At 41.6% G+C, this 121,896-nt stretch overlaps 1 protein-coding gene across 5 annotated transcripts; it reads right to left on the reverse strand.

The window, feature by feature from the left end:
• Positions 1-56,066: 56,066 nt before the first annotated feature.
• LOC124135689 (advillin-like) lies at positions 56,067-118,018 on the reverse strand. 5 transcript variants are annotated; one of them, XM_046501148.2, is made up of 28 exons: positions 117,434-118,018; positions 90,909-91,066; positions 86,860-86,934; positions 77,913-77,969; positions 77,722-77,799; positions 77,540-77,592; positions 77,093-77,192; positions 76,669-76,779; positions 76,498-76,564; positions 75,623-75,755; positions 75,408-75,486; positions 74,940-75,041; positions 74,614-74,761; positions 73,985-74,088; positions 73,453-73,599; positions 72,290-72,376; positions 71,473-71,538; positions 70,908-70,994; positions 70,659-70,742; positions 70,084-70,145; positions 69,589-69,688; positions 69,191-69,280; positions 68,893-68,937; positions 67,898-67,963; positions 65,865-65,990; positions 58,149-58,220; positions 57,874-57,969; positions 56,067-57,532 (listed from the first exon to the last, which is right to left on the reverse strand). In XM_046501148.2, the coding sequence occupies exons 1-28, from the start codon at positions 117,513-117,515 to the stop codon at positions 57,344-57,346; spliced, it is 2,664 nt and encodes an 887-aa protein (XP_046357104.2). In that variant the 5' UTR covers positions 117,516-118,018; the 3' UTR covers positions 56,067-57,343. The 5 variants fall into 5 exon arrangements, with proteins under 5 accessions (XP_046357104.2, XP_046357103.2, XP_046357106.2 ...); XM_046501147.2 differs by having other exon boundaries at positions 56,067-57,535; positions 117,434-118,012; XM_046501150.2 differs by lacking the exon at positions 117,434-118,018 and adding an exon at positions 109,558-109,709 and having other exon boundaries at positions 56,067-57,535.
• Positions 118,019-121,896: the final 3,878 nt, after the last annotated feature.

The following is a 121,896-nucleotide window of genomic DNA, read 5'->3' on the forward strand; positions in this document are numbered from 1 at the left end:
CTTTATCAAGAGTGAAAACAAAATGAAACAAGGCCTGAAAATTAAGTATTGACCCTATTTCAAAATCTGATGCCTGTAATACTTTTGCAAGAGTGGTCAGTTGTCCTACATTGGTTGTCGTGTTGCTAAATGGTTCACTTCATTGGAAATACAAGTAATCACAAACATTGCCAGAAAGGGCAATTTGTCGTCATGTCACAGGTCTTGGCCCCCGTACTAATACTTTGTGTACATGGACGAAAATCTGAAAGGCCACAGAAACCGTTCCAGATATCCATACTCTCTGTTAATGCGCGCCGCGATTCGCTGTGCAGAGTTGCTTCCCTCGTCACGCCAGAAACCTATGATTGCGGGTTCGAATCCCGGTTCGCCCCTATTATGTTTCTTGGTTTGTCAGCACCATACCCGTGCTCGTGGGTTTCACCAAAGTGGTAAACGTCTGATACCTGCATCACTTTGGGCTTTCCTCCCACATTAAGCTGACACGCGTGATATAACTGGAATACTGTTCAAAGCGGCGTTAAGCCCGACTCACTCACGCATTCTGAAATGCGTTCTGCATGTACATCCATGAACAGAATCTCCAACGTGGAATACTGACATGGTCACATCTTGCAGACAATAATTCCATGTTTACGTCAATGTACTGAATCTAAGGCAAACTCGTGTTTGTTTAACTATCTACAACAATGATTGTTTTCGAAATGAGTATTGAGCGATAACAACATCTGGTGTGATTAACTACGAAATATAGGTTTGCTGTGTCCGGGTTTGTTTGATATAAATATTTAATGAAATTGATTGGCCTATACATTTGAGCAGGAGGTTTATACGGTATGGAAATAATGATCGTGTTCTCTTTCACTGTACAAATAATTACTCTGAAAACGGCCTGGGTCCGGGGAGGCATGAGATCCACCTTCTGTGCATGGACTGCAAGCACCAAATACACGAGGAATAAACATACAATTTACTATTATGCTTTGACAAGAAGGTATGGCATAAACACACATATTGACGACTGATAATGCACTTTGTTAGAAGGCCCAGAATGTCTGAGAACATTTAATCATAATTGTACAAAAGTGTCACTAGGTATGTAATTATATTTTCCTGTTATCATAATATATTGAGATTACTAAAGCGATTTGGATGAAACTGTTTTGGATATATTATAGATTCAGTTATTATCATTGTCAGACGCCATGTTGTTTCTAACAGACGAAGTTAAGATTGATCATGATCATGATGACGTGGCAGGTCAATTGTGATGACGTGGCAGGTCAATTGTGATGACGTGGCAGGTCAATTGTGATGACGTGGCAGGTCAATTGTGATGACGTGGCAGGTCAATTGTATTCACGTGGCAGGTCAGTTGTGATCATGTGACGAGGAAATATTCGAGGTCACTGTCAGTCACGCTATTGTTCCGTCAGAATTGAAGGGTTTACCCGAAGTGGTAAACGTCTGAGACCTGCATCACTTCGGGCTTTCCTCCCACATTAAGCTGACACGGCGCGATATAACTGGAAAACTGTTAAATGCGGCGTTAAACCAAACTCACTCACTTACTCAGAATTGAATTTTATATTGTTTCGTCACGTGATACTTATTAAACAATAAAATTCAAAGAATCTTGATAGAGATGTAACGGTAAAGAGAGTAAGAAAGGTTTATAAGAAGGATTTAAGTGTCAACAAATAAATTACATTATGATTTGATACCGACACATTAAAATATATATACTGAACCAAATTAAAAACTTCATAATCCTGAAATTTTATCATTTTGACCAGTTATCATTGTGGGCCCTTATTGTGTATTTAAACAGTAATGGCCGCGTATTGTCTTCCGTTTTTGTGCAGGTGAATCGATCAAAATCATGTGCACAGCACTATAGTGGCAAAAGTGTTTTTTCACGTGCAACTGGTCACGTGGCCATAATACCGCACGTGTTTTCAGCCATACTTGTTAGCAGTCATTAAAAAAACCCAAAAAAAACAAGAAATCAAAAGTCTTTACGGCCATTTGTCATGCCACGCCTTTCAAATCTGCAACGTGAACGTGCCATCGGCATGTTGCCGACGGGAACGTCCGTAGCTGAAGTCGCAAGGACGATGGGTTGTAGTCGACGGACTGTTTATGATTTACAGACGCGTCTACAGCAAACGGGTACCACCGCTGATCGCCCTCGGCCAGGTCGACCACGTGTGACGTCACATGCAGAGGATCGTCAGATTGTCTTACGTCACCTCCGTAACCGATTTTTGACGGCTACATCAACCAGAAATGAACTGTTTAGGGGTAGACTGAGTGCGCAAACTGTTCGAAACCGTCTGAGAACTGCTCACCTTCAAGCACGACGGCCATACTGCGGGCCGATTCTGACTCAATTACACAGACGTCAACGTCAATTGTGGGCACAGCGACACTTACGATGGACTCAGAGGAATTGGAATCAAGTCGTCTTAGTGATGAATCCCGATTTAACTTCGATTTGCTGATGGTAGGGCGAGGGTGTGGAGGCGCCGTCATCAACGTTACGCCCAGTGTTGTGTACAGGAAGTTGACAGATTTCGAGGCGGAAGTGTCATGGTGTGGGGTGCTTTCTGTGGCAATGCACGTTCCAGGCTTCTTGTCATCCGTGGCAACCTCAACGCTGCTGCTTACCGCGACCAGGTACTGGCACCAGAACTTCTGCCTTTTATGGCAGCACATGGACCCGGTTTGATCTTCCAACACGACAATGCCAGACCCCACACAGCAATTTTGACAAAGAATTTCCTTCAGAATGCGGGAGTCAACGTCATGGTCTGGCCGTCAAGGTCTCCCGACCTCAATCCCATCGAACACGTCTGGGATGCTCTTGGCAGAAGTCTGCGCACTCTCCAGAACCAACCACAGAATTTGCAAGATCTTGGCACCATTTTGCAGCAACAATGGCTTCGTCTTTCCAACCATGTGTTCACAAGCATCACAAGGTCCATGCGGAGGCGTTGTGTGGCAGTTGTCAACGCACATGGTGGCCATACTCGCTACTGAACTTGTGTGCCATCAGATTCTTGTTTGGGACTTATGATTTAAACTGTTGATGTTATTACCGAATACCTTAGGTGCTTGGAACAAATTATGGTTATCACCGTTAATTAAAATCCTTCTTTGGACATTAATGATTAAAAATTACCTTCTCTGATACATTTGTCCGTTGTATATCATATATGGGATTACTTTTAAAAATGTGAAGTTTTTAATTTGACTCAGTATATAACAAACTTACTTTTTCTGTGTACTTTAAGAATTATGTAAAGTCAGTAAACAATTAAGATACATTAGAACAACCACTTGTGGTGACGCTCATGGAGGATTGGATTGTCATCGGATCGTACCATCGTGTCATCGGTCCGTACCTACGTGTCATCGCATCTTGCCATCGTGTCATCGGTCCGTACCTACGCGTCATCGCATCGTACCATCGTGTCATCGCATCGTAATTACATTACATTGTGATTCAATACTGACAGATTAAAATATTAAAAAACTGACTTTTTCTGTGTACTTTAACAATTGTGTAAAGTCAGTAAACAGTTAAGACTGTCGTGATATTTGTGCAAAGATGCATTAGATCAATGACTTGAGGTGACGCTCATGGAGGATTGCTATTGATGCATTGTGCCTTCGCGTCATCGCATAGTGCCTTCGCGTCATCGCATCGTATTATCATGTCATCGCATCGTATCATCATGTGATCGCATCGTATAATCATGTCATTGCATCGTATCATCAAGTCATCGCATCGTACCATCGTATCGTATCATCATGTCATCGCATCGTATCATCATGTCATCGCATCGTTTAATAATGTCATTGCTTCGTATAATCATGTCATCGCATCGTACCATCGTGTCATCGCATCGTACCATCGTGTCATCGTATCGTATCAACGTGTCATCGCATCGTATCATCGTGTCATCGCATCGTATCATCGTGTCATCGCATCGTACGGTCGTGTCCTCGCATCGTATCATCGTGTCATCGCATTGTGCCTTCGCGTCTTCGTACTTTCACCCTGATTAAAATCACGCGATTATACAAAGATACGAAAGCACGTAGGATGACGAAAAATCATTTTGGCAGGTAGTTTTCAGTGTGTAGGCCACCTTACGAAACGTACCTTATAATTCTAACAGGGGTTGACGGGCAACGGTACAGTCCACGACTATCTGATATTAAATTTACAGCCTTGTTAATAACGCTTTGATGTCGGCGACGTATTCATCAACACAAATTATTAAAGCACAGTTAATATGACTCGCTGAGACCAATCAATGTCACTGCCCACTTGGAGACTGCACGCATCCCAGTTTCTGAACAGGAGCCTCCGATTTATCACGGAAAAAACCGACGCCTTACAATTGTATTTGATCGTACCATGAACACTGTAGCTTTGGTTTACGAACTAAGCACCGAGGGTGAAAAGGTATGCTTGGGACGAGTCAAAACGACACTGTCACTGTCACTGAATGAAGTGCTTACCAATTCTGCTGCCATCTCGGTAAGATGGTAAAAAACAGCAGGATGTTTTGCAAAGATGGATGAACATGTTTATTTCAATAATACGAAGATATTTCAGGCGCGTAAGTGGATGAGTGAATGAATGGGGAATGAATGAAGGAGGGGAGAGAGTTTTAAGGCCGAAGTTATCAATATTCAAGCAACATCAGTGCGGCGGACACCAGAAATGGGCTTCACTGATTGTACCATTGTAGCCATCGAACCTAGCCCTTCGGCGTAACGAGAGAACAGTTTAAACACTAAGCTATACCACCGCCCTTCTTTTGGGTTTCATGTCATTTGGATCCATATGTGGTTTCCATAAGGGTCCTCTACTGTTTTGGTCCTTCTTATAAGTGAGCAAAATGTGGCCTTGCTCCTGTCCAACGGTGAATACACATACCTGCCCTTAAGGTATACCTACCTATTGATGCAAGTACCTACAGCGGTAGCACTGTAATAATTTACAGTAAGGAATGTTTTAAAAATATTTTTATAATTATTGATGTATAATGTGAGACAAAGATGAAGTTTCTTCAAAAAGTTTGATTACACCTTTCCAACGATTACTCATCCTCACACCTCTATGTAACTACCTCAAACCCACAACACAAACCCACAACACAAACCCACAGTGCAATAAACACTTCTAAATATAGAATGTTTGTACGGACTGCATGTTGCCGTTAGGCTAAGCACTTTTCAAAGAACTTTCAGTCAAACCACTGGTGCTTCTAACTGATGATTTCGTCCATTAGTTGAATCAGGCACATGCGCTTTCGCATGGCGATTTGATCAAGTACGTGTGGCACCGTGTTGTCGATAAAATGAAAAGGTTCCACCATATTAGGATACATCTAAATCAAAAGATACAAGAATTATCCCCTGGTTGAAGCAGAGTCGATAACAAAATATAATTCGAAGGGAGCAAATGTTCATATGTGAAAATAAATTTTGGTAGGAGTGAGTGAGTTGACAAGTATTTCAGTTATACGTGTATGTTAAGAAGAATACATGCATCCATATTTTTGGTTACAAACGGACAAATGCTAGCAGAATGCAGACTGCTGTGCATGAGGATGAATCTACATAGACAGCTGTCCATATATTTACTAAATGTATGATTCAAGTTTGACTATGTCTATTTAACCATCACTCATTCCTGCAACAGTTTGAAAAAGGTAATCACTGGTTGAGTAACTTTATGTAAAAATAAATTAATTTAAAAATCCTAGGGAAAAATATATTTGTCAATGCAAGAGAATAACCAGTCTAGATTATCCGTCGAAACAGATTAAATTTTGGCGTAAAGGGCAAAAACACCTGTGAAAATTTTATGAATGGACCACTGAAAATCAGTGATGACGCCAGGTGTTCGCAAAAAGGGTAAGCATGTCCTGCCCAAATGGTAACACCCGCCATGAAAACAATTACAAAAGTAAGTATTTATACTCCTGCCATGCGACGGCGGAAAGAAACGAATTTGCAACCACATGACCACTTACGTCTTTGAAATGTTGACATTTGTGCCCAAAAAGGCAAATTTATTGTTTTTCAAAAGATAAGATGTCTAAGATACCCATCAGCAGTTGTATATTATGCCATTTTTTTCTCTTAATCAAAAACCTATAAATCAAATAATATCTTGATAAATAAAACCACGTAAAAGTATTCTTTGAGTGCTGGCTAAGCGCCAGTGGAGTTATATTTTCAATTAAAATAAAAGATATTTCTCCTCAGTGTATTTCCCCATTCCTGGATATGAAAAATGTCACCGTCGAGTGTTGTCATTGCGTAAGCGAAAAGAAGCTCTCACGTCAAGCTTTTAGTAAAATGAGTATTTACTTCTTGTAATTTTATATTTGTAATGAGATTAATGTCAAAACACTGTCAGTCTCTTACAGCCAAAGAATAGTTCGATATCACATCCGCGTGCCTGTTCAGGCCTAGAGGCAGCCATCTGCACATTGACACTAATGGATTACGACCAGCCACATCCCGAGAGGTAATTATTAAAAAATAATGATAAGAAAAAGTTATCGGATTGATAAATTACCAAAATCGGATGCTTCTTGAATGTAATATGAACTCGCTTACATTTACACCAACCAATAAATAGGTTCAAAATAATAAGGTTCATGTAACCTGGATTCAGAACAATTTGAAGGTCATTTAAAGTCTCAGGGTCATTGCAAATTAATTATTTGTTTTTCATACACATGATTTTCCTTGATGAAGAGGAGGAACATCTAATGCTAACCCGGGAACTATAGATACATCATTTCCTTGGTGCTGAAGAACATCTAATGCTAACCTGGGAACTATAGATACATCATTTCCTTGATGCTGAAGAACATCTAATGCTAACCTGGGAACTATAGATACATCATTTCCTTGGTGCTGAAGAACATCTAATGCTAACCTGGGAACTATAGATACATCATTTCCTTGGTGCTGAAGAACATCTAATGCTAACCTGGGAACTATAGATACATCATTTCCTTGGTGCTGAAGAACATCTAATGCTAACCTGGGAACTATAGATACATCATTTCCTTGGTGCTGGAGAACATCTAATGCTAACCTGGGAACTATAGATACATCATTTCCTTGGTGCTGAAGAACATCTAATGCTAACCTGGGAACTATAGATACATCATTTCCTTGGTGCTGAAGAACATCTAATGCTAACCTGGGAACTATAGATACATCATTTCCTTGGTGCTGAAGAACATCTAATGCTAACCTGGGAACTATAGATACATCATTTCCTTGGTGCTGGAGAACATCTAATGCTAACCTGGGAACTATAGATACATCATTTCCTTGGTGCTGAAGAACATCTAATGCTAACCTGGGAACTATAGATACATCATTTCCTTGGTGCTGAAGAACATCTAATGCTAACCTGGGAACTATAGATACATCATTTCCTTGGTGCTGAAGAACATCTAATGCTAACCTGGGAACTATAGATACATCATTTCCTTGGTGCTGAAGAACATCTAATGCTAACCTGGGAACTATAGATACATCATTTCCTTGGTGCTGGAGAACATCTAATGCTAACCTGGGAACTATAGATACATCATTTCCTTGGTGCTGAAGAACATCTAATGCTAACCTGGGAACTATAGATACATCATTTCCTTGGTGCTGAAGAACATCTAATGCTAACCTGGGAACTATAGATACATCATTTCCTTGGTGCTGAAGAACATCTAATGCTAACCTGGGAACTATAGATACATCATTTCCTTGGTGCTGAAGAACATCTAATGCTAACCTGGGAACTATAGATACATCATTTCCTTGGTGCTGAAGAACATCTAATGCTAACCTGGGAACTATAGATACATCATTTCCTTGGTGCTGAAGAACATCTAATGCTAACCTGGGAACTATAGATACATCATTTCCTTGGTGCTGGAGAACATCTAATGCTAACCTGGGAACTATAGATACATCATTTCCTTGGTGCTGAAGAACATCTAATGCTAACCTGGGAACTATAGATACATCATTTCCTTGGTGCTGAAGAACATCTAATGCTAACCTGGGAACTATAGATACATCATTTCCTTGGTGCTGAAGAACATCTAATGCTAACCTGGGAACTATAGATACATCATTTCCTTGGTGCTGGAGAACATCTAATGCTAACCTGGGAACTATAGATACATCATTTCCTTGGTGCTGAAGAACATCTAATGCTAACCTGGGAACTATAGATACATCATTTCCTTGGTGCTGGAGAACATCTAATGCTAACCTGGGAACTATAGATACATCATTTCCTTGGTGCTGGAGAACATCTAATGCTAACCTGGGAACTATAGATACATCATTTCCTTGGTGCTGGAGAACATCTAATGCTAACCTGGGAACTATAGATACATCATTTCCTTGGTGCTGAAGAACATCTAATGCTAACCTGGGAACTATAGATACATCATTTCCTTGGTGCTGAAGAACATCTAATGCTAACCTGGGAACTATAGATACATCATTTCCTTGGTGCTGAAGAACATCTAATGCTAACCTGGGAACTATAGATACATCATTTCCTTGGTGCTGAAGAACATCTAATGCTAACCTGGGAACTATAGATACATCATTTCCTTGGTGCTGAAGAACATCTAATGCTAACCTGGGAACTATAGATACATCATTTCCTTGGTGCTGAAGAACATCTAATGCTAACCTGGGAACTATAGATACATCATTTCCTTGGTGCTGAAGAACATCTAATGCTAACCTGGGAACTATAGATACATCATTTCCTTGGTGCTGAAGAACATCTAATGCTAACCTGGGACCTATAGATACATCATTTCCTTGGTGCTGAAGAACATCTAATGCTAACCTGGGAACTATAGATACATCATTTCCTTGGTGCTGGAGAACATCTAATGCTAACCTGGGAACTTTAGATACATCATTTCCTTGGTGCTGGAGAACATCTAATGCTAACCTGGGAACTATAGATACATCATTTCCTTGGTGCTGAAGAACATCTAATGCTAACCTGGGAACTATAGATACATCATTTCCTTGGTGCTGAAGAACATCTAATGCTAACCTGGGAACTATAGATACATCATTTCCTTGGTGCTGAAGAACATCTAATGCTAACCTGGGAACTATAGATACATCATTTCCTTGGTGCTGAAGAACATCTAATGCTAACCTGGGAACTATAGATACATCATTTCCTTGGTGCTGAAGAACATCTAATGCTAACCTGGGAACTATAGATACATCATTTCCTTGGTGCTGAAGAACATCTAATGCTAACCTGGGAACTATAGATACATCATTTCCTTGGTGCTGAAGAACATCTAATGCTAACCTGGGAACTATAGATACATCATTTCCTTGGTGCTGAAGAACATCTAATGCTAACCTGGGAACTATAGATACATCATTTCCTTGGTGCTGAAGAACATCTAATGCTAACCTGGGAACTATAGATACATCATTTCCTTGGTGCTGAAGAACATCTAATGCTAACCTGGGAACTATAGATACATCATTTCCTTGGTGCTGAAGAACATCTAATGCTAACCTGGGAACTATAGATACATCATTTCCTTGGTGCTGAAGAACATCTAATGCTAACCTGGGAACTATAGATACATCATTTCCTTGGTGCTGAAGAACATCTAATGCTAACCTGGGAACTATAGATACATCATTTCCTTGGTGCTGAAGAACATCTAATGCTAACCTGGGAACTATAGATACATCATTTCCTTGGTGCTGAAGAACATCTAATGCTAACCTGGGAACTATAGATACATCATTTCCTTGGTGCTGGAGAACATCTAATGCTAACCTGGGAACTATAGATACATCATTTCCTTGGTGCTGGAGAACATCTAATGCTAACCTGGGAACTATAGATACATCATTTCCTTGGTGCTGAAGAACATCTAATGCTAACCTGGGAACTATAGATACATCATTTCCTTGGTGCTGAAGAACATCTAATGCTAACCTGGGAACTATAGATACATCATTTCCTTGGTGCTGAAGAACATCTAATGCTAACCTGGGAACTATAGATACATCATTTCCTTGGTGCTGAAGAACATCTAATGCTAACCTGGGAACTATAGATACATCATTTCCTTGGTGCTGAAGAACATCTAATGCTAACCTGGGAACTATAGATACATCATTTCCTTGGTGCTGAAGAACATCTAATGCTAACCTGGGAACTATAGATACATCATTTCCTTGGTGCTGAAGAACATCTAATGCTAACCTGGGAACTATAGATACATCATTTCCTTGGTGCTGAAGAACATCTAATGCTAACCTGGGAACTATAGATACATCATTTCCTTGGTGCTGAAGAACATCTAATGCTAACCTGGGAACTATAGATACATCATTTCCTTGGTGCTGAAGAACATCTAATGCTAACCTGGGAACTATAGATACATCATTTCCTTGGTGCTGAAGAACATCTAATGCTAACCTGGGAACTATAGATACATCATTTCCTTGGTGCTGAAGAACATCTAATGCTAACCTGGGAACTATAGATACATCATTTCCTTGGTGCTGAAGAACATCTAATGCTAACCTGGGAACTATAGATACATCATTTCCTTGGTGCTGAAGAACATCTAATGCTAACCTGGGAACTATAGATACATCATTTCCTTGGTGCTGAAGAACATCTAATGCTAACCTGGGAACTATAGATACATCATTTCCTTGGTGCTGAAGAACATCTAATGCTAACCTGGGAACTATAGATACATCATTTCCTTGGTGCTGAAGAACATCTAATGCTAACCTGGGAACTATAGATACATCATTTCCTTGGTGCTGAAGAACATCTAATGCTAACCTGGGAACTATAGATACATCATTTCCTTGGTGCTGGAGAACATCTAATGCTAACCTGGGAACTATAGATACATCATTTCCTTGGTGCTGAAGAACATCTAATGCTAACCTGGGAACTATAGATACATCATTTCCTTGGTGCTGAAGAACATCTAATGCTAACCTGGGAACTATAGATACATCATTTCCTTGGTGCTGAAGAACATCTAATGCTAACCTGGGAACTATAGATACATCATTTCCTTGGTGCTGGAGAACATCTAATGCTAACCTGGGAACTATAGATACATCATTTCCTTGGTGCTGAAGAACATCTAATGCTAACCTGGGAACTATAGATACATCATTTCCTTGGTGCTGGAGAACATCTAATGCTAACCTGGGAACTATAGATACATCATTTCCTTGGTGCTGAAGAACATCTAATGCTAACCTGGGAACTATAGATACATCATTTCCTTGGTGCTGAAGAACATCTAATGCTAACCTGGGAACTATAGATACATCATTTCCTTGGTGCTGAAGAACATCTAATGCTAACCTGGGAACTATAGATACATCATTTCCTTGGTGCTGAAGAACATCTAATGCTAACCTGGGAACTATAGATACATCATTTCCTTGGTGCTGAAGAACATCTAATGCTAACCTGGGAACTATAGATACATCATTTCCTTGGTGCTGAAGAACATCTAATGCTAACCTGGGAACTATAGATACATCATTTCCTTGGTGCTGAAGAACATCTAATGCTAACCTGGGAACTATAGATACATCATTTCCTTGGTGCTGAAGAACATCTAATGCTAACCTGGGAACTATAGATACATCATTTCCTTGGTGCTGAAGAACATCTAATGCTAACCTGGGAACTATAGATACATCATTTCCTTGGTGCTGGAGAACATCTAATGCTAACCTGGGAACTATAGATACATCATTTCCTTGGTGCTGAAGAACATCTAATGCTAACCTGGGAACTATAGATACATCATTTCCTTGGTGCTGAAGAACATCTAATGCTAACCTGGGAACTATAGATACATCATTTCCTTGGTGCTGAAGAACATCTAATGCTAACCTGGGAACTATAGATACATCATTTCCTTGGTGCTGAAGAACATCTAATGCTAACCTGGGAACTATAGATACATCATTTCCTTGGTGCTGAAGAACATCTAATGCTAACCTGGGAACTATAGATACATCATTTCCTTGGTGCTGAAGAACATCTAATGCTAACCTGGGAACTATAGATACATCATTTCCTTGGTGCTGAAGAACATCTAATGCTAACCTGGGAACTATAGATACATCATTTCCTTGGTGCTGGAGAACATCTAATGCTAACCTGGGAACTATAGATACATCATTTCCTTGGTGCTGAAGAACATCTCATGCTAACCTGGGAACTATAGATACATCATTTCCTTGGTGCTGAAGAACATCTAATGCTAACCTGGGAACTATAGATACATCATTTCCTTGGTGCTGGAGAACATCTAATGCTAACCTGGGAACTATAGATACATCATTTCCTTGGTGCTGAAGAACATCTAATGCTAACCTGGGAACTATAGATACATCATTTCCTTGGTGCTGAAGAACATCTAATGCTAACCTGGGAACTATAGATACATCATTTCCTTGGTGCTGGAGAACATCTAATGCTAACCTGGGAACTATAGATACATCATTTCCTTGGTGCTGGAGAACATCTAATGCTACATAGACATCAGTATACTTTGTTTTCATATCATCTTTTACTTGTTGGTTTTCGTTCAGATCATCAAAGTATAATGATTCCGTTGCAAAACACCATCACATTTGATTTCAAATCAACCTTCAGCTTCGATTCGAAGTCCCTCTTAATGTTTTATTTGTCTCATATTACAGATCCTGCTTTGCCGGTTTTTCAAATCACCTGTCAGTTGTGGTTTCATATCACCCGTCGCTTCCTATTTAGAGTCACACGTCACTGTTTTTCAAAATTGATCTGCAGCGCAGCTCAAAATAAACAAATTGCAGGTCACAATCTATTGAGTTTCCTGACATAATGTCCTGACATTGAAGCTTTACCCCCATTACCAACACGGCAAAGGCTCACCCCTTCGTGTCAGATGTAGCCGGTTGTCTGACAGGTGTACTGGTTGGCAAACTTTATAGATACCGCTGCTTAGAATAAAAGTTCCAAGGCCAAAGCTAGACAACGCCACTTTTCAAGAAGAAGGATCATGTTTGATGCTAATACTTCCTTACAATGACTTTTCTTTCGTACCTGTGAAATGATGGTAGTCAACATCTGTCATTTCTTCTGTACCCATTCTCAATGTTCATTACTGCACAGTTCAATAATTAAACTATTGACAATGCATCTTCTCACTCAACAATTCTGAGGGTAGATCCTTTTGTTCATCACGCACTTTTTCGGCGCAAGAATCTTATGGTTTCGCGAAGTCACTTGGTAAAATAATTGTGTACACCCACTTTGTAACATTGTCTCCACATATGTATTGTATGCAGCACATCGCTATAGCTGTGTTGTACTCACGGATATTCTCGCTTTGTACTCTTGTTTTGTATATGGGCCGGAGGCCTTAAGTACAACAAAACCTCTTGAACTTGAACACTCGATGGTCTTGGAAATTAGTCAAGCCACGTATAGTCTGATGCCTCGTTAGGATGAGAATGGTACTCATTAGTCTTCATTTTCAAAGGTTTAGATGTATTTACCTTACTATCCAAAGAGACGGGAACAGACGCAATTCGATTGACCTCAAAGATTAGTAGCTGTAAAGAACAATGGGAAAAGACCTGGTTTGACCTTTTACGTGAAGTCGAGGAAAATGTCAATCTTTTAAGTCCAACATAATCAGGCTGGGGAAAGGCCGAACAGTTTGTCCATATGTGGTTAGTAGAATACATTTGTAGATGGGAGCAGGGGAACCTAATATATCATGCATGTCAAAAGCAATATCTGTCATCACACCACAACGTTTCAGTACTTCCACGGTTGATATGGCCATTAGTGTTCTTAGGCCACGACTTCGGGAGTTCTGGCGTCCAAGTCGTCTAATTCACTGCAAAAGATGGTGGGTTCGAATCCCAGATTATATTCATTGGCTTTCCAGCACCAAAAGCAGAAACTTCAAAGAAGTATGAGTTCGTTTGAAGACAAACTACAGACTGAAAGGGACTTCTTACTGTAAGGGATATATATCGCACTCTGGCTTTCTCGACTTTTGATAAAACGTACTATGTACTAAAACACGAGAACACAAGATCACAAGAACACATGAATTTGACAAAATTGCACTTTTTACATATTAAACATATTCACAAAGGCTGGGATCGCGAAAATGCTACGGTATACCATAGAAAACTTATGTTTAGGATACAAAAACAGTTTGCATCGTCTGCAAAGAGAAACACGGGTGTCCTAGTGATCTGAGGCACAGTACTCATCTGTACAGAGTTACGGTCAGTATTCATCAAGGATCTGTTTGTTGTGGGTTCGAATCCCAGATTCGCCTAAATACTCCTGATTCAGATACCCATGTATCACATATAGTTGTTTATAGCATTATTGTATCAATTGTCTTAGCTTAGTACAAGTTATGTAAATAAATAAAGAACGTCAACGCTGGAGAGTAACCAGTCTCGATTATCCGATGAAACAGATTCCAATGGTTACAAAGGCAAAACAGCGGTAAACATTCTATGAATGGATCACAGTGAGGACACCAGGTGTTCACGAAAAGGGTACACATGTCCTGCCCTACCGGTAGCACCCGCCACTCACACAATTTGCATGTATGTGTTTGGTACCTGATGATGCAGAACGGTTGCCATGCGACGACGGTATGTAAACAAATCAGACAATCAAGGATGGATCAGAAATCCGATATATTTATTAATTTTCGAATTACAACAGAAACCATTTTTGATGGGCTCTGGTCATAGTTTATAGTCATATTATCTTAATATATAGTTTGAACTACCTTTAACTTGAGTACATTATCCCTCGGTTGTATCCATATTATTGTAGAAAGATATGTAGTTTGTATTCCTGTGTTATGGGTTCTCGGACGCTTAATAAACATTCGTAGTTTTCGCGCTAATCACAAGAACCATTGTAAAACACCTAACTCATTTATAAAAGACAACTTTATCTTAAAAACAATCCATCATCTGAGTATTTACAATGTCTGTGTGAAGCCACACCTCTCGTCGTTATAGCGCGAGTAATTGCGATAAACATCGCCGTTCGTAAACATAAGATCCGACGATATTTGAGAGACCTATGTGTTCAGACACAAATACACGGTACTGATGGTCCATGGTTGCCATTGAGTTATTAAACAACAAAATAGTTATCATTAATTCATTATAACATTCATAAACACTCAAAAAATGGTTATATTAATAGTAATTGACTCATTCGTGATATGAGCCATAAGCTTGAGAAAGCATATATATATTATGTGTGATGGTTAGCATGAATGAAGGAGACCCGTGTTTGTGTTTTAGAACATTACTTATGTTTAGCTGTACTTGGATATATGGTATTTGAGTGTTGTGTTACTTTGTTCTGTCCGGTATGACTGCATGACTGTACTTATTTTCTCGGCAGACGAACCAGTCCTCTGGATGTAAACACAGCGCCGCCATCGTCTCCAGGTGTGAGGTGTGGATAAACCCAGGCCAGCCCTGGTATTTTTTAGTCTATTTAGTGTATGTAATTAATTATTTATATGCAAAGCAATACGTTTGTTCATGATGGTTAGGTTGCAGCTGTAGTACTTTGGGTTTATTTTGATACGATACACCACAGCCTCCTTCTGTGGAGATTCAAACACCAACATCGCCCTCCACTGGGTGACGTCTTATCGTGACAGACAATAGTCTGTAGGTCTTGCGACATCTGAGAGTGTCACATAACGCTGTGCTGGGTCCGATACTCTTCGTATTACATAGGGGCAGTGTTGCAAACACCACTCGAGCCACAGGATCTCTCAGCACCAACTCCCCAAGACATTCCACCTGTTAGATATCAGTGATTCTTTGTCACAGATCAGCGCTGATAACATTAGGTCCTGGTTGTCAGTCAACATGCCGAAACTCAAAGACAACCTTGCTTGGAACAAAACGTCAGCTTGGGAATGTCACAGCATAACAGTGACAGATGCCAGTATCAATATATCTGACCCTGTCGAAGATCTTGGAGTCAATACTGATGCCAGGTTATCCATGGAAACTCCAGTATACCATCTGTGTCAAACCTGCTACAACCACCTCCTTGCTACCGGTAAACTCCTGCAGGATATTACTACCAAAGCCACACATGCACTTGTTCGAGCCCTCGTTACATCTTGACTCGATGATACTAACAGCATCCTATTTGACCTCAGTCTCGAACTCATTGACAGGATACAGAAAATACAGAATACACCTGCTCTCACCATTAGTCGATCATCATGATGGGCATATCACCTCTGTGTTCTGAGCCTGTCAGGGCCCGGATTGACTTCAAGATTCTTTGTTTGACATATAAATCTCTTCACGAGACTTCTCCATCCTGATTTGCCAACACGTGACTTACGTTCCAATCACCAACATCTCTTGTCTGTATCACCCAGGAAAGTGAAGTCGTTTGGCTTACCATCATTCTCCCAACCAGCTCCGATCTTATGGAATGATCTCCCATAGAGCAAAAACATTAACAATATGGACACATTCAAATTTAAACTTTTCACATATGTTCACAATATAGCGCTATCACCTTACCTTATGATGTGGAAAGCGCATACATAAATTAATATCATCATCATCATCATCATCATCATTATTATTATTATTGGTGTTTATCGAATATGTACAACTTGTTTATGATATATATAATTTATATTAGTGTAAAAGTAAATAAACACTTAAGACCCTCGCAGATGCAGGTCTCAGACGTTTTCCACTTTGTGCTGACAAACCAAGAAACATAATCGGGGCGAACCAGGATTTGAACCCACATCCACTCTGCACAGCGGATCCTTAGACGACTGGGCCACCCGCCTAATATATAAACAGGGACATGATCATATTCCTATGTAACGTAATGGCATGCCGTTTTCGATAGCGACTGTTGTCATCGTCGATTTTCGGTGGTCCATTCGTAATTGTTCCTTTTGCGCCTTGGGGAATCTGTAACTGATGGCTTCACCTGAGGATTATCAATGGCAGAGCGGTTTCTGATTCAGCGAATACCACAGTAGACCTGCCTGTGTTATAGCCCCTGATGGCTAGGCGGCGACTCTTGCGGAAGTCTTCAGGTCTGGGGAGATTGATCATGAATGATAAAACCAGAAAGTAAAACTCTCTAATGATTTGATTGATGTATGTATCGGGCTGTACGTGCTCAGAAATGTAAACAATCCAACAAGTGAGGTGAAATAGGACGCAAGAATAGTGCACGTATATAGAGACGTGCGCGCATGTGTGTGTTAAAGTAATCGTTTCAACAATAGTCCTGTATATACATACGTTTTGGCATCATATAATTTGAATAACAAATAATTCTTCTCTTTTTTTTATTAAAGGGGAACATGGTTTGGACCAGCTGGCAGTATGCGCAACTTGATTGAAGGAATTCCGCTCCACTTTCTGAAACTGTCTGCTACATCAAGTGTTATAATATACATACCAGTCTATCACTTAATGGCACTACTTACACCGTCTAGACGTGACATGGCTGCCAGACAAAGGAGTGCTTTGTCCCTCTATAACTGTGACTGTGAATGGCTATCCGAGAAGACGCTAAACTCAAGACTTCGAGAACCGACAACGTGTTACCCATAATATCCTAAGAGCGTACATCTGTGAATCTGAGGTATATCAGTCGGTCTCTGTCTGAGGTGTGTGCTTGTGTCAGATCTAGCGCATCAGCGCCGCAGGAACAACTACATTCTGGCGTGGTAAATGGTTCGCACTGTATAACATATAACTGTCACAGAGACCGATTGATATACCCTTGACGAATAGATGGGTAGATGCATGGTATTCACACTTAGAGGAATAGAAAGAGAATACAGACAGACAGAGATAAGGACGACAGATTGTTTTAGGTGCATGAAAGTTGGTTTGTTGTTTAACGCCGCACTCAGCAATATTCCAACTATATGGCTGCGGTCTGTAAATAATCGAGTCTGGACTTCACAATCAAGTGATCATAAACATCGATCGACGCAATTAGGATACGATGACAGGCATCAACCAAATCGACGAGCCTGACTACCCGATCCCGTTAGTCGCTTCTTACGACAAGCATGGGTCTTCACGGGTCTCATAGTTTCGAATCTGAAATTCACCTGATGAGAACATCATCAACTGTCAGTCGTCATTAGTTTTGTTTGATATTTTACAATCTTCAGTTCATGGCGTCAACGGGTTTTTACAGAGCTGACACTAGTAAAAAAGCTACCATATTTCTCCAAACAGATTAATTGCATTTGCTATGGGGACTAAAATAAGGTACTTCAGGTCAAGTGATTATTATGGACAAAAAGAGGAAGTCAAGACGAATCCCCATAAAGGAAATCAGTGGAGAGGACAGGACAGAGGTGCCTTCTACATGCCAGAATGTGAGATGTGATTATTGCGATTGATCTGCTATTCCATAGCATGCCAGAGATGTGTGTTAACCCGACAGCCTCTTCCTGAGCTGGGTCCACAGACAGCCCCCTGTAGCTGCCGCTTCTCAGCACTCTCCGCATTGGATTACGAGGAGACGTATGGAATTTCAAGATCCATGGTATCTAAAATATATGTCAATAAATCTAGATGATGAATGCTCCATATTGATACCCCTTGATTGTAAAAGAAGCATTTGCCGCTATGTTGCACAAATTGCAACCCGTGTTTCCCGTAAAGGCTCTCCGGTTGAATTTTGTAAACGTTGTTTAACAATAATAAGTTATAACACTGTCCCACCCTTGACCCTGGCTTTCAGCAACACTGTCCAACCCTTGACCCTGGCTTCTAGCAACACTGTCCCACCTTGACCCTGGCTTCTAGCAACACTGTCCCACCTTGACCCTGGCTTCTAGCAACACTGTCCCACCTTGACCCTGGCTTCTAGCAACACTGTCCCACCTTGACCCTGGCTTCTAGCAACACTGTCCCACCTTGACCCTGACTTCTAGCAACACTGTCCCACCTTGACCCTGGCTTCTAGCAACACTGTCCCACCTTGACCCTGGCTTCTAGCAACACTGTCCCACCTTGACCCTGACTTCTAGCAACACTGTCCCACCCTTGACCCTGGCTTCTAGCAACACTGTCCCACCTTGACCCTGGCTTCTAGCAACACTGTTACACAATTGACCCTGATTTTTGGGAACACTGTTCCAACCTTGACCTTCCTTCTAGGTACACTGTTCCGCACTTGACCATGGCTTCTAGGAACATTGCCCAACTCCTTATATAAATCCTCCACCAACACGCTGAAAATTCGTGTAATTAGGTCGCAAAAAAAGATGGAGCCCATCATTATTTTTGTGGATTTAGGCAATAATTGATGTCCGCCTTAATAAAGATTAACTGGACAGTTAACCACTGATAGCCTCTTTGTCATGATCGATGTAAATGCTGTACCATGCATGAACTGGGCTATTTGTAGGCTGGGGCCACTGTCCTCCCCTGACACTGAAGAGATCCTCTTTAATCAGTCTGTGTAAAATGACGACCATCCTACGCGTCACAATGTCAATGTTGCGCTGTTGGTTGCGCCATTTCACCAGAATCGATACACTTGATGAGGTCTGTACCAACCATACTGACACTGATACAGTGTCCTATTCTCTTCTTGAATGTTAAGATTATTGATAGAGGTGTTTTTTTCAAGAAATGTCCGCATTTATATATCAACGGAGAAGAGATAACTCTTTGGTGATCATATACACATAGACGACAAGTTCATGGAATTATGGAAGGAGATAGTAATGTTTGTCATCCAAAGGTGGCTCCAACAGGAGATATCGCTAAGGTGAGATCAAGCGATATCTACATTGTAGATTTCGCTTGAATGAAATCGCATTACAATGCTTTGCAGACCATTGTGACGTCATTGTTACCATGACGTCACAATCAAATGACATCACTAATGGCTCTGCTACTGAAGCTGTTTGCAGTACTTTTTGCACTTAAGACACTGCTTATTACTGTCTACAAACTGAAAAAGTTTGAAGAATGATGGTGGATGATAAATAGAATCTCACTCTTGTGTCTTTTGATATCAAAATATATCAAATATATCAACACTCGTCCCGATTATGTTTCTAGGTTTTTCAGCAACATACCCGTGGTCGTGGGTTTCACAAAACTGGTTAACGTCTGAGACCTGCATCACTTCGGGCTTCCCTCCGTAATTAAGCTGACACGCCGTGATATAAATGGAATAATGTTCAAAGCGGCGTAAAACCAACTCACTTACTCACTCAGTCTTTCCCAAGAGTTAACTTAACTCATTTGTTATCATTTAAATGCAAACCTGAGAACTATATGCTCCGCCTGTCAATGGCAGTGCGTAATATATAAGGAGAAAAAAGGCGAAAGTATGGTTCTCCAATTTCAATTTCTGTAAACGAATTAAATATTGATTTTAATCCGAATCTGATATAAGATAATAGGTTTTTATCCGTCCCAACACTCTGTCACAATTCAGCTACTCTGCTTTCAATCTGAATAAACATCAATCTCGCTTCGTCCCTCTGTTATACGTAGGCTTCTTTACATGGACATGAACATCACTCTCAGTCTTAAGATTTAATTCCATATTTTAGAGGGGAGGGGGGTTTGGGGTGATTGGGGGTGGGGGTGGGGGGTGGGGGTGATTTTAATTTCTGTTGCCAATTTTTAAATGGGGGTTCCGCTGATTTAAATTCCAATAAAAGCGACAAACCCCTTTCCATAAACGTAAGAAATCTCTACTAAAAGAAGAGCCCCCAGTACGTTTCCGACTACATAATAAGCATGGTGTTCGTAAAAGTGAGCCTATCACACACACACACACACCCCACCCCACACCCCATCCCCAGGATTTATGAGTTCACAATACTGATTTTATCATGGTATATCTATATTTGACGTAAATTGTCACTTTCTTTATTAAGCATTAAATGTGTTCTATAGTGCAAGGAGACACGTTTCTATAAAATTTTAAGCTAGGGACTCCCAACAAGAGTATTTTGTGGAAAAAGGCACATCATACAAATGATGTACACATATGTCAAACAGCGATGATATAGCTTGTTATGTTTCAGTACCTGTCGTAGTATCGCGTCAGACGTTTTGGAGAAGAATGGAGCCTGCTCCTATAGTGTATTACACCTCAGCTACAATGGGGAGGCTCCTCGTTAGCCAAAAGAGAAGAATATTCTCAAATTGGCATAAAATTGTTTGTGGGTGAGTCTTGAAAGCGAAAAAAGAAATTCCACCGAAACTTGAAAGAAGGCAACTATTGAACATGGATAAATTACCCTTCTGCTCACATAAAAGCGCGTCTCAGAGACAGAATGAAGATATATTGAAGTTGATAGAGATTGTGGCTTTCTGCCAAACATTGATTGACACAAATCACTGGGTTCATTTGGGGAGTAGAAATGTGCCCGATTTACCGGTTTGACACGTGAAGGTCACAGGAAGGTCACTGCATTAATATTGATTTGAATTATATCGATGCTAATTAAGATATTGGCTACATGTGTCTCAAATGAATTCAAGAATTGGATATACTATTTTTTATCATGAATTGCGAGTTACTTGTTGTTAATCACCGTGACAAATATATCACCCACATGTGTGTATATCTGTGTTTATTATATACGTAAGTGTGAAAGACTGAGATTTCTAGAAAAGTTTAGAAAAGTCATATTTCACAGCAGTGACACTTTGCCGGATCTACTTTCCAAACAAGAGTTACTTCCCTGAACCCTGTACTTGGGTTATCTCCCCTGAAACGGATATGGGGGAGATGGTATGGTGCTGACAAACTTAGAAACATAATCGGTGCGTACCAGGATTCGAACCCACGATCATAGGTTTCTGGCGTTTCCATGGGACGCAACTCTGCACATCGATTCGCGCCTAGTCAAAGAACAACACAGTGAAGATGGATGATATTGACCATTTATTCGCTTCAATTCATTTTAGTATGTTTGAACAACACCAAGAAGCTCCTCCAAACGTTTCTACAAAGTTTTTCGTGAAGATGTTGACAGTTTTCTTGTTGAGCAAGAAATGGTAAACGTAAAAAAGAAGACCTGAAGGTTCTTGCTGCTTTACTGGCTGAGGAGGATGAGTAAGGACCAGTTGAAGAAATAGAGCCCATTGTTCTACGTGATCTCAGTGCAAGTTCGTCACCTGAAATATTGTCTTTTTTGAAATATGTACGTATCTAAAAGATTTGTTCAATCAAATGATTGTGAAGCTATAAAAAATATTGAGCAGATGTATATATCTTGCATATGAAAAAAGAAAAGTCATGTTATATCTTTCATAATTTCTGATTGCTGCGTATATACATTATAATGTTAACTATTCGTTTGTCGTTGATTGATTGGAGATAGGTTAATTATATTTGGTGCATAACTTGAAAATCAATCTAAGACAATATTAACACAACACTTCAGCAGTCTTTGTACCAGGTGAACTTTAACTTCAACGTGTTGTTTCCTGCTTAGAGTTCGTCACCAGCTACATAACAAACAAACAAACAAACAAACCAGCTATGTATGCTACTAAATGGATCGGGTGGTCAGGTTCGGTGACTTGGTCATCGCATCCCGATACTCCCGCTCCGGATCACTCACCCTCAGTATTTTACATGTTAAACACGCGTATTCTTGTTTCAGCAGCCTGTTACTGGTCTGCGTTCTCTCTGTGCTAGTCGCAGTGGTAACTGTGTTATTTCCGCTGTGGACGTGGCTGATTGTTTGTCATTGTAACCCGACGGTGTGTCCCGTGACGCGTGTTATCAGGGTCTGCCTGCTGCCTGACCCAAGCCTGGTGTTGAAATCCGGCGTACACTTGGTTCCCTGCACATGCCTAGCGTGAGAGAGGCCTAATTGCACCGGGTTGTCAGACTCGGTGACTGCGAGTCATAGTTCCGCGGCAGTGCTGGATGTGGCTCATAATATCAATCCCTGGTATGGCTGGACCAGACTTGATTATATACGGTCCGACATCATAAATCTGGCATATTGTTGACAGCTGTTTTAAGATAGCGCTCTCCTGGATTGTTCATCGCCAAGACACCAGAGGATAGTGATCCATTCCATTCTTGAAGTGAGTCTATTCGAGAGGTTAGAGCTCCAGGATATACCGGTAGACAGTGTCAACAATTCAAATTGGATCTGAATTCATTCCATTCTGCTGAAGTGTTGATACTATTGCAATCTGATTGATTTACGAATGTATCATCTTTCTTTTGTCTCAGTGATAATGTTCCAAAATCAAAAACGAAAATAATTAACTTCAACAAAGAACACATCTGTATACGTGGGATCCCTTCAATGTCGAGGGAAATGATGAAGTGGCCTGTATTTCACTGAGAGACCAAACCCTTTCGTTATACAGTTCTTTTACCTTCAGGAGGGACATGTCTATTTGGTATTTACAAAATAAGTAAACGTATTTATGATCCCGTTTTCATCGACAATTAATTCTATTATCAAAATATGGAGCAACCCCTATTCTTCTATTTCGTCCCTGGCGTAGTTAGTTTGTCTGGATCACAAAGAGCTCCATACATATTTCACATTACGTGCAATACATTTCCAGTTCTCGCGGAGATTCGTTACAACTCGCCCCTTTCCGTATTCTGAAACTTCTTGTCCACAGGGGGCACGTGCTGGCTTGTTCCGGAATGACACGAGTGGTCACGAATGCACCTGAGGATTGTGGTAAATGCGACTAATAATGATAATGATAACTGGAAAGCGCATAACTCCATACACGATGTGTGTTCAAAGCGTTGATTTTTTTCTTACCCCCGTCAATGGATCAGTTTGCGCTCGATTTTTCATTCTCAGTTCTCGCGCTAGAAAGTTAACGGATACATTACCATCTCATCTAACAGGTACCCATTCACTGCTGGGTGATCAGAGGCACCTGGGGGTACATGTGCTTCAGTTAGGGGCAGGACCGAAGCTGTCAGGAGTCAAGCTGCCGAACACAGTCACCTATCCAAGGACTCTCCGCGAACAAACGTTGTTTAACTTCGCCTGATTTGTGAAGCGCAGTTCACAGGACCACGAGCCACCAGGATATAATGGACAGTCCGGCTGGCCCAGCTGATTGTCATCGCACACCGACAACATGGATCCTTGCTCATGCTATAAACTACTGCTTTGTCTGGCCCAGACTCGTTTATTTACAGACCGCCATGATGTATCTGTATTATTGCTGACTGTTGCGGAAAACAACTCGCTTCACTGAAGGACAAATCACTACATGCTGACAATAATGGAAATAACGCTGCTATTTTTGACCGAGGTGCACATTCAATTTATATTTTATAGTTTGGCATTTGTAAACATTGCGTTATAAACCCCGAAACAATTTCCAAAGAGCAGCACTTTAACCTCAGAACGTAATCTCTAATCATAAAGAATACTAGATTTCCGCGTTTCACAATTCCATATAAGTTCCAATAAGTTGGTGTTAATGCCAGTTCCACCAGTGTGTTTGCGTTGTTATTAGGTTCTGGTAATTCCAAACTATGTTACATCCGAATAACATCAAGTATTGGGTATACGTCGGCGCATCAAGGCCACAGAACCACACAACTCCCCGTGAAGTGTGTACATGTATCTGGAAGAACGTGTGGCTCCATAGTCGGTGCAACTGCAGTCAGTGATGTATTTATAGATGTATCACCTCACTCAGCATTAGGGGCGGTAGGGTAGCCCAGCGGTTAAAGCGTTAGGTCGTCACACTGTAGCCCCGGGTTCGTTCCCCAGTTGGGTACTACGTGTGAAGCCAATTTCTAGTGTCCAACGCCGTCAAATTGCTGCAATATTGCTAAAATATCACTGACTCACTCAAAAACGAAACAAATATTTTTATCACCACAGACATGTTTATGCCGTTTGGTAGGACCAGTAAATGAAAGATTGAAATTGTTAAATGCGACTGTAAAGATCAGACGGACGAGTTACAATGTAAATGTATCCAGTTTGCTGTTTTAGATTTCAATCAGTGAAGGTGTGTCTTTTGTGCGTGTGAAATATATGAGGGTGTGAGTCGTGTTGGCAATATTCAGTCTTTTTGTCAGCAGCCTGCAAATATTTATTTTCCTAACCAGACAAACCATTGGTTGACATTATGAGCCAGGTTCCATACCGTCGAGATACAATGACACGCAATCAACCAGGTCACCGAGCCTGACCACCCATTCCACGACAACAAAGTTCCTGGGGACCACCCGCCCCAACACATGAAGGTATAGATATACATATAACAAGAAGGAAGTGATGGGGAACGGATATTTATTCAATAGAACGAGGGAATGAAGCGGACGAGTTTAGAGTGATGAACGACCACTTGATAGATGTTGGGCGAGGGTCGGGTCTATTTCATATATAAAACGTAAATTAAACGTAATTAAAATCAGGTTTACTTGTCCAAATGAACACGGTTGTAAACAGATTTAGTTTTAACGTATCGAATAGATCAACTTTTCTAATCAGGTTAGTTTCTTTTAGCATATTGATGTTAGACCAATAAAGGTAAAACCAATTCAATGTTTTTAACCATGCATGTCTATATTACAGTGATAGGATGTTCATCTTACGACATGAAATGTACCGTGATCTGGATCAATAGCACTCAATTCCATCAGCAGTATGATCAAACGAACCAGCACAGGCAGCTTAAGCATCTAATGCAGATCTCCGAGACAGGACATTAGAAATAGACGCATAACCGAATAAATCCTTTCCAACATCAAACGTTGGCCGAGAGACACTCATCTGTTGTAACAAAAGAAAACAAGCATGTGTCAGTTGTGTCACATCCCGTCTATTGATCTCCGACTTCATCATCCCACTGAACTACATCTTAGAAACAACATGGATAACATCACACCATCTGCCGTGTCAATTACTTCGAACATGATTTCAGTTGTTGAAACCCGCAATCAACATCTCTTGGAGTGAATGAATTAATGTTGTTTTTCGCCTGAGATCTAATCAACTATATGTCAGGACTGTTCAATTTGAAATCTGGGCCAGTGAAACCAGTGATTAATAACATGAGCGATGATCAACGCCGACGGAGTACGATGACATCAGGTACCAGCAAATGCTCAGTTAATTTAATTTAAGTTAAGTCAAAAGACGTATGAGGTACCGGGGTCCTCTTAGGTCCTAGAATCTTCTAAAGGTCAATATTGACGGATTGTGTCATTACGCTATTTTTATCTCTCTGTATAAGTAAACTGACACGGAACTGCTTATACATTATGCGATTATATATTTCCTGAGATGCTTCAGGAAGTTTCTTTAGACGTTCCCGTATCAAAATCACAAAGCATGATTAAAATGTACATGATATTTGCATGAAGGAAACAAACACGCATTCGACTCGCCTGAAGTTTTCCGCAAGGCCAGGCTTTGTGAGTCTTGTGTCTGGTGAAAGTGATTTTGACCTTTACAAAGAAAGTGAAATCGTTGATAATTCATTTTGTCATTTTAAAGAACGAGGATATGTAGGTGCGTGCGCAGCCCTTGACATATAGCCCAGAACGAAGAACAATATGCGCTGAGCCATTAATTCGATAACGTAGCGATGAATAAGAGAGCGTTGGTTATAAAAATATATAATTAATATAACTACAAATCGGGGTTAGGCCAACACCTCAATTCCCCCTGTTATTGGTTATTAGGTAAATGGAAAAGAATTCTTTGATAGCCTTCGGTAGATGCAACTTCATTTCCTCCGTTACTTTCAGTATTAACTCTTAATATAATATTAACACACAGCTGTAGAGATCAATAAACATCAATAAAATCACTCTACAATAATTGTCTTTCTCAAACGACAAGTTTTAGAACTAATCATGAATTTTATTTCTCCACATACTCACATATTGGTATTTTTGACACCTATTGTATTATTAATCAAATTCAACAGCAAGTATGATGATCCGATTTCAATATTTTCTGACACGCGTGGCGTAGTGGAGCCTTCGAAATCTCTAAGGATATATAAACAACCAAATGTTGAGTCATTCATTTTCATCTGCTTGAATGAAAATCAACAGTATCCCCATTTGGCTTGACTCAGTAACAGAGCAATTCTGGTCAGAAATTGAAATGACACAGACATAGTTCCAAACGCGATTATTATCAATTATCAATTCGTATTCGTAAAAGAATTTGAACAACATACGATCAAAATGAGCGTTAAATTTAGTTACACTCTTTGAATAATTGAATCATTTTTCTCGTGAACGTAAATTCATCCAAGCCTGATTTTGTGTACGTTGCAGGTCCTAAGTTCTAGAAACAATTTCATGCAGGGCATCTTCAATTATCAAGAGGCGTATGCCAATTTTCATATTTCATTATTTGTGTCTGGGCGGTTCTGTGGCCAGTTCCATGATCAAGCAGTATTCGTAACAGAATTTGAAGAACACCCTATCAAAATGTACGTTAAATTAAGTTACATTCGTTGAATAATTTAATCATAATACTCGTGAACGTAAGCCTGATTTTGTATAGGTGGTAGATCCTTAGCACCAGAAATAGCATCTTCAATGATCAATTTTCTGATATGATTACTTGTATCTAAGGCGGTTCTATGGCTAGATGTTGTAACACATGTTGAGAAACTCATGTACATATTGATTATTGTTTATGGTATGTAATAAGGATATAGGTAGAAAGTAGAAAGTTAATTGTATTCTAGGGCTGCGAAGAAGCCTGGTGGTAAAAACGTTGGCTCGTCACGCCTCAGATCAGGGCTCGTTTCCCCACAATAGCAAGGCCGATGTATCTTGACCATTCCGTTGTTTTATTCGTATATTGCTAAAGCTTCATATATAAAAACGTCAACTCCAGAGCATGATCAGTCTCGATTATCTGCTGAAAAGTATTCCATTAGGCGTAAAGGGCAAAATGTGGTGAAAACCGCCGTCATATAGCTTTGACTACTGCTGAACACACAAGAAACAAACAAGCAAAACCCCCAGTAGACAGAACTAGGAATGAACTATATAATTGGGCAGCTTTTGGTATCGCATTTCCTAAACTCGCTAAATAGTAAGTCAGTCAGTCAGGTCATTAATACGTCTACCTCTTTCTGTATACCTCTTGGTATGCAAACTGGCTTCACGCCTTTTCGTTCCAAACAATGAGTTGTCCAGTATGAACGGCAGGTAACCTTGAGTTTAAGGAGGACATTAGTTAGTACACTGTCTGAACAATGGTGCTCTGAGAATGCACGTTGTTGCGATCGGGTACTTCGTGGAGTTATTAGCATTATTCGGCGTTTGTCCATCAAGAAACTGTCTATGTATCCTCTGTAACAAGAACGATTGTGTCGAAATTAAAACCACTTAATGCTATCTGACTTCAATTGAAAATTCGGGAGGTTTGACTCAACACTTTTAACATGCTAGCGATATGGTGATTCCTTATGAAAATGGTAAAAAGGGGTTTGCCGTTCTTATCAACCTCAGTTCATAATTGAGAATTATTCTTCCGCGATTTAAATAAGGTCACATTTGATAGACGACTATTTACAGACCGTTAATGGTGTAGCTGAATATGCCTGAAAGTGTCGTAAAACAGCATTCACTCACATCACTATTTGCCCCGAAATCTGCATGTGTGCGACGTCTGCAGTGATCTGAGAACTAGGACATAAATATCTATGTTTATGAAAAAAACATTTTCGTAAAGAAATACTTTACAGAACATTACGAGATCTTCATTTCCATCGTGTGATGAAACGTTCAAATTATCCATAAATGTCAACCCTGGCCTTTCTTAAGTACATGTAGAAGAATCTTGATGGATTTGTTCATCAATAAATACATATTCAATGTTAAAATCTGTACTTCTTGTTAACATAGAAAAAAGTAGTCAAACCCGTAAAGATCCGGGTTAGAATTAGCTGACTGTGCTTGTCGTATAGACTAAATGGATTGGGTGGTCAGACTCGGTGACTTGGTCATCGCAGCCCGATCCCCACGGCCCGGTTCGCTCAATAATCAGTACGTTACATTTAGAACACGCAGGTTCTCGTTTCAGTCGCCTGCAACTTGTCAACGGCACTAACGTTCTCTCTGTGCTAGTCGCAGTGGTAACTGTGTTATTTCCGCTGTGGACGTGGCTTATTGCTTGTCATTGTAACCCGACGGCGTGGCCGTGACTCGTGTTATCAGGATCTGTATTCTGCCTGGTCCAAGCTTGGTGTGGAAATCCGGCGTACACTTGGCCCAAGTACACATGCTAGGCATGAGAGAGGACTAATCGTATCGGGACTCGGTGACAGCGTGTCAAAGTACCCCGGCGTTGCTGGACGATGCACGTAACACCAACCACTGGTTTGTCTGGTCAAGACTTCATTATATACGGTCCGACAACATAAAGCTGGAATACTGTTGGCTGCTGTTTAAGATAGCTCTCTCCAGGATCGTACATCGCTGAGACACCAAAGGTTGCTCATCCATACCATTCTTAAAATGAGTCTATTCGATAGGCTAGAACTCAATAATATATCGGGAGACAGTATCAACAATTCAAATGGGATCTTCTAAAGTCATTTCATTCTGCAGGAAGTGTTTTTTTCTATTCCAGTCTTTGTTGATTTACGATTGCATCACATTTCTTTTGTCTTAGTTGCCAATACCCAATACCCAATACGTCCAATATCAAAAACGAATTAAATATTTAATTTCAACAAAGAACACACTTGTGTACATGGGATGAGAGACATGATGAAGTATTTCACGGAGACCTACACACGGGTATGGGGGATCCTCACTCGAGACCTACACACGGGTATGGGGGATCCTCACTCGAGGCCTACACACGGGTATGGGGGATCCTCACTCGAGACCTACACACGGGTATGGGGGATCCTCACTCGAGGCCTACACACGGGTATGGGGGATCCTCACTCGAGGCCTACACACGGGTATTGGGGATCCTCACTCGAGACCTACACACAGGTATGGGGGATCCTCAGTCGAGACCTACACACGGGTATGGGGGATCCTCACTCGAGGCCTACACACGGGTATTGGGGATCCTCAGTCGAGACCTACACACGGGTATGGGGGATCCTCACTCGAGACCTACACACGGGTATGGGGGATCCTCACTCGAGACCTACACACGGGTATGGCGGATCCTCACTCGAGACCTACACACGGGTATTGGGGATCCTCAGTCGAGACCTACACAGGGGTATGGGGGATCCTCACTCGAGACCTACACACGGGTATTGGGGATCCTCAGTCGAGACCTACACACGGGTATGGGGGATCCTCACTCGAGACCTACACACGGGTATTGGGGATCCTCAGTCGAGACCTACACACGGGTATGGGGGATCCTCACACGAGACCTACACACGGGTATGGGGGATCCTCACTCGAGACCTACACACGGGTATGGGGGATCCTCACTCGAGGCCTACACACGGGTATTGGGGATCCTCAGTCGAGACCTACACACGGGTATGGGGGATCCTCACTCGAGGCCTACACACGGGTATTGGGGATCCTCAGTCGAGACCTACACACGGGTATGGGGGATCCTCACTCGAGACCTACACACGGGTATCGGGGATCCTCACTCGAGACCTACACACGGGTATGGCGGATCCTCACTCGAGACCTACACACGGGTATTGGGGATCCTCAGTCGAGACCTACACAGGGGTATGGGGGATCCTCACTCGAGACCTACACACGGGTATTGGGGATCCTCAGTCGAGACCTACACAGGGGTATGGGGGATCCTCACTCGAGACCTACACACGGGTATTGGGGATCCTCAGTCGAGACCTACACACGGGTATGGGGGATCCTCACACGAGACCTACACACGGGTATGGGGGATCCTCACTCGAGACCTACACACGGGTATGGGGGATCCTCACTCGAGGCCTACACACGGGTATTGGGGATCCTCAGTCGAGACCTACACACGGGTATGGGGGATCCTCACTCGAGGCCTACACACGGGTATTGGGGATCCTCAGTCGAGACCTACACACGGGTATGGGGGATCCTCACTCGAGACCTACACACGGGTATCGGGGATCCTCACTCGAGACCTACACACGGGTATGGCGGATCCTCACTCGAGACCTACACACGGGTATTGGGGATCCTCAGTCGAGACCTACACAGGGGTATGGGGGATCCTCACTCGAGACCTACACACGGGTATTGGGGATCCTCAGTCGAGACCTACACAGGGGTATGGGGGATCCTCACTCGAGACCTACACACGGGTATTGGGGATCCTCAGTCGAGACCTACACACGGGTATGGGGGATCCTCACACGAGACCTACACACGGGTATGGGGGATCCTCACTCGAGACCTACACACGGGTATGGGGGATCCTCACTCGAGACCTTCACACGGGTATGGGGGATCCCCACTCGAGACCTACACACGGGTATGGGGGATCCTCACACGAGACCTACACACGGGTATGGGGGATCCTCACTCGAGACCTACACACGGGTATGGGGGATCCTCACTCGAGACATACACACGGGTATGGGGGATCCTCACTCGAGACATACACACGGGTATTGGGGATCCTCACTCGAGACCTACACACGGGTATGGGGGATCCTCACTCGAGGCCTACACACGGGTATTGGGGATCCTCAGTCGAGACCTACACACGGGTATGGGGGATCCTCACTCGATACCTACACACGGGTATGGGGGATCCTCAGTCGAGACCTACACACGGGTATGGGGGATCCTCACTCGAGACCTACACACGGGTATGGGGGATCCTCAGTCGAGACCTACACACGGGTATGGGGGATCCTCACTCGAGGCCAAACACATTCGTCATTTGTTTCAAAACGTGCATGCACTTCTTTAAGCTTCAACAGTGACATTCGTGTATTTGGTATGTAAAGAATAATTATACTTATTGACGATTCCATGTTCCCGTCAACAATTAATTTTATTAGAAAAATATCGAGAAAATCCTGTTCTATTTTGTCACTTGATTAGGTTGTCTGGATCACAAAGAGTCCAGGACATATTTCACATTTACGTGCAATACAATGTGACAACTAAATATAGATTCCAGGGCAAAATACATCCCAAGTACTCGAGGACGTTCGTCACAACTCTCAGCTGCAGTCAGTGATGTATTTATAGATGTATCACCTCACTCAGCATTAGGGGCGGTGGGGTAGCCCATTGGTTAAAGCGTTCGGTCGTCACACTGTAGCCCCGGGTTCGTTCCCCAGTTGGGTACTATGTGTGAAGCCAATTTCTGGTGTCCCACGCCGACAAATTTCTGCAAAATTGATAGAATATCACTGCCTCACTCAAAAACGAAACAAATATCAAACAAGTTTTTACACCACAGACATGTTCATGACGTTTGGTAGGACTGATTCAAATTGTTTAATGCGACTGTAAAGATAAGACGGGCGAATTACAATGTACATGAAGATGTATCAATACAGTCGGTGCAGCTGCACCACCTATCACTATCACCACTTGCAATATGTGGACTTATTTATGCTATTTGGTACGACCAGTAAATAAATAATTCAAAACATAATGCTATGCATGTGAAATGCATGCGAGAAACGTGTTAGTACTATTTAATCTTTATTCCACTAACTTCTGAACCACTAAACTGGTGATTGACATTGTGAGCAACGCTCCACACCGTCGAGATACGATGACATGCCATCAACCAGGTCACCGAGCCTGACCACCCAATCAACATTGTTGCCTCTTACGACAACAAAGGTCCTTCGGGACTACTCTACCGCCCCAACACATGAAAGAATATACATGCATGACTAGAAGGCAGTGATAAGGAACGGATATTTATTCCACAGAAAGAGAGGGGCGGTCGGGTAGCCTAGTGGTTAAAGCGTTCGCTCGTCACGCCGAAGACCGGGGTTCGATTCCCGACATGGGTACAATGTGTGAAGCCCATTTCTGGTGTCCCCCGCCGTGATATTGTTGGAATATTGCTAAAAGCGGCGTAAAACCAAACTCACTCACTCACTCACTCCACAGAAAGAGGGAATGAAGCGGACGAGTTGAGGGTGTGGAACGACCACTCGATAGATATTGGGCGAGGGTTGGGGTCTATTAGATAAAACGGTCCCTAATTAAAATCAGGATTATTTGTCCAAATGAACAGGATGGTGAACAGATTTAGTTTAAACATATCGAATAGATCAATTTTTCTTATCAGGTTAATTTACTTTAGCATATTGACGTTAGAAAACTATTAAGTTAAAAACTAATCAATGTCTTTTTCCATGCATGTCGGGTGACTGGGGAGTTCATGTCTCCACGGGAAATGTACCGTGATCTTGATCAATAGCTCTCAATTTCATCATCAGTATGATCAAACGAACCAGCACAGGCAGCTAAAGCATCTAATGCAGATCTCCGAGACGGGGCATTAGAAATAGACGCGTAACCGAATAAACCCTTTCCAACATCAAACGTTGGCCGAGAGACACTCATCTGTTGTAACAAAAGAAAACAAGCATGTGTCAGTTGTGTCACATCCCGTCTATTGATCTCCGACTTCATCATCCCACTGAACTACATCTTAGAAACAACATGGATAACATCACACCATCTGCCGTGTCAATTACTTGGAACATGATTTCAGTTGTTGAAACCCTAATATGGAGCAGCCAATATTTGGAGGAGTGAATGAATCAATGTTGCTTTTCGCATGAGATCTAATCAACTATATGTCAGGACAGTTCAATGTGAAATATGGGCCAGTCAAACCAGTGATTAATAACATGAGCTATGATCAACGCCGACGGAGTACGATGACACACAGTGAACCAGGTACCAGCAAATGCAGCAGTTAGGTCTCTCTCTCTCTCTCTCTCTCTCTCTCTCTCTCTCTCTCTCTCTCTCTCTGAATTAGTAAACTGACACGGCGGATCTCATGTATATTTTGCGATGAGATCTTATATAGTACCTGAGGTGTTTCAGGAAGTTTCCGCATGATTAAAATGTACATGACATTTGCATGCAGGAAACAAACACGCATTCGACTCGCCTGAAGCTACTTGTACCATTCTCGTCTTTCCGCATATTGTGAGAGTCAGGTGTGTTGAGAGGAAACACATGCACAGATAGAGTATCAGGAACATCACAGATCCGCTTCCGTCTTATTCAGGAACAGTGGTTAATAATGGAATCATTGAAAACGAAGCTAATTTTTTTTTGGTATTTCCTTTTAACCTTTTTTGTAGATGAACAGAAAGCAATTTGAATCCACTTTAAATATTCACTTAAAAAAACAAGATTATTGCTTGCAGCTGGTTCCCTTTCCGCAAGGCCAGGCGATGTGAGTCTTGTGTCTGGTGAAAGTGATTTTGAATTTTGCAAAGAAAGTGCATAGTTGATAATTCAGATTGTGATTTTAAGAACAAAAAACTGTGGGTGCGTGCGCAGTCTATGAAATCTAGCCTAGCACGAGGAACAATATGCGCTGAGCCTTTAACTTAATAATCTAGCAATTGATAAGGGAGTGTTGATTATAGAAATAACGAGTTATACTTGCTTAAGTATATAATGAATATTACACTTATTGGCACAAATCGAGATAGGGCCAAAACCTCAATTCCCCCTGTGATTGGTTGTTAGGTAGATTAAAACATATTTGCCACGGGTTGAGCAGGAGACGTCCACCTTTCGCAAACACTTGGTATCGTAATCTATATAATAGTGAACCTTAAACGCATGCTTATGATTGGTCGGTAAGTTACAATGGATTCTCCTTTAAGAGAAGATTCTGTATGGTTATGACACAAGGTTATGTCGCTTTTATTGTCAGCTTTAGTTTTCTTGCTGATTAATATATATATATATAGCTTATCTGCCTGTTTTTACCTCAGTCTTCACTTCAGTTTAGGCCACAAACACACACTGGTCAACACTCGTTATGAAAAACATATCATCAGAACACCTGATCCAGATTTGTTTGTTTGTTTGTTGTTTAACGCCGCACTCAGCAATATCCCAGCTATATGACGGCGGTCTGTAAATAATCGAGTCTGGGCCAGACAATTCAGTGATTAATATCATGAGCATCGATCCACGCAATTGGGATAGATGACATGCATCAACCAAGTCAGCGAAGATGACCACCCGATCCCGTTAGTCGCCTTTTACGACAAGCATAGTCGCCTGTTACGGCATGATCCAGATTTGAGTTACCTTGCATGACATACTAGTATTTGGCACACACCAATGTTATGTTGATGGTCTTCGGCGGAAGTAAATTTATTTCAACTATTACTTTATTATTACTCTTTACAGTATTAACTCCACATGTAATATAAACACACATCTTCGGAGATAGAAATCAATTAAATCACATAACAATTATTGTCTTTCTCAACTTTTAGAACCAAATCATGAATCTGTTTCTCAACATACTCACATGTCGGTAATTGTGACAAGTTGAATACAGTATAGTAATCTTGTATGACGCGTGGCGTAGTGGAACCTTCCAAATCTCCAAGGATATAGGTGTACGCGTAAGTGTCAAGTTAAATAACCATAATTTTCTGCCACTCACATTCATCTGCTTGAATATAATCAAACATTGAAGGCAATATTCCCTTGGGGTTTTATTCAGTAACAGAGAAACTCTGGTCAGAAATTGAAATTTCATGCAGGGCATCGTCAATTATCAAGAGGCGTATGCCAATTTTCTTATTTCATTTTTTGTGTCTAGACGGTTCTGTGGCCAGATGCTGTAACACATGTTGAGAAATGCATGGTCATATTGATTATTGTGTATGGTATATCATAAAAAATAAAGATAGTAAGTATAAAGTTAATTCCATAGGCGCATCAAAATTGGGGGGACCCCTTTTGAGAATCAAATGTAGTATGTTGTAGGCAGTAGAATTGACTGAGAGAGGATTTTGATGTTTTAAGACCCTCCCTTTTAGAAATGCTGGATACTTCAGGGCGGCAGGGAAGCCTAGTGGTAAAATCGTTGGCTCTTCCCGCGTCATATTTGGGTTCGAATCCCCACAAGTGGGAGGCCGAAGTAAGTTGATCCAGCCATTGTCTTATTAGAATAACGCTAAAGCATAAACATCAACTGCAGAGAATATTCAGTCACGATTATCTGCTAAAACAGATTCCATTAGGCGTAAATGCCAAAATGTGGTGAAAATGAAATGAATGTATCAGTGAAAATCAGTGATGTCACCAGTTCTCTAGCTCTCTAACCTTAACACTCACACCTTCCACTCTAATATTCTAAAGATAGAACAATTAGTTTCTTTAGCTCACCTGGACTTTATACATAAAATTCTATATAATCCGGTATCATAACTTAGCCTTCGTAACATAATTTACACAGTTAAAATTAACTGTGAACAATGTCTACCTATCAGTAGGTACAATGGGATAGTAACAATCACATGCAATAGCTGAATATAAGTATATCTGTGTAATTTAGTAATATATTAAGTAATAAGAATTATTCATTATTTGTATTCAACCAGGTTATCAACTAGCAGCATCTGATATTAGAAAACGTTTGTCCGCGGAAAAGATCAATGTTGTCATTATCATAATTTCCTTTCGGAATCGCCTTCTCATACAAACAGTTGTGGCCATGGTGTAACAAAAAACCTCGGCTGACATCACATGACATTGATATGTTCTTTGTAGTTTGTTTTATAACATGCGGTTTATGTCAACATATTCATTGACACAGACAGGCTCTCATTATTGATACATCACAGTTAATATTGCACGTTCAGACAATCAACATCCGCTCTGAAGCCACAAACCTTCATAGTTTCTGTCAAGAGCCTAGTCCGTATCTTATCAGGAGGTTTCCAGATCAGACACTTCCATCCGCTTGTATTGTGATCCTGCAATAAACACAATGTTTTACGACCTGTGCACAGAGAGTTGTCTGGAAGGCTTGGCGTGTGTCACAATAACCCAGTAGTGTTGATGCTGTTTCTCCTCCGGTAGAACCCGTGAAGATCTGGGTTGGAATTGGTCTTCAGCAACCCACGAATATCAAGGGATCAGTGGTCGTGCTCGCTCGACTTGTTGGATGCATGTCATTGTGTCCCAATTGCGAGGATCGATGCTCATGATGTGAATCACTTGATTGTCAGGTCCAGACTCGATTATTTGCAGACCGCCTTCATATAGCTGAAATATTGCTGAACAAACAACAAACAAATCAACACACAAAATACCAAGTTGACAGAACTAGGAATGACCTATAGAGTTGGGCATCTTTTAGTGTCACATTTCCTCGCTAAGTAGGCAGTTAGTCAGCCAGGTCATTAAATCCTGTTTGTATATACCTCTTGGTATACGAACTGGGTTCACGCCTGTTCTTTGTAAACAATGCGTAGTCCAGCAAGTACGCCAGGTAACCTTGAGATGATCGGGGAGCGGGGGCGTTAGTTCGCACACTGGCAAACAGTCGTGGCTCTCAAAGTGTTCGGTTAACACCATTATCCGCCGGTTGTCCATCTAGAAACTGTCTATGTTTCTCCTGTAGCAGGTGCGCTCTTGTCGAAATTAAAACACGTTAGTGCTGACTGACTTCAATTGTAACTTTGGGATATGTGACTTAACATCACTTCACAAATGGTCATTAAATAGTCGATGTTGTACAATCGACACTGCTTTTAGCAGAGATGTGTTATGAACATGACTGAGTGACAGAGTTGGAATATGGCTGCAAGTGCCGTAAAATATCATTCACTTAGTACAGCTCTTTTACCACCGAATTCTGCATTTGTATGGCAACTGCAATGAAGACCACGATAACTAGCACATAACGATTCGTGTTTATGTAATACACCTTTCCGTAATGTTATTTTTACAAAAGTTTTATTGTGCACTTTGTATACATTGGGTGATGAAACTTCAAATTATCCATCCGTTTAGTCTCTCCTTACGACAAGCATGGGCTGCTGGGGACCTATATTCTTTCCCGGAATCCCCAGCGACGTATATTGACAGAATCCAATATAATGCTCGGTTACATGCATGGTGTATGAATGTCAAACTCTGTCAGATAAATAATAGATACCTCTACTGACTGGACACGAACCAATATATTATGACGAAGCTCCTCGGTGCATCACGCAGTCACAGCGACCTCTTCCAATTGTGTGAGTACAGTTAAGTTGAATTAGCTCTCTGAAACTCAATTATCGCAAGGCCCCCTGAATTTAAAGAACAATAATCGAATTTTACGTTTAAGTGCTTTTAATAGCTGAAGAGGAAATGTATTTTCCACCCATCCCGTTAATCTGAAAACGTCAATTTCTCCCAAACTGATTTTGTATGGATTACAGGTGCCCAGGCTTCGGCTCAATTTCATGCATTCGACGTTTTCAACTGAAGTACAAATAACTTTTAAATGCCCACTGATAGGGCCCAATCTGTTTCTCCTTTCGGTGTAGCTGCAATATCATCAAAATATTTATAACATTTGTGTTGGATTGTAATTACTTTCAAACCGATCACCCTACCACTGTACAGTTCGGAAGCAGTTACAATTGTTCAACTGTATAATTTGCAATTTTCTTATTATCAAATTCCAACAACTCAATTTCCGACTCTGCAAGCTTTTAACGTGACCATGTGTTATGAATAAATCCATGTATTGCTTTCAGAACCACTCATCACTGTATTGGCAAACCCATTATTATTTTATCAAGTATTTTGTTTTCAAGGATATTGAGTCACATTCGTCATAATTCCCTGATATGTTTTTTGTGTCTTGTAGGTGAGGTGAGATGAGGTGAGGTGAAATGGGGTTTAACGTCACGTTCAAGATTATTGCACTTATATAACGACGTGCACACGTGTGTGTGTGTGTGTGTGTGTGTGTGTGTGTGTGTGTGTGTGTATTTGTCCGGACCGATGCCGATTTTAAATTGCTAGCCCACTGAGATACCATGCCTCACTTTTACATGAATACCCCACTCAGACACAGTATACTGACTCCGGGCCGACCAGTCCTTGTTTTAGCTCCTTAAAACCGAGCGCCAAACAGGATACCATCTTTTAACGTCTTTTAGTATGACGCGGACGGGGATCGAACCCCGGACGTTTGCTCCCCAGGCGGACGCTCTACCACTAGACCACCGAGGCGGTGTCTCGTCAGTGCCATAGCTTGATTCATATGCATGAGTGTTATCTAAGACATAGGGGACAATCGTCGTTTCTTGTCGAATAACATGTTTATCTCATCGAGTGACCTGACAAATTGAGATGTTAATGTGTGAAAATTGCAACTATTCCAGGTTAGATGTTATTTGGCAAGAAAACACAAATATTCTATGTATTTTACATTTTCTTGATCTTGCCCTGAAAACCATAGTGTCATATCAGCAGACCCAAAAGTGTTATATATAAAGTATTTCATCCCAAACATGCCAAAACAACCATAATTTCACGGCGGAAACATCTGAGCGCGTATGAATCAACTGTTTGACAGGACACCGTATGTCTTCTACCAACACCGCTTCTTGGCATGTTCCTGGGAAACATCTGGGAATTCACTTGCACTACTCTTCACAGAGATGTGTGAATCCCATTTCTGGTGTCCTCCGCCGTGATAATGCTAGAATAATGCTAAAAGCAGCGTAAAACTATGCTCACGCCTTATTCACAAAATAGTTCCTGACATTTTCTGACCAGTATGGCTTGAACGTTGAACTCCAATATGTTTGCTAGTCTGAATCAATAATATTCCATATGTGTGCCCGCGGTCTGTAAATCATCGAGTCGTCGAAACACACCAGTGGTTGAGATCGTGAGTCCCAGGCCATAGGGGCACGATGACACTCAGCCATGTCACCGAGTCGGACCTTGATTTTTACGTCAAGCATGGCAGTTTCCTGGCGACCACCATGTGTTCTATAAGGTGACCCCACACGCGTGGCAGTTTCCTGGCGACCACCATGTGTTCTATAAGGTGACCCCACACGCGTGGCAGTTTCCTGGCGACCACCATGTGTTCTATTAGGTGACCCCACACGCGTGGCAGTTTCCTAGCGACCACCATGTGTCCTATAACGAGGCCCCACAAGCATGGCAGTTTCTTTGCGACCACTTTGTGTTCTATAACGTGACCCCAGAAGTATGACAGTCAGTCGCTGTGCATTTAGAATCGTGTTAAAGAATCATTACAATAATAATCACAGCTTGCACCATGGAACAACAGATAAGAAGCAATGGAACAGCAGAAATTTTATAAAGGTAAAGGGAGATTGAGAAACTGTTAACTCTGATCTGTTTTTGGAATGCAATTAGCCAAAAAAAAGAAGTCCTAAATTCAATATCTTTCACACGGCACAAGATTAAAAAAAACGTTCGACATTTAATTTAAAGAGAATAACTTTTGTTATCCATCGCTGTGACGAAGTAGGTTTTCATTTTGCTGTGAGGCTTCTTTTCATCCCGTCAAAGGTCAAACTGTTTTATCGGTTTAATTATCTCGCTACAGCCACTGAAAGTTTAAAACCGAGGTAAATTGCGACTGTGTTGTCTCCTTAGGCAGTAAAACAAATACATCAGATTTTATTCAAGAGCAGATACGCGAAACACATGTAAGAAAGAAATAGATCGCCTGACTGATATTTACGATCGTTTACAGTTATGAGGATCTCTTTGCAGCTGAACGACTCAAAAATACAACAGTATACGACCACTCATACCATCACAAGAAGCAATCTGTGATGTCCATCATGAATAGACACGGAGAGGATAACGGTGTCCCCGAACACACTGAAAGATTTCAGCAGTTGTCTATGTACTCTTCTTGTTAACACTATAGTTTGTTTGTTTGTTTGTTTGTTTGTTGTTTAACGCCAAACTCAGCAATATTCCAGCGATATGACAACGGTCTGTAAATTAATCGAGTCTGGACCAGACAATCCAGTGATTGACATCATGAGCATCGGTCCACGCAATTGGGATACGATGACATGCATCAACCAAGTCAGCAAGCCTGACCACCCGATCCCGTTAGTCACCTCTTACGTCTAGTCGCCTTTCACGGCAAACATGAGTTGCTGAAGACCTATTCTAAACCGGATCTTCACGGGTCGTACACAACATAGGGAGCCAAACACGGTGCAATACGTGTCTCTGTATGAACAGTTGTTGTAGGAGACACTAGATTACATGCTGTTGTTGTGTTCTTTTGTTCTAAACATATTTTCTTCACAGTAGTGAAATTGACTAGGTGAAACACCAGGTGTCCTGTGTGTTGACACCTATATTTTCATTTGACATTCAACAGGTGTATTATGTAGAAATGTATGTTTCAGTATTTCTCTTTTCGTGTTTAGTTCACATGACTGAAAATTTGTTCTATTTCTTTTGTTTGTCCTTGATCCTAGGATCACATCTAGTATGATATTCCAGAAAATTCAATTGGGCAACAGAACCCTGTGGCTCTTTTTTTTCCATATATTAAATGTCGCTCAAGGGCAAGTGACGTTATTCGAAATGTGCAGCGCCATATAAATGGACAATTAATATTTTTTCAGAGAGTGTAGTATCACTGTGACAGAAACTGACGGGCATGGTGCTGACAAACCTAGAAACATAATCGGGGCGATCCGGGATTCGAACCCACAATCATCGGTTTCTGGCGTGCCAAAAGAGACGCAAATCTGCACAGCGAATCCACGCGCCTTAGACCACTCGGCCACCCGTGCCCCTTCGTTTAATTAAGAAATAAACAACGAGTGGGAGTTGTTTATCGTACAATAAAACACTGCAGGAGGCTATGAGAATATGAGCTATCAATATTATGCACATCATCTTCAAAGATGTTTATATAAATTGTACAAGCTTTACAAATATGTAAACGTTTTTAAATAATGATCACTCCCTGAATAGAATCCGACCTCGACAATGTCGGACAATTCCATTTTATGAACAAGGCGTTGAATGTGGTCTTTTATCTTTTTATAATTTGCACGTCGATTATCTTTATCTTTTTCTGGCCAAACCGATTGTCATATCTCTCCCACTGTTGGATGCGATCGTTCTGCCACTGCCTTTATCTACGTTGCCTGGCTACATCTATGGGGAACAACTTACTTGAACCCCCCCCCCCCCCCCCCCCCCGCCCCCCGAAAAAAAAATAAAAAAATAAAAAAATAACGTCGTCCAATTTACGACACCATCAAGTTGCGAGCGCATGTTCGAATCTCCAGAAATGACGTCACGACAGAACATTGTTTTAGCGTAAAATAAACCACGCTTCGCTCTTCATTGTTCTTCGCGATTTATCGCGTAGCTATGTTATATATGTACATATGTATATAACTTATCTTAGATGTAGTGGCATGGCGAAGCTTTAGATCAGTAAACGAGCTTTGGCACAACTTACATTGTTTGGCACAACTTACAATGGCTCACGGTTTATTTCCCTATACAGTGCAGAGTTGGGCCAAAGTTTCATGTTGAAACGTACACGAGATGTGTTTGTCGATCCCTGACGTCCAATGCCGAGGTCTGCTAGGAGAGTGGCGTGGTGCGTTATTGATCTGGATTAATGTACACTTCATGTTGACAGTAAAACGTTACAGTGTCAGTGTATTGACATATGTAGGCAAGGAACGTGGGTTTGAGCGGCCAACAGATCCTTTTGGCAATGACGAAAATGCAAAAAGCTGAAATATGTTGTGTATATTCATCTTTGAACAACACTCTTTGATTGATTCTATGACCCATGGTTTCTTACCCACACTTTTTGATGAAGCTTAACACTAATTTATTCAGTTCCTGACTTATTATCAATGCACAATTATTCGATTACTTACACTATTTTTGGTAGCCGACTTGCAACTGCCAGAATGGTATGTCATTAGAATAATATGATCCAAACCACCACGCCCGGCAATGTTCATTCACCAGTTTTCCTTACCAAGGAGAAAAGTGTTCTTGTTCTTCCCTTTTTTCCATATTATTAGAAGTGTACAATAAACGCACCCAGTCTGCTGACTCGATTGCTGATCAAGATTGGGAAATGATAATGGCTCCCTAGGCACACATCACACTGTCATCCTAGTCTTCTCAAAGCTTCTTCTTCATCCTAACTTCCACCGGAGGGGATACTTAACTGCGCTGACATCCATCAGATCCGCAGCGGGAAACACCAACAGCTGTAGCTGTGGGCAAAACACCATGCTTGTTACACGCAGAGAAGCTGCACATTATTAAGCAGACAGCATCAATGTCCCTGTAACACGATTAACGGTTTGACGATGCTATTTGAGTGGAAATGAACTGTGTCAATATTTGATCTTTGTTTTAAGGTACTTCTTGTCCATTTCAGACCCCTTTGACATTCCGAGAGGACGCTTTTTTGTTCTTTTATGTGTCTGGACCTCATCGATGGCTTCTTGTGAATGACAATATGAGCCGTTTGAAATGTTCATCTTCAAGGTCGGGGAGCTGCTAAGAGTTTTTCATTATGCCCAGCGATCATGAACATTAGTCAAACTATAAGCCTATAACTGTTATCTCGGCCACGTAAGAGCAGTATCTATTCATCTTTATCTTTAAAAGATTAGATGTATTTGTTCTTCTGTGTAAGGAGACGAGAACTGAAGCATTTTTACCCTGCTCATAAAGTTCAGGAACCGATAACATTGTATGAAATTTTACGAGATCAAAAGAAGCCTCATAGCAAAATGAAAACATATTTTGTAACCGGATGGTAAAGGCAGATATTGTCATCAATATAACAATTGAGGCTGTTTTCCGTTTTTGATACGTAAAAACATTTGAAATAGTGGCTTTTTGGGGGGAAGGGGTGATGGAAGGGGGAGATGGGTGTTGCCGTTTTTTAAACGTCACAGTAACTAAAGTGACGGCCAAAAGAAACGTTACCAACGGTATTTCTAGGATAAAATATGACGAACACAATTTGAAGCAGCAGTAACAATTATATTGTAGAAATTCATCAATCAGAACAGTAAAATGCGAATTTACTAATTCAACAACAAAGTCCTTGACCTCCAACAGGGACATTTCTTGACAAGGGGTCATTCGTCCAGTATTCGATCAACAACATTGGTTACAACTTTAAGGTGACGACGGCCCAGACCGTTCAATACGGGATATGACCTCCATGAGCGGCAATGCATCTTCGAATGCGGCGTCGAACTGAGTAGACAAGCGTCCTCACATTGACTGCAGGTATCCGATTCCATTCCCCACGGAGGGCAACGATCAACGCTTGTCTCGTGAAGGGAGGATGTTGACGTTTCCGAAGACGACGCCCCAGCTGGTCCCAGAGATGTTCTATGGGTGACAGATCTGGTGATCGAGCTGGCCACGGCGGAACAGTCACGTTGTTGGCGTTGAGGAAGTCTCTAGTAATACGGGCTTTATGGGGTGTGGCGTTATCTTGTTGGAACACCGTCCGTTGTTGACGCTGGATGAAAGGAAGAACCACTGACCGTAAGATATTGTCAATGTAGTGTTGTGCTGTCAGATTGCCTTCGATGATGACAAGTTCCACCGCCCTAGACCATCACACTTCCGCCCCCGTAAGGTTCTACCTCCTGGACACAACAAGGAGCCGTACGTTCACCACGTCGTCGATAAACTCGCGTCCGCCCATCAGGTTTGAAGAGTTGAAACCTGCTCTCGTCACTAAGCAGCACTCGCCGCCATTGCCTGCACCACGTCAATCTGGCACGTCGATGTTGACGGGTCAAGGTCATGCCCTTGAAAGGGCGATAAGCCCGGAGACCATAATGTCGTAGTCGTCTGGTCACTGTTTGTCTGCTGACAGGATGTCCTAAGCTGTTGGCAGCTGATGACGTCACAGTAAGAAATCTGTTCTTCAGATGAAGTACCCGTAAAAAGCGGTCATCCTGCGGGGTCGTGACCTTTGGTCTGCCACTCCGTGGTCTGTCTGCGGTTGTGCCAGTCTGTCGGAGACGAGCGACCAGTATGGTAATGGTCATCTTGGAGCAGTTCATGTTAATGGCAACCGCTCTCTGTGTCGCTCCCATCTGCAGCATACCTATGGCTCTCTCCCTCTGGACAGCGGTCAGTCTTGGCATGTTCGTTGGTGTTAATCATCGCAACCAATGATAGGGAACAGATCCGTGCGTAATTTATACCCGGAAATTGCACGATAATTTGGGAAAGAACGTTTTAAAAAATTGCTGAAAAACACCAATATCTCCCAAAATCCACAAAGCACGTGCAAAGAACGACGGAGAACATGAAGGCTGTATTGGTGAGATGTGTTCTTTTCTGTTTTTGAACAGGTTGGCATCTTTGTTTCAAAGTGGAAATTAAGTTAATGTTGGTAACGTTTCTTTTGGCCCTCAGTTTCTACTTTCATTTCAATTTTAAACAACTAATTCTTCTGCAATGCACATACTTATGTTACTCATTCTTATTGTTTGAAATTATATTTGTTTTGCTTCATGGACGTTATATCTTGTTATAACGTCAATGGTGCAGAACAAGGTATAACATCCATGATGCAGAACAAGGTATAACGTCCATGATGCGGAACAAGGTATAACGTCCATGATGCAGAACAAGGTATAACGTCCGTGATGCAGAACAAGGTATAACATCCATGATGCAGAACAAGGTATAACGTCCATGATGCGGAGCAAGGTATAACGTCCATGAAGCAGAACAAGGTATAACGTCCATGATGCAGAACAAGGTATAACATCAATGATGCGGAACAAGGTATAACGTCCATGATGCAGAACAAGGTATAACGTCCATGATGCAGAACAAGGCATAACGTCCATGATGCAGAACAAGGTATAACATCCATGATGCAGAACAAGGTATAACGTCCATGATGCGGAACAAGGTATAACGTCCATGATGCAGAACAAGGTATAACATCCATGATGCGGAACAAGGTATAACGTCCATGATGCAGAACAAGGTATAACGTCCATGATGCGGAACAAGGTATAACGTCCATGATGCAGAACAAGGTATAACATCCATGATGCAGAACAAGGTATAACGTCCATGATGCGGAACAAGGTATAACGTCCATGAAGCAGAACAAGGTATAACGTCCATGATGCAGAACAAGGTATAACATCCATGATGCAGAACAAGGTATCACGTCCATGAAGCAGAACAAGGTATAACGTCCATGAAGCAGAACAAGGTATAACGTCCATGATGCAGTACAAGGTATAACATCTATGATGCAGAACAAGGTATAACGTCCGTGATGCAGAACAAGGTACAGCGTCCATGATGCAGAACAAGGTATTACATCCATGATGCAGAACAAGGTATAATATCCATGATGCAAACAAGGTATAACGCCCATGATGCAGAACACGGTATAAGGTCCTTGAAGCAAAACAAGGTATAACGTCCATAATGCAGAACAACGTATAACGCCCATGATGCAGAACAAGGTATAACGTCCATGATGCAGATCAAGGTATAACATCCATGACGCAGGACAAGATATAACTTGCATGATGCAGAACAAGGTATAACATCCATGATGCAGAACAAGGTATAACATCCATAATGCAGAACAAGATATAACGTCCGTGATGCAGAAAAAGGTACAGCGTCCATGATGCAGAACAAGGTATAACATCCATGATGCAGGACAAGGTATAAAGTCCATGATGCAGACAAGGTATAACGTCCATGAAGCAAATCAAGGTATAACGTCCATGATGCAGAACAAGGTTTAACATCCATGATGCAGAACAAGGTATAACGTCCATGATGCAGAACAAGGTATAACATCCATGATGCAGAACAAGGTATAACGTCCGTGATGCAGAACAAGGTTTAACATCGATGATGCAGAACAAGGTATAACGTCCATGATGCAGAACAAGGTATAACGTCCATGATGCAGAACAAGGTTTAACATCCATGACGCAGGACAAGATATAACTTGCATGATGCAGAACAAGGTATAATATCCATAATGCAGAACAAGGTATAACATCCATAATGCTGAACGAGGTATAACGTCCGTGATGCAGAACAAGGTATAACATCTATGATGCAGAACAAGGTATAACATCCACGATGCAGAACAAGGTATAACGTCCATGATGCAGAACAAGGTATAACGTCCGTGATGCAGAACAAGGTATAACGTCCGTGATGCAGAACAAGGTACAGCGTCCATGATGCAGAACAAGGTATTACATCCATGATGCAGAACAAGGTATAATATCCATGATGCAGAACACGGTATAACGCCCATGATGCAGAACACGGTATAACGTCCATGAAGCAAAACAAGGTATAACGTCCATGATGCAGAACAAGGTTTAACATCCATGATGCAGAACAAGGTATAACGTCCATGATGCAGAACAAGGTATAACATCCATGATGCAGAACAAGGTATAACGTCCGTGATGCAGAACAAGGTATAACATCCATGATGCAGAACAAGGTACAGCGTCCATGATACAGAACAAAGTATAACATCCACGATGCAGAACAAGGTATAACGTCCATGATGCAGAACAAGGTATAACGTCCGTGATGCAGAACAAGGTATAACATCCATAATGCAGAACAAGGTATAACGTCCGTGATGCAGAACAAGGTATAACATCCATGATGCAGAACAAGGTATAACATCCACGATGCAGAACAAGGTATAACGTCCATGATGCAGAACAAGGTCTAGCGTCCATGATGCAGAATAAGGTATAACATCGATGATGCAGAACAAGGTATAACGTCCGTGGTGCAGAACAAGGTATAATATCCATGAAGCAAAACAAGGTATAACGTCCATGATGCAGAACAAGGTTTAACATCGATGATGCAGAACAAGGTATAACGTCCATGATGCAGAACAAGGTATAACGTCCATGATGCAGAACAAGGTATAACATCCATGACGCAGGACAAGATATAACTTGCATGATGCAGAACAAGGTATAACATCCATAATGCAGAACAAGGTATAACATCCACGATGCAGAACAAGGTATAACATCCATGATGAAGAACAAGGTATTACGTCCATGATGAAGAACAAGGTATAACGTACATGATGCAGAACAAAGTATAACGTCCATGATGCAGAACAAGGTATAACATCCATGATGCAGAACAAGGTATAACGTCCATGATGCAGAACAAGGTATAACGTCCATGAAGCAAAACAAGGTATAACGTCCATGATGAAGAACAAGGTTTAACATCCATGATGCAGAACAACGTATAACGTCAATGATGCAAAACAAGGTATAACGTCCATGATGCAGAACTAGGTATAACATCCATGATGCAGGACAAGATATAACTTGCATGATGCAGAACAAGGTATAACATCCATGATGCGGAACAAGGTATAACATCCGTGATGCAGAACAAGGTATAATATCCATGATGAAGAACAAGGTATAACGTCCATGATGAAGAACAAGGTATAACGTCCATGATGCAGAACAAAGTATAACTTCCTTGATGCAGAACAAGGAAAAACATCCATGATGAAGAACAAGGTATAACGTCAATGATGTAGAACAAGGTATAACATCCGTGATGCAGAACAAGGTCCAGCGTCCATGATGCAGAACAAGGTATAACATCCATGATGCAAAACAAGGTATAACATCCACGATGCAGAACAAGGTATAACGTCCGTGATGCAGAACAAGGTACAGCGTCGATTATAACGTCCATGATGCAGAACAAGGTATAACATCCATGATGAAGAACAAGGTATAACGTCCGTGATGCAGAACAAGGTACAGCGTTCATGATGCAGAACAAGGTATAACATCCATAATGCAGAACAAGGTATAACGTCCGTGATGCAGAACAAGGTACAGCGTCGATGATAACGTCCATGATGCAGAACAAGGTATAACATCCATGATGCAGAACAAGGTATAACATCCATAATGCAGAACAAGGTATAACATCCATAATGCAGAACAAGGTATAACGTCCGTGATGCAGAACAAGGTACAGCGTCGATGATAACGTCCATGATGCAGAACAAGGTATAACATCCATGATGCAGAACAAGGTATAACATCCATAATGCAGAACAAGGTATAACGTCCGTGATGCAGAACAAGGTACAGCGTCGATGATAACGTCCATGATGCAGAACAAGGTATAACATCCATGATGCAGAACAAGGTACAGCGTTCATGATGCAGAACAAGGTATAACATCCATAATGCAGAACAAGGTATAACGTCCTCGATGCAGAACAAGGTACAGCATTCATGATGCAGAACAAGGTATAACATCCATAATGCAGAACAAGGTATAACATCCATGATGAAGAACAAGGTATAACGTCCGTGATGCAGGACAAGGTACAGCGTTCATGATGCAGAACAAGGTATAAACCATGAACATAGGATTTATTTCAGCAAATACGTGTTACTTTGGAAGAAATAATATGTATACCAAATAATCTTGGAAACGATATAATCATATTAGGTACTTGTTATAGCTATCGGTTTGATACCATGCACTGCCAGTGTGAGACTAATGTTTCTGATGAACAGTTGGCTTTGTCCTGCAAACCTATGGAAGGCTATGTAATCAGATTCCGGCAATATCTGTCCTTAAGAACCAGGCACACAGGGAACATCTATACCCTGCTATGGCACATGACCGCGTATCAACCAAACAGTCGGAGGTTCGATCGTTTCGAGAAGAGAATGCCTTCTGCTGACACTGCTACTTAATGTTCTTGTGGAAACTCCTATAATTCTCAAAACATTTGCAGAAACAATGTTTCCGACCTGTTGACGTCCTTATGTTGAAAACATCTTGAAATACCACAGAAAACACGATGATTCCCGCAATGAAATGTCACATGATGCCAAACGCGACTGATCGCATCCCATACCGACAGTAAGACTAGAAAGCTTGTCTGCTTGCTTGTTTATTGTTTAACGCCGCATTTAGCAATATTTCAGCTGTATCAAGGCGGCATGTAAATAATCAAGTCTGGACCAGGCCATCCAGTGATTGAGATCATGAGCATCGTTCCACGCAATTCGGATACGATGACATGAAATCATCGAATTTGAACACCCAATCCATTCAGTCGCCTCTTACGACAAGCGTAAGTTGCTCGGAACCTATATTCTAACCGGAATCCTACAGATACACTCAACAGCAAGCATCTGATTCGTGACCAACTCGTGTTATTCCGGGACAAGCCGAATAGCGACTCGTGCCCCTCTCGTGGCAATTTTTGAGATCGGGTTTCGTCTTAGCGCAAACGGGCATACCTAAAACAATTGTCAACTCGTTGCGTAGTGGTTTACATATATTTCCCCACATATTATATATATTTCAGATGCAATTTAAAGCACATCGGGACATACGGACTTATACAGTATGATTGAACACATTAAAGTATGTCATGGGTATATGTTTAAATGCATGACATATGTAAAATCAAAAATTATTTCTGAGGGATTCTTTGACGAATAACTTGAAATCATACGCGCATTCTGGTTGGTTTGTCGTATTTTCGCACATAACATTCATCGATAGGGGGACGAGTCTTCTTGTTACGGAAGGGGGCGATAGGTGACGAATGCAAGCATCTGTGTAAGCATAGATATAGTACACTGTACAGCACTATATTGCTTCACGTCATGTTCCTGAACGGAATTGTCCTGGACTTTGTCCAAGAAGTTTTTTGTCTGGAATATCTCCAATATACTGGATGTAAATGTAGTCAAGTCCCATTAATCCGACATCGATGGTTGCATATGATTATGTCGGATTAACGAGTTTGTCGGATAAACGAAATTAAGTAGTTTCAACGTTTGTGATCGAAAATCGGACAGCTTCACGATAGATAACGATTCAAACACGTAATAAAAAAATAAAAAATAAATATTCATATTGTTATGTTACATTTTTGGCGGAATATGTTTTCTAATCATGCAACCTCTGAAGTTTAACACAAAACAACTGTTACGGACTGTATGACTTATTCAAAATACTTTAAAAAGCATTAAAAAGAACGGAAGTCGCAAGTTTGAATCTGGTACCGCAAAGCTTAAGAAAGCTGCTTTCTAAGTGGCTGACGTTGTACTCAAATGACATTATGGTACTATGTGTTGACCATAGTATTTCTTATTTACAGGAACATGTATATATTTACACGTGTACATACATCTTTTTTGAGTCTAAATGTTTTGTTGTCAATCTTTTAACCACAGAAGCCTTGTTACAGAACAAGTCATCCATTTTTTGTAGTTGGTATCTGTCTGTGAGGTTGTCAGATATGGTCAGTTTGACCCCCGTCTGACGGGAACCTGACCTCGAGTACGTAGGTCCGTCCAGGTAAAAGGAACACCTGGTGTCATCACTTTTTGATAGTGATTCATAAACACATGTTCACGATATAGTCTTAGTCGTACAATCGGCTCTGTTTTTTTTCGCAGAGAATGCTTATGAATATGGAAAGGGTTTAGTCGCTTTTATTCATCTGCAATTTGCCTAAAAAATATGGGTCGTGGCTGTTTTGAGTATATGAATTGAACTTCATTGTTACGAACACGTATACTCAACAACATAATTGTGCATTCACATTTACACACGCAGACGAAGTTTGCAAGGTTATAGTAAGCATCATCCAATCAAATGCAAGGATTCAAGGAGATTTCAGCGATTTGGTTCGAAGCCCAGTTTATTGGGTCGCTGACGCTAATTGACATCTGGTGATTATGCCGGTTAATTATAATGGCGCCGACTAGACGACTGAGAGATCGAGTGTTGTTTCCCGTCAACCAACCAATAGATCGAGAAGTTCTTTGTCCCTAAATTCTTTAATATGCTCTCTTAATCGTCTGTGAGTTTGATAGATATGTTCAGTTTGATCCCCGTCTGAAAGGATCCTGACACTGAGTAGGTCGTGTCCATCTTGGTAATGACGTTTAAGTTGACATTTTCACTGCTTTTATTCACTTAAACAACCAATAGATCGAGAAGTTCTCCACTAAGAAAGTGTTATCCCAAATATAACATTTTTTACATTTGACCACTTTCTAAATGGCATTGTGTATTCAGAGAAGTTATCTGCTGTCCCTAAATTCTGTAATATGTTCTCTGAATCGATGTTCTTGTTTTCTGGCCAAAATGCATTGCCTCACATGCTACACTTTCCCCCACACAACCATTATTGGGTGCCATCAATCGAGTGTGACACATACGTCACCGGCTGTTCTGGAGCTCTTCTCACATAAACCGAGTTCGTTATACAGTTAATACATGCTTTGTAAATCTTCCATATTCGCCTGAAGTGTACAGTAATCGCCCATAACCTGCTGAAGTATGACATTTAGTACGACTCGGCAATGGTAATGGTTCTCTTCGCACACTGTGATCCCAATCTTGTGAAAGATTCCTCCTCTTCCCCCTAACCCCTGTTGGAGGTGATATTTAACTGCGCTCACATCCGCCAGATTGTAGACGACAAACACCACTAGCAGTACCTGTGGGTAAGGTGTTTGTTACATGCAGAGAAGCTGCACATTATTCAGTAGACAGCATCAATGCCCCTGTAACAAGATTAACGGTTTGACGATGTGCTATTTGCGAGATAATGGACTGCGGCAATATTGAATCTTTGTATTAGGGTACTCCTTGTCCACTTCAGAACCCTTTGACATTCTTAGAGGACGTTTTTGTTCCTTTATATGTCTGGACCGCATCGATCGCTTCTTGCAAATGACAACATGAGTCATGTGAAATGTTCAGCTTCAGGGGTGTTCGGTTACTAAGTTAATATTATCATGCTTAGCTTGAATATTAGTTCGACGATATACATTTATCTGACACCCACCAGTATATATTCATCTTCAAAAATGTAATCGTTACTATGTGAGCAGAGACCATCAGGCGCAATGTACGTTGAACATAAGGTTTATTAAGTGAAGAGAGATAATTGAACCCATAAAATGGGTTTGCCTTTTGCAAGATCAAAAGAAGCCTCATAACAAATGATGTTTTCTTTTATCACAGGATGGATCACGGCAGATGTTGTCTTAAAGTTAAACGTCGAGATGTTTTAGTGGTTCCACGCTAAAATATGTTCAACTAGTGAACGCTTATTTAGGCATCCGACGGGTGGCCGAGTCGTCTAGGGCGCCGCGATTCGCTGTGCACGCCAGAAACCTATGATTGTGGAAACTCAGCCGACTTTGTCTAGTCGGATTACAATCGTGACTATGTCGTGACAGATTCAAAATCGTAACAATGTCCTGTATTGTCTGGGCGGTGTCCTGTGGATCGGGACGCTGTCGTGGTGAACGGGCATGAATTGTTCGTTGTCGTTTCTCGTCGATTGCGTCCAGATTGCGTCCAGATCTAGCCGAATGCGAACCGTCTTTGTCGGTTCACTGTCCGGTCCCTGTCTGATCTCTGTCGGATCGCATTCGGGAGATTCGGGACGTTGTCGGGACAGTTTCCGTCGTTTTTTACCACGCGGAAGAAACAAATCGGATCAGATTCGGATTGAGAACGGAAGAATCGGGACGCTTCCTGAACAATATCTGATTGTTTGTGAATTTCCCGCCACGAATCACAGGATCTTGATCAGACTTTTGACAAAGTTTAATCGGGAAAAGTCCTATGAAGGGCGGCATTAAAAATCCTGAATGTGTGACTGAGCCCTTAGACATCATGTAAAGTCCACAACAAAAGATTTCACCATTACGCAATTTGTGAGGCTTAGAACTCATCAATTAACCCTTGTAAATGGCCAATATTAATTTCGGTTTATATCATTATATAGCATCTGTTCGGTTTAAAGTTTTGGATATATACATTTTACCATTTTGCAGTGTATTCTGTCTGCTTCCAGAATATTCCAGACGAATCCATTCTGGATTGTTAATGACCAAATGGGCTTTAATTTGTATTCACCAAAAGTGCGTTATGTAGCAAGAGGCCCCCGCCACGCTGACTTGATGTCAAGGGTGTATCCTGCTCAGTGTCAGTATTTCATTGAATGAGTCTATTGGACGGACGGTAGGGGGTAAGGAACAATCTAGTTCCATAGCCAAACAGGAATATATACCGGAATGAGGCGAAGGGAACCCCCCGATCCTTCCATCCCTAGCGAAAAAAAAATCGTGCTCGTAACAGATCGCGATCGCTTCAGGATATTGAGTTCGGACCGGTAATGGACACTGTAAACAAATTTAAAACTAAACCATCTCCACGACGCCGGGTTTAGTCTTCTAATGTCCTTTGTTCAAACAAAAAACAAGATGTGTGGGTGCCAATAAATGACACTTCGAGTTGATTTCTTCTCAGCGTCTGTGTTTTTGGGGGAGTCCTAATTAATTTTGTAAAGCCATTTGGTTTTCATTAAAGTAAAACAGGGATATTTTCACAATGTGTCATGAGTGATTGCAATCACATGCAAACGATTGAAATAAAAATATTTAGCCCTATACATTTATACTTACTCAATGTATTTGTTATTTGAATATATATATTATTATATTTATATCATAGATCCAATCCCCGCATCCAAAGTGGCACCGAATTCGTTCAGAAGGTACCTGGTTTTTTTATTCCGAAGACTTGAAGGCTTGAATGTTCCAGGGCAACAGAGGTCTCCAGAATGCCATGGGTTTGGGGGTGCAATGGTGATGAGGCTGTCCAATGTATGACCTGGCTTCTCTACCCGACAGCGAGAATGTTTGTGCATGGTATCAGCCTCTAGGTCTTTTGATGTTTTTCTGACTCCTTTGTTTACAAACTGCCGTTATTGAGCTGCGTTATTGCTGACATTGGCGTAAAACAGCATCATTCACATTTTAAGAAAACCATTACACAGGACCAAGAGACTAGCGTAAACGCTACTTCATGTGGGAACACAAGCCTGGAGAAATCATGTAAATTGGCAATAAATGTTCCTCTTTGAAATGAAATTTTGAACAAATTTGCCGATAAACCCTATGGGCAAACGTGCAGCTCGGGAGAGATGATAACGTGATTCTTTAGGATAAGGTACAAATATCCCATTCTGACGTTGATTTTAAGAACCCGGATGTTAATGAAGTCGATAGTTGGATTTCTTGATAATTCCTCATCTTAAAACGTCTCCTCTCAGGCAGGCTAATTAACTGGGTATTCTCTCTAAGTACCTGACTATATCCAAGAGCCATTCTGTTCGCTTTTAAGTGGCAACAAGTGCCCTAGGAATGGGATTTCATCAACACTGCTAATTTAGACAAATATTTTCATTTCCTTGCTGGGTACTCTGCAATCTTAGACATAATCTCCTATCTCGAAATATCCATTTTGAGAAGCCTTAGAAAACGAATGTCAAGACCAATTTCGTGTTATTGCGTGGATAATGAAAACGGGGTTCTTTACCCATAAATCACATGCTTTGATTTGAAATGGGTGTCGTTTTCATGTAGGTGTAATAATGGCTTATATTCGTTCAGCAAAGTATCCTAATCTTTGAGGATAGGTTTCGTGGCGGTTATAGTAAACAGGATAAATTCTGACTGGCGTGATTCCGTGATTTCACAGTGAACTATCTCGATGCTAAATGCAACATTCACTGTTCCTCAGTCATATAGCTGGAATATTGCTGAGTGCAGCGTTAAACAACAAATAAACCTTCACTGTTCAATGTCGAATCAATAGTTAAGCAAAAACTAAAACCCTAGGAGACTTAAAACGAACTGAACAAACAACAACATGCCATGGAGATGTTAAGGTCACGGAATCTGTATCTGCTAACGACTCCCATCTCACAGCTGGAGGTACAATTAGTTAGCTGATCGAAATGAAAATATTAATACACAGTTTTCATATTATCACTGACGGCTTTAATTGAAAATGAAACTCTTAGTCGAATAGACTGAATTTATTTACAAGTCATTAATACCGAAATATGTATCTACATACAGTTTATTACAATGTGTACATATTATGTTAGTTTCGATATACAAAAAATAGATATATAATATAAATAGTAGAAGACAAATTTTACATTTATCCCCGACACCCACGATATCCTTGTATGCTAGCATTGTCATAAAGAAAGGTGTAGATTTTACTTTTACATGACATGTATCCAATGAAAGCACAATGGTTGAATTGTTTGTTTGTTGTTTAACGACGCACTCAGCAATATTTCAGCTATATGACGGTGGTCTGTAAATAATCCCGTTAGTCGCCTCTAAAGGCAAGGATAGTCACCTTTTATGGCAAGCATGGGTTGCTGAAGACCTATTCTATCCCGGATCTTCACCAGTCAGGTCTTCAAGTAATAATGTGAGCAAAGTGTCATGAAAATATGCGTATCTTCACTGATTACTGCAAATATAATTAAAATTGTAAATACCAAAAGGGCGCGATTACACCTCTTGGTTTATTAACGAAATGTGAAGGGTGGATGAGACGATGGCCATCTGCGTACCCTCAAAACAAGTTAAAACACGTCACAAGTGCATTGCCCGATACAAGATGTAAATGAAGTGTTAAACTACGAGGACAAATATAAATATATTTCTACAGACGGTGTGTGAGGTGACCAGAATTAAGGTGAAACTTATGCAGTGCTGCTATTATTGCTACTCGTGTACAGATGGAAATGATGACCGTTTATACGCGATAGTCTGCATATAAAACCGGCTTGTAGAGAACCTACTGAATGCAACAGTAATTCGATGTTCGATACACGTTCATACCGACACCATATATACATGATAGGCTGCACAGAGTGATTCTATAAACTGACAAACAAAATCACGAATGTAACATAGTCAGATTCTCTGTCTGAGACATGTGTTAAAAACATGTATAAATGTATAATATTCAATGTCGTTTCAGAGCACTGCTTCTAGTACAGGAGACACATATTCCAGTGGCAACACAATAGATACAAGGCAGCTGTCTAGACGGCTTGTCTTTGTCCATATTAACACCAATTTGTTGTCACATAATTATACAATGCAACTATCGTCTTTTTTGTGATAATCATACATTCATGACTGCAATGACTTTGTTACACGATAGACACCGTTAATTAATAATCACTGTTAAACAATTATATGTGATGGTGAAGGTTCTACACCAATATGAACTTTAACAACGTCATATGCTACTGAACACTGAGTCATCCCGTCATGACTGCAAGTGTAGGGACAGACACGGTATAGACGCTTTGTCTGTGAGTGGAGAAGAGACTGGCGTCATGTGACCGGAAGTGAGGTGCGCCATCTTTAGGATCTGCTTTTGTTTCCACTTTGGTAGTTGACAGAACTGGAAACGACTGACTCTGATCACCTCCAGGAAGTCTTTGTCTGTGAGGTGCTGCTGAAAGCACAAAGAGAACGTCTGATAGGATCCGTTGTAGTCCCCAGCCTAGAAGCGGTATAACTGTCAGCGTTTGATGAATGAACTAGCCAGATACGTCAACCCTGACAAGCAATTCCGCAAAATCTCAGAAAGTAATATTTCTGTCACTAATAGCAAATACAATCAATAGTCTAGTGACTGGAGCGTGCCATGACTCAACTATAAAAAAATATTCTGGAGTTTATGTCATTTCCTTTCTATTATCTTTTATAGCTTTCTTTCTTTTGGTAGCTTTAGTTAAATCATAATTTGTCAACTTTTGTCTTGTCTTCATAAACACCCAAGTCATCCACTACCTGTTTATTTGTTGGGTCTACATCAGACGGGAGTTCCCCTCTCACCAACATCTTGTATGGGTATTTTGCTTTAACAACGTGGGTTTTGTCGAGTATCTGTGACAACAAAGTAAATGAAGGAAGCTTGCCATGTTTACAAATAACATCATGTTTTACCTGGTTACTTTGAAACATTATCAATATCCGAGTTATTAAGTTGGTTTTTTTGTCGTTATATAAATAACGTTCACTACAAAATATAAGATTTCGAACTTTGCCCTTCCATCAATACTTACATCTGAGCTGACATCAATGCGAGCGTTTTCTTGCCGCACTCTCTTTCTAGCGAGATCGTAAACATCTTTTCCCTGTAACATCAATTGTTAATCGTCAAAGTGAATGGTTAGACTCATCGATACTGTCGAAAATGTATTTTCTCATTGAGCATCATCTCATCAATAAACGCTTTTTATAGCCATTTTTTAATAGTCTAGATTGTTCAAGTATTTTACTTTGAGGGGAGGAGGGCTATATATTAGGGCTGCAACGAATACACTATGAGGCGAATATGATTCGTATAACGAATATAGGGTAATGAATATGGGTATTAATTCACGCAAATACAATAACAAGTCAGCAGCTGATTTATTATTTGTTATATTCAGTGAAGCAATAACAACATAATTTATTGACATGTTTTGTTAATTGTTAATATATTATACATTTATATACTGCACTTATCCAGGTACTAGTGTCTGCTCAAATGTGGCAATGACCAGTTACCACAATACTGTCAAAGTAAATAGTATAAGAGTGTTGTCTTTTGAAGAAATCTATGCATAAAATATGTTCTTATGGGTATTTTTATGTAAATGCACATGCTTGCATGTTCATAAATATTCGATTCTAGTGGCCACGAATAACGAATTCAATTCAAGAATGGATACGGTTCGATTCACCGAATACACGAGTGAATCGTAACAGCTCTACTATATATGTTGAAACCTTTTGCTAGCAAAAACATCTACACTTCTTACAGTTTTCAGCTTTAATACAAATGCCTACAGTGACAACTTCTCAATCGGACAGTCATCATTTGTCATTTCAGTACCTCGACATTACCGTAAAGTCACAGAGATATTGCTCAATCTCACTCCCAGCCACCAGCCTGCAAAATGACGAGTAAACTGGTGTGGACAATATATACATGCACTCCACCTGGCCATGGTTTGTCGGAAAGGAGAACCTCTATCATATTAACCTGCGGTAATATTTCCCTAGATACTGCATGCTGCAGCAATATGGCGTAGAACAGTTGAGACGACATGTACAATGATGAAGTATGGAACTGTAGCGAAAGCAAACTGAAATTACTTCCCACTTCTTTGTCTAAACTGTCATAAGGCTGAATCATAAAATCTGTAAGGTTTATTAATCTCTTCAAAATGAGTTTGTAGCTGCGACTCTCCTCACAGTGCCCTAAGGGCAGGGTGAGATATATTATTACCCACGGCTAAGGAATGACACGTATTATGAACCATCTCTGTCGGAGAACCCATCAAATTACGAGATTACATTGAATCGCGCGCCCCATTCAAGTTAATACCTCGTAGGGTCCGGATTGATCAAGTGGGAATGTTATGATCAAACTTTTAGGGCAATGTTCCCAGTAAATTGGTTTGATTTATAACCCCCGGAGTCGGCATGCAGTGTGTATCACGGCTAACCACTGCTCGGTGTTCGGGAACAAGTAAACGTCAGAACGCCGACATGTAATTCAACAGGGTCTGGGTTTTCTGACTTGAAGGAGGAAGCTGTAAGACGCATATCCAATAGGGGATATTTTCCTTCGACTTGATAGCAATCCTTCTCCATGTCCAAGTTTTAATTAACAACATTCTTACCTCATCGAGGTGAAGGAGAAGGGGAGAGGTCATGGTGGGGGGCAGTTTCAGCTTCGTTAAAACTACTATTTCGAACACAGACTGGGCAGAGGTGTTTTAATCCTGTACTGAGACATGTGTAGTAACTTTATGAATTTATGCGTTTAATCACTATTAAAACTACATGTTGGGAATCGAACCCGGATCGTCGGGGTGCCGAGCCAAAGCTTTTACCACCTTTCGCCCCCTGGGAAGAAGATGCATCTACTGTCAGAGCTCAAAGCAGTGTACCATTGTGTTGGAGTAAAATTTCGATTCAGAGGCATAGCCGTAAAACGATTGAATGAATCAAATAGGAACATTTGAGTATGTCCCTATGCACAACATATTGGAGACAACAATGGTGACCCTTACGTGTACATACAAGAAGCATTAGGACTCAGTGAGTGAAAAACGCGATTCATTTATGTTGGCAGTTTGAAGCTCTATTGGCGAAATAATAATCCTTTCACGAAAAGAAGGGACAGGGATGAAGATGGTTTCGGCAACACGCCGATGAAAGGCCCATCACTTACTCAAACATAACGCTAGCAAAATTTGATTAGATCTTCCACCAGAAATGGAATCATCCACCAGAAATGGATTTACGCCAATTAAGGCACCAGGCTTGCAGCAACATCGGCCACTACTGTCAACGGGTTCGCGAGACCCGTGTAGGATCTTCAGGATTGGCAGTGGAACTAGCTGAGAGCGTTTCAATACTTTGATCCGAACTCTGTAGGCATTGCTTGTAGACAAGAAAGGTAAACATTTATCGAGATTCCACAAAACCTGAAAAGTATCTGGCAGACCCCTGTCGTATTGATTTCAAAACGGCCATGTACTAAAACATCATTGTATTTGCAGACCACTTGATTACGGGACTTGAGCTCTGTCGGTTTTGCCTGCCTTATCGGAACATATATTGCAAGCGCAAATATTCTTTTCTTTATTTCTCTAACTTTATAAAATATTTCAGAGTATGAATTTCTGCCAACAACCTGTCATTATGTGTGCTTCACTTAACACAATGTATAAAACCAATTTAATAAGTTTAATCTATTCACAGATAACAACTACTTCGTGTACAATGTTTTTATTCCGTCGATCAATAAAACATTGATCAAATACATTGTAGTGATATAGTTTCTGTATTCAAAACGTAACTCTATCAGATCCTATTTACTGCTTATTTCCACACGAGACGGCATACAGTGTGTGCGTGTGCGTGTGTGTCCATGTGTCTGTATTTGTGTCTATGTGTGTCTGTGTCTGTGCGTGTGTGTGTCCGCTTTTGTCACGACAGGAAAAGACGAGAATAGACTCCACGCATTGCATCCATGGGGGAACTCGCACCCGGGTATTCAGCGTAAGCAATCCAAACGCTGTAACCACATCGTTCCCTTCACCACTAAACAGACTCAGCTGAAGGTTACTCATTCAAACTCATCAAATGATTTTGAAACACTGAAAGTAATTATTTTAAGACATCGCCTTACTATGTTTACCCTTATGTAAATTTATACAATGAGTTCCCAAACAAACAATTATTGCCAGATTCAAGCTGATGATTGTGGCTACGGGCAGTTAGTGACTCTTTGAACTATGCATACACTCTAGACTAGGCATACGTCTTGTCCTACTGCATCATTACAAGGACAGAAATGACAACAAAAGGACAACCTTTTCCTGGAACAGTGGCACTAATGGTAGCCATATCTCCCTGTCCACAAAACGGTTCAGTTTAATCTGTCGTTTTATACATATTCCGCCTATCAACTAGGAAACTACGACGGAATAAGACCACAAAGAGCAATGTTAAGCCGTTCATTGAGTGCCTGCAGCATAATTACCGATTATAAGGTATGCATCCATAATTCAACCTGACGTGCTTTTCAGAGTTGAAACAGATTTCCTTACAGTTTGCAATTACCTTCAGTATCAATGAAGCGCTGTATAAAGAAGCAACTGATGAAATCACTTCACTGTTTTTACAACAAGGGTAGTGTGGCAGAGCTGGAGGAGTCCGGGGACTCTGTGGCGGAGATAGAGGTATTTACGTCCGAAATGGCCACAGTTATCTTGGGCAGGTCCTGACGTTTCAATTTAAATAAATGAAACCCGAAATACCACGACGGCGGCCATGTGGTTTATTTGGCACTTCATAACTAAAGATGATTTCAAGAGATGAATAAAACGTCGCTAGAAATGCACTGTCATCAATCACCACGTGATGAATCCTACTGTAGGTATGATCATGTTCAGCTCATGCTCAGTAGGTTCATTGGGAATATTGTGCATACATAACACAGTTACTACACACATCGTCGGAATATGATTGTTAAGGTGGTTAACATTAATGTTTGCTTGTTTGTATTGTGTTTGTTTCTTTGTTCTTCGGCGTCGCAAAAAGCAATATTCCAGCTATATGACGGCGGTCTGAAAAGAATCGAGTCTAGACTAGACAATTTAAACACATCTGTGACATCACTCTATTGTATAAACGATCTATTAGTTTTCATTATTTTTATTGGTGGTCAATTACTCACGCCTAAATGAGCCTAACCCCACATTCTGAATAATGTTCACTCGGAATACAGGACATTTTCAGAAAACATGTGTCGCCAACGGGGCTTCGTATTATTTAAGGACGTGTAATTGATAGACTCGACACATGGTAGAATGGTGTAAAAGTATCTATTAACATAACCAATCACCTAAATACTTCCTGCCCATGTTGATGGGCCTATTAGGAGCAGACATAGCCCTGATCGAGGAAAGGGTAATATCTTTTCTATATGTTCTTTTCTTGTAACGAAAGATACGAATGTATCGAAAAACACAGAATAACCACACATTTGCCCGTTCATAAAGGATTAACTAGTAGTTTTGATGCCAGTAAACATTTAACAATGACAGATTAACAATAGTCACATGAACAAATCAGGTGTTCCTTAATTTCTTTTGAGCAGTGTGTATATCCTTACTCGTGGCTCAATATTTCACATATTCACCATCAACATGTTCTCAAAACGTGCAAGCGTTGAATAAAATACTCATCAAGGACACCATGTTACAGCATATATTGTCGCCGGGCACATATATATCGCCGCTGGCAACATATGCCAACGTTCACAGCACATACTGTCGCCAATCGCCACATATTCTCGCCGTCGACGATATATGCTGGGGGTGTTAATGCGGACACCATTAAGAAGATGCTTTACATTAGCTGTTCCCCTGCCCCCAGTATACGGGGATTAGATGTAGTAAGTGTTACTTCTATAAGAATGCGTATAATGTTAAAACTGTTTAATATGGAAATACAAATTTGACTGAAGATGTTAATCTACGACCAGAAACCAGAAAATGTTACAGACTGTAACACTTATTCAAAATAATTTAAAAAGGATAGTCTGGAATGGAAGTCGCCAGTTTGAAACTGGAACCGGAAAGCTTGAGAAAGCTGCTTTATAAGTGGCTAGCGTTGACTTCCTGTTCGGTCATAGTTCGCGAAAGGTTGTTCTGTTGTGACCTGTAACGGGATGTCCTCGGCGATAGCGAGAACTTGTATCTGATTTTAATGAGAATGAGGTAATCTAAGCATGTGATTAATCCTGTATTTAAATCATTAATTGTTTATTGTTAAGCAAGTTTATCTCTGCATCCGTTGTAATATGCAGCTACCAGCCGATTCGTCTCGCATCAAAACACTGGCTGTGTACTCTGGGCAGATGACCACGGAGTACGCTGATCACTGTGTCGGATTAACGAGACTGATTTCGGTAATTAGTTGCAAATTTGGTGTGTCGGAGTTGGAGTGCGAGACTGTCGGATTAACGGGTCTAAATAGCACTGATTTAATCGGTTCCCATCATTAGTGTCGGATAAAGCCGATTGTCGGATTAACGAGTGTCGGATTAACGAGACTTGACTTGACTCTGCAACATTCTACTCTATAATATTTTCTGTTAATGTTTCCATATAAAAACAATAATAATTGAAATTTACATATCTGAATCTAAAGGCTGACACTACCTGACATATAAGCTTATGAAGTTGTCATGTAGGCCTACACTTTTTAAGGTTTGGATAACGCCCAGAAATTGCCAATAATAATTATATAAACGCTCTAAAATATTTCAAAGGCATCAATACTTGTATAACAAGTGCAGAAAGTTTTCTTTAAGAGATATGCTAGGTTGAATAGATATACATGCTCCAGAAATGACACTACCCGTCAATTTGCAAAGTTCATCACGTTTCCATGGACCTGTCCAATCTCATTAAAATCAGATCTTAATTTTCGCTACCGCAAAACAAAGATCCGAGGACATCCTATTACGGATCACGTCAAAACGACCTTTCGCGAACTTGATGATATGACTGACAAGAAATCGACATTAGCCAATCAGAAGGCAGCTTTCTTGAGCTTTACAAACTGGGGACTACGCTTCGAAACATATTTTAACGTCTTCTCGATTACAAAAATTAAAACTGATCAAAAGAACATTCTGGAATGGCTTATAGAAGGCCTAGATTGTATGGATATATCATTTCGAGGTTATTTCGAGGTTGCATGGTTAGAAAACACTTTCCAACTGTCACTTTCATGATCTGGTAAGCGACGCTCTGATTGGTTGGATGAAAGGTCGTTTGACGTGACCCGTAATGGGATGTCCTCTGATCTTTGTTTAGCGGTAGCGAGAACCAAGATATGATTTTAATGAGATTGTGGACCTGTCCAGAATACAACTTTGGACAATCTCTAAATAGCAGCAAGCAGAAGTGCTTAATGTGACCAATAAGTGTAAGGAGTTTCGTGATGCTGGATTGTATAGTGTTCGAGATATGCTTGATAGTTTACAGACGGGCGGACAGAAAGATAGACTGACAGACTGACGACAATATATCCCCCCGTCGTTATACGTCGAGGGGGGGGGGGGGGGGGGGGGGGGCAAAAATCAAGTCTGACAAGTTTTCTATAAATGTAGTGGAGATCATCATGATCAACATGACAATCATCATCAATATCGTTGTCATCTCAAAGTTTAGTTGTTTTTGCTCTGACGAATGCCGACAATATGTGCAGCGAACCTCGGCTGTATTGTCTCCTGCGACAGTATATGACCGGCGACATATTGCGCCGGCGAAAATTTACGCCGTAACACACCGCGAAGTTTGGCAACAGCAGTACAGAACACATTCCACGTGCACCACACAATGGTGATACAGACTACAAACAGTGATAGTTTATTTTTCAAATATGTTTCACAAAAGAATGTTCTGTTAAAGTAAAAATAGGCTATGTGTTTTAAGTAACATACTCGTTCCCGCTCTTTCATGAACCGACAGTTACGAGTAGGTTCTCCTCAACATACACGTCCGCTGCTGTCGGCTGTACATTACATAACAGTACACGTCCGCTGCCGTCGGCTTGAACAGTACAAGTATTATTCCTGTACAATTACATCACACTCATCAGATAGAGAGGATCAATATGTTGAGCCGGTGATTAGTGTGTTAAAAACTGTGGCTATCGATTAGAGCAGTATTCAACGGTAGTGTATCAGACACGGGTCTCGCGCCCGTGGTCAGTGCAAGGGTGAGCGGGGAAACACATACATGGGGCTAAATCTAACGAACGTGAAGGGAGAACCACTCTATTTCACGAACTAAATGACTTGGTAATGTCTCTCCCCAGCCAAACAAACACAAGTATTTCTCTTTCCAGTTGCGGGGGCTATCTTGTTGTCATCATGGTATTTCGTAATACCACTACTAACGACACGGTGACACTGGTCTAAATTAAACCTACAGCTTACATGACGACATCAGGTGTCATCGTAATATAATGCAGAGTACTTTTATGAGATTTTGGTGAACGTATCATGTATTCGGTAATAGTACCGCTTCATGGGTATATAATTTCGACACAAGTTGTGCACAAGTTCTAATTTAATTAAATCAACGGCGAGGATCCATAGGTGATGGTTTCAACGTGACCGTTTTCGGTAACAATGTCTAAACAATGATGGTATTCCAGATTCGTTAAAACGTATAGTTTGTCCACGCTTGAAAATGCCTCACCCCGAATCCCTTGGATGTCCAGTTCCTGAAGTACTTGGTGAAGCCGTGTGGTTCGTGCCCCTGGCAGATGTACCACAGCTGTAGGTCCCGGGAATCCCGACCTGCCTGGTCCTTGGCGAGGTACGCCTGGAACAACAGCCACGGGAAGACATTTAGCATCGTTACTCACAGGGTTGAAACTTTACACTTATTACCATACGATACACATCCTGATAGTAAAGATGCCATACGATACACACTCCGATAGTAAAGTTGTCATACGATACACCCATGATAGTAAAGTTGCCATACGATGCACACCCCGATAGGCCCCGTGAAGATCCGGGGTAGAAAAGGTATTCAGCAACCCTATGCTTGTCGGTGGATTGGCTGGTCCAGACTCGATTATTTACAGACCGCCGTCATATAGCTGGAATATTGCCGAGTGCGGTCTTAAACAACAAACAAAACAAACACACCCCGATAGTACAGTTGCCATACGATACATCCCCCGATAGTAAAGACGCGATACAATACACCATACGACACATCATCTCCTGATGTCATCAAAAGAAATTAAGTATACTAACTAAAAACCTTTCTAGTAGATTTGAGTTAATTAATAGACAAGTGGCTTCAGACTTTTTTCTTGACCATACAAGAGCCAAATAGTCACTGTATTTTTCAATTCATGTTCACAAATGTTTTCACATGTCCTGTCAATATAATATCCGTATCAACGCGAAGGGTCTGAACATGTTCAGGGAATCGTTGCATCCAAAGTAACTAGGGTTAATCCAGGACAGATTTCGTTTATTCCGTGTCCGGTGTATCTGTACCATTATCTAGAAGAAAATGACCACTCTGCCAACTGTATGGCATAAGTGATGAATTTCACTATTTGTTTATGTGTCCTTCATTTGAAGGAGACAGAAAAAACTCATTCATAAATATTATTATATTAAACCAAACATGTATAAACTGAATTTACTCTTTAATAGCAGAACATTCAGAAAACTATTTAAGTTATGTGAAATAATCATGATCAAATTCAAGCCTGGAAATAATGTTTCATAATGTTCACAAATTTTCAGCTGTTCTGTATCTGATCCGACTGATGGGAAAAGATATAACGACAGTGTAATACTGTTATCAAGTACATACAGTTTGTATAGTCAGTACATGAATTTTACCTCTAATGTGGCTGCTAGCGACCTGAGTGTAATCAAGTTCAGTTCAGTCAGTACAGATACAAGCCTTGCTTACCGACCTCATTATATGTTATTGAGCGAGTAGATTTATGTTGTTTTAACATAACCATGACTATGCCATCGTCTGTAATGAATCAAGACAAACACAGGGTTTAGTGCATGATAAACGATCCACGTCGTGGGATAAGATATCACATCATCAGCAAAGTCACACACTATAACAGCACGTTTGAAGTTACTTGGCAATGACATTCAAATCTAGCCAAATGAACCCACGTGTGCTTGGTAATGCGGTGTCTTACCCATGAGCTAACGCGGAAATTGGCAATAAGAGGATATCAGGGGTGGGATTGGGAGCGTGGTCTGTCGGGTCAGTTCGGCCCAGCTGACTAGGTGTATGGTGGAGAAACCAGTCAGTTGAAGCAATGCTTGTTGTCTTGAGTTTACGTGAGAAGTAATAGATACATATGTCGTCACACAGTCACACACATATACTCCCCGTTCCGCACAGCGCTTAGCGCAGATCTTAGCGCTAAGACGACCGTAACTTACGACAATCGTAGCGCTAAGATTACTTTTTGGAACGGGGCCCAGATTATACCCAGACGGTCGAGACATAGCTGGATACCCATGAAGATCCGGGCTAGGATGGGTCTTCAGCAACCCATGATGGCCGGAAGAGGCGACTAAGGGGATCGAGTGGTCAGGCTTGCTGACTTGGTTGTATGTCATCGTTTCCTAATTGCGTAGCTGTAGTTGAACGGTGTACTTCTGGGGTTGTAACACGTGTTCAGAACGTCCAGTCAGTGCGAGGGAACAAACGTTGAACATAGTTACACTCACCTGTGCAACGTCTCCAAACGTGTTGCGTGTATTTGCGTCAATGTTCGTCCCACACCATAGAAATATCTGTCGCAAACAAATGACATGATTGTAAAGTGAGAAACACGCTTAGAATTATATACATTTCAGTGGAAAAGATACTATCTGTCATCATTAACCTAGCCATTTCAATAATTCAGAATTTCACTTTAATAAACTTCCATTTGGTAGGCAACTACCATCATGGTGACAGTCAGGCAGTAAGTACAACCGCCAACTTGCCTCGAAGAAACTGTCCAATACCAGTTCAATATACAAAACATTAACCGGTGAAGGTCTGAATGAGTCAGTATGGTTTTACGCCGCTTTTAGCAACATTCCAGCAATAATACGGCGGGGCACACCAGAAATGGGCTTCACACATTGTACCCATACGGGGATTCGAACCTTCGGCGTGACGAGCGAACGCTTTAACCATAAGGCTAACCCACCGCCCCCCGGCGAAGGATTGTACATGATTGATGTATTGAAGCGATACCACTAACAATGGATGGCGTGTGACTCAAGCATTCGACAATCAAACAAGGGAAATAAATATATGTGATAATACGCTCCAGCTCTCCACACTTTAACTTGGCCAAGGAGACGAGTTTCAGGCGGCTGTAAAGTAAGCAATGATCGTCACTACTGGTAATGTTTCACCTTCTATAGAGCAAATCGACATCAATCACCATGGTTAGAAGAAACTTACCATTTGTTTGGAAGACAAATGGCGGTACGCTTCTTCCCCGACATGACCGATTGATAAATTCCCCCCACGAAAAGAGGATAGTGTACTCGAAGTCTGCGTGTGATTTTTTAAATGCAAATTCATCAACGTTAAGTCTCGAGACTGAGATTCAAGAGTTTCACCGCTGTGACCGAGGCTCCACTGCAGACAGTATGTATGAAGTAGCTTTCTCTCATGCAGACACCAATCATACTAAAGCTGGGGAGGTCAGGCCTGGGACAAATACCTGGTCAAATGTGTCGAGGAGCATCAAGTCCTGTTCTGTGAAATCCTGTGAACAGATCGATGACGAGTCAGGGAGGTGTAGACGGGGAAGGTCAAAGTTCACCACAACAAGTGCTTCCACTGAAGTAGCCATCAGACTTCACCCCAAAGTCAGCTTTACTTACGAGAACATGATACTTATCGTTAACTTAATTACGTATGCTGCATTAAGTCGTATACGTTACACGATCAGACTTGACGAACAGAGGTTGACATTATATGACATACAATTCTAAAGCTGCCCACGCAGCCATACACACCTCTTGACTGAAGTCAATTGTCTCATCAAAGCTAAGCCCAGATACTTCGACACAACAGTGGAACAGGCGGGGATTCCTTCTTTCTAGGCGCTGAAATATGCCGAACACGTGTACAACAACTGGTTACATTGTCAGTACGTCTGACTATTATTTCCATGAAATTGAGAATTGTAAGGAAGGAGATTATTGTTGTAGTCACAGTGGTATTGTAACCTGTCTGTGAAGTTCTCAATTCTGATCAGACAAACCAGTTGGCCACTATGCAGGAAGTTATGGAACGATGACAGACTTGGCCACAGTTGGGAGTACTATTGTAGCATGTGACTGGGGACCTGTTACGCCAGGAATCCCTGGAACATTTTTTCTGATACATGGAGTGATTATTCGAGGAAGGTTACCGTGGTGATGTACTCTGCTTCATACTGGCGTCTACCGCCCAGCACCGACCAAAACACCTCCGTCTCCTTCGCCTCCGTCACTATGTCGTAGTCGTACATTCTACAACAATGGAGCAACACCTACATACACACACGCCATGTTGTTAGTTTAGGATCCGCACCAGCAACATGTAGAACACACACACAGACACACACACGCGCGCGCACACAGACAGACAGACAGACAGACACGCACGCACGCACACACACACACGCAAAAGTATCGTAAATGGCTCGTGAGTGCTTTTGTGGCCACAGAACGACGACGTACGTTAATGCGAAATTGAGAACGATAATGTACTTTAATGTGAAATTGAGAACGACAATGTACCTTAATGCGAAATTGAGAACGACAATGTACTTTAATGTGAAATTGAGAAAGATAATGTACTTTAATGTGAAATTTAGAACGATAATGTATGTTTCAACATGACACTGAAAATCAGTACGACCTACTTGCACGGATGAAGATATCCAAGGATGTATTTGGCGTATTCCCTCTCAGGGCCACCAGAACGCTGCAACAGTCCAAGGTCACAACACGTATACCTGTCTGCTGACAACGGGTGCTTGTTTGTGATTTTTAGCACAATTACGCTTTCACATTATGGCAATACATTATGTTGAGATATCAAGAAATGGATACCAACACACTTAAAATAAACTTAAACAAAGCGAGAAAATTAGATAAATTGCCATTGAATTGTCAGTCACTGGTTATCACGTGGAGAGTTATAACTCTCACAAACAGTCTCCGAGAGGGATGCCTGGGTAAATGGGGAGTAACTGGATGAATCATAATCTGGTATCTGTGCATATGGAGGCGCTCGTCCAGAATCCTGACAATGTGGCTTCACATCAAGGCTTACAGGTTTTCTTACAATTTGACATAGCTTAAGGAAGACGCTTTTCGACAGAAATTATTCAAATTAGTTACACAATAACTAATATTACGACCATATAAGCATGGTCATAACACGTAGAAAGTTTACAACATATCGTCACAATAAATGATGTTCTCTTGCACGTACCCGTCCATACCACAAAAAACACTCATCAGGGGAGATAACCACGAAAGCTGCCGACGAATTGAGTGACGTTGCTGTAGGCGGTACCTGGAAAACACAACAGAGGCCTGAGCGTTCTTTTGACTTACATATTTAGGGGCAGCAATGATCGTAAATGGAAAATAATCATTTCTCGGGACCAGCCCACCACGCCTTCGCTTCTTAATGTTATCATTAAAACGTATAACAGATTCTGCCAGTATCAGTGTTTACCTGAGCTACTCTGATGTTCCCCTTGATAAACTCCCGCACAGAGAACACTTGGACTGACGGGGACGCTTCCTCCAGGTCTGTATCGAACTGTACATATAATGTGACGAATCAATGATAATACTTCAGATGTTACTAAAGTTTTGCAGTAAGGATGATATTGAAGATGACTATCACGTTTTACTTGTTAGTCCATGGTATGTCGATATAAGAAAGACATTCTCAATGAATAATCTTTGCAGATGCTCATATTCATACATTCTGCTTTAATTAATGCTTTTAAGGAGAACCGACCGCAGTGTAATTGAATTAAGAAATCTAATCTATCGATGTACCTTTTTCATGTCACGAATTTGAGGATATCGATGAAGCAATGACGTTGTGTGTACCTTTATGTATGTATCTCAGTGAAATGGATCCTACATGGAAACAGTCATTGTACTCTTGGCCAACAGCCTGCCCAGTATTGTGAATACAGTATTCACTATAACGGTCTGCACTGGTGACATTATCGCATCTTTTACGTTTCTAACATGTTTTCGTAGTGTATGAATAAAATCAACCTTACGACAATCATTGAATTTCCCAGGGCGTTCAGCATGTGACTGGGTTCTTTTCCATCTAAAACACGCACCTAAAACAAAATCAATATTCAGCACATCATGCTCCCCAATATCTGATTTGTTGAAACAGATACAGAGATAAATGTAATAGTCATTTGGCACACAGATGAGTGATTGACTTTGGTTTTACGCCGCTTTTAGCAATATTCAAGCAATAAGATGGCGGGGGACACCAGAAATGGGCTTCACACATTGTACCCATGTCGGGAATCGAACCTGGGTCTTCCGCGTGACGAGCGAACGCTTTAACCACTGGGCTACCCGACCGCCCCTTACACAAATGATCCGATGACTTGTTGACATAGATTCCTTACAAAAGGCATTTGGCTATATTTGGGTAACAATTTCCAAAATGGCATCTCTTTGAGATTGACGCAATCGGATATCACCTGACCTCATTAACATACGATAATAGCTGAATGACAATTTTCGTACTTAAGTGTACATTGTTGTGCCTTGTGTACGAAGGAGCAAGTCGGAATCACCACCTTTCTTATGTATGTACCCCTTTACAAACGATCAGTGTGAAATGTAATGGGCGGCTATCCCCTATACCCTATGGGTACTAGTTGTCACCTGAACAGCACCCCGATCTACACTTTTACGACATGGTTCCCTACATTTGCAGAATCGTTGTTACAGCCAGAGCGAGTCCTTTTGATGGCACACGACAACAGTTCATTTAGAATTTAGAGACAAATTTAACTGATAAGTTTGTGAAACATTTCCTGCTTTATCTACTGTCGTTCAGACGTAACGTACCAAGGCGACATTGTGGCTGTATGCCTCCTCCATCACCATCGCCAACTCCACGATCCTCGTCCTGTCTGAGGCGGAGGTCTTACACCCCTGAGACGAGAGAACATAGCAATTAATTACATAACGCACGTTCGATTAGTAACATCTGAGTGACCTGAGTCAACCCAGGGTTCCCCATTTCTGGCAGCCCGGGTTTGACTAGCTTCAACCTGAGTCAAGGGCAACTTGGACAGTACACGAAATAAAACGCACAAAATGTAACCTGGTAATAATGGTTGCCAAGAGAAAAAGAAACACAATATCGATTGCTAGCCATAGTTAATGCATATTCATTTTGTTCGGGAAAGCAGAGGTAACTACATTCTTTGTTAATAACCACGACTCCCGTTTTCGGCGGGGGAGACTTTAAATACGAACGCAAATGTCGTACATCAAAAGTCGGCCTTCCTTTTGGCCTTCCTCTTGTCGGAACCTCACTTAACGAGTGTCTCATCCCACTAAATAATGCAATTTGCTCTTAACATACAAGAATGAAGGTGCAGACATTTTCAACGCATGGGACATGCATCGGACATCATTTTTGTCACTGATGCATCAAATTTCTAAATGTTCTATACATGTCTATTATAAAACTTTACTGAGGCCTAGTATGTTGTAACCTTGATCAAACAACCTCTGAGCAAGAGTCGTATGACGCTCTTTGAAATCTTGGCACATAGAGAATGCTCGATTGTATCACAAAAGTTGGGAAATGTAAACGCCAAAGGCTGGAGATTCAGGAATATTGCTCGACATGCAGGGAGAGTTGACTGTTGGGAAGCTGAAGCCATCAATCTTGTCATACCGTCTTGTGGAGAATGTTTTGTCACTCGGAAGTTTAATGCATAGATCTACATATGCAACAGATGAGGTGGGAAATCACTTCAAACAGTGCCACCTATGCATTGCCTCTTTGTACTCCGCAGTAAAGTAAAAGTACTGAATTCAAAAGTGTATCCCACCTTCCTTTGGAAGAATATTTCTCCCACTGATGAGGTAAGAGATAGTTTAATGACACGATCCTTGCCGAGTTGATTCACATACTCCTATTGTTGATGGCCCTCAATTTCCAGCTTCTGAGATAGTGATGTGTTTGTATACATGGTTGCTATGAATGTTGGGCTTACCGTCCAGTAGTACAGGGTCCTTTTGCAATGCCGGTCAGCTAGGTGCTGGTTGTTAATGATGTAGCACTGGCCGTTTGAGAAAGTACCGTTATCCCATTTCTCCACACACTCAAGGGAGTTTTCCTTCAATACGTACACCTCTAGCTGCTGAAATGCCAACATATACATAACGTAAATATAGACCATAGATGGCCAGGGCTCTTATAACACAGGGGTGTTCATGGAACCCAAATATTACTCAACAACACTTAGAACTCTCACCGAATATCTGCAAGGTATTTACATATCCTAAGCAAATTAGACTGAAGCTTCTTCGTGTAAAACAATAGATCTTATGCCACCCCAAGCCCTCTGAAATTAGCCTTTTAGCACATTTTGCCACATTTGTGTACTTGTGTCACTAATCACTTACAGAACAATTTGTCAAAGATGTCATTTGAAGTGGACCAAACTGCGGTCTAACCTCAAAACGATGGCACCACAGACGTGAATACGGTAAGTCAATATGATGTGACAGCAGTCATGAACCAACCTCGTCTGTGAAGATGACATTGTTCTCCTCCACTGTATCTTCTGACAATGTGTCGGAGACTTTAGCTACAGTTCGCTTGCTGGATCGGGAGAACAACGCCCTACCTGTGTGCAACAGGACGCAATCATACCAATCATCTTCCCGTGTATAGCGGACTATCACAGAACATAGGACAAGGCGGTCATTCAGATGTATGTGGATAATGTTTTGTAAATCATTCATTACATGTGAAAATTATCCTTAATACATCGACATGAAGTGAATGACTATTGTTTTTCGCCGCGTTTAGCAATATTCCAGCAATATTAGTGTCCATGGCCCATTAAAATCAGGACAATGGTCTACGATAAAGAACGGGGGCGCAAAGAGACCAACCATTGGATATTCTTGAGGGGGGGGGGGGGGGGATATTTCAGCTACAGCTGCAAAACCATATATATTTTTTTAATTACACCTATTACCCAAAACATATTGCAACGATGTATTTTTCTGGCAGACAATTTAATTTTTTTTAAACAATACGAAGCAAAGGGTCGGCCTGTGATTTCTTTGTGAAATGAGGCCATTAAGCACTGTAAATATGTTAGCTAGATATCCGTGAACACGACCACTATGTTTGAGCAACATACCCATATTGCCGGCACTGTATTTCCTGGTCTGACTCTGCGGCCGATCTCTCCAGTCATTGAAGGCCTGGCGGAACACTAACGGCTCGTGTCCCTCCAGAACACGGGACACAGTCACGTTGTCAGGGTACTCTTTGTGTTCTGAGAATGTCTACCCAGGTAAAACAACACAGTGAAATAGTCAACAGGAACATGGGATAAGGCAAGAAGGTTACGACAGAGCCAAATTCCGTGACCTAGATATCATATAAACTATTTTATTATTTTATACATTAGACAATGCTTCATAACGTAAAGTGAATATGAGTGAATAGCCCTGAAAGACACACCTTTCCTCTTGAGATAGCATTGCTGACCTCGGAGACCGGTGCGTGAGATCCTACCCATAGAAACACTGGGTTGTCCGGTCCAGTGTCCAGCAGGTAGCACGACTACAGCAAATTAGATTAATACTCATCCCTAGACATATACTCCTTGTTCACAATACGTATATTTGATAAATTCCCTGAATAAAGCCATTAACTATGTATTTACCTCTACCAGAAAAAGAGTTACATTAAAAATTATATATTTGCGTCCTTTAGTTATGTCAGGATCTGCTGGTTGGGGTTTCGAATCAGATATTCGCCCTGGTTATGACCCATGGTTTGTCACAGCCATACTCTTGTTAACAGAAAATGTCCACTAAAATGTCCCCTAATAACTGTACCCACATGAAACTAACAGGCAGTTATAAAATTGAAATAACCTGACAAACTCAATCAGAATGAGGAGACAAGACGGTTGCATGAACCTACCGAGGACACGAGGTATTTGTACTGGAGCGGTTTCCGTGCAGCGTAGGGCATGTCATACAACACCCGATCTCCACTCACCCTGGGGAAAAGAGGCGTTAACGTGATATCAGTATTCACACAACGCTGGCAATGGAGGAAAGAAACGGCTTGTTACTGAAAATTATAACAAATCTCCTTTTAGAGACACCAACTAAATATTTCCTTCGCTTCCTTACCGGCGAAGCGTGATAGTTTCGTCGGTGTGGTCAATGCCCGTGTGTCCGTTAGTCTCGCGGTGGACTGGTGACTCCTCCCGCTCCTCGTCCAGCTTCTTCAGGAATGTCTTGTTCAGTTCTTCGTCTTTCTCGTCTACAGAATAACATGGTTACCTTCAATGAAACATCTATAATGACAGACAGACCTGGGACTTTTAATATGACTGACTAGCATCTGATCAGTCAGGTATCCTCACTTGTAGTTATGTCGGTGTTTACTGACATTTTCAAATGAGACTTTAAACAGGATTATGTTGTAAACAAGAGAATTTGAGAATCATGTGATAGAAATAGTTTAATAATCTTGGAAAAATGAATTTAAGCACGGTACCACTGGTGTCCTACAACGCATAAGTTTTACCTCCCAATTTTATTTATAGATGAAAGAAAATAAAACCTCCTTTGACATATAGTTCTATTGGTGGTAAGGATCCGTCTAAATACTTCAGTAACCCATGCTTGCAATACGAGGCGACTAACGGGATCGGCTGGTCAGGCTTGCTGACTTGGTTGATGCATGTCATCGTATCCCAACTGCGTTGATCGATGCACATGATTTCAATCATTAGGTTGTCTGGTCCTGACTCGATTATTTACAGACCGCCGTCATAGAGCTGGAATATTGCGGAGTGCGGCGTTAAACAACAAACAAACAAAACAAACAGTGTTACAAGCGAAAGTGTAGGGAATGGTTGTTCAGTGATGACTATGGAACTGCAACATTGGGTCATCTTATGGAAGTAATCAAGCAAACAAAAAACATTATTCTAAATATGTTACAAGTTATAAGGTCTGTCTTCTCGTGTAATATTCATGATGACAGTGGTGTCACATACCAATAACGACAACATGCGCTTTTCCTTTCCTCTGCCAATTCCGTATTCGCCGGGCCACTTGAATAGCCTGAAATCAAAGTATGGGTGATATCATGTCCTTACAGTGACGTCACACATCACATACTCGTAGTATGGGGGAAATGCTATGGGGAGACTGCGGCTGTTCCTCACCTTGACCCGTGTGACGTAGCCGCACTTGCTGCCGATCCAGACGTAGACGCGAGGGTAGCCGTCCAGGATGACCGACACCGAAGGGTCAAGTGCTGATACCGTCGGCCGCTCCTGGAACACACCGTCATGAAGTGTGTGCAAGGTAATGCATATTAATTAATTATTTGTTTATAATTTAGATTAATATTTTAATTGAAAAGTGCTATACAAACTATAATACTTCAGATGTATATGCTCCCTGCACTTCGACAAATTAAACTGAAATTCTCGACATGTTGAAGTGTGTAGGAATATTTTGTAGCAATATTCCAGGTAAATAACGTCGGTGATGTCAATTATGTGCTTCACATGTTGCCCCAATTTAACGGAATGACGAAGGGAGATTTAACCACGAGACTACCCTACTGCCCTAGCAGGTACATACGCAGGCCGCCCTGACATGTTTCCTCCCCGTGACGACGTACAGCCGCTTGACGTAACGGGCGGTTCTGGAGAGGCTGGTGTGGGGTCCTCCCTCCAGATACCTGGAACACAAGACCACATCCAGATGGAGGGTACTGGGAGGGGACGGGACCCTCATACAACATTAGCAAATAACACTAATAGTATGCATGTAGATATGACATATATTCGCCTTGGTTTGAATTCCTATAGGTCTAATATATTGTTATGAAATAATGTAGTGCCTGTGCTTCCTGTGGATGGAGGGAAGGCGATTTTCTACCAGGCTTATACACGCACTGATAAATATATGTACTTTGCATGTGATGGAATTACTTCAAATGAGAATATAAAAACGTGTCCTGTCTCTAGTGACGTTATATCACTGATGACAACGTGTTAGTGATACCTGAAGCACGTCGGTACTTACACAAGTCCCTCTGGGAAGAGGCGCAGAAAGCATAACGACTCATGGCCCTGCACCTGTCAAAACACAGACACGTGATGACACCTAGTTACATGGTAACATGCGTTACGTTTGGGTAAAATGAATAAATGAAATCCTATAAAATAGTTACTCGAAGGGTATATGTATATATATAAACGTCATACTTCCTTGGAGAATATACTGGCTCGACATATTGTGGCGTCCAACTCGTGCGCAAGGTCATGGATGTTGCTGACGTCATTCTGAAATGAGTCAGTAGACAGGACGGTAGGGTCACCGTGGATACATTCAAAACATGTACTCTCAAGTCGAATAACGACTGCGACATTGACAACAAATATGTCAATGAACGTACCTCTGTCGCATTCCTTCCGGTCCAGAAGTGTAAGGAGGACGTCTTGTCCAGCGAGATCTGAAATCAGAACCAAACTGAGTGAACACACCATATGAGACGTACCGGCCATATTTAATATACGCACCATCTTAGACGTACCCGTCATATTCAATATACACACCATCTGAGGCGTACCGGCCATATTCAACATACACGCCATCTTAGACGTACCGGCTATATTGAATATACACGCCATCTTAGACGTACCGGCCATATTCAATATACACACCATCTGAGGCGTACCGGCCATATTCAACATACACGCCATCTTAGACGTACCGGCCATATTCAATATACACACCATCTTAGACGTACCGGCTATATTCAATATACACACCATCTTAGACGTACCGGCCATATTCAATATACACACCATCTTAGACGTACCGGCCATATTCAATATACACACCATCTTAGACGTACCCGCCCTATTCAATATACACACCATCTTAGACGTCGCTGACATATATACACACCATCTTAGACGTACCGGCTATGTTCAATATACACACCATCTCAGACGTACCGGCCATATTCAATATACACACCATCTTAGATGTACCGGCCATATTCAATATACACACCATCTTAGACGTACCGGCCATATTCAATATACACACCATCTTAGACGTACCCGCCCTATTCAATATACACACCATCTTAGACGTCGCTGACATATATACACACCATCTTAGACGTACCGGCTATGTTCAATATACACACCATCTCAGACGTACCGGCCATATTCAATATACACACCATCTTAGACGTACCGGCCATATTCAATATACACACCATCTTAGACGTACCGGCTATGTTCAATATACACACCATCTCAGACGTACCGGCCATATTCAATATACACACCATCTTAGACGTACCGGCCATATTCAATATACACACCATCTTAGACGTACCGGCCATATTCAATATACACACCATCTTAGACGTACCCGCCCTATTCAATATACACACCATCTTAGACGTCGCTGACATATATACACACCATCTCAGACGTACCGGCCATATTCAATATACACACCATCTTAGACGTACCGGCTATGTTCAATATACACACCATCTCAGACGTACCGGCCATATTCAATATACACACCATCTTAGACGTACCGGCCATATTCAATATACACACCATCTTAGACGTACCGGCCATATTCAATATACACACCATCTTAGACGTACCCGCCCTATTCAATATACACACCATCTTAGACGTCGCTGACATATATACACACCATCTTAGACGTACCGGCTATGTTCAATATACACACCATCTCAGACGTACCGGCCATATTCAATATACACACCATCTTAGACGTACCGGCCATATTCAATATACACACCATCTTAGACGTACCGGCCATATTCAATATACACACCATCTTAGACGTCCCGGCCATATTCAATATACACATCATATTAGACGTACCCGCCATATTCAATATATACACCAAATAAGTCTACCGGCCATATTTAATATACATATCATATCAGACGCACGCGCTATATTCAATATACACACCAACTTTGACGTACCGCCCATATTCAACAAACGAACAAGCAAAATTGGCATATTCAGCCCATCAAAGTGATGATCATAGAAATAAGTTGAATCTTATTACTTAAAAAAAATATCAACTTTACGGTTATATGTCATAGCTAAGAGATATTTCGAAAGTTCAATTGTAAACTTGTCACGAACCGATTGATTAGTGGGGGCTACAAATTGCACATGAAACAGCTGGGTTTACAAATAGAAATGTCATTCCGTGTTTAAGTATATTGATGCACTGAATAATATTCATTACAAAGCTGTCATTACAAACTGTTACCGGGGGCAGCAATATTGCCACTTCTACAAACGTGGAAACCGACTTGTCTATACGTTTAGAACTATCCTCAAACCGATCTTCAGACTGAGACATAAATTGGGAATGGATTCGTCAAATACGGACGTATATGTGTACATATCCTCTTCCATACAGACCGCGTCTTAGACTAACGATTCCGTGGAGCGGACATAATGAAGCGATTCTTCGCTTGACATTCAGTATTTGTCCGGATCAAAAGTCTCCCTAATTCATGAGGTAGGGCGGTCCGGCTCCTTAGCCTCTGTCAGGCAACTCCATCTAATACCCTCTCGTCACAGGAACTGCCACAACGTTACTTACGGGGATCGACGTGTGTAAATAGTTCGATTGTGAACATACGGCAGAGTCTGAAAGCTACATAAAGCCAGTCGCTGGGATACAGACAGGCATGTAGCTAGCTATATGGACTGACAGACGGTGGAACTAGCAGGCTGTTGGGCAGGCTCCAAGTTTGCATGAAATTCAATAGGATATGCGTTCAGTTACAGAAAACCATTAATCAATAAGTCTTAAGAGTCCAGGAGACCTGTCCACAAAGGTCTCAGCGCAAGACTGAAGCACTTCAACGTCCTGCTACACGTGTACATTCGCGATACTCTGCATACTTGATAGAGGCATATATTACTATTTTAGTTCACATATATTTTCTCAATTTAATCTATTTACGAGGCATATCATTTAATTTAGTCAGGCAAACAGACAATTCAGTAACAGACCACCAGCCCATAATACATTAATATAAATCACGCAGGCTGGTGTATATATCAATTTTATTCATGAAAAAATAGGTTTTTACGTGTTTTACAATTTGTAGGGTTTTGCCATGAACACGCCCACATTAGGAACGACAATATTATCACCATTTTGCATAAGCTGTGTGAATTTCGATATTCAGTGTAATATGGCGAGAGGTATTTTCTTCGTATACTGACATTTTATTTAATTTAAGTGTACACAAACAAAAGAATATAAGCAGTTTTATCCAGGATTATAACCTCCGATGACGTCATCCTATTGTTCTATACAGGGTCTTCTCCTTTCAGCAAGGTTGGTTTGTTGTTTAACGCCGCACTCAGCAATATTCCAATATATGGCGACTCGATTATTTTCAGACCGCCGTCACATAGCTGGAATATTGCGGCGTTAAACAACAAACCAACCAACCAATATATCGCGGCGGTCTGCACATAATCGACTCTGGACCACACAATTCAGAGGTTGTTGGGGTTATGATCATCAATCCACGCAACACGATGACATGCGTCAACCAAGTAAGCGAGCCTGACCACCCGATCCCGTTTGTCGCCTCTTACGGCAAGCATGGGTTACTGAAGACCTATTCTACCCCGGATCTTCACCAATCGAGTTGAAAGCCGGGAGTGACTTGAATATTTATAGGGAGATTTTACTCTCAAGTAAGACCTGCTTTGATGTTTTACTTGTTTTAAGTAAGATTTGAGACTTTAATTTGAATCATAAGTAAGACTGGCTTAGATGTTTTGCTTTTGAACTTAGTCTATATCAATTACTTCGCATCGAATGTTGATTTTCGACTGGCTAGAAGTCAAGATTTTTTCAAAAGGGAAAATTTCATGATGTGAATCGAACATGCAACCACATATAACCTGGCTTTTTTTGTAACTCAATATTTCCCCACTGGGCCACCGGGGCAGGTGATGAAGTTTTTAAAGTTACACTGTGCACATGATTTGTGACAGCGTGCGTGGCCCACCGGTTCGTGCACGTGCAATACACGTAATGCCCTTGCTGCACGCGCTAGGATATTAATGAGCGTTAGACTAGCCCATTTTGAAATAGGGGTTTATGTTTTAGATAAATACAAAGTACAATATTTGATCGATGCGTGTATCTGTCTGAAAAGATGTCGGTTTAAAAGTCGGTTCACGGCCTCCGATTCGGTCTTGGTGAGAGTTGTAAGACCTCCGAATACCAAGACCGAATTCGACGTCGTGAACCTTTACATAATGCCATTTGGCATTTTACATACTTCTTTTGATTTTGTATGTAATTGTTTATTTGATACAGTATAGCTGTGTGGTACACGCTGCTATTTTCCATGACTATTATGGTCCGCATGTCTTAAAGGGGACACCAAGTAGATGAGAAAGCAACTATATCTCTTCATATCTGGTCTGAACACTATTTTCTCTGATCTTTCATAGTTAACTTGTTCAGAGTATCAAACCCTTCACCTCAAATGACGTTTGCATCATGATCAAAATATATCTATCCTCTGTAGAATGTACTTGAGTCACTTGTGCCGCAGGGAGTTTGATTGTATGGTATTTTAACAAATAAAAGCGACAAAACCTATTCGGGCCATATCATAAACATCTGTTGTGAATCACTGTCAAATAATGATGGAACCAGGAGTTCTGCCAGAAGAGTCCTCCGTCCTGTGTAATTTCAAAATGTGCGAGGCAATGTCAAAATGTATGCCAAAATGTGACAAACTCACTCCTGTAACCTAGGCCGGATACAGATAACATATTGCGGCTGGACAATATCAAAGTACACATCATGTTTCACGCAGTGTGATGAGCATTCTCGACATGGTCAGTGTATGTCGTCAAACACCAAGGTAACGGTTTCAGTCATCTGGCTGTCATTCGCGTGTGGGTTTACGACGCTTTCCAAGACCAACCACACTCCTCGCCAGAGATGGAAACAGGCATATCACGACGTTTGTTCGCGTGCACTTAACCTATCGGGACTATTGAATACAGGGTGTCAACCTCTTACATACACACACCTATAACTTGATCGATTTTGTGTTATTTCCTATCCACCCTGCCTACCAGAGCGTAACCTACCAGAGCGTAACCTACCAGACAATCACTCCCTTCGACCCTGTATATTGATGTCTAAATGCCAGGGACTCAAATACATTACATGTCTGTGGATTTAATGCTTATCTCCAAATTGCTACTCTTGGAGGCCGTGGTTAATGAGCTTATTTGTGAAAACTGATTTCATGCATCAAGTCACAACAACTATACCTGATTTCATGCCCAATACCTCAGCTAAGGTTGGAACACAAGGTAATAATACAGAGAACTCTTCAAGCGTGATCCTTTATGGCTTTGATCTCAGTGAACAGAACACGATATTTTAACACCATTTTTATAAAGTATTCAGAAGTGGATTATTGTTCAAATGCAAACCAAAATGGGAATGGTTTTCTGCAAAAGAATAGATTCCCTCGATGTGGATATATACCCGATTTTCATATTACGCCAGTTAATATGTCATGCCATGACAGGTCTCCTGATGTCATGTGAAAGAATCGTGAGTTGTAACTTCTGTTGTGTAGTATATTATGTAAAGCTCCTATAGCATGCATCACATGATTGGGAAATATGTTCTTATTACCTTAGTATTTCTGTAGGGGATAGTCTGGATTTAATTACATTTCGCAGTACGAAGAGACAGCATTGTATCGTTGCGTTTTCTGTATATTGCATTATAAGGCACGGCCAGCACATTCAGATACAGCCTGATTGCCTGGCCCGAGAAGAGGCGAATCTAACATATCAACAGGAATTCAGAACCATTTAAGCTCCCTCACTAGTTTATGTCAATATCGGTTGGAGCCTTACCCCGATCTGATATTGATAGAAGATTTGATATGACATCCATGGTATGCAGAAACATGAAGCGAGGTACTAAAGTGGACAATCATCGGCTTTGTGGGATCTCTCAGGATTTGTCACAAAGCTACTCGCTAAGGAATGACTGTGAATGCTACTTTGTGCTTGGAGCAACAATGACTATAATACATCCATTGTACCAGCCACGTTATCCAGTATTATACAAACCTGACGTCTTCGTGCAGATATAAAAGTGATATAGTTCAAAAATATATTTGAGCACAGACATTTTACAGATAAACGTACATTAAAATATGCCTAAAATAGATATCAAGTGATCCACATGACAACTTTGTTTATATAGCTAACTCGACTTCTGCGCTAGATATCCGTGTGCCCCTTTATTCAAACGTCTATTTTTTTCGTAGGTCTGTTTCTGATAACAGCAAATTTCTTGTAACAAATGTTATATTTGGGATAACACTTTATTAGTAAAGTACAGATTCTAATACTGTTGGGGTTGAGTCCCATCCGGGATTCGAACCCACACTGCCAGCAACCTTATCGCCAGCACACAAAGTCAGCGATCTAACCCACTCAGCCACCGAGTCTTCCACAAAAATGAAAGTCCGACAACTGGTAGTCTAGATCACGTACTTTGTGTGCCCCTCTGACAAGTGTAAATTGGCACGGTTCCCATGTCCGAAACCAATGAACACACAATACCATTCAGAAAGTGGTCCCCCAGAGGGGTACACAAAGTACGTGATCTAGACTACCAGTTGCCGGACTTATAACATTTGTTACATCTGACCACGTTCTAAATGACATTGTGTGTTCATAGCTAATTTCTTATTGTGTAAAAAGGTTCTCAAGGGAAATGTGCATCTAGGGGACATATTCCGATCCGACTTCCTGTAGTACAATGTAGGGAGGAACCGATCTGACTTCCTGTAGTACAATGTAGGGTGGAACTGATCTGTCTACCTGTAGTACAATGTAGGGAGGAACTGATCTTCTCACAATGTAGGGAGGAACCGATCTACTCACCTGTAGTACAATGTAGGGAGGAACCGATCTACTCACAATGTAGGGAGGAACCGATCTACTCACCTGTAGTACAATGTAGGGAGGAACCGATCTACTCACCTGTAGTACAATGTAGGGACTAACTGATCTGCCTACCCGTTGTACAATGTAGGGAGGAACTGATCTACCTACCTGCAGTACAATGTAGGGACTAACTGATCTGCCTACCCGTTGTACAATGTAGGGAGGAACTGATCTACCTACCAGTAGTACAATGTAGGGACTAACTGATCTGCCTACCCGTTGTACAATGTAGGGAGGAACTGATCTACCTACCTGCAGTACAATGTAGGGACTAACTGATCTGCCTACCCGTTGTACAATGTAGGGAGGAACTGATCTACCTACCAGTAGTACAATGTAGGGACTAACTGATCTGCCTACCCGTTGTACAATGTAGGGAGGAACTGATCTACCTACCAGTAGTACAATGTAGGGACTAACTGATCTGCCTACCCGTTGTACAATGTAGGGAGGAACTGATCTACCTACCTGCAGTACAATGTAGGGACTAACTGATCTGCCTACCCGTTGTACAATGTAGGGAGGAACTGATCTACCTACCAGTAGTACAATGTAGGGACTAACTGATCTGCCTACCCGTTGTACAATGTAGGGAGGAACTGATCTACCTACCTGCAGTACAATGTAGGGACTAACTGATCTGCCTACCTGTTGTACAATGTAGGGAGGAACTGATCTACCTTCCTGCAGTACAATGTAGGGACTAACTGATCTGCCTACCCGTTGTACAATGTAGGGAGGAACTGATCTACCTACCTGCAGTACAATGTAGGGACTAACTGATCTGCCTACCCGTTGTACAATGTAGGGAGGAACTGATCTACCTACCAGTAGTACAATGTAGGGACTAACTGATCTGCCTACCCGTTGTACAATGTAGGGAGGAACTGATCTACCTACCTGCAGTACAATGTAGGGACTAACTGATCTGCCTACCCGTTGTACAATGTAGGGAGGAACTGATCTACCTACCAGTAGTACAATGTAGGGACTAACTGATCTGCCTACCCGTTGTACAATGTAGGGAGGAACTGATCTACCTACCTGCAGTACAATGTAGGGACTAACTGATCTGCCTACCCGTTGTACAATGTAGGGAGGAACTGATCTACCTACCAGTAGTACAATGTAGGGACTAACTGATCTGCCTACCCGTTGTACAATGTAGGGAGGAACTGATCTACCTACCTGCAGTACAATGTAGGGACTAACTGATCTGCCTACCCGTTGTACAATGTAGGGAGGAACTGATCTACCTACCTGCAGTACAATGTAGGGACTAACTGATCTGCCTACCCGTTGTACAATGTAGGGAGGAACTGATCTACCTACCTGCAGTACAATGTAGGGACTAACTGATCTGCCTACCCGTTGTACAATGTAGGGAGGAACTGATCTACCTACCTGCAGTACAATGTAGGGACTAACTGATCTGCCTACCCGTTGTACAATGTAGGGAGGAACTGATCTACCTACCTGCAGTACAATGTAGGGACTAACTGATCTGCCTACCCGTTGTACAATGTAGGGAGGAACTGATCTGCCTACCTGCAGTACAATGTAGGGACTAACTGATCTGCCTACCTGTAGTACAATGTAGGGAGGAACCGATCTACTCACCTGTAGTACAATGTAGGGAGGAACTGATCTACCTACCAGTAGTACAATGTGGGGAGGAACTGATCTACTCACAATGTAGGGAGGAACCTATCTACTCACCTGTAGTACAATGTAGGGAGGAACCGATCTACTCACAATGTAGGGAGGAACCTATCTACTCACCTGTAGTACAATGTAGGGAGGAACCGATCTACTCACAATGTAGGGAGGAACCGATCTACTCACCTGTAGTACAATGAAGGGAGGAACCGATCTACTCACCTGTAGTACAATGTGGGGAGGAACTGATCTACCTACCAGTAGTACAATGTAGGGACTTACTGATCTGCCTACCTGTTGTACAATGTAGGGACTAACTGATCTGCCTACCAGTAGTACAATGTAGGGACTAACTGATCTGCCTACCTGTTGTACAATGTAGGGTGGAACTGATCTGTCTACCTGCAGTACAATGTTGGGAGGAACTGATCTACTCACAATGTAGGAAGGAACTGATCTACTCACAATGTAGGGAGGAACCGATCTACTCACCTGTAGTACAACGTAGGGAGGAACCGATCTACTCACCTGTAGTACAATGTAGGGACTAACTGATCTGCCTACCCGTTGTACAATGTAGGGAGGAACTGATCTGCCTACCCGTTGTACAATGTAGGGAGGAACTGATCTGCCTACCTGTAGTACAATGTAGGCCGTCCCCTCCAGAAGAAATCCGTGGTCGTTACCTTCCACCAGATGTAACCGTCGACCCTTAAACACAGAAAATATGCTTTCAGAAATGCGCAGGACACAACCCGGAATCGGAACATATCCTCCATTATTCAGTGTATTATATCTCCATTTTATTTTTATACCCTCACATGACGTCACCCCTCTATCGCGTCTATCTCGAACTTAGCACATTATTTCTCTGACTGTGAAAGTAATAACTTGGACGACTACATGTATGTTCAGCGTCGTACTTTCGACTCGGGCTTAAAACAAAGCTATGACGGCGAATGGGTTCATACAATGGAGATACACTGGTTTATCAAGGGTGGTCAATTGAAGGATAAACAAAAACTGCAGTAGAGACTTTTCAAAACTGTAATCATACATTCCAAACACGTGTATCTTGTTTTACGTGGGAAGATTATCATATGTTGAAATAGTGAGGTTAGGTGAAATGGGGTTTAACGTCGCGTCCAAGATTATCGCACGTATGTAGCGACGTGCATGCACGTGTGTGTGTGCGGCTGCTTGTACTAGTCCGGACTGATGTCGATTTATAGTGCTAGCTCATTGAGATACCATGCCGCAGTTTAACATGAATACCCCACACAGACACAGAAAACTGACTCCGAGCAGACCAGTCCTTGTTTTAGCCCCTTACTGCCGAGCCCCAGACAGAGTAACAACAAGTACCATCTTTTAACGTCTTTTGGTATGACGCGGCTCTCCGGGCGTACGCTCCACCTCTAGACCACGGAGGCGGTTGTTGAAATAGTGTATCTATATATCTACATACCACACAAGACGTTGTGGGGAGGATAGAACTTCCTACCCACGAACCATCCTGCTATCACTAGTTGTATGGAATATTTTAGAAAAATATGCTTTCACAAAATGAAGGTGTAAAAAAATAATCCCAGGAAGTAAATCTGGATTTGACCGTGGATCAGCAATGAATAATATCAACTGACTGGTTACGAATTGGAAACATGTCCAGTTGTTCTTTAAACATAAAACGTGAGAATAATGGTAATGTGTAACCAAAATAGTATTGAAAAGGTAATAGACATGCAACACACTGACATTTGAGAAACATTAGGCTGGTCGAACTCATTAGCAAGAAACAGTTTCTATTTCTAAGGCCACCTGGTCGGTGATGGTACTTCACTCCTGCTTGAATAGGATAACAACTACGTTTGTTTGCTTACTTGTTGTTTAACGCAGAAATATTTAAGTTATATGACGGAGGTCTTAAAATAATCGAGTCTGGACCAGACAATCCAGTGATTCATATCATGAGCATCGATCTACATAATTGGGATGGGATGCCATGCATCAACCAAGTCAGTGACCACCTGATCACGTTAGTCGCCTCTTACGACAAGCAGGGTGATAACAACTACGACCGGCAGTACATGCACTCTGATGTAATAACCAATTGTCACGGCAACGATGACATAGCTCAGCAATATGGTCAAGTGGTAGTAATCCATGTGATCAGCTGAAAAATCCTTGAAGTATTCGGGAAACAGTCAGTTTCAACACACTGACTAATACCATAAATGGTTAAAAAATATACTTGTATAATTAAACTAGTATGCAAAATGGGAGGAGACAAACCGGAAGTGAACCGATGATAGACACAAACATTACCAAACAAATGACTAATTAGTTTCAATCTGGATATTTTCATATTTCAACCACTTTTTGCATTTTTCAGATTAAACAACTTGAGAAAAGTGGGGATGACCCGTCTCTTAAAGCTGCCGGTATTTGTTATCGGGTGGGAATCTCCTTGAATCACCTCACCATGTTCCCTACACCTAACACATGAGTGGCAGACTGCTATGGTTTTGCTAAGATAAATCTGATTATCCATACGGTAATCAATGCCTGGAACGTAGACAGTCTAAATTCCACAGCCACAACAGATACTACCAGCGAGTGAAGGAGGTATCACGCCGTGAGTTTTAAGAAATAAAGCACCTGCATGTCGATAGGTACACGCTCTCTTAGTCCAATGATTCGCTTTTGAACTACGGAGCAAAATAGAACCCCGGTCCCTTTTATTTATCCCTGGAGATTCAGAGGCGGCATATGCTCCCAGTACCCAATACTTATCGTGAAGCTGCATCGGTGTGCATGGCGCAGAACCTGTGAAGATCCGGGTCAGGGTAGATCTTCAGCAACCCATGATTGTCGTAAGAGACGACTACGCTTGTCGCAGGAGGCGACTAACGGGAGGTCAGGCTCGCTCACTTGGTTGATGCATGTCATCGTATCCCAATTGCGTAGATCGATGCTCATGATATCAATCACTGGACTGTCTGGTCCAGACTCGGATTATTTACAGACAGCCGCCATTTAACTGGAATATTGCTGTGTGTGGCGTTAAACAACAAAAAGCAAAAGCCCCAAAACCATGGCGCAGACTTTAAAGGCCGTTGTATTAATATTTTACGACATTGGCGTAAATACAATGACCCACTCGCTTCAATCACTCTTAGCCCCAAGACAAGAGGCTGGGGACACTGACATCGCTCTGAGCGACACAATCCACTTTCAATTCCCTTACCTATCACAAGCAAAACGCCGACAATCTAATCTAACGACATCGGTAATGCATACCGCATCTTAACTGTATCTGAAAACTAATCTACCAAGAAAACACAACCGCCAGCAACACGTTGCAGCTTTCGTTGCCGTCAATAGACTTATGCGGCCCGATAAGAGGAAGCATAGACTGTCACAGGAGACCAATGCTGGGAAGTATGGATCACCGTGCCTTTCATCCAGCATACAGATGTTTGATACTTTGCCAGGGATGCTGGAGAGGAGGAGAGATGGAAGCATTTACTGTCCAGATAATGAGACCTGTTCTTGCTGTTACTGCATGGCATGCATGATAAGTAAGCTGCTGCAACCGCCCGTGTATTTAAAACCGATCGTGTATAGAAATCATGCACGATCCTCATAAAAAACGACAGTTCGTAAGAACAGTGAGGACAGTGAGCCTAGCAGAAAATCTACCAGCAATCGTATGCCAGCTTATAAGAAAGTGGCGCCCGCTTCACTCTCGTCTTCTCGTCTCTTGTGCAGATGATGCAACTGCCTCTCTAGAGTCTAGATAGCATCATCAAAAACTTCGATTGAACGATGCCCTCCCCGCCTAGTGCGTAAGTATCCAATCTTAAATGTGTTGTTGTGGTGGGGTTTTACAGCCATGAAGCCATAAAGAGTAGATCGGTATCCTGAAGCCATCGAATGCAGATATATAGTCAGCAATGGGTTCAGATAATGGTAGTTTTTCTTTTACCGGAATGGGGGTAGGGTAGGTGCTAATAGATCGGAGCATACTTCAAAAATACCTCCGGTATTTAACGTGGAATAAAGATTAGAATCTCTTCAGTTAATAAGGAAAATGAAGGTTTAATCTATCCTGAGGTATTGAGACATGACGTGTACTTGTAAGTCCATTTGGTGTTATCGATTTGCAGAGGCCATACACTCCCATCGAATCAACTTTGGCTGACAAAAAAAACCTATTTCATAAAACAGAAGGCATATTGATTGATTTATTTTTAAAATCTCTTTTGAATCCTACAAATCATAAGATATTAAGATTGATAGACCCATCTACGACTTTAATATAGCAGTGACAGTAAATAGATGGTATATTAAATGACATCTTGAGAAGCACCCATCAACCGAGTTTCATTAGGAGAGGAACAACAGTGCACTAACGACGGACCTGAAAAGCCTTTATTGAATTCTCGATGAAATTAATCATCTAATGATTAAGGTATAGTACGTAATCGCTTTAGAGAAATTAAGCGTTCACCGCCACGCGCTCACATGGACAAGCTTAAGGTACCGTCATTATAGGGACATGACGTCTTAATGTTTTAATGAAGTTAAAAAACATTGGGGACCTCCTCGAACATTGAGGATACAGTAATGGGGTTGAGTGAATGTGGGGACCTCCTCGAACAGTAATTATGTAATGGAGGTACCTCGAGTTTCCAGATGAAGAGTCCGGACCTGTCCAGGGACACCTCGCTGAAGGCGTCGATGGCTGCCCCTAGTCCAGATCCACTCATCGCAGACCCCAGGCGTCTCGAGGAAACACGTGACCGACAGGAAGCGCGGGTAGTCTGGTTACGGGGATAATCTGAAAACAATCGATAATGTAATAAACATACTGCATAATCAAGAAGATCGTGCTGCTCTACCAGTGGCGACATACTTTACCCTCACCGTAGCTTTGCCCCTATAGTAGACTACTGGTATTATTCCGTAACCTTCTAGATAGCTTCGCCCAAACTTTTGTCTAATGGTGATGTACCCCAACATTCTAGATAGCTTTCTGTTCACCTTTGTCCATTGGTGTTGTACCCTAACAATCTAGATAGCTTCGACCCAATTTTGTCTATTTGTGGTGTATCCTAAAACTCTAAATAGCTTTGTGTCCATTGATGCTGTACCCCCACATTCTAGATAGCTTTGTGTCCATGTGTGTCCATTGATGCTGTACCCCCACATTCTAGATAGCTTTGTGTCCATGTGTGCCTATTGGTGCTGTACCCTAACATTCTAGATAGCTTTGTGTCCATTTGTGTCTATTGGTGATGTACCCTAACATTCTAGATAGCTTTGTGTCCATTTGTGTCTATTGGTGATGTACCCTAACATTCTAGATAGCTTTCTGTTCACCTTTGTCCATTGGTGCTGTACCCTAACAATCTAGATAGCTTCGACCCAATTTTGTCTATTTGTGGTGTATCCTAAAACTCTAAATAGCTTTGTGTCTATTGATGCTGTACCCTCACGTTCTAGATAGCTTTGTGTCCATTTGTGTCTATTGGTGATGTACCCCCACATTCTAGATAGCTTTGTGCCCATGTGTGTTAGTGCAGTATACTAACATTCTAGATTTCTCTTCACCTTTGTCTATAGGTGGTGTGCCCCCGCCGTAGACGATGTCGCGCCCTGGTGTTGCTCACACAATACAGGTCATCGTCCCACAGATAAACGACTGTGTGGAACACACCTACTTACTATTCCTATAATAGCACCACGTTACGCAGCTGAATGCATATGGTAATGGAATACACAGTGATTTACCGTCACTGTCACAAATATGATTCAGGAGTGATTGGCGGTGAATGGTGCATTATTAAATCATGTTAATGGTCTATACATAGAAACCAGTTACAAACTAAATCACGTCACCCGCCAACCTCATTATCGGCTAATGGTTAAACCCGCGGCCAATACGTGTGAAAATGTCACTTTACGTGCATCAGAACAATACATCATCACTGAATATTTATCCCAACTTTTCATAACCTTTATGTATAACGATTTGTAAATGTTCAATTTATTCGTCTGAACCAAGGTACCCTCAAATCAGAAATTTAAATATTCCGATCACGAGTGTTGGGTGAAATTATACAATTCGATGCAGGTGTATAGAAATTACATACGTGTGGATACCTGACCCGACCCAGAAAGTGTTCGTCCTGCTACGACTGTAGTAACTCCCTCGTTTAGAACAAACTTACGAATGTCGTACATGTAGTGCAACGAACGCTTTATGGGTCGGGGCTCTTGCACAGGCTAATACAGGTATATACACGTCGACTACTTACTTCCAGTGAAGCATCTCACTGCATGCATCCACGTTACCACCACACCACACCACACCACACCACCCGATGTTGGTCAGGAAGACTAACGTTGCAAGTACATATACCTCTATACTACAGGTAAACAAACAAGTATCCTGGCCTACGGTACTGGCCCATGTCGGACACTGGGCTACACTCACACACCACGTCAGCGTTATACATACCTCGGGTGAATCAGCTATATCTCTCTAGCTGCTTCACGACACTTGATAATCAATAATACTCAAGTGACGCTAGAAACAATAGGTATATGACTACACCATGTCACTCAGTGTTATATTTGTGATGTCATCGCCCTGGTGGCTTGCGCTGATTTCATCAGTTACGGATACCGTTCATCGCCTCTGTGGTGTTCACTAAAGCTGATGATTGAAGCCTTAGGTATAGTGTAATCTGTAGCAACACCACGTGGTGGAGAATACAATACAGTCAAGTGGGATGGAACCCTGGTCAATATAATCACCCGAGTATCAGCATGTCTCATCAACGCTGACAAGAATTATGTTTACCACACAATGGGGTCATATAGGGTCGGTTTCATACAATATAGTTTTAATACTGTTATCGTAATGAGCATGCATCAATGGTTTCTGGTCGTAATCTCTGGAGTTATCTAAAAGCAATATTACCTTGCGTAGGTTGGGGTTATAATTAAATATTTTCATCTCCATTAATTGAAACATGTCTGTTGAATTAAACTAACTTGAGCTACCGTTTTAGTTTCACAAGCATAATAAGTTAAACAAACACGTGAATTGGCTACGATTTAAGGTAAAGTCAATTCAACATATTGAAGTGGCGTTATTCAAGATCATTAACGTTATCCAACGTCGCCCGTGAAATAATTCAAAGACATCAAAAACATGATAACATTCTTAGAATTCATGAGACCAATGATGGTGGCAAAATGAAAAAAGGTAGAAACGAATAGATAAAGTAGAGGATACTTCATATTTACAGAGACGTTGGGCTTCATTTACCTACTGACGTTCAAGCAACATTTGACGATATATCGCTATATGTATTTTTCATAGAGAAAATGCTAACCGAAGATATTTACCCTTTAAGTTCAACTGATCCCGCCGTTCCACAACACCTCTATACTACACACATAGATCTGAGCGTAGCGCAGCGAAAAGAATACATTGGTATATAAACTGTAAACTGATACCTGACAACAAGCTCGACGCAAGGCCAACAGGCGAGACTGGCCACGCATCGGTGGTGTTTAGTTAGATGACACTAAATCACGTACATTATGCGTTACATTTAGCTCACAGTTTATGTTCGAACGTTACAGCTAGTGTATATATATGTATCCACACGGGCAGCATGAAATACATTAGTCACTGGTGCGCGACGAGGCTAACTGTGTAGTTCCGACGGGGTACCAAGATCTGTATATAAACCCTTCCACTCTCTCTATATTGTGTCCAGTGTCGTGCAATTTTCAACGGCGCGTTCAAGCAGTTAATTTTAGCTGGATTTTAACGCTATAAAAAAAATAAATTTAAGTAGTAGTAGTAGTAGTAGTGCTGGAATACTGATAAAAGCGGCGTATAACAATACTCACTTACTCATTATTTTTATTATTATTATTATCATTATTATTATTATTATACACCGATCGGGAAGAAATTAACTTGACCGTAAGTGAATGTGATTACACCGCATTCAACAACGTGGCACTCATATCATGGTGAGATGTTACCAGGTCTGATACAGACAAAAACAGACACTGCCAGGTCACACGACATAATACCTGATCTTCACTTCAGTCGACTCTAACTACATTAAAACGTAGTTATGAAATGTTATTCGGCATACTCCGGCATGGTTATTTTGGTGTTGATTGTTAGATGAATTAAGGGGTTTTGTTTCGCCTGGGGCTATATATAAGTGGACACTATTGCACTTATACAAATACAAATCAGAGGTTATCCTTAATATACATCGCATGTAACGACCACTCACACAAGCAAACAAGCACACAAGCATGCATCTTACACATTACCGAACCTGGCACACGAGATACAATGCTACATAGAGCCTCCAGCGCTTTCGTCCCTGGCAACCTCGTCGCTGGATGACTAAAATATTGCCGACGCGACGTTAAATATGAACCTACTCCCCCTCTGGACCACGTTATACATGCGCAGTAAGTTCCGCATATATCGCACTTGGAAGGTGATTCGTGCAACCTCCGGTTACTCAAAACACAACATGGTTGCAAGAATGAGCGCCAAATGAAAGTCATCTTTTCAACAGAACGAGGTGATTACGCCAGCAAACCCCAGCGGTTGTTTCTGTCGAGCCACATCATCGTACATGGGAGACGCCATCTCAACACCACATGTTCCGTGGAACTACATAGACTATAGAGGCCCGGGTTTGAAGATGGGATATTGAGTCCATAAGCCTACCATGTAGTACACGGAGAGTAACTCATCAGAACCACAACCGCGAACCTCCACCAGTGTATGGTATGTGTTTTAATGTGCAACTTATAACAAAGCTGGTCCAGCCGCAAATACTGGATGAAATGAATAAGGGGTCACTTAGTTTTAGACACGGTAAAATGATATGCTATCATGGGTTCTAGGCCTTGTCTACCTATACGCGTGTGAAACAATGCACACAAACACATATCAACATTTGATTCTGACATGTATTTAATTTGTATGCGCGCGATTACAAATGTACTGACAGTGAAGCTTATTTCCCATTGTTCCTTTATTCGTTTCTATCAGTATAGTGTGTGCAAGGGATGAGCCGCACTGAGCCAGCTAATGACGACGCTGTGTTCATGGATATTGTTTTTAAGTGACTTCCCCAAGGTAATCAGCATAGACTAACTCACACGGTAATTCCACATCGACATGTGAGTTGTTGGCAGAAACATTAATATTAGCCATGCTCATTTTTCACCATGGTTTCACTCGACGAAATATACAGCATATGTGGCTCCCAATGGCGATTTGAGAGAGTCTGTCCCACTCCCCATGCAGCCTACATGGCTTGACGTTGCCAGACACGACCAAGCCTATCCAGGAACTGCAAAGTAAATCGGGACTCATCTGAAAGCATGACACGTGACCGGCGACGATTACCTCAGTTTCAACATTATGTGCACCATTGACGTCCGTTGGCAATATGGAGATTTGTAAGGTGCGGCACAACACGTGGCCGTCGAGCATGGAGATGAGCTGCACGTGGACGATTTCGAATCGTCTTACCCGTAACTCGTACTCAAGTAACCTTGTGAAAGTTTGCAGCAATTTGATTCGCCGTTTTAACTCGATTTTGTTTAGCCTGGTTTCGGATCAATAGACCCTGTAGTCTTGTCGTTGACCTGGGACGCCCTGAACGGGTTCGATTGTCAACATTTGGGTATGTTGGTTCATAGTCAACTAATCACAGACCGTGATACATTGAACTTCTGCCAGTTTCCACCTTGCCAATAGCCGATACACGCTCCGCGCGTTGCAGACGCCGCATCGCTAGTTCATACACAAACAATGAATGAAATCACAAATATATCATAAGCAACATCAATAAAATTGACAGAAAAAAAAGATCCACAGAGATTAATCGACCTTCCTTGAAAGTGTCAAAAATCAGGAATCATGCACGTGTGTGGCCCTACTGCGTGAGGCACGTGGATACAAATGGGTGCGTTTTGGTGTTAAGTTTTACAAACATAAACGTTGTAGCATTGGATGTTCGTCGTCAATACTAATCTTCGTTCTTTTAAATGGTATTAACATTTATATTTCATGATCCCCTACTATTTTTAAGAGTATATTATATCTACCATTAAACTTTGGACATAATATAATTACTTTTTTTTACATCTTTTCCCATGTCACACGAAAGCAAGAGAATATTGCATTACGTCAAATGATAATTCTTGCAGCTATTCCTGGCGAGAAATGGCACAAATAGAGATCCAATATCTTTCTGATACAAGGAATACGCCATAAAAACTGCGCTTGTATAATCGCAGAACGACTTTGTGTAATTGGAATACAAGCTTCTCGGTGTTTTTGACAAATACCCATTAACTATACCGAATTTATGTCTGTGTAATTCTAAAGAAAAACATGTAGCTATAATAGTGAGTCATTTCGATCGGCGTCCATGGGCCCGACTTGTAGTTTGCATGTTTCAATGTCACACTTGAATCCGTTCATGTACACTATCATCCTCGCCGTGTGTCATTAACGCCAGAACACAATATATCATTTCCCAGGCCATGATTCATGTAATGACACCACGTCGTGTCCGACTGATATAATACATTGATTTACACCATTCAGATGAGGGGTTGGGGCCAGACTCCCTCTAAAACACACATATGCATTTCAATTCGATTTCTTTAGCGGAATGAGTAATTATACCTGCTATCATGGCGCCTGTTACTGGGGAAAATGTCATTGGCGTTTTAAAACCCAAACTTCCACCGACGGTACAAGAACAATTCAGTACCGAAATTCAAACAGAGACGCGTTGTTTTTCCAAGGTTGCAATAAAGGGGGAATGGTGTGTGTGTGTGTGTGTGTGTGTGTGTGTGTGTGTGTGTGTGATGGAATGAATATACAACTCTTGACGTATTTAGAAGCACGCAAGAAGTTAAATGATTTAAGGTGCTGGCTGTTACATAAGTGTAAAAGCTGGACAAAGTCGTTCTCTGGGTCCATGTATTTTATTAATACTGAAGATGGTAGACCCCCAACTACCTCTGTTACATCTGTAAACGACCGGAATGGGCTTCCAGGCCTAGTAGGACGTAATCATTGATATGATAGCTAATTAGAGCTGGTCCAAAACAATGTGCTCTGCGTTGAAACAACGTGCTCGGCTGGCTGGCTAAAACAATGGAATTTGGCCTGAGCGCGAGATGGAGTGATAAGCAGAGCATTTTGGGATATCCCACAGTAATTAACTAAGGCCAGATACGTATTTGTGAACTTGTAGGAAATAAACAAATCTAAAAAGGATATGGTTACATTAATGTGACATATAAAATAACTTCTTAATCAGGAATGTTTACAAACATTTCCGAGCACAGTCGGAAACTGCCGAAGATAATGTAAGCAAAAGTGCGTGTCTGATAGCTACTTTACACTCCCCTGCTTCCTAGTTGACTCCTGGCAACTAGACGCTAAACAAAACTAACTACTTTTCTACCATGATATACACAAGATGGTCTCAAGACAAGGTATTCGTCAAAGACATTGTGGTACTCATCTATCAGTATCAAGACCAGATACCTTATGACAACATGATACACTGCAAGGACATTGTGAATCTCAAACTAACATACAAAATAATGTTCCTTTAAAAATATACATAGAAAAATATATTTGGATATAACAGTAATAAAATTGCACCACAATTGAAATACTGTTTGTCAACTGAAATTTCATCTCAGATGTCTATCGTCACTTCTGGACGGAGTTTGACAGCAGTTGAACCAGAAGTAACTGGGTCCTTGTGATGTCGGCAATCACAGATGGATCCAACTGCATCGTCGTGTTATTGGTCGCTTCTTGTTGGAGGACTGATCTCGGGAAATTAAGGGGATTAGGGTGTTTTCCAGCTGTGCTCCTGGTGGACCTCCGTGGCGGTGTTGTCTCCAACTCAGAAGGTTCTGCCACTAGCTCCCCCGCTTTGGATGAAGTTGTGCTCTTCTCCTCCCCTGCTTCATATGAAGCAGTACCCTCGGACTCATCTTGAGGTCCCACTGGTGTGTCTTCTTCACTGAGAACTTCCACAGCTGAAGCTTCATCCGGACCCACAGATTCTGCAGTATCTGTGTCCTGTGGCACTTTTCCGCCCTTGGTCCCGGCTTCCACTGTTTCCACACCAGGAATTTCACCGATTATATAGAAATGATTTTCAGTCCCAATATCATCGTCTTCTTCGCTGCTCAGCTCCACCCGATTAGGTAATTCAGTTGTAACACTGTCTTCCCGAGAAGACTCTCTGTGGATGTCCTCTACTAATGTTTTTGAGTCTAGAAGCTCCTTTCTGTGTACAGTTTTCCTATTTTCCTCCCCTTGTAGTGCCTGAATGACATATTGATTCAACATTTTCTTTTCCACTACTTTGTATGGTGCCGGGCTCCATACATCTTGAATTTTGTTCCGGCCTTTGGGGTGGTTTCGTAGGAAGACTCTTGCTCCTATGGAGATTTCTTTGTCCTTGGCATCTTTGTTGACTCTATTTCTTCTCTTTAAGGCTTCATGCTCTGTTCTCTCAGATACCATGCGGTAAACATCTTGCAGTTTCTTCTGGTGTTCTGCAGTCCATTCCTCTTGCTCTTCGTCACTTCCACCAATCAACATGTCAATTGGAACCCTAGGTTCCCTGCCAAAGAACAAATAGTGAGGCGAGTATCCAGTGGTCGCATGGGGAGTTGAGTTGTATGCATACATGAGCTCTGGTAGTAGTTCAGGCCAATGGTTCTTCTTCTCTGAGGGTAGGGTTCGAAGTAAATTGTGCAGTGTTCGGTTAAATCGTTCACATGTGGCGTTTCCTTCTGGATGGTAAGGCGTTGTTTTAGTTTTCAGGATGCCATAGATGTTACACAGCTCGTGAATGACTCTACTTTCAAAGTTCCTACCCTGGTCGCTGTGCAGCCGAAGTGGAACTCCATAGTGCACAAACCATTCCTTGACCAATGTACGTGCAACCCTCTTTGCTGTCTGATCTCTCAGGGGTATGGCTTGGGTGAACTTGGTATATACATCTGTCATGACAAGCACATTCTCAACTTTGTTTGTTCCTGGTTCGAGGACTGTGAAATCGATTGCCAGGATTTCCATTGGTTTCCTTGCAACAATGGATCCAATGGTTGGCTTGACTACCTCCCCATGTTTTCCTAACATGCACCTGGAGCATTTTGTGCAGTAGTCCTTTACATCTTTTGACATGTATGGCCACATAACCCTACTCTGCAACAAGGAAAATGTCCTTGAAGAACACTGATGTCCATGGTCATCATGTACCGACTTCAACACCTTTGTCTTCAAGCAATCTGGTAGTAAGAATTGCTTGATTACTGTTCCATTTGTCTGTATCTGTCGGTACAGGACATCTTTATCCTCCACTATCTGCTTCCAGTACTTGAACAATCGCCTGGTCCTAGGGTGTTCTCGGAGGAGTTGACGATTAGATGGCTTTTTATCCTTGTCCCAGTAATTTCTAAATTTTCCAATGTATGGATCCTCCATCTGTAATTTTGACATATTTTCCAGTGACAGTGAAGGCATGTGAGTAACCATCATAGGAACCTGTCTCTTTGCGGTCGTCTGGAATTCTTCTACCCACACCATCTCTGTGATAGCTTGTGCAGAGGACCTTAACTCTCCCGGAAGTTGTGAGGAGGTTTCCATTCTGAGGAATGGAGACTGAATAAATACTTCCTCTAAGCGAGCCGATTCTGGGGAATGATGAGATTTTCTACTCAGGGAGTCTGCATTCTTGTTTTCTTTGCCAGAACGATGGCGGATGGTGAGGTTGAATTGTGCAAGCTCCCCAACCCATCTCATCTCTGTAGCTCCAAGCTTGGCAGATGTCTGTATGTAGCTGAGAGGGTCATTGTCTGTTAGCACCAGGCACTCTGTTCCGAGCAGGAGATCTCTGTATTTTTCTGTAACTGCCCATTTGAGCGCCAATAATTCCAACTTCATACTGCTGTAATTTTGCATGTTCTTTTCATTGGGCCTCAGGGATCGGCTGGCATAACTCAGTACAACTTTCCCTTGGTCTTGTTCCTGCGACAGGACTGCTCCTAATCCCATAAAGCTGGCGTCCACCTCCAAAATATATGGTTTTGTGAAGTCGGGGAATCCTAAGACTGGTGCTGTGGTGAGTTTTGTCTTCAGCTCTTGAAAGGCTTTGTCGCAGGAGGCATCCCAGGCACTGATTCCAAGTCCTTTGTACGATTTTCTCCTCCTTCCATGCCTCTTAGGGTTGGTACCTTGCAGGAGTGCATGAAGTGGGGCAGCTATTTTTGCAAAATCCCTGACAAACCTCCTGTAATAACCTGCCAGTCCTAGGAATCCTCTCACTTCCGTTTCAGTTCTTGGAGTTTCCCAATCCAACACAGCTTTGGTTTTATCTGGGTCTGGAAGAATGCCCTCCTGGGATATCTGGTGCCCCAGGTATCTCAGCTTCTCCTTGAAGAGTTGGCACTTTTCTGGGCGAACTTTGAGATTGTAAGATGCCAGTCGGGTCAAAACCCTGTTGAGTCGTTCAATGACCTCTTCTTCCGTTGAACCGAATACTAAGATATCATCCATGAAGACAATGAGAGTTTGAAAATTTTGGTCCCCGAAGATCTTGTCCATTAGGCGCATGAATGTTGCTGGTGCACCGGTTAGTCCAAAGGGCATCCTGGTATATTCATAAAGTCCGCCAGTACCTATCCTGAAGGCAGTCTTTTCGATGTCTCCCTCCGCAACTGGAATTTGGTTGAAGCCATGCGCCAGGTCCAGGCTGCAAAAGTACTTAGCACCCTTCAAGACATCTAATGCTTCTTCAATCCTTGGCAGAGGATACGCATCTTTGCGTGTTTTTGCATTTAAAGCACGGTAGTCACAGCAAATCCTCAGCTTTCCATTACTCTTGCGGACCAGAACCACTGGTGATGCATAAGGACTTGACGATTCCCTTATGATGCCAGTATCTAGTGCTTTTGCGATATATTCCCGGACTTCTTCCCATTGCTGGGGTGGAATCCGTCTATGAGGGGCCTTGACTGGGACTTCATCCAGGGTTCTGATCTTGTGCTGAACTGCATTACAAAATCCGATGTCTTCATCACATGAGCTAAAAGTTTTGTGGTGTTGGAAAATAACTTCAGACAACTTTTCATGACACTGGTCACTGATGTTCTTTCCAAGATCCATCTTTTCAATGAGATTTCTGGATATTTCCTTTGCGACCAGGTCCTCCTTGACATTCCTGACTTGAATTTCATTGTTGCTGATATTGACAATTTCGAACTGTGGCTCCAAAGAAGCATGCTTTAGTGTGGCTATTGGGGTTCTTGGCTTGAGATACAAGTCACTGTTGCTGAAGTTTGCGACTTGTACTGGGATGCAACCTGAGCTTGATACTTTAACAAATGATGGGCCGATTGCTAAACCTTTCTGCAGTGGAAATGAGTCCGCATCAAGTTCCTCCACAATAGCTGTACAAGACTCTTTAATCTGCCGACAACTCCCCTCAATGATGTGAATGGATTGTGCTGGAATTAGTACAGGTGCTCTGCCCGCAACCCTGACTCTACCTATATCATTTTTCTTTCTCTCTGCACAGACTTCTTCGTAGAGGGCCAAAATGGTCTGCCAGTCTTTAGGGAAGTTTTCTGTAGGAGTGCTTAATTTCATATCCCTGAAGACATTAGAACCCAAAACTCCTGGAACTTCTTGCTTTCTTAATCTTGTGCTTTCATCCTTTGGGTCCCTAACTACCAAAAATCCTAAGTTTGTGAATTCAAGGCCAAAAACTTGTAAAGAGAACTCCACATAGCCCAGGATGGGGATGTCCAGGCCATTGGCCGCCTTCACATGAATGTAGCTTGAAACATCCCTCAAATCCTCTAGCAGAAAGTGTTTCTGGAAAAAGGATTCCGTGATTGTTGACACTTGTGCTCCAGTATCAACCAAGCATTTTGTTTCAATGTTATTCAATGTTACAATGACTTCTGGACATTTCCCCACCGCTCTAAATAAGAATGAGCCTTTGTCGTCCTCGCCTGCTGTGAGACTCTCCACTGCAGACTCTAGGCATTTCCCTGTGGTTTGTGCTCCTTGTTGTTGTACCACCAGCGTGGGCATTCCCTCTTGAAGTGATCCGGAGATCTGCAGATCCAACAACATCGATCATTTGGTGCTTGTACTTGTTGCTTTGGCTGGTACCCTTTCATAGGCCTTATTGACTGGTTTACATCAAGAGCTTTAAGTAGACTGTCAATTTGCTTTTGCTGCTGGTCAATCATGGCTTGCTGTTTCTGGATTGTGTTTTCCTCTATTCTCGTGGCAGCAGCTTCTTGGGAGTGGACAGACTTTGGCTTCTTTGGTTGTCCCAGCCAACTGACAGCCCTGTCCCTAAAGTCGAAGAAGGACAAACTTGGGATCTCCATGTTTAATCTTCTCAGTTCCCTCTTTAGTCCTTCTTCGTTAACAGTCTCTGCAAAGCGCCCCTTTAGGGTGTCTGTTCTTCTTACTTTGAGTGTTGGGTCCAACTCCACCATGCGATCGAACAGTTCAACCATATTGAGGGAACAGGTGACAATGTCATCATCCCCTTGATGCAGGGAATAAAACTTCTGTTGGAGAATTGGAAGTTGGTCACCATCTCCAAATACCCTGAGCAGGATTTTCAGGATTTCCTCAGGGTTGTCCTTCAGGTCATCTCCCCGACCAAGAATCTCCTGTCTGGCCTTTCCTGCCAAGTTATCCACAATATGTGCTCCAAGCTCTTGCTTGGTCATTTTCCTGGCGTCAGCATGGCTTCTGACATCTGCAATCCAGTCTGCGACAGACGGATCGCCTGATTTCTCTGGCCGTCCCCTGAATCTGTCCAGACGTCTGCCTGAAACCATCATGACAGGTTTTGGAGCTTCCTTTTCCTGATTCTGAATCCAGGCATCTTGGTCCTTTAACCTTTCTCGAAGCTGCTCCAGCTCGTTAGCCAATTCAGTCACTTTCTCCTCGGGACTCTTGGGATTTTCATTGTCTCCCGGCATGCTGAAATCCTTTGAAAATGCTAAGGTAAACAAGGCAATGTAAGTTATCTTATTACAACATGTTAAGGGGCAACCTAACGTAACAGGAGATTACAAAACTGTTGATAGGGCTAATAACAACAGTTTCTTAGACTTTGGACATAATGATATTCATCTTCACTGTTCAAGAAAAGTTCACCATCAACACCAGTGGGAAATATCACAGTTACAGTCACTCTGAACATCAGACACTTGAAACGCTGTTCCTGGACTTGAACAGCTCTTCTGGGATGCATTCACAGACTGTGCTTCAAACCGATCGAACTAATCCGGCAGCTGGGGGTCCACCTTGAGTCTTCATCCCACTTCTGACACCATGTAAAAGCTGGACAAAGTCGTTCTCTGGGTCCATGTATTTTATTAATACTGAAGATGGTAGACCCCCAACTACCTCTGTTACATCTGTAAACGACCGGAATGGGCTTCCAGGCCTAGTAGGACGTAATCATTGATATGATAGCTAATTAGAGCTGGTCCAAAACAATGTGCTCTGCGTTGAAACAACGTGCTCGGCTGGCTGGCTAAAACAATGGAATTTGGCCTGAGCGCGAGATGGAGTGATAAGCAGAGCATTTTGGGATATCCCACAGTAATTAACTAAGGCCAGATACGTATTTGTGAACTTGTAGGAAATAAACAAATCTAAAAAGGATATGGTTACATTAATGTGACATATAAAATAACTTCTTAATCAGGAATGTTTACAAACATTTCCGAGCACAGTCGGAAACTGCCGAAGATAATGTAAGCAAAAGTGCGTGTCTGATAGCTACTTTACATAAGTTACATGTGCTTTACGGTTTAATGTGTTTGTTGTTTAACGCCGCACTCAGCAATATTCCAGCTATATGACGGCGGTCTGTAAAGAATCGAGTCTGGACCACACAATCCAGTGATTGACATCATGAGCATCGATCCACGAAATTGGGATACGATGACATGCATCAACCAAGTTAGCGAGTCTGACTACCCGATCCCTTTAGTCGCCTTTTAAGACAAGAATAGCCACTTCTTACCGCAAGCATGAGTTGCTGAAGACCTATTCTACCCCGGATCTTCACGGATCAAATTTGATGTGCGAAAACGAGTAGTGTGGTAGTAAAGAGAATCGTACGCCTCGTGTTCGAACAGGAGTTGGCACTTGAACCGGTTACAATATCTTAATAATGTTAAGAGACGAAATGAGACACGTTTCCTTCCAAACCAGGAGTTATTTAGTCGTTGCTATGGTTGAACACGACAAAACCTATATTAACCCCAGTCGCAAATGTCTGACCGCCTGCAAATTAGCTCATCCAATTAATAATATCCTACACTCTAAACTGAATTCATCCATGATATATTACCTTAGTGTAAATAGCTGATCTATGCAGTAGTGATCAACAACATAACTCATAAACGAACACGGCTGAATTCGTTTCCTGGGCGGCTACATGGAACATATCTCCAATAGCATATATACACACACACCTTCAAACCTTCAGACATATAGGAGCTTTTCTCACGGGCGACGTTTTGGACACTTTTGGGAAATTTATCTGTGCACCGTATCTTTAAATAAACTTTTAAAGACGTTTCTTTCTCCAGAAACAGTGATTTCAAACAATACCCTACCTCAGGCTCCTGCTCAACAACACCAACACAGTCCCCATGGAGGTCTCTAGCTGTACTGTCGGTAATCAGTGTGACATATATTCCTGGCGGGTACAGATTTGCCCTGATCCAAAGTGGCATTAGGTAGTGTTTATTCCACTATATATTTTACAGAGTTTAATGGGAGGATTATAGCTGAAATGTGGCCCTAGGAAACGTTGTAGCATACGTGCACTGGCATTGCAGGGTTGTAAAGCAAGTCCCGCTTATACCTGGCTTACCAAGGGGCGTTGTACGGGTGGATTATAGTATTATTGTGTAAAGGTAGTTAGTGCGTCATTATCATATGAAGCTCGGCAAGCACAATAATACAAACATTGCTATCATGCCAGGAATATATTCAAGCGACTGCAGCAGAGCGTGAAGACCGGCATTTGGTTACAGTTATTTCATACGTGTTCCAAGGAAGGCAGGGTGACTTGCGCCACTATATGCATGTTTATGCATTTATCAACCACATTGTAAATAAAAGCGACAACCCTTTTCCTCATTCATAACAAATCTCGACCAAAACAGAGTCCATTGTACGTTTTCGACTATATCATGAGCATGTGTTTATGAATCAGTATCAATGTAATATAAATAGTGCTGATACCAGGTGTTCGCGAAAAGGTTAGCGTATCCTGCACCACTGGTGACACCCGTCGCAAACACATGCAAAGGCGAGTCAATTGTTCACCTGAAAAAAACCACGAGAATATATGGTACAAGCCAAAATAGGCAATCGTAGCGGACATCAATTTTGTCTCCGATGTGTCAAATTTGTAAATGTCCTCCATATGTGTACCATAAAACCTTTTAAAAGTTAGAACTGGTCAGGAACAATGTACGTTGAGGTAAGATTTTGATAAATAAATTGCATGCAATTGCTTTCTTTGCGTTTGTTTCCATTAACTGAAAAAGAATTAGGACACGACAGGACCACTAACGAACTACTGCTTGGGGAAAGGTTGATAAATACAATGGGCAGCGCTCCTGTTGCATTACTGCATTGAACGATGTCACCGATTTCCTATTGTTGTCTACAATTTCTTGTGTAAATGATTAAATAGATAGTATGCGAAGTTATTATTTTTTATGAAGCTTTTGGTTTTGGGTTGTTTTTTCTGATGAAGATCTTTGATATTGCTTTCAACATAGAAACTATTTGTTATAACACTTCGCTCTACGAGTCCCCCGTTGTGATTCCTGGGCGGAGTAGGTCCTAAGTATCCGGTGCTTTGTGAAAGAGTCCGGTATAGTACCATTGGGTGATCAGTCTTATTTGGGGTTATCATGCCCCGAAGGCGTGGTTCGCTGCTCATGCCGTCAACTCCTTGTTTGCCTGGTCAGAAGTGGATGTAAAGGGAGCATTGATACGGCTTCAGTATGCTGACTGCGGTGTATATAACGCTATCTGCTAACTCTTTCAACGATTCATCAATCACAGCTTATATTCTTTTGTGTAGGAGATAGACAACTTCTATCCATCTTCTGAACGCCGTAACTATTGATTCAGCCTTCTTAATATTGTAATCACTACAATCTTTTGGAAAGTGAATATGAAAATAACCGCCTGAAGTGTTAATCACTTCAATGTATGTCGCTAAAGCGCCAAACGATATTAACAACAGGCACTTGATTGGCTGAAATTTGAAATAAGCCCGGAAGAGTTGTTTCCCTTCAGCTATGTACGGTCACCGTGGTCGAATGGAGCGGGGAACTCATTAAATCGGTGAATAAACTTATTCTGTTCACCCAAAGAGACAGTACGCTATAGACACGAGAGTTTTCAAGAGTTTGTACACACGGTCTAATACATAAAACTATCATCAGATATTTATCGCAGTTTTAATCACATATTTGGGGAACGTAAATGACAAGGTGACTGCAATTTGACACGAATGTTAACGAACAAATGGGTGTCTAATGGGATCGGGTGGTCAGTCTCGCTGACATGGTTGATGCATGTCATCGTATCCCAATTTCGTGGATGCTCATGATATCAATCACTGGATTGACTGGTAGAGACTCGATTATTCACTGACATCCGTCATGTAGCTGGATTATTGCTGTGTGCGGCGTTATAAACAAACAAACAAACAACATATTGTGTGTGATGAAGTGTCTTTACGTTAGGTTGGGCTACTTAATTCAGTATAATAATGATAACATTAATGATTTCAATGACATTGAATTTAGCAAGTGAATACTCATTACGTTACATTATTATTACCCCGGTCACTGGATCAATGTGCACTCAGATTTAAATCTCAGCTTCCTGGAGTTCATACTACTCAAGCTACCCTAAGAGGCGCAGGAAGGTTATCAGTCACATTACCATCTTATCGGACCGGGTACCCATTCACTGCTTGAGACACCATATGTAACCTGTGTTTCAGTGTTGGGCAAGAACCCTAAAAACTCTCAACGCGATCACCCATCCAACTACTGTCTTAACTTCGTCTATTTTTCCAACCTCAATGTTCTTGTGAATGCAAGCATGTATTGAGAAATGCCAATGATTAGCAACACAATGGCGTAAGGCGAACATTTAAAATGAAAGTGAACAGTGAATATGTCATTGCTTCAGAAACAATATAAATCGTTAATGTTCAGAGAAAATGTGACGGAAATAAACATTGGGGTATAACAATTTGATAGTGAGCGAAGCTAAGGGGAATAGATCTGTGTTTAATCAAACAATCAAAGCAGCCTACGACACAACAATGCGAGCAGCTCACTGACGTATCATATTCATAGCCGTTACAGCTACAATTTCAACCAACAAAGCACATGAAAATCCATTTGCGTTCGAAACTTCAGGGCAAAAGAAATAATCGTACATCCATGTCACAAAGATGAGATCTGACTGGTTCACGTGATATTGATAAAATACGATGAATCCCGCCTGGGAGGGAAATTAATTTCTGAACAGGAGAATAAATCCCTAATACCCCGCCACGAAGAAGACAGATTGCACGTGGATTAATGAGCGGCAGAATACTCCTCTCAGAAGCAAAAAGCCGCTTTTTTCCGAGTCATTGGACATCACGACATGACATGACAAGTTAACCTAAGCTCAATCAAACAGCTGTTTTCTATCAAGTTTCAATAAAAAAAAATCATTTTTGGCAGAGTAAAAAATGTCGGTAAGATATATTCGTTGTATCAGTATTACTCGGGGTACATGTGGTTTTATGCGTCTCTCGTGGCATAAAAACTAACGCAGGACACATTAAACCACATGTATCCCTCTTGATACGGCTTCAACTTAAAATGCAAATCCCATGTTTCATGGTGACTGAAATTAACCAAACAAGAAATGGTTATTCGATGGTGATGTATTTGATACGGATATCATAGGCGATATCACATGCATCACATCAATGAGTATCTGACAAGAGGTGACGTGCGCGTGACGTCACAAGGAACACAAGGGTAGCAATTTCACAGTACACTGTAAGGAGCAAAGTGATATGTGAAGTTTCAATTGCATACTTTCTTCTGCCCGGCAGTTTATGAATGTTACTTCCGTAGAGCGTAATCAATGTCCATACTAGTATCAATGTTCCCATTTTGATAAGAAATTGTATTACATCACTTAAAGATGCTGATTAAATGGGTATATGTTCCAATGTTATGGATCGAACTACGGAACGTAGAAATACGGAACGAATGCCAAGCGTACGGCACTGATCAAAGCAACTTTCATCATGATCATCTAGCGTTGTACCCAAAGCATTCATCTCACCTACATTACGGCACTTTGGAAAAAAACCCAAAAAACAATGATCTGTTAAAAACTAGTGTGTACTGGAAACTGATATTACTACCCTGTGCATGTATGCATGGGCGGATACCGAGGGGTGTGTGTGGGGGTGTGTGGGGGTGGGGGTGGGGGGGTTGTGCGCACCCCCCTTTTTTATTTCGAAAAAAATCTTTATTTCAGTATAAATTACCACCAAAGACAATAAATAGATTTTAGATTTTACATAGATCTGAAACATATGCTACACTGAAATAACAGATACATGCAATGTCAATGCAGGAGAATAACCTAGATTATCCGCAGGAACAGATTCCATTTGGCGTCAAGAGCAAATACCTGTGACAATTATATGAATGGATCACTGAAAATCAGCGATGACACCAGCTGCAGGTGTTCGCGAACAAGGTATTTACTAAGCATGTCCTGTCCTACCGGTACCACCCGCCATTCACACAATTTGCGTAAAAAAGTAAGTATTTATTGCCTGACTTTGTACGGCAGTACTTTTGCCATGCGACGACAGCCTGTAAACAAACCAGACAATCAAGTAATCGATGAACCAGGAAATTCAGTGACACGCTAGTCTTTTACTGATTTTGTTGAAACTAATAAAAACTAATGAAAGCTATTGCGCTTTCGTGTTTAGTTTGCAAACTTTGGATACATGAATGTACAGGTAGTCGCTTCATGTATAAACAAACGACGTTCGACGACCAGATCAGTACTAAAACCATCATGAAACGATAATAAGATAATGGCTTATTTACCTGATTTTGTTGTCTTTAGTCCATCCGTTGTTGTTAGTAATTAAAAGTATCTGTTACGTCAGTTGTTTTGCACGTTTTCAAAAATATTCTTCACATTCTGAATATAATCATATCATGTGATACTCAGCAACTCTTGTCAATGCAATCATGATCTGGCAGACGACACAACACCGCGCTCGTGCAACTTGCAATTGACCTTGATGACGCGAACGGTTGATGTAATCACGTGACCGAATTGCACTCTGTTACACTTCCTATAAGAAAATTAGATATCATACATTCTCATTTTTTGTGAGTAAATCCTTGGATATTAATAAACCGTGTAGTTTGTGAAATGATTGATGGTAGGTCTCAGCTTGCGTGATAATATCAGTTTAATTCCGAGGGGTGCCAAGTGTCACCTCAGCTTGACTAGACACAACACAGACGATGTCACTGGAAGTGACGTGACACGGTGACGGGTCATGTAGATTGGATCGGAGATAATTGATGATCAAGGCACCGACTTGCATGCTCCGATTGGGAGTCAGTCATAGGAAAATATTACGTGATATCGACAGGTGCTTTCATAGATAAGAACAAAGTATTGCCGATAGACAAAATACTGCGCTTGACTAAATAGGTAAAGAAATGCCATGTCAGCATGTGATTATCTACAGCAAAATCTTTGAATAATGGTCAAATAATTTGAAAGTGTGTTTGCTTATTCGTCCATTATTAGAAATGGATCAGTATACAATCTTGATATACATGATGCAATGTATGTAATAAAAGACAGGTTTCGGTTGAACCAAACAGTATACAAATTAAACTTAATTTATGAAAACAAACCTAGTAATATAATTAGGGCTTATCTGGGATTTGAACCGAGATCATAGATCTCTGGCATGCTCAATTTACACAACGCTGTACAGCGAATTTCGGCGCCTTATGTTTGTTTGTGTTTTGTTTAACGCCACACTCAGCAACATTCCAGCTATATGACGGCGTTCTGTAAATAATCGAGTCTGGTCCCATCGATCCACGCAATTGGGATACGATGACATGCATCAACCAAGTCAGCGAGCCTGACCACCCGATCCCGTAAGTCGCCTCTTACGACAAGCATAGTCGCCTTTTACGGTAAGCATGGGTTGTTGAAGACCTATTCTAACCCGGATTTTCACGGGTCTTCGACGCCTTAGCGACAGTGCTACCCGCAGCCCCTCCAGAATCTAAAAAGTGAAACATTTTCAGAGAACAGTAGGGAATATAATTTTTATCACAACTGAATCATACATGCCTTAGTTGTACCGTGTGTACACGTGGTCGGTCGAACATGCTTACCGGAATGTACATAATACCCACAATAAACTCAAACAATAGACCCATATATACCACGCATATAAAACAGACATATCAAGATATATTCCCCCTTAACATAGCTCAGGGCCTGTCTCGATAAGCTTGGTACATTCATTGAGACATTAAAAGGGCTCTTCCCATGTAGTTATAAACCGCTCCATGTGATTAATGATTTCCATAAACAACTGCTATAAGCCTTGTTATGGGCAACAAACCCACTGCCAAGTTCCTTATGGAGAGAACGGCATACGAACCGTTAGTATGTCCGCAATAAATTATGTTGCGATCACAATGTAGACACGGACAACAATGTTTGTGTACACGAACACCAACGGCGGGTAACAAAGTGAAAGTCGTATATTATACGTCAGTATACATTAAGCAACACCACTGTAAGGAATGAAGATTGGCAGAGGGATTCTGGTGCTTCGTTCGTCTGAACTATATTATGTCGACTTGCTTTCCCGGCAAGTATTGTTGAGAACATGTTTGTTCAGCCTATCATTTCACATGTTCGGTCTTCCGGAGAAACCGGTATTCAATCTAAAAATGAACTCTGTCTAGATATCTGATGTTTCAAGCAAACACAAATATGTCTTTTGCTATTTGTTACCGTCCGCGTCAATTATCACCAGTCGCGTCGCGGCGTCGCGGCATCACAGATGAAATGAATTCGGCCTTCAGGTCTTGATAACAATGGCGCCTCATACAATCTATGGCAAGTATTAAAATACACAGGGGTTCGACCTATCATTTCACAGCTCATGGACCAAGGAAGCTATGTATTTACAAACATATGTCTATAGTGTTTACCAAGTCATGAGACGCCGCTGAAGTTTTCAATATGGCGTCAATACTCGGAACAATGAAAATATTAATATCTTAATTCCAAATCTCGGAATACTTACACTCTGGTATAAACAAATATGACATGACATGACATGACATGACATGACATCTGATTATATCTATCAACACACAGTTCACATCAAACTGAGATATCAATATATGCAATACCCCGATCTTACTAAATTCGCTTTTTGACCTCACAACTATAACCCACAACACTAACCATCCCCTAGACAACCAAGTAACTTTATGTCTGTCCCTTAAATGCGATCCACCTATATCAAGAAAAGATGTTTCAAAATAATGTTTCGTTTGTGCCATCTTGGATGCCAATAACAGTTGTAATACAGAAGAAATAAACGTTTGAACACTTCTCTCTACAAAAAATCACAGAAAAAGAAGACCACATGCCATTTAAACTAACATCTAGTCTCTGAAATGAACATATCGCACAGAAAAAAATAGTTGTTATATTATCTTAATAAAAATTTAATTAAAAGGAGCCAAGAGACTCTTCATTTTCAGATACTGCAGAAATCTAGACTTGCCAAACATTATAGAATGGCATGGCTGTATTTGATATATTTGTATCAGGTCTGTAAGAAAGATTACATGCCATTCTATATATTGAATTACACACAATAAATTTCGTCCTGCTATTTGGACAGTGTCAACAAAACAAAACGCTTTTACGCACCAGTTATTCCTCAAAATTGTTAACATAAACAATGGCCTTAGACCTACTCACACATGAAGCGAGACAGACACGTACACAGGTGATCTAAAGCGTTCCTGGACACAACAATACCCCATTATTGTTACCGGTGCCCACAGTACATATATATTACACTACACTGACTGTTGTTTGTGATCCAGGTGATATGTTTGATGTCGTGTTCACACTCTATTGTGAGGTCACAATGAGATCTGTCAGTTTTATTTTTCTTCGTGTTAGAGGTCCATCTGACAAAGAGATCAGGAATGCGAGGAACTTTAATTGTGTTGGGGAATAGTTGAAGTTTGTTGATTTTTCTCCGGGGGTTATATGTCAACACCATAACTACACTTGTGTCTGTTTCTGTGTTATAGGGTGGAGTTAGTGTGTTGTTATTGTTATGAGTTTGGTAAGTGCATGCCTGTTCATGATGACAGATCCAAACACAATCCCTAAATGATCAACATATATCGTTTTATTCTGATCTGCTATCAGTAACTGTATCTGTTCACGTTGATATAGAGTGAATTTGATTTTACGCCCTTTTAGCAATATTCCAGCAATATCACGGCGGGGTCACCAGAAATGGGCTTCACACATTGTTCCCATGTCGCGAATCGAACCCGGGATTTCGGCGTGACGAGCGAACGCCTTAACCACTAGGCTACCCGACCGCCCCTACGTTGATATATTAACAAAACATATATGTACGCAATGGAACCCAATACAGAGGCTGGTCCGGGGTTTGAAAAAAGAGGTGTGTGTGTTTGTTCACATAAAATGTCACGAGGTGGCTTGGCCGGGGGCCACTGATACTAACACTTTGTCTATGAAAACATTTCTTTAAAAAAAATGGGTTTTTTTTCAAATGAACGGGCCACTTAACACGTGACACCTCCAGCACCCACCTCTGGGTCAGAGAGTATAATATATTCCGAACACGTTCTACAGTTCGCCAATGGGCCGTTTACATAGAATTGAAGGTCGTTATATCGCGTTGAAATAATTATAGGTTTTGAGACAGGGGGCTATTAATATGCATTCTGTATAAATAGACGAACATTAGGCCTCATTCCACAAAGCGGCGTGACAATCGTAAGTCATGTTAAAGTAGGGGATCGTAGAACTTTATTGTTTGTTGAGCAGGACCGGAGGGTAAGACTGACTTGGGTTTGAATAATGTTGTACATTAACAGTTAACCGGTGTAACAGTTGTCATGGTCCAATAGGAAATGGCCCTGTCGACAGGACTATGGCGTGTTTAGTTTCCAACGTCCTACTATGGACAGAGCTTCCTGCAGGGTCGACCCGTGAAAATCCGGGATATAGGTCTTCAGCAAGCCATGCTTGCCGTAAAAGACGACTATGCTTGTCGTAAGAGGCGACCAACGAGATGGGGTGGTCAGGTTCCCAATTGCGTGGATCGATGCTCATGATATCAATCACTGGATTGTGTGGTCCAGATTCGATTATTTGCAGACCGCCGTCATATAGCTGGAATATTGCTGAGTGCGGCGTTAATCAACAAACCAACCAACCAATCCTGCAGGTCCAGACTCACAAAGCGTTTGTAGCGCAGCGACTTAACGTACGTCTATAATTTACCATAGACTTACGGCTGTCGTAGCTACGAACATACAGCATGGTTTTATGTCCGGAAGTACTACTGCTAGGACACAACGTCTGTCTGACATTCAGTTCTTAGATCTACATGGCCACTAGGACAGTGGGACCAAATTAATTCAAGGTTTGATCAGACGGCGCACGACTCAGATGTCGTATATGACGTATCCATTTGTGTGCGACGTATGCGGGACAATACACTAACTAATCCGAAGTTTGTCCAACGCGAGGCAGCCTCTATCTGGTGTTTTAGAAGAAGAAGAAGATGAAGGAGAAGAAGAAGGAGAAGAAGATTTATTGTACATTAACACCCATAGGGGCAAGGTACAAAGCATGTACATGTCTTGTTATAAAGTTAGAAAATCTGATGTACATAATGTAATAGAAATACTGCTTTTTCAAGGTCCCGATGAGATGCATATTTTCTTTGCATGATCATTTTCTAAATGAAAAAGAAGATATTTTTGGGGAAGGCGCCGGTGGATTTAGTAGTATTTATAGTGATATTGGTTGTATAGCTGGGAGGGTGATGATTTTAGTTCTAGTCTCAGATCTTTGGAGAGAGGACATTTCAATAGAAAGTGTTCTTCATCTTCATGTTCATTATGATTTACAGAAAGCCAGTTCTGATAACCCATATTAGAGACCAAATGTTCAGAAATATTTCATTAGTCTGTGTTTATTGTCTTGTGATTGGCCCCGTCGGATAAGGAAAATTGGTTGACTTGGTAATCGGATATATTCTACCATACCAACTCTAACAAACATTTTCAGCCGGGGTTAATCACATTTAAAAGCCGTTCATCTATCTCATCAACCACTCCAAACTTGAATAAGTATCACAGCTTAACCGTTTGCGCTATAATCCTGTCGAGAGTGCTGTTTCTCGTACCCCAGACTTCTAATCCTGTATACCATGAACCGGTTAACCCCGAACAGTGCTGTAATGATCCACATCAAGCACCATTAGGCTCGGAGTCTCTGTTGGAGGGGACCTCCAGGCACTCCTTCAGCACAGACATACAAGACGTGTGTAGGTGCAGGATAAATACACGTAGAGCCATAGTCATGTTTATGTTTGTCCTTAAGCTGCATCGCCGTAACACGGGCGTAGCGAAGCCTACACTTATCGCAGTCCGAGTTGCTGGAGAAGGATATCCATATTACAGATTACCACACCTATACAACAACCACGGGCACCGAGCATGGATTGGGCCAACCGGTGGTCGATAACGTGAGTATCGACAAACGGACATACTGGAAAGCCCAATCGGCAAACCTCGCCCCTTTCCGTAACCGCAAAGATCGCCGATCAGTGACAAGCAGGGTCAGATCCGAGAAGTACGTGCACGGAATTTGAACGATATTGCAGTTGAGAGAGTGTTGTTGTTGTTTGTTTGTTTTTTACGCGGCACTCAGCAATATTCCAGCTATAAGACGGCGGTCTGTAAATAATCGAGTCTGGACCATATAATCCAGTGATTGATATCATGAGCATCGATACACGCAATGCGATGACATGCATCAACCAAGTCAGCGAGCCACTAAATGTTGATGTATCGCACTAGGAATATTCCAGTGATGTCACAGCGGAGTGTCAATAATCGAGGCTAAGTACATGTGTGATTGTCAGCATGAGCTACGACCCACGCACGATGACAGGCACGATGACGCCCAGTCAACTAGGTCACACATCCGATCCTCACCAGTCGCATTCGTGACAAAACTCGTGTTATACCGGGACAAGCCGAATAGCGTCTTCTTGCAGGTTACGGAAAGGGGCGAGTGGTGACGAAGGCACCAGTCGGTTCTTACGACAAGCATGACGTCCTTGGAACGTTACCTGTTTCAGAATCCCCCCGGGATGAAAGATGGTATAAGTGCATACATAGATATGCATACGTCTGACACATCCTCACTGAAGCCATGCGTGTATTCTCAAAATACACCGTAATAAATACAGTGTGCTCGTGTCAACTCATCTGGTCAAAGAACTGGGATATGTTACGCCGTTATACAGACGCCTGGCTGACAAAGCTATCATGCGCGCAGTGGTGCAACCCATTAACATGACAATCGGGCCAGTCGTCCGGCCGAAAGACACTGACAAAAGAGTTAATTACATGACAGAAGTATCAGAAAGATAAATCTATTACAAAATGGTCTGGCCTGTAAGGCACATTCGGATCCAGTATTAACGGATTACATGCGATCGGTGCTCGTAATGAAGCGCCTTCTTATCGGATATATGTAGATGCACACCCAGCCACATATATTACAATCAAGATCAAAAACCCACATGTAACTTTACATGATAATCTATGGTATATGTCTTCTAAACTGTATAAGCCATTGTTTACGCGCAGAAAACGAAGAATACAGAACTTCCAGAAACTTAACGATTCTTCTCGTTTAATAATTCCATTTGTCTACTTTTTGGCAAGTTATTATTCTTCAGCCCTTCGTTATTAATAATTTATAAGTTTACTGACGACATATCTCTAAATGCATGCAACACTGACAATGGTACGTTTATCAGAGGTATTACAATCTATGGCCACTGCAATATATCTCTTGATTTAACAGGTCATCATCTTCACACTAATCAAACACACCTATTCCCATCTGGAGAAATGCTCGTTTGTTTGTGTCACTGTTTGTTGTAAAATGCGCACTTAGCAAATATTCCGGCTATATGAAGGCGGTCTTTTAATTAATCGAGTCTTGACCAGACAATCCAATGGTTCACGTCATGCGCATCGATCTACTCATCATTTAAATAGGTATTTGTCAAAGGTATCATGACATCTAACAAAATGTTCGTAGACAATTAAGTTAATTATGTCCCACTGAAATCAGGTGCACAACCGATCTATAGATGTTGTCTGTAGTCCTTTAAGGGGTGAGTTAAACATAATTCATGTATATACATCTTAATAACTTAGCTATCTCTACGTGCCACAATAAAGGTGTGTATTCGTTGTTGCATAGTATTCATTCGTACAGTTATCGCACCTTCTGCTTAGCAATCAGTCTATGTCAAACAAATAACAAAACGTATTTCTAAAAGAAACCAAAGTAATATTGTAACCAAAAATGAAACCTGACTCTACAGAATGAGGCATTCTGATGTGACAAAGGGCAACGCTGCTACTAAAGAGGTCCGTTATTTCCACAATAACGATCTAAAAACAATAAGGCATAAGGAGGTAGAAGTCAGCCCTGGCGTACACTAATTCTCACCACATTAAGCTGATCCCCGTATCGATCAATCGATCTGAATACCACGAGACACACACACAAGATATCTGAATAACACCTGACTTCAACAACTGTCATCCTTACCTGTAACTGTGAGGGGGGTGGCTGTCAGGCGCTTGTGGGTCAGGACCCTCACAGGGGCACTGCTTGACCGTTTTTGCCGCATTTCTCAAATTTCTGTAAATCCCGAAACGTTTCACAATCACTGGACCATCTGACCAACTGCTAGAACACAGCGGGGGTAAGCACTTAGTCCCAATAAACAGTATATATTTCCAATGAACAATGTTATCAAGCAATTCGACGCTGAACAACGTTCTCAGTTTAAATCTACTGTTCACAGCGTCCCTTATCACTTTCTTCTCGCGGGTCTGGCCCGGGTGGCGGTTAATATCTGTCAATTGCAAGCCTGCAACATACACGGTAGTCTATATCACCACTGTATTATCAACAATCAACGAGTATCGGCTTTGACATACCTCACAGTCAGCTGTACCTGGCGTGTATGTTTCGCCATGTTCCTAGGCGAGAGGGCACACATTGAAAAGCGACCGGGGTCGCTGTTTGTAATGATAAGTCCATACACGAACAAACGTTTGGTAGCGCCTTCTGTCTCGCTGACAAAACACCATAGCTCACTAGAATAATATTGCAAAGCAGTAAATATTGCGACGCTCGTTTTATTAACTCTACCGATCCGGTATGAATAGAAAAGTGGCTTAGTGAGGTTTGGTCAGGAGAGGCAAAGGAAAGTGGGATTAGTTTCGTTATGCCTTATTGATAAGCCAATAAAATGCAATTGATTTCAGCAAAGGATAAATCATAAGTTACATGGGGCACCAGCATAAGCCAAGGCTGGAATTAAGGCCTACTTTGTTACTGGGATCCTTACCTGCGGTATTTAGCAGGAGACAGAACGCTGTCACGTGGCACTGTTGTGTCGTAGGCGTCCATGGTATTGAGGAATGTCAAAAGAATTATAATGGTGAGATGAGGTGAAATTTGGTTTAACGTCGCGTCCAAGATTATTGCACTTAAATTGCGACGTGTGTGTGTGTGTGTGTGTGTGCGTGCGTGTGTGTGTGTGTGTGTGTGTGTTTGTACTAGTCAAGACTAATGCCGATTTATAGTGCTAGCTTACTGAGATACCATGCGCATGTTAACACGAATACCCCACTCAGACACAGTATACTGACTCCGAGCCGAACCATCCTTGTTTTAGCCCCTTTTTGCCGAGCGCCAGACAAGTATCACCTTTTAACGTCTTTTTGTATGACGCGGCCGGGCGGACGCTCTACCACTAGACCACGGAGGCGGCCGTCCATTATATTGAGTATTGAGAGTTTAGTAAATCAAATTGCTATCACAGCTAACACATGTTTTAATCAATATCGTAAATATGATAAGGAATGGTTTATCTGTTTGTTATTTAGCACCGTAATATTCCATTTCTACGACGGCGGCCTGTAAATAATCGAGTCGTGATCAGACAAACCAGTGATTGATATCATGATCAACATCTCATGCCGTCGGGGTACGGTGACATACAATCAACCAAGTCACCAATACTGACCACCCGATCCATTCATCCTCCTCTTACATGCATAGTTGTTACTTATTATTAAGATCCGGGGTAGAATAGGTCTTCAGCAAACCCATGCTTGTCGTAAGGGGCGACAAACGGGATCGGATGGTCAGGCTCGCTGACTAGGTCAATGCACGTCATCGTATCCCAATTGCGTGGATCGATGTTCATGATATCAATCACTGGATTGTCTGGTCCAGGCTCGATTATTTACAGATCAGCCTAAAAAATCTGGAATATTGCTGAGTGCGGCGTTGAACAAACAATGAATACTAGTTTTTTACTCCCAGTGGGTAAAATATAAATAGGATTACAATAAGGGGCAAGGATATAGGAGAATGATTTTCACGACAAACCTAATTCACCAATGACAGCAAACGTAATTTTTTGTACCGTAGAAGTTATTCTCTAACGACTCGGCGATGAAAGGCCATGCATTTGTGATCATCAATCAGTGTTTTCTGGTGTCTCCCAGGCCCCCAGCGTGTACACCTTGTATACACGTGGCCATTAGCATTACAACTGCATCGTCTCACTCATCTACATCGTTGATTTTGTATATATACTAACCACATAAAGAAACTGTGCACGGAGAAAATATAGATATAAGGCCACACCGTCCATATATGAAAGATAGGTTTGAACACAGCAATTATTGGAGACATTCAAACGCTCATGCACGTGCCATGCGATATGACGTCATTGATGGGGGCCTATGGACGAGCAATGTGTTACTGCACGTGCATCCTGTGCAGCTGTACACAGCATGTGCAACTCAAAATTCGCTGTCACTTTGGAAAGCATGATCTGTGTTCATTCAAAAATTCAAAACTTCTCAGGCGCAGACACAAGCATATCACAAGCAAATCATGCCAAGATTGATAGCTGCACAGCGTCATGAAGCCATTGGAATGATCCGAGCGGGAATGAGGCAACAACAGGTGGCAACACATTTCCAATGCCATCGTAACACGATATCGGCATTGGTGAGGCGTTATCAGAACACAAATGACGTTGCCGACCACCCACGTTCAGGACGTCCCCGAGTAACGACGCCAAGACAGGACAGATGGATTCGAGTTACACATCTCCGACACAGGTTCCAAACGGCAGTAACGACGTCCCAGACAATTCCTGGACTGCGCCGTATCCATCCCAACACTGTCAGGAATCGTTTACGTCAGTACGGGATTCGACCACGACGCCCTGCCATAACTCCCATCCTGACACACCATCATCGAGTCAACCGTCTAAGATGGTGTCGAAATCATGTTCGCCAACCTCGAATATGGTGGAGAAATGTTGTCTTTACAGATGAATCGAGGTTCAACATTTCCCACAGTGACGGGCGCCAACGTGTCTACCGGCGTTTGGGAGAACGTTATTGTGGAGAGGAATCGTTTTGGAGGTGGCTCTGTGATGATTTGGGGTTGGATAACAGCACGGCACCGAACCCCTTTGATGGTTGTTCAGGGCAATCTCACCGGTGTTGGCTACAGAGATCAGATTCTGAGGCCTGTGGTCATTCCTGTCCTGCAACGTCATGGCCCGGGATTGACACTTCAACAGGACAACGTTCGTCCTCACACGGCTAGGGTCGCAATGGATTTCCTTCACCATAACAATGTCATGTTACTGCCATGGCCTGCAATTTCTCCAGATCTCTCCCCAATAGAGCATGTGTGGGATGAAATGGAGCGCCGTCTGCGTCGTCTTCCACATCCTCCAGATAACGTCCGTGACTTGGCACAGGATTTGAGGAGGATATGGCAGGCCATTCCCCAGGCCTTCCATGCCCATTTGGTGGACTCCATGCGTCGCCGATGCACTGCTGTGATTCACGCACAGGGTGGTCATACCCGTTATTGACTTTGTGACTTTGTCGTTTGACCCCCTACTCCATTTTGATCTTCTGACGTCATCGTAACAGATGTTGTTCAGGCCCTGTTGACATTTTCTTATAGTCCGATCATTCAGCTGCTACAGCGTCTGCATCATTTTGTTCTTGCTGTGTTGTATTTCAATCCAGAATATATTTTCTCCGTGCACAGTTTCTTTATGTGGCTAGTATAGTTCAAAAAGCGTTGTGGCATTATTCAGAAAGGGGTTCGTATTTCTGTAACAAAATAGACAAGGTCAAATAAATAAGTCTTGTTTCTCAGCCTGAAAAGAGTATTCTTTATCGCAGTAGGTGAGTGAGTGAGCGAGTTATTATTATTATTGTTATTATTATTTTAGTTAAGAACACACAATGGCATTCAGAAAGTGGTCAAATGTAACAAATGTTATATTTGGGATAACACTTTCATGGTAAAGTATTTTTGGGGTTGAGTCCCGTCCGGGATTCGAACCCACACCGCCAGAGTGAGGCATGTTATCGCCAGCACACAAAGTCAGCGATCTAACCCACTCAGCCACCGAGAGTTCCACAAAATGAAAGTCCGACAACTGGTAGTCTAGATCACGTACTTTGTGTACCCTTCTGACAAGTGTAAATTGGCACGGCTCCCATGGCCGAAAGCTATGAACATACAATGCCATTTAGAAAGTGGTCAAATGTAACAAATGTTATATTTGGGATAACACTTTCTTGGTAATGTACAGAAGTGTTATCACAAATATAATATTCGTTAGTATTTTAGTTATTAGCGTGGGAGCAGGTCTTAGACGTTTAAAACTTTGAAGAAACTTACGAGCACGGGTATTGTGCTGACAACCCGGAAACATATGATGAATCTGGGTTCGAACCCACGATCATAGGTTTCTGACACACCTAAGGGACGCAACTCTGTACGGCGACTTTTCTCCACCCGTATCCCCCCACAGATTAATGAGTGAGTCAGTCAGTTGGGTTTAACGCCGTTTTAACAGTATTCCAGTTATATCACGGCGTGTCAGCTTAATGTGGGAGGAAAGCCCGAAGTGATGCAGGTCTCAGACGTTTACCACTTCGGTGAAACCC

Source organism: Haliotis rufescens, unplaced genomic scaffold, assembly GCF_023055435.1.
Source record: "Haliotis rufescens isolate VD_foot unplaced genomic scaffold, xgHalRufe1.0.p SCAF_1, whole genome shotgun sequence".
Classification (NCBI taxonomy): Eukaryota; Metazoa; Mollusca; class Gastropoda; order Lepetellida; family Haliotidae; genus Haliotis; species Haliotis rufescens.

Bases quoted from the DNA above. Each gene is read 5' to 3' on its own strand.
- LOC124135689 (XM_046501147.2), bottom strand. From the start codon at position 117,515: ATGCGGCAAAAACGGTCAAGCAGTGCCCCTGTGAGGGTCCTGACCCAC. The intron at 70,743-70,907 runs GTAAACACTGAT...TGTGTTTTCCAG, and splicing joins GGAACATCAGAGTAGCTCAG to GTACCGCCTACAGCAACGTC. The intron at 67,964-68,892 runs GTATTTGTCCCA...TGTTTGCGACAG, and splicing joins TCCTCGACACATTTGACCAG to ATATTTCTATGGTGTGGGAC.